This window comes from Pelobates fuscus, chromosome 5 (assembly GCF_036172605.1).
Source record: "Pelobates fuscus isolate aPelFus1 chromosome 5, aPelFus1.pri, whole genome shotgun sequence".
Lineage (NCBI taxonomy): Eukaryota > Metazoa > Chordata > Amphibia > Anura > Pelobatidae > Pelobates > Pelobates fuscus.
Genome location: NC_086321.1, coordinates 251886711 through 252030889, shown reverse-complemented (window position 1 = coordinate 252030889; position 144179 = coordinate 251886711). Strand labels below are relative to the sequence as shown.

The following is a 144179-nucleotide window of genomic DNA, read 5'->3' as shown; positions in this document are numbered from 1 at the left end:
CTGACGCGGGTGTGAAGGATGGGGGGGGCAGCATCGTATTGTCAACATAGCTTGCACACATTTTAGTACACACCATTCACCCTCCCCCCCACCTCACCTCCCCCTCCACCGCCCCTCAGGACCATAGACCACCAGACACCCCATAAGCTCCCACAGCAGTCCCCCCACCCTCCCCCCAGCGCCACGGCCTCGTAACGGTGTGCCGCCTGTAGCGTTACTCACCTTTTCCAGGGGCCGGCCGCGGTCCTCTCTTCAAGCCGCACACGGTCCTGCGGCTGCACGAGCCGCGCGCGGCTCATCCGACGCTTCAGGCAGGAAGGCGGGCAGTGACCGCGAGATGCGGTCACATGTCCCGCCTGAATCTAAGAGCGCGCCGCGAGTCTCGGGCACGCTCTTAAAGAGACAGTGGGAGCCTAAATTGCCAAAAGGCTCCCATTGGCCCCTGTCATCCCACACACCCCATACACTTACCTTTTGGGGGTGTGGAAGTGACAGGAGCCAATCACATTAGTTTTGAACCTATTTATACTTACCCTTTTCCCTTAGTTCCTTGCCCTATCGTGGTTTCTGCTACAGTTCCCTTTAGCGCATCTTGTGTTCAGTTGTGTTCAGTTGTGTTCCTCCGTACTTGATCTTGGCTTTGTATTCTGACTTCGTTTTCGCTTTATCCTTGTCTGTTCTGTTTGCCGGCTTGCTGTTTCCTGTGTACCAGACCCCGGCTTGTCCTCGTTTACGCTGTCTCTTTGTGCCCTTGACCCCGGATTGTTCCTGACTCTGTACTTCTCCTATATACATCGAGTCCGGCCATTCTAAGGTCCGGTAGACGTATCTCTCCTCTGTTCTGCCTTCTGTTTAGCTGGATCCTGCGTGTAGGGGTATATTCTCGTTACATTACGATAGGTCCATGGACCCCACAGATTTAGCTCAACAGATGGCGTCTCATGAGGCTAGATTTGTAGAGCAGGATCACCGAATGGATCAGATAGCCCAGGCTCTTCAGACGCTCTTAGCTAGAACCATTCCAGCAACCACACCTAACCCTCCTACACCCCTTCTTCCTGAAGTATCGACTGTGCCTAATGCTACGGCCCATTTAACACCTCCTCCTAGGTATGGAGGGGATTCTAAGACATGCAGAGGGTTCATTAACCAAATAGAGTTTCACTTTGAGATGTATCCACGTTCATTTCCCACAGAGAGGTCTAAGGTTGGGTTCTTTATGCACCAACTTACCGACAAAGCACTTGAATGGGCAAATCCTATTTGGGAAGCTAATGGACCTATGGTGTATGACTTTCTCAGTTTTCTTACAGCATTTCGCAGAACTTTTGACACTATGAAAAGGTCTAAAAATGCCGCAAGAGCATTAATGAGAGTTAAACAGGGTTCTAGGTCTGTGGCTGATTACGCTATACAGTTTCGTACTCTTGCCTCACAGGTAGATTGGACCAACAATGGGTTAACTACTGCCTTCATGGAAGGCTTATCAGACTATATTGGATGAGGTAGCAGCTAAGGAGCTTCCTGTTGCTTTAGAGGACCTTATTGACTACCTCATTGATATAGATAATAGGATTCGTGACAGGCTCTATACCAAGAACAGAAATAGACGTTTTGTAACACCTATTCACCCCAGAGTTAATACACCGGAGAGTGTTAAAGTATCCGAAGAGGAACCTATGCAATTAGGGGTTGCCAAACTCTCTGATAATGAAAAATTACATAGGAGAAGGGAGGGACTCTGCCTATATTGTGGTAGGAGAGACCATATGGTAAAGGAATGTCCTTTGCTCCCGGAAAACTCTCGCACCTAAGACCTTATAGGGGACTGGCCTTGGGTGTGATTTCTAAGTCTCCTACATTGCCTCCTAACCGACTGCTTCTCCCTGTTTCATTACATATGGGAGAGAGTTGTATAGTTGAAAATATATACGCCTTGGTTGACTCTGGGGCAGCCGAGAATTTTATAGACTCTGGTTTTGTAAAGAAAAACAACATTCCCATCAGGGAGAAGGAGATACCCTTGGCCGTTGAGGCCATAGATGGTAGACCATTGATATCTCCAGTCGTTACTCATGAGACTGCACCGTTACACATGTACACAGGGGTTTTACACTATGAAACCATTCGGTTCCAGGTCATCACCTCTCCCTCTTCACAGTTAGTGTTAGGGTATCCATGGTTACGTGCCCACAATCCCATTTTTGACTGGGAGACAGGGCAGATAAAATTATGGAGTGAGGCCTGCCATGAATCATGTACTATTGAAGTCACGCCTGTGAATTCTATTAATGTTCCTACCACTCCTCCTTTGTCTACGGCTATACCCTCTCAGTATTTATCTTTAAAGACTGTCTTTGATAAAAGAGAGGCTGACAAATTACCGCCTCACAGACCCTACAATTGTGCTATTGACTTGTTGCCTGGCACTATACCTCCAAAGGGCAGGGTGTACCCCTTATCGGTTCAAGAAAACCGTGTCATGGAGGAATATATTAAAGAATCATTAGATAAGGGATTTATTAGGAGATCCTCTTCTCCGGCTGGAGCGGGGTTCTTCTTTGTATCAAAGAAAGAAGGTGATTTAAGACCTTGCATTGATTATAAAGGTCTTAATAAAATCACCATCAAAAATGCTTACCCTATACCAGGGATAGGCAACCTTCGGCTCTGCAGATGTTTTGGACTACACCTCCCTTGATGCTTTGCCAGCATTATGTGTGTAAGAGCATTATGGGGGATGTAGTCCACAACATCTGTAGAGCCGAAGGTTGCCTATCCCTGCCCTATACCATTAATAACAGAATTGTTTGACAGGCTCAAACATGCTACGGTATTCACCAAATTAGATCTTAGAGGAGCATACAATTTGATACGTATAAAAAAGGACCACGAATGGAAGACAGCCTTTAACACTAGGTCAGGTCATTATGAGTATACCGTCATGCCATCTGGGCTTTGCAATGCCCCAGCAGTATTCCAAGAGTTTATTAATGATGTCTTGAGAGACTTTATTCACTCATTCGTTATTGTGTACTTAGACAACATTTTAATATATTCTACAGACTTACACACTCATCACAGACATGTTACGACCATTCTGAAGACCCTTCTTGCTAATGGTCTTTATTGTAAATTAGAAAAATGTCTATTCGACCAATCCGAAGTCCAGTTTTTGGGGTATTTGATTTCCGCTAAGGGTTTTCGTATGGATCCCCGGAAGCTCGCTGCTGTCATAGAATGGCCTCTGCCGCAAGGTCTAAAAGCCATCCAGCGTTTTCTGGGTTTCTCTAATTATTATAGACGTTTTATCAAAGGTTTTTCGTCTATTGTAGCACCTATTACTCGTATGACAAAAAAGGATGGCAATACTCGTGTCTGGTCTACCGAGGCACTTCAAGCTTTTGACTTCCTTAAGACTACGTTCGCCTCTGCACCTATTTTACAGCATCCTGTCCCCTCATTGCCCTATATACTTGAAGTTGATGCTTCAGATATCGGGGTAGGTGCTGTTTTATCTCAAAGAGAGTCTCCTGAAAAGCCATTGCATCCTTGTGGCTTCTTTTCTAAACAAATGTCCAAAGCAGAGAAGAATTATGATGTGGGTAATCGCGAACTCCTTGCTATCATTTTAGCACTCAAAGAATGGAGACATTTGTTAGAGGGCACTAAGGATCCCATTCTCATATTTACGGATCATAAGAACCTGTCCTACCTTAGCGAAGCTAAAAGATTGTCTTCCAGGCAGGCTAGGTGGTCACTGTTCTTGTCCCATTTCAATTATATAATCACCTATAGGCCAGGTGATCAGAACACTAAAGCGGACGCTCTGTCCAGACAGTTTGAAACTATTGACAAACAGGAGATTGATGTTACTCCTGTCATTCCCCCAGACAGGATAATAGCAACTACTGTATTATCTATTTCCTCGTCCCTATTGCAGGCCATACAAGCGAAACAAAGCATGGCACCTAGCGAGAGGCCTAATGATAAATTGTTCGTTGACGTTCCCGAGAGACGGGATATTCTGTCACTATATCACGATACTAAGACTGCTGGACATCCTGGTATTTCCAAAACAGTGTCAGCTGTTTCTCGGTATTTTTGGTGGGATTCCTTACGAAAGGATGTCACTGACTATATAAGTGCTTGTACTACTTGTGCCTGTATGAAATCCTCTCGTAGAGTTCCTTGTGGGCTTTTGCATCCGTTACCCGTTCCCGAGAGACCTTGGTCCAACCTAGCTATGGATTTTATTGTTGAATTACCCCCTTCAAATGGTAACACAGTCATCCTGATGATAGTTGACCGGTTTTCCAAAATGGCTCACTTTGTGTCTCTTCGCAAGTTGCCCACATCCAAGGAACTGGCCCTTATCTTCGCTAGAGAAGTATTTCGGTTACATGGCATTCCCTTATCTATTGTGTCCGATAGGGGTAGCCAATTTATTTCCAGGTTCTGGAAGGCCTTTTGTACAGAAATGGGTATTTCTCTCTCGTTTTCTTCCGCTTACCATCCCCAGTCTAATGGAGCTGCTGAACGTGCCAACCAGTCTCTGGAGCAGTACCTCCGTTGTTTTGTGTCTCACCATCAGGACAATTTGTCTGACCTGCTTCCTTGGGCTGAATTTGCTCGGAATAACGCCACTTATGATTCTTCCAGCAAAAAGCCATTTTTACGTCGTCTATGGCCAGCATCCCGTTGTTCTCCCGGCTGCATTCTCCTCACAGGGCATGCCCGTTCTGGATGAGCATTTGGCTGGTTTGCGTAATACTTGGGAGCAGGTTCAGCGTTCTTTGGTTGACTCTGCTGCTCGCCAGAAGGCTCAGGCTGACAAGCATCGCAGAGCGGCTCCTTCCTATGTTGTGGGGGACAGAGTTTTGCTTTCCACGCGGAATATTCGTCTCCGGGTGCCTTCTATGAAATTGGCTCCTCGCTTCATTGGTCCTTATCGTATTATACATAAGGTTAATCCCGTTTCTTATGCCTTGGGTCTGCCTAAGAATCTGCGCATACCTAATGTTTTTCACACCTCGTTGTTGAAGCCTTACGTGCGCAACCGCTATACCCGGCATGCTCCTCCTCCTCCTCCTGTCTCTGTGGAGGGTCATGAGGAATTCGAAGTGTCTGCTGTTCTTGACTCTCGTTTCCTTAGGGGTCGGCTTCAGTACTTGGTACATTGGAAGGGTTATGGGCCTGAGGAGCGCAGTTGGATTTCTGCTGATGCTGTGCATGCTCCCCGCCTTGTGCGTTCTTTCCATTCACGTTTTCCTGCCCGACCTAGTCCTGCCCGCCCGGAGGGCGTGTCCTCAGGGGGGGGTACTGTAGCGTTACTCACCTTTTACAGGGGCCGGCCGCGGTCCTCTCTTCAAGCCGCGCGCGGCTCATCCGACGCTTCAGGCAGGAAGGCGGGCAGTGACCGCGAGATGCGGTCACATGTCCCGCCTGAATCTAAGAGCGCTCCGCGAGTCTCGGGCACGCTCTTAAAGAGACAGTGGGAGCCTTAATTGCCAAAAGGCTCCCATTGGCCCCTGTCATCCCACACACCCCATACACTTACCTTTTGGGGGTGTGGAAGTGACAGGAGCCAATCACATTAGTTTTGAACCTATTTATACTTACCCTTTTCCCTTAGTTCCTTGCCCTATCGTGGTTTCTGCTACAGTTCCCTTTAGCGCTTCTTGTGTTCAGTTGTGTTCAGTTGTGTTCCTCCGTACTTGACCTTGGCTTTGTATTCTGACTTCGTTTTCGCTTTATCCTTGTCTGTTCTGTTTGCCGGCTTGCTGTTTCCTGTGTACCAGACCACGGCTTGTCCTCGTTTACGCTGTCTCTTTGTGCCCTTGACCCCGGATTGTTCCTGACTCTGTACTTCTCCTATATACGTCGAGTCCGGCCATTCTAAGGTCCGGTAGACGTATCTCTCCTCTGTTCTGCCTTCTGTTTAGCTGGATCCTGCGTGTAGGGGTATATTCTCGTTACACCGCCTTCGTGTCAGGCCACTATATCTCTCAACACTCCAGACCAGCCCATAAACCTACATAACACAATTAAACCATAGATGTGTGCGGATAGTCCCAGAGTACATTTGAGGAGTGTCCGGTTTCCCCTCCCGTCAGTCCCGCCCAAAAATGTGTACCATATCTGCCATGTGGGATCTCTCCTGCAGTACCCAATTTATTGGGCGTCTCCCTGGAACTTCAGCCCGGGTCGGGGATGTGATCTTTCTAGCAATAGTGGCGGTCCCAGTCCCCAAAAGTTCCCTGTAGTGTAGGTGCCGATAAGCCTTAGTAACCCTCCCGTTAGTGCTCTTCCCCCCAACAGTCCCCCCCTCCCAAAAGGGATCCATAGGGGACGTGGGATTGGAAGCCAAAGTCTGTGCCCCAGTCAAGTGACACACTAGTGCCAGGATGTGTAGACTATGTGTCAAGGTTAGTGTCTGAAAGTGTGTGCGGTCTCAAACTTATCTTGTCTGGCGTCATCGGGCAGGCGGAGGCCACTGGGTTCCTCTTGCGGGTTTCCCAAGGATCGGTGTACACAGGGTCAGGTCTTGCGGAGGACAGGAGGGGAGATGGTCCGGTCTGCCGTTTTCATTCCTCCGGGTCAGCGGGCGCCAGCTGCCTACGGGCAGCAGGGCGTTGCGGTGTGCCATCTCTGCGGCGTCGTTGGTGTCTCGGTGTCTGTGGGCCAGTTGTCTGCTCTGGTGGTCCAAGAATCCAATTGGTGATGTCTGTAGGTGGTAGCCCCAGTCGTTGCAGAAATCTGGGTGCTTCTTCCGGCCAGCGCAGGGGGACCCATTCATTTTGGTATCTGGCTAGGAGGGCAAAAGGATAGCCCCATTTATATGGGATTCCCCTCTCTTGGAGCTGTGATGTGATCGGCCGCAGCGCTCTGCGTGCTTCCAAGGTCAAGGGCTAGAGATCTTGGTAGAGGGCCACTTCTGCCTCTTGGTATCTCCACGTTGGTCTGGATCTCGCTTTGGCCATTATCTGTTCCTTTAATTTGTATTGATGCATGCAGCAAATTATATCACGAGGCGTTCCATCCGTAGTGTGCAACCTGTTGGCTCTATGCGCCCTGTCAAATTCAATTGTGGCCGGTGCCTCAGCTCCCAGGATTCCCCTGAAAAGTGTGCGCAGGGTAGCCTCCACATCTTCCTCACCGGCTGGCTTAGGTAGGCCGCGCACCCTGATATTGGACCTGCGGCCCCTGTTATCCAGGTCTTCTGCGTGGTGCCTCAGGGCTAGCAACATGTTCCCCTGTCTGGTTATGGCTAGGGTAGAGGCCTCAGCCTGAGTTGTGTGAGCCTGTGAGCTTACCTCCAGGCGCTGCAGCCTGCCGTCATGCGCCGCCATGTCTGTGCGCAGTGTGGTCACCTCTGTGCGGATCGCAGCATGGAGGGTGTCAGAAAGGCCGCGGAGATGATCCCTGGTGACCATGTTTGCGGCCAGTGCCCTGATGTCGGCACTGATGTCCGCCAGCGTGGGTTCGCCGCCGTCAGACCACACAGAGCGGGCGGGTGAGTCGGCCATGTGTGCGTCTGCGGCCACCTGGAGCGTGCTCGTCGCGGGTGTCAGAAACCCGTCTAAGGGTCTGGCTGGAGTGCCAGGTCGGGTGCCCCTCGGTGTCTGGGCGCTGTCAGGGCGTTTCGTGCGCCCCATCTTCGTGCCTTGCTACTGAAGGAGGCTTGCTGTGAGTGCTTGTTGGTCGGAGCTCCCCGACTAAGCTGCCATGTTCCTCTGCATTCCAATCTTTACCTTATTGGTATATGTGTCGAAGATTTGGGGTGATCTTCTACGTTGGTGTGCGGGGGAGTGTTCTCTAGGTCTGTATTGTTGTTTGTTATATGTAGGTACGTGGTTTGATTGGGGTTTGTGTCTAAAGGGATTACCTTTATAGGGTGAATGTGTAGATCTATATGTGTTTCGTTGGTAGTAATTTTTTGGGTATGTGTTGTTTTCATTGTTGGATCTTTTCCTTGTATTGTAAGTTCTTACTTGGATGTGTGTATAGTCGTATATGTCTCTGTTATATTTACTTATTTTAATTTTTTTTGTGTCATTCTCTGTTTTTTCAACATTTTTTTTATTTTTAGTGACGAATCATAGAATTCTTGTGTGTCGCTGAAGGGAGTGAGTTGTTCCTTTAGTGAATTTATTTTTTTATCTAAATTAGTGAGTTTCTCATTTTTAACCTGGATGAGGGATTTCATTAATCCAAAAGTGCATGTTTCTAAGTGTTTAAACCAATCTGCCAAAAATGATTTGTTTTCAGTGTCTGAGGTTGGCATTTTGAAAAGTCTCAGGCCTCTTGGGGTAATATTTTCTTGTATATATTTACTTAATGTGGCTACTTCCCATTTTAGTTTCATTTCTTTTATAAGGGAATTTTCTAGTTCTTTTAAAAGTTCTTCTATGTTGTCAAATTTGATAAGGGGTTCTTCTATGGTTTGTTCATGATTTATATTACAGTTATTGAATATATCATTAATATCTATGTTATAGTTCTCTCTATATTCAAAGAGAGACATGTTATGTACAGATGGAGCTACCTTATAAAGGAAACTTTAACACGAATAGATAAAAAATACAAAAATAAGTGCTCTCTATCTGTGAATAAGCTGCAGTTTACCAACAAGGTGTTCCCTCAACCTTGTGCAAAACAAGACGAATATATAGAAAAAGGTGAACAGCGCTAGCAGTATACAAAATATATATATTACATACGTAATTGGAGATACTTCTCGATGGTATAGCTTAAAAGAAAAAACAGAATACAATAATAGTGCAATATATTTTGATGATATAGTGGATGGTGGAGGAATATATAATTCTCACTCACACTTTGGAGAGCTTTATAAGCTCAATTTCAAGGGCCTGGACGGAATAATCCCTGTCTATGGATTTCTTGGTGTGCAGTCTTCTAGGTGAACTTAGAGATATGGATTTTCGTGGTATATAGAACGAAAAAATAAAGAGAAACCAATGGTATAGATAGTAGGTATATGTACAACGCAAATAGAAAAGATCCTACTTACATATACTAGAGCAATGGACCTGCTCTAGTTTAAACAGCTTCAGGTGGAACAATCCCCACCTAGGGATGTAATGGACCCAAATGTAGCAGCAGCAGGATGGAGTAGGAAGTAGGACTAAGATAGACTTGGATCCTAAGATAGACCTTCAGGATCCTCAGACTAAATAAGTTCACTCTCCCCTTCATTTTCGATTACAATAATAAAAATAAACATATTAAAAAAATTAAATCAATAAAAATTGGCATCTACTCAAAGAAGACCCAATTTTAAAAAAATCCCTACCAGAGAAACCCACCATAATATTCAGAGGTGCACCCAATTTAAAACTACAGCTTACAAAAAACTTTACAAAAAATCAAAACACATGTAATAATAATTTTCTAACTATCAACAAAGGTTTCTATAGGTTCAATACATGCATAGCCTGTAAAAAAAAACACAAAATGGACAAGCGCACTTTAAATTTTAAATCCAACAGAAATGGAAAAAGTTTTAATATAAATGAAATTATTACGTGCAATAGCAACAATGTGGTTTACCTACTAGAGTGCCCTTGTGGACTACAATGCATTGGTAGAACCATCCGTCCACTAAAGATACGTATCAGCGAACATTGCCGCAATATTGAAAAGGGCTATAAAAATCACTCAGTATCTGCACATTTTTTACAACATAATAAAGACCCCAGCCTTTTAAAATTTCTAGGGATTGCAAAATACAAGCCACAATGGAGAGTAGGCGATGTTATTAAAAATATTGGAAAACTAGAAATGGAATGGGTTTACCGTTTAGATACCCTCCATCCTAATGGGCTGAATATAGAATTCGATTTGATCCACTTTTTATAACTTATCAAGTATTTTAATGTTTTTATTTTTATATTTATGTATTTATATTGCACTCTTTCACATTATTATCCTCAAATATGTACTTAGTACGGATAATAATGATTACATTTGCATAACTGCGTCCTAATCTTCATAATTTTATCTAGATTACATGAACCAGTATAAAAAGACCAATGCTCAGACATTTACTTAATAGTAATCACCTGCATGTAATATTTTAAGGCACTTTATGTTTAAACACTTATGCTGACATAACATCCATAATTTTCTATGTGAAAATACTTATTTAACATATTACTTTCATTTGTATACTATTGTGCCGTCTTTTGGGCACTTACAGACTTTTTGCCCATATCCAAAATGGCGCCTGAAGGACTTCCGTCCGCGTCATCGCGACGAAACCGGAAGTGACACGCTATACACACCGGAATCCATTTCTACAATTACAGAAGATTTATAACCGAGAGGACATTCACTTTTGAAAAAGCCACGTCGAAACGCGTTAAGTGAGGAAGAACCACGGACTTTTTTTATTCTGACTGGTATTTTATATATTTGTTAATTCACTTTTAATATTTGTTACAATAAAGTATATACTTTTTTATATACCAAGTCTATCTTAGTCCTACTTCCTACTCCATCCTGCTGTTGCTACATTTGGGTCCATTACATCCCTAGGTGGGGATTGTTCCACCTGAAGCTGTTTAAACTAGAGCAGGTCCATTGCTCTAGTATATGTAAGTAGGATCTTTTCTATTTGCGTTGTACATATACCTACTATCTATACCATTGGTTTCTCTTTATTTTTTCGTTCTATATACCACGAAAATCCATATCTCTAAGTTCACCTAGAAGACTGCACACCAAGAAATCCATAGACGGGGATTATTCCGTCCAGGCCCTTGAAATTGAGCTTATAAAGCTCTCCAAAGTGTGAGTGAGAATTATATATTCCTCCACCATCCACTATATCATCAAAATATATTGCACTATTATTGTATTCTGTTTTTTCTTTTAAGTTATACCACCGAGAAGTATCTCCAATTACGTATGTAATATATATATTTTGTATACTGCTAGCGCTGTTCACCTTTTTCTATATATTCGTCCTGTTTTGCACAAGGTTGAGGGAACACCTTGTTGGTAAACTGCAGCTTATTCACAGATAGAGAGCACTTATTTTTGTATTTTTTATCTGATTTTTAGATATGTTGGTCCCCTGGACGAGGGCTATCTGGGGATACCGGACTTAAAGCTGTACCCCCGGTTTTTGGGGTACATCCAGAACTTGTTTAAATTACTGTACACGTTAATTATGTTAACTGTTTATCTGAGGGGAGGGGATGTGTACATGATTGGTGATTTAATACCTCCCCCTGGGTGTGTTCTTATTGTATGCAACTGGAATAAAAAGCAGGCTGGGTATTCCAGTCCTCAGTTCTTCTTGACCCTTCAAAACGTAGCCTCGTCTCGTTCTTGGAAGGGGATTATCGTGGATTATTACTCTGTTCTTTCTACAGCTGAACCTGACTCTCCCTCTGGATGGGATTATACCAGCTTCCCTTTACTTTTACACAGCAGCTTGCCAGGGCAAAGGACGTCACCAACGGCTGATACTCTCTCACTACCTGGGTAGCCGTTACACCCTCATATAGAAAAGCTGAAGGAGAATGACCTGTACTGGGTGTCCATGCTACTAGACCCCCGGTATAAGCAGAAAGTGCCTGAAATGTTACCAAATTACCGCAAGTCGGAAAGGATGCAGCAGTTCCAAAATAAATTAAAAAGTATGCTTTACACAGCGTATAAGGGTGATGTCACAGCACAACGGGAATCTAACAGGGGAAGAGGTGAAAGTAATCCTCCTCCTCCCACGAACATGCCGGCAAGGACAGGACGCTTTACAGACATGTTGATGGAAGACATGCAGAGCTTTTTAAATCCTACGCATCGCCACAGCCCTTCGGGGTCCACCCTCAGAGAACGACTCGACTGACAGGTAGCAGACTACCTCGCCTTAACTGCAGATATCGACACTCTGAGGAGCGATGAACCCCTTGACTACTGGGTGTGCAGGCTTGACCTGTGGCCTGAGCTATCCCAATTTGCGATAGAACTTCTGGCCTGCCACGCTTCAAGTGTCCTGTCAGAAAGGACCTTCAGTGCAGCAGGAGGTATTTTCACTGAGAAGAGAAGTCGCCTAGGTCAAAAAAGTCTAGATTACCTCACCTTTATTAAGATGAATGAGGGATGGATCCCGAAGGGACTGACAGTGGGCAATACATTCGACTAAAAAAGGCCTGATGAGGGGGACTACTTAACACACCACTCCTATCTGGTGGCACATTAGATTACACGCGCAGTGCCCCAAATTTGAAGTAGGAGGACCAACTGATAGGAATAGCACTACTTAACACACCTTATAATAACGCAGAGAGAGGCAATGCAGAGAGAGGAGTCTGAAGAAGAGGAGTCAGAGGAGGAAGGTGGCTTTGAGGAGGTGGAAGACCAAACACAGCAGGCGTCCCAAGAGGCTTGTTGTCACCTTTCGGGGACCCTTGGTGTTGTACGTGGCTGGGTGGAGGAAGAGACCTTCAATGACATCAGTGAGGACAAGGAACAGGACATGGCTAGCTTGGTATCCAACCTTGTGCAAATGGGGAGTTTGCGGTTGTGCAAATGGAGTGTTTGTGGTTGTTTGCGGTGCGTTAAATGGGGAGTTTGGTCTGTCACTGTGAAGCGGGCGTAACCCTTACACTACCTGATCGATACAACATCATGCCTGATATTTTAAAGCACGTTATTCCAAACAATTTAGGAATGTTAGGTGATTTATGCCCTTTATGGATTAAAACCAGACTCTGCATCAACTATGTAATTTTCCATGGGAGTTTTGCCATGGATCCCCCTCCGGCATGCCACAGTCCAGGTGTTAGTCCCCTTGAAACAACTTTTCCATCACTATTGTGGCCAGAAAGAGTCCCTGTGGGTTTTAAAATTCGCCTCCCTATTGAAGTCTATGGCGGTTCGCCCGGTTCGCCTGTTCGCGAACATCTGCGGAAATTTGCGTTCGCCGTTTGCGAACGGAAAATTTTATGTTCGCGACATCACTACCTGTTATACATACTCTGCTAATTGTCTGCTAATTACCGTGAGAGCAGCTATGAGTATATGGTATAGGAGGTATTTTTTGCAGTCCTTTTTTGTGGTAGCAGAAGCAATAACGTCTCAACGTTTGAGTGGGAGTTGTATTCCAGTGCATTGCTATGCCAAGTTTTCCATGTCTTGCCAGTAGGTCTTGAGTTTCGTGCATTGCCACCAGGTGTGTAGCATTGTGCCTTTGTTTGTGTGGCATCTCCAGCAGGCATCTGATATATTCGGATAACTTTGCTTGAGGCGTGTAGGGACTAGGTACCACTGGTACAGTATTTTGCGTGATAGTTCGATATGTGATGAGCAGAGAGTCATTTGTTTTTGAGCTTGGAGTATTTTCCTCCATTGGGAGTCGCTTAATTTGTAGGTAAGTTCCTTTTCCCATGCTTTCATGAATAGAAGAGATTCAATGTTTTGTGTGGTGTGTTTGGAGGTATAGATTATGGAGATGAGTTTGTTTGGTGGCTTGAGCCGTAGGCATATCTTCTCCACATCCGTTAGGGGTGTATTTAGTTTTAAATGGGTCGTCTCCCTGTTCGTCTGTGTGATCCAGGATTGGAGCTGGGTGTAGGAGAATTGAGCTATAGTAAAAAGGTTAAACTCTGTTTGGAGGTCTGGGAATGTTTTGAGGTCGGAGTCGTGTAGCAGCTGGGATAGGGAGTATGCTCCATGTCTGTTCCAGATTCTGTAGTTGAAGTCAGGGATTAGGATTGGCATAGCCGCTAGTGGTAAGGCTGGAGGGATATGGTGCATTAATCCTTGCTTAGTTCGATGTCTGTCCCATAGGGCCAGTGTGAGTTTCGTTGTGGGTTGCATGTTTCGGCATGCGGGTTGTCTATCCTTGGGCAGCCATGCTAGGTGTGTTCGAGCGAGCCCTTCGGCAAAACTTTTTTCAATCTACATCCATGTCAGCGGTTTCGCGTGTGAAATGCGGAGAGTAAAGGGACAATGTGGGCTGCCCTGTAGTATCCTGCCACGTCAGGCATTCCCATGCCGCCCTGGTGAAACACTTTGTACTTGGTGGTCTTGGTGGTCTGATGGGCCGCCATATGAAGGAGTTGAGGAATTGTTGTACGTCTTTGTGATATTGTGCTGTATTGGGAGTGTTCAGAAAATATATTGTATCTTCGGTAAGAGTATCATCTCGACTGTTGCTATCCTGCCAGTCCAGGAGATGTATTTCCCCCTCCATCCCTGGGTTATGGTTTCCAGTTCGTTCAGTAGTTTGGTGTTGTTAGCTTTGTGTAGTGCGGCTGTCGTAGTTGTTATGTTCACTCCTAAGAATTTGATCTGGTCTTTGCGCCAATCATATGCGTAGTTCTGGGTCAAGGTGGTTATGTCATGTTTTGGGATGTGCATGCCTATGGCTTGTGTTTTGGCCACGTTCAGTTTGTAGTAGGAGCATTGGCTGTATTGAGCAAGGAGTTTGTGGAAGTTGGGTAGGGTCATCTCGAATCATTTGTGATAGGGTTCCAGTGCTAGGATGTAGAGAAGAGGGGACAGTGGGCAGCCCTGACGTGATCCGTTGGAAATTTCAAATTGGTGGGAGGTGAAGCCACCATTGACTACTATAGCTGTTGGGGTGGGGTATAGTGCTGTGACCAGGGAGATGAGCTGAGGGGGGGGGGGGAACCGAATTTGGTTAGGATTGCATGAAGGAAGGGCCAGTGCAGTCTGTCGAAAGCTTTTTCGGCATCCAACGACAGCCAGACACTAGGTTTTCCCCTCCCCCGTGTTCCATGTAGTATGTCCAGTAGTTTTCTCATGCCATCTGCCCCCCTGGTCCTCACCTATGAGCGAAGGGATTATGCGTGCCATGCGGTTGGAGAATATTTTGGCCAATAACTTGACATCTGTATTTAACAGGTTCTGGCTTCTAGTTGGGGGTTTGCCCGGTTTTGGAAGAGTTGCCACGTGAGCCATTAGCATTTCTGGGGGCATTGTGCTTGTGTTTAGGATATGGTTGAAAGTGGATTCTAGGTGCGGTGCTAGGGATGTGGCGTATGTCTTGTAAAAGAGGTTTGACAGTCCGTCTGGGCCCGGGGATTTTCCAGGTGGGAGTGATTGAATGGTGTCTAGGATTTCTTGTGCAGTGATGGGGTGCTGTATCACTGTAGACTGTGTGGGTGTCAGGGTCTGTACCGTGGTGCGTTGTAGGAAGTCAGTGATGTCTTGTGTGGACGGTTGATGTAGGGTTTTGTCCTCCTTGAGGTTGTAGAGTTTATGATAATACGCTGCTATGTCGTCATTTATATGTGTAATTTGACTCCTGTGCTGGTGACAAGGTAGGGAATCCTGGCATTAGCCTGTTTTTGGCGGAGCATGTGAGCTAGGGTTTTCCCGGCTTTATTGCCTTGGGAGTATGTTTTCTGTTTTAGTTTTGTCAGTATGTGTGTGGTCTTGTCTAGGGACAGCGCATTAGTGCGGTCTGTCGTTTCAGCTATTACCGTAGCGTGTGCCTCTGAGGGATGTAAGAAGTGTGCATTAGTGGTATCTCTCAGTTTGCGTAATAGGGTGACATTTTGTAGCTGTGAGTTATTTGCTAGGTGTGCAGCTCTACTTATCAGTAGGCCCCGAACTACTGGCTTGTGGGCTTGCCATGTTGAGGTGGTACTGATATCTGGGGTGGTGTTGAGCACGAAGTATGTTTGTATGTTCTCTGTGAGCTGTTTGGTGAAGTGGGTGTCATGCAATAGTGTGTCGTTGAGGCGCCGGGGGGTTTGCCTCTATGTTAATAGTGGTCCTTCAATATCATGGTGGTCGGGGCGTGGTCCGACCAAGTTATGTTTCCAATGTCACAGTGTGAGATGTTGGGGAGAAGTGTTCCAGATGTGAGGATGATGTCAATTCTGGAATAGGTCTTGCGTACTGCCGAGTGGTATGAGTCAGATGGGTATAGTGTTCTCCAGGCATCGTACAGTCCGTATTCCATGAGTAGTCTTATGAGTGCCTTACTTTGTGCCGTGAGGGTCGTGTGCCTGTGTGAGTCGGGTGGTATTGTTCTGTCTATGCGGGAGTCTGAGGTGTGTTTAAGTCTCTGCAGATGATCAGGGGGATGCCAGCGGTTTGTGGTAGTTTTGTCAAGACTTTGTGCAGGAAGTTTCTTTGGTGGTCGTTGGGACTGTATATCCCTACAATGACATATTGGAGGGTGTTGATGACACAGTGGAGTATTAGATATCTTCCCTGGCCGTCTTTTTTGATGGTAAGGATTTCGACTGTCAGCGAGTTGTGGAAGAGGATGGAGACCCCTTTGGATTTGGAGGAATGGGTTGCATGGTATTGTGTTGGGTAATCCCTTAGCCCATACCTGGGTATTTTGGTTGTGACAAAGTGTGTCTCCTGGGCGCACACTATATGTGCTTTGTTGAGTTTGGCATCTTCTAGTAACATATGCCTTTTGTGCGGGGTATTGGGGCCCCTTGTATTTTGAGAGTATATCTTCATGGTCCGGTTTGTGTGGTTTGCGTGGTCTATTGCCTTGTGTTTTCAAGGGCTATTCTCTGCCAATTATGCGAGGGGGTAGGGTAAGTAGATAAGGATAGGTTAGGTGGGGGGCATAGTGGGGGGGGGGATTGGTTCGGAATTAGAGGTGGGGTTGACCTGTACAGTTGCCCAAGTGAAGGGTCGTACATGCCTAGGCAACCTCTGGTTGTCGGGGTGCAGGTAAGCACCACAGTGGGTTAGGAGTAGAAAACTTTCCTAATGGATGGCTTCTTGGGCACCTCTGGTTGTCGGGGTGCAGATAAGCACCAAGGGGGGTAAGGAGTAGAAAACTTTCCTAATGGATGGCTTTTTTTGGCTCCTATGCGGGTTATATATTGGAGCAGAAATCTCAGCTAACAAGGTTACATAACTGTTTTGTAACTTTTTTTTTTTTTTTTGCTGCAATCATTAGTGTTGCAATTTTTAGTCTGTATATTGCATTACTTTGCGAAGGGGGGGGCGGGTTAGAGTTGTTATTAGAGTTAGAGTTTGAGTCTGTATTTCCCTCTTGGGGGTGGAGTTATATCCCAGGTGTGCCAGGTTCCTCATGAGCCCCAGCGTGTGCACTGAGTGTAAAATCCACACAGAAACCACTGCCAATTATAACATGTTAAATAAAAGGCACTTTGGTTCATAGGTTCATATTTAGTGTTTTCTCACAGTGCAATACTGAAGAAGACAGGAGTGGACCGTTGCTTACAGCCAGGTCCCATGTCTGCTAAGTTGCCCTCTATGTGATGGTCAGTGTGTCTCTGTTAGATTACAGTTGCGCCAGCGTGCTGGCGGTCTCTCTGGTGATGTTCCCATGGTATCAGTTGCGTGGTTCAGTACTCTGGACTGGTGAGTGGGGTGGAGCTTGGTCGCCTGGCGACCCCCCTTGACCACAACTACTCCCGCCAGGCCAGATACCCGCGGAGGTGAGATCCAGGAGCGGCCGAGGGTGGAGCGGGAACAGAGGTGACGTGCCCCGGCTTGTGCCTGTCATGAGCTGGTATAGCTCACCCCTTAGTTTGTGGAGAGGTCTCTGCGAGTCAATACGTGAAAATTAGTTTTTGGGCCTACGTCAGTCCCCTCTGTCAACTACATAAAGCAGAGCTATAGCATATAAACGTGCATGCAAAGATAATTTAACATCGAACAATGTGCAACTCGTTAGCCGTAATATTGTTGTGAGAGGCTAACAACATATATTAGCAAGACAATATTTGCGGCTTAGGTGGGAGCCGCATTGCGGCGCAATCCCTGAGCCTGTGCTGTGCCAGGAGGAGTGGATTGTGCGGGATGGAGCAGCACTCGAAGGTCGCTTGGTCCTCAGGCCCCATTCGTAGAGCTGTCCCTTCTTCTGGGGTATGGACGGTGAAGGTCTCTCTGCCTTTGGTGATCAGCAGTTTCGTTGGGTACCCCCACCGGTGTTTGATGCCGAGGTTCTGTAGGTCTGTCATGACTGCTGCTGTCACTGCTGACAGGTTGGAAGTCACTTGGTAGAACAGATTCTGGGACCCCCCTGAGGCGTAAGTTGTTTCGTCGCGCCCTGTCTTCGGCATCAGCCATACAGGTTTCCATTACCTCTAGCCGGTGTTCTAGGGCCTGCAAGTGGTCGGCCATTTTTTTTGAGCTGTGGTAAGCACTTTACACTCCGCTTTCATGCGGTTCGTTCTGGTGGTGAGGTTTAAGACTTAATTTTTTAGTTGGTCTGCTGTGGTTTGCCACATAGTGATCAGTTTTGTGGACATTGTTCCAGTCGTAAAGAAAGCTTTTGTGAGGTTTTCCAAGTTCAGTGGTGTATTCAGCGCGGCCATGTAGTTGCTGTATTCATCTGTCACTGCTCCGTCTTGAAGGTCCGTCTTCTAGGGCTCAAGCATGGTGGTTGTTTTGTGGCCAAAAAAATTTTGTTTGTCACTTTTTGAGGAGGCTTTCTTATGCTTATGCTGAGACACGGTCTGATGGTGTTGGAGATTTCTGCTGGGTAATTTTCTGTCATTTAGGAGCCCATGTGCCGGAGCAGATTTTTATGCGGCCATCTTGCTCGGCGGTCAGCCATGCTGCCCTCGTCTCTACACTTTTTAATGCACCACAATAGTGATCCCACCGCCTTACAATTCTTCGGCATCCAGAATGTACAGAGAAACTGGAGGGGTGGCGATTTGGAGTCCATGTTGAGCAAATGCGAGATGAGGTGGATATTTGATTTAGACACCTTGTCTCCAAGTGGACTCATCGTGGATTTCAAAATGGCAATTTTAATTTAATTTCATCCTCTTATATGCACTCTATCTGTATGCTGGGTAGGAGCTTATATCTATTTTTATTAATTCCAAAACATATTATATATTTTTTTCTATATTTATATGGTTTTTATGGTATTTTGTTTATCCTACCTCTCCAAAACGTATATATATTTTTCTCTTTTTAAAAAAGCAGATACAAAAGCAGCAACGATCTCTAAGTAAGGGCACCATTGCATACAACAAGTATTGTGTCCCAAAAGAAAATGGTTGCCAATACTTCAGATCCCTTTAAGAACTCTATTGAACCCGGAAGTGACCCTCAACCGAAAGTGACCCAAAACCGGAAGTGACCCAAAACCGAAAGTGATCGAAAATGGCGCCAAAATTCAACACCCCCAGACTACTATTTAAACAAACATGGGGAATGAGGAACTATGCACCTGAGGAAGATATATGGTTGTGCTTTTACTTTGGACATTTTTAATTATATCCTGCTATATCCTGTTTTCTGCACCTTATTGAAGTAAATCCATTTGAGAAAAACCTTGGGGTTTCCTGAATATTTGGAAGTAACAGAATTCCAGGATTCATTACAGCAACTTTATCTGCTGATAAGCCATCACAGCCAGAACCATGCATTTTGATGAGTTTTTCATATTTTATCGCTGAGTCATGGTGCCACTTTGGGGACATTTTGTGGGTGTGTTTGTGGGAGTGTCCTGGGTGGGTTTGTTGGGACTCTGAAATGTATAAAAGCAAGCCATCTGGCCAGATTAAAGCATTCCAGTTTGTACTCCCAGAACTATGTGTTGTTTAATTACTGGGAGGGGAAAGGGCTAATCACTGTTCCAGCTTTTTCCAGCGTGGAGGATTCAGTGGGGAAAGTCCTTGTAAGGACTAGAGCTCCCAGGGCTGAGTGTCATCCAGTCCCTGGGAGTGGATAGGGTTTGTCCCCTATTTGGCTCCAGGACAGAGAGGTTCCAGGACCCCAGTAAAGCCAGTGCGACTGGGGGCAGAAGCTCTGCATTTTTTCCCCTTGTTCCAGCTAGGAAGCGGTCCTTAGCAGAGGTAGCCAGCCGGGGTACAAGAAGCATCCCTGGTGACAGAATATGCAAAATATCTGACTTCAACTCCATAAAGTGGTCTGGGTGCAGTGGTCCTGTTATTTTAACGCTGCAATGTAAAACATAGCAACTTTCTAGAAACTGAAATGTTTACAATGTAGAATTAAATACACCTCAGGTGGCTGTCTTCCTGATAGCAGCATATGATCAGAGGAGTTCAGCATTTGGACATAAACAATGATCTCTAGCTTACTATTTTTTTTAAAGCAAAGGGGGGAGAAGGAAACCTATAGTCCTGGAATAATAAATTGTATTAAAGCAACAGAAATTTTAATAGCTATATTAAAATAAACTGCTATTCTGTGTAATAATCAATTAACAAACCAAGCAATAGCTATCGTGACCATGGTGAAACATATTTTTTACATCTATTTACTAAAGGCTGAATATGCATGATGACACTGTTTACATAGTTCTGCCCATACTTTCAATATAAATAAGATAAGTATTCAAACATAGCACCATAGTTTAGTTTATTATACAGGCTACATTTCCATTATGTCCAAATTAGTCCTATAACAGATCTTATCCTGTAAAATGTTTACAAAGTTTTTATCAAATATCATTGCCATGGTATTGGAAAATTCTAAAGAGTCTGCAAAGGTCCAACCTCGATAACAGATATTTGAATAATTATGGAAAGAAGAAAATATCTTCAAAACGTGTTTTATTTCAGCTATATGTTTTTTTTCTGAGAAGAAAACATTTATTTCAAGGTATTCTCCGTAAAGTGCTAAGCTCCATCTTGACCTTAAGAAAAAATGTCCTAGGGTCCCTCACAAATCTGGACTTGTAAAAGTTCAAGGTTAAACTAACTTGACCAACTCAAGGACACTACTTGGTAATTTTCCTGAACAGGTTGAAAGTTTATGTTGCTTGGAGTGATCCTTTAATAACTACAGTAAGTTCCCAGGCAATAGGTCCTGAACTTGAGAATTTCAGTTATATGCAACAAATAGAGAATTCATAAAGTCTACCACGTCTCGTAGCCTGCAGGATTACCTACATTTCATTAGCAGCTTTGACTACACAACACAGACCAAGTGATAGTTAACACAAATTACTAGAATTGAAGGAACTATTTTTTTTTCCAATATATAATTTTTATTGGAGTTTTGTCATAAAAATACAAGGGAATACATATATCAACAGAATTGAGAAATAGTGCATGGCTTTTGTGTAGACATCAATGTGCGTACGTTGTACAATTGTTTCATACTGTAACGAGTCTTACCTGATGGGGAGTCCAGCTCGCAGAGTTATACGCTCACCCTTGCAAAGTAGACACAGACCAGGGTGACCAGGTAAGACGCCACCTGGCCTGTGAGTCTGTGCACGGGGGCTTTACTGGAAAAGTGCTCCAAGACGCTGTATAGTAGGGATTAGCAGAAGCGTAGTCAAGGGAAGCCAAAATCAGGGAAGCCAGAGATCAGAGTAGTCCAGGAGGAAAGCCAAGGTCAGAAGCCGGAATTAGACAGGAAACACTGGAACGCAGGTACGGAGAAACAGGAACCAAACAAGGGAACCAGAGTCAATGAACTGACACCCCTCCCAGGGTGTGACAGGCTTTTATATCCAGCCAATTAATATGGCATACAGGTGTGCTAGAGTAGCCACGGGTAAGTTCAGCTCCCAGTGCTGGAACAAGCCAGGGACACCTATTATGGCAATATCACAGTGGCAAAAGAGCAATATACACGAAGCCAAAGTCCAGGGTTCAAATCCCCTGCTGGGCACTCCTGGGGTGACCTCGTCTGGCAGACTGGATGTCGCGGCGAGAACCGTGACACATACATTATACAGTGTATTTCATGTGTACTGGTCGTAGCCTACAGGAGAGCAGGAACTTGCATCAATAGACATTTAGATATAAAATTTGGTTCGTACAGTAGAGAAAATTGTTTTGTTAAGCATGCTATCCTGCATCCACGGATGCGGTACCAAACATTCATGGTCTGCAAATGTATCCACGCTAGTTGCAACATTCGGCTTAGATTCGTCATGCTGAGAATTACAGCATACAGAAAACATATTTTGGGGAAACTAGGGTAATTAACGATGGAGAGAGATTGGGGAAAGAGGGTATTGACCTTGGCTATGTGGCCAAGATTTTATAGTTTGCTGCGGACGTGTGAGTGGACCTTTTGGGCCTCCCAACACCAAGATTTCTAGGATACAGTTTACGCTCATTGATCATCTTGCCTCAGTTTGCGGGGTATGGTGTGGTCTGGACAACCAGCTGGTCCAGTTTTTTTTTTTTAAACCCCAATGTTTGTTGTTTATTAAAGGTTATTCATGGATACCAGACATTTCATAGCGACACTACGTACATTGCGGATTACACCATTTAAACATCATGGGTGCCAGATTAACAGACGCTATGACATGTGATTGACAAGCAGCACACATTGACAGGTGGAGTGGTTATATGTTCAGTAGTTGATTACAATAGCAAGTACTCTAATCTATATGCGGCACGAGTTATACCAGTGTGAAGGGACAGTCCTTCCCTCCTTATGTTGTTGTCATCTGCTGTACCTTGCTCTTGTCTTGGCAGTAACCATAAACTTTAGATGCGGGGGGGTGGTAAGAGAATACCAACAAAATGAAAGGAAAGGTAGAAGGTATAGAAATGAGGGGGATATACACTAGGGGTTTCTCTAGGCATGCACCTCGGGGGGGGGGGGGGGGGAGAGGGGGAGGTGTCTATTAGTAGAGGTGGTCAGCATTCCCTGTGCGCAAGTCTCTTATTTAAAAAAAATAAAATTTGTTTTGCTACGGTCGCCTTCACCTTTGTTATCGTCTAAAATGCGTTTTCTTTCTACTATCCAGCTTCTAGTTTCTCGTGTGTACTTAGGTTGCCTTGTACCTTACTCATAGTATTTTTATACTGACATGTGAGTTCCAGTTTTTTCACAACTTCGTCCAGTGGAGGAGCCAGTGTGCTCTTCCAGTGAGGTGCTATCCCTGTTTTTGCTATAGTAAGAATGTTTTTTATGATACTCTTGTCTGGGTGGTTGTCCAGTTTAGGGGACATGTGCAAGAGATAGGTCTCTGGGTTCACGTCCAGTCGTGTGTTGCTTATTTCCCTGATAAGATTGCTAATCTGCCCCCAGAATTGCTGCAAAAGCTTGCAGTCCCAAAACTGCAAATGTGTTTTATCGTACCTGCCTCTACTCCGCATCTCCAGCACTTTGGGCTTACATTATCATAGATGCAAGAGAGTCGTTGGGGAACTAAGTACCACCTCATCAGAACCTCTGCGTAGGCCTCCCAATGCGCTAAACGTTTGGAAGCTTAGGTGGTAGGTAGGATAGCCCTTCGCCACTGCTCCAAAGAGAAGGCCCTGCCCAAATTCCCCTCCGAGAACAACATGTAGTTCAGTTTGTCCTCTACCCCCTGTTCCGCAATAGAGTTATAGCATAAAGATAGTGGTCGCACATGGCTCAAAGGTGTCAGGTAAAACATGGCCGCTGACGATAGCTCCACCATATCGACATGCTGTATGCGTTTGGATTGAATTATGTTTTTGATTCGTAAATAGGTAAATAGAGTCTAGCTTAAATTCAGTTGCTAATGTAGGAAATGGTTTGACGCCTTGGGCGTCGCACAAGTCATTTATCCTTCGAATGCCATTTTTGCCCCATGCAGTGACCGGGAGGTTTGGAGAGAGTTTCATCCATGTCTGGATTGTGGCTAGAGTGAGTAATGTTGTGGGGAGAATAAGTGGACCAATCCATCTCTTCCATGAGGTTAGCAAAAACTTGGTGGAGGGGAGGATCCTAGTGAAGATGTGGTTGCAGTTTCAGGTGTAGTGCAGGTGAGGTATGGACTGCCCCCCGTGCACACCTGCTCAAGTGGTAGCCACAATGGGTCTGACTTTGTATGTAACAAAAGCAGGCCCTGTGATAGTATGGTTGCTTTATAGTAGCTGCGCACATCTGGGATGCCGAGAGCACCTTTGAGCCTAGGAAGCTCAGAGGTAATAAACACTCAGGGAATTCCCGGACACACACAGCTGTTACACCAGTCACTAAATAATCAATATTATGCCCTTTGGCGAAACTATACAGTCACCCACGCTATAATTCTCTATATATGAATTACCCGTCTATAACACACCCCAGTAACATCGTCTTTTACAAATAGCGGTTACAGTACGGTTAGCATAAGTCAAAGCACAATTTAAGGTCACAATACAATTATTAGTGGTTATGGTGTTAAACATGCAATAGACGACATGTTTAACACCATAACCACTAATAATTGTATAGTATTCGTTGTCAACGACGTTCCATTGATAAGTATGGGCGCGTCGGAGTCAACGATTCCGGATCCCTTAGGTTGTATGGTAAAGAATTTTAAAAAGGGATTCAAAACATGTGATTTTGGGGTTAAAATGTCTCCTGTACGTTTGGTTACTTTGTGCACTAGGGAGTGGCCTACTTTGGTTGCGGCATGGCCGCCACGTGGTAGTTTGGATCCAACCCTGATACAGCGTGTACACGTGGCTGTGTCAGGTAAGTCTGAACTTTACGGACAGTTTCCATATATTGATTGTTGGAGACAGGCCGTAAACGACTCGCCAAAATGGATTCAGATATGCCACGAGGAGCAACGTCGCCTCATGGTGGCCAGGACTTGTTTGTCCACTAGGACTGTGGTTAGGCCCATTTTGGACACGCCCCCTGAGTCCGAGATCCCTTTGCCGCCCCCTTACTTCCCTTTAAGAGGAAATGACGCGAATGCAGGAAGTTCTATACCCCTCCCCTCATTGCCCTCATCCACTTCCGCTTCCTCCTCTAGTACAGAATCCACCCCCCCTCGTATTAAACCTCCCCTTCCAGAACCAGAACCAACCCCCGTTAGATCTAAATATCCTGATTTGGCGCCAGTTCAAACTTCCGGTCAAGCTTCTTCTAGCTCGGCTGGGAGTATTCTATTTACCAACTTTTCCCAAAATCAAGCTCCCACATCCTCATGCCCTATTTCCCCCTGACTGGAACCCATAACTGACGCCCCTCCACGTAGCCCTATACTAACCCGACAACTGACCGGTACCCAACAACTTAGACATTATCAGATGCCTCTTCGTCTGAATCCCGGGTCAGCCTATATCGATGCCGCAGGTCAAATGGCACATGCTGACCCAGTCTTCGTATATGTCCCGTTCACGACTACCGATCTCTTGAATTGGAAGACCCACAATTCCTCGTACAGCATGGGCCGCAACACATTATCCTAACACCGATCCCGATTGGAATGTTAATGGCGCAGATATGGTTCAACTCAAAGCCTATAGAGACGCTATAATTGCTGGCATGAAAGCCGGAGGGAAGAAAGCCATTAATATGTCGAAGACAGTTGAGGTGATTCAGAAAAGTGATGAAGCGCCCAGTGTCTTTTATGACCGATTATTGGAGGCATACCGCTTGTATACCCCCTTTAATCCGGAAGACGCAGATAATTCCCGAATGGTGAACTCCGCCTTTGTCAGCCAAGCTTACGGAGATATTAAGAGCAAGCTACAGAAGTTAGAATGGTTTGCAGGTATGTCTATCACCCAACTAAGGGAGGTAGCGAATAAAGTATATATGAACAGGGAAACAGAAAGTAAGAAAGAGGAAGAGCGCAAGATGCGTAGGAAGGCAGATATGCTAGCGGTAGCGATCGCAGGCGTAGATAGACGGGGCCCAGATAGAGGCGATAGTAAGTGGAATGAGGAACCTCTGAGTAGAAATCAGTGCGCATACTGTAGGGAAGAAGGGCATTGGAGGAGTGAGTGTCCACGAAGAGAACAGTATGAGAGAGACAGACCCAGGGCAGGTTACGGAAACTTTAGAGGCAGAGCGAGAGGTAGAGGAGGCCCCGGAGGGAGCAATGGTAATAGAGGGAGTAATGGGAACAGAGGAAGTGTAAGGGAAGATAGGTACTATCCAGCAGCGCAAAGGTCCCGCGATAGAGAAGGTAGGGACTTTGTAGGATTGGCTGACACGGTCATGGAGGACTATTGATACCGACCGGGCTCCATCCCCCTTGGTCGAGCGGAGCCTATGGTCGATGTATCAATAGGGGGAAAAAGGAGTGCGTTCATGATCGACACTGGTGCTGAACATTCGGTGGTGACTGATCTAGTTGCTCCTCCATCTGGAAGAACTATTACTGTAATAGGAGCAACTGGAAGAAGTGCTGCAAAACCGGTTCTTAAAAGTCGACTCTGTACATTGGGAGGCCACGTAGTAAAACATCAATTCCTTTATATGCGTGAATGTCCAGTCCAATTGCTGGGACGTGATATGCTATCTAAGTTACAAGCGCAGATTACGTTCCTATCAAATGGAACAACATCCTTAAAGTTTAATGGACCTTCAGGTATTATGACATTATCCGTACCAAAGGAAGAAGAGTGGCGACTTTATACAGCATTGACTAGCCAAAACCCTAGGAGTGATGAATCCTTATTCAACATACCAGGAGTTTGGGCAGAGAACAACCCACCAGGACTGGCCCGCAATATTCCACCTATTAAAATCGAACTAAAACTTGGGGTTTATCCAGTGAGCCTAAGACAATATCACATCCCGCAGAAGGCTAAGAAGAACATCCAATCTTATCTGGATAAGTTCATACGGTATGGTATCCTAAAATTCTGTAATTCCCCCTGGAACACCCCATTGCTGCCTGTTCAAAAGCCCGGTACAGATGAGTATCGACCTGTGCAGGACTTGAGAGCAGTCAATGATGCGGTTGTTAGTATACATCCAGTTGTGCCCAATCCATATAACCTGCTTGCTTTAATTCCGGGCGGGGCTACTTATTTTACAGTCTTAGACCTCAAAGATGCCTTCTTTTGCCTCCGAATTGCCGCAGAAAGTCAATCTATCTTCGCTTTCCAATGGGAAAACGCTGTAACGGGCTCGAAACGCCAAATGACCTGGACAAGACTGCCCCAAGGGTTTAAAAATTCACCTACCCTATTTGGTTCAGCTCTAAGTCAAGATTTATTGGATTTCGAGTCCATCCCAGGAGAGTGTGTATTGTTACAATATGTAGATGACTTGTTGATAGCAGCAGTTACAAAGGAAATATGTCAGCAAGCAACGCACGATCTACTACACATTCTCTGGAAGGCAGGATACAAGGTGTCTAGAAAGAAGGCTCAGTTGTGTTTGCCAACTGTCAAATATCTGGGATGCCATATCTCTGAAGGTCAAAGAATTATGGGGCCAGAGAGAAAATAAGCTGTGTGCCAAATACCGATACCCAGGAATAGAAGACAAGTGCGAGAATTCTTGGGGGCAGCAGGCTTCTGTAGGATATGGATTCCCAGCTACGCGATACTGGCAAAACCTCTGTATGCAGCTATCAAAGGTACAGAGCACGACCCCTTCTTATGGACTCAAGAACAGCAAACGGCATTTGAAGATGTGAAGAAGGCTTTGATGAGTGCCCCAGCATTAGGTCTACCTGATCACACACGACCATTCTACCTGTATGTACATGAGCAAAGAAGAATGGCTGTGGGAGTATTGACACAGTACTTGGGATCATGGCAAAGACCTGTTGCCTACATGTCTAAGCAATTGGATGCAGTGGCCAGCGGACTTCCACCTTGTCTAAGAGCCGTAGCTGCAGCCGCCCTGCTAGTAGCTGAAGCCGATAAACTCACTCTGGGTCAAGAACTTTATGTACGAGTCCCACATGCAGTACAGACGTTGTTGGATTACAAAGGAAATCATTGGTTTAGTAACAGCCGTATGACCAAGTATCAAGCAATGTTGTGTGAAAACCCAAGAGTGCATTTAGAGACTGTAAACACCTTAAATCCAGCTACCCTTTTGCCACAACCTACTGAAAGTCAACATGATTGTTTGGAAGTAATGGATGAAGTATTTTCAAGTAGACCAGATCTTCGTGATTTTCCCATCCAGAACCCCGATGTTCAATATTACACCGACGGCAGTAGTTATGTGAAAGAAGGGATCCGCTATGCGGGATATGCAGTAACAACGATAGACAAGGTGATAGAAGCTCGGCCACTGGCAAAAGGAACATCAGCACAAAAGGCAGAATTGATAGCACTGACACGAGCGTTACAATTGGCTGAAGGTTTAAGAGTGAACATCTACACGGACTCCAAGTATGCGTTTTTAACCACTCATGCCCACGGAGCTTTGTATAAAGAAAGAGGACTATTGAATTCAGAAGGCAAAGAAATCAAGTACGCAGCTGAAATCCTACAACTATTGGAAGCAGTGTGGGAGCCGAAAGAAGTCGGTATTATACATTGTCGAGCGCATCTGAGAGGAGATGGTGATGTAACCAAAGGAAATCGGATGGCAGACAGTACAGCTAAGCGTGCCGCTGAATCGGGAAGACAGGAGTATGTGGGGCATATAGCTGCTCTTATACCAACTCCACTGTCTCAATGGACTCCAGTTTATATAGCTCAAGAAGAGGAGTGGTTAAAGACTGAACCTGGAAAGTATTTGGAGAACAAATGGTATCAGTTAGAAGATGGAAGAATAGTCATTCCAGCATCACTAGCGGTAGAAATTGTCCAAAACTATCACAACGGGACACATTCTGGGAGAGACAGCACAGAAGAATCTCTCAGAAAACATTTCTACATACCAAGATTGTCCAACTTGACTCAGGCCATTGTACGAAGATGTGTAACGTGTGCTAAAAATAATGCAAGGCAAGGACCAGTAAAGCCACCAGGAGTCCAGTTTATGGGGGGACTCCCCATGTCCGATTTACAAATTGACTATACAGTGATGCCTAAATCGGGTGGCCATCGTTACCTGCTGGTAATTGTGTGCACCTATTCAGGCTGGGTAGAAGCATGTCCTACTCGTACGGAGAAAGCAGGAGAAGTTGTGAGATTCCTGCTACGAGAAATAATACCCCGATATGGACTACCCTGCTCTATAGGATCGGACAATGGTCCAGCTTTTGTTCATCAGTGCCTACAACAACTGACTCATATGCTTGGTATAAAGTGGAGGCTTCATACGGCATATAGACCCCAGAGTTCTGGTAAGGTAGAGAGAATGAATAGAACTATTAAGAATCAGTTGGCTAAAATGTGTCAGGAAACCCAACTTAAGTGGAACGTTCTCTTGCCCATAGCTCTATTGCGAATCCGCAGTACACCTACCAGAAGGATGGGCCTCTCTCCTTTTGAAATCATGTATGGGCGACCACCTCCCGTACTTGGTAACTTAAGTGGGGATTCGAGTCAGTTGGGAGAAGGAATTACCCGGCAGCAGGTTGTAGAGTTGGGTAAGACTATGGAGGAGGTACAGAAATGGGTACAAGATAGATTACCTGTGAATATTTATCCCCCAGTTCATAGTTACCACCCAGGAGACCAAGTGTGGATTAAAGAGTGGAATAATGTACCGTTAGGGCCCAAGTGGAGAGGTCCTTATGTTGTTCTTTTGTCTACCCCTACAGCGATAAAAGTAGCCAAAGTGACTCCGTGGATACATCACTCCAGGGTTAAACCAGCAGCAGTCGATTCTTGGCAAGTTACAGCAGATCCAGAGAATCCCTGCAAGATCCGGTTAAAGCGCACGACTCAGTCGGAGTGACGAGGAACTTTGTGGATTACAAATTTTATTGTTTCAGAGATTTGGTAAGTGAGTGAGAAGGCCATAATAAAGCCTGTCCGCTCACCGACGTATAGTGTATAAGCCAGGAAAAGTCCCGAAGGGACCCCTGTGAAGACGAGCAGAACTCCATTCCCTGCAGCCCTTACATCCTGGAAGCTGAGGTGCCTACGCACGGACGAAGACTGAGGATGACGACGAAAGATGTGTTTTTAATAATGTTTTTATATGTGTATTTTTATATTCAGGAAGGTAGAGGTACCGACACTCCTAGCTGTGAGGTATGCATTAAGACTACAAGAACAGGTAACCATATTTCCCAAACCCTAATTTGGCATTCACAATACGAGTGTAAAGGAGATGTATCAAGATGTAGATACCTAAATATAGAATATAGTGTGTGCCATTTAGGAGTAGGAGAACCTAAGTGCTTCAGTCCAGAGTATCAACCTCGTACAATTTGGTTGACTCTCAGGAATGGAGATCCTCAGGGGACCCTAATTAATAAGACGGTATTAGAATCCGTACATTCTTCGGGTGTTCTGCTATTTGATGCGTGTAAGGCGATATCAAGTGGTAGAAAGCCGTGGAATGTATGTGGGGATCTTAGATGGGAGAGGACGTATGGGTCTAACGATAAATATGAAGAAGTAGGAGTGTACTGGCGCTATTTTAGGAAGGGTGGATAATTGTTGTATAACACCGCAAAATATAGCTGCTATAACACCAAAAACTTATCTTAAGGCAAAGTATAAAAGGGTGACGGTGAAGCGCTAATATATACAGTTTGTGATGTACAGTGCGGAATATATAGCAATACCTCTACCTTGGAATATTTTATACAGGTGTCCTAATTGAGGTATGCTGTACCTTAAAAACAAAAGGCAAAATAACCACACATAGTGTATACCATAAATATAAGTACGTGGTGTATAAAAGAAGGGGAAATATGCCCACTCACTTTCAGGAGCTAACGATTATAGCTCACTGTGATCGCCTGTAGGGTCTGTAAAGGCGACCCTATCCCTTCTTGGCAGTCGTTCCTTTGTTGCTGGTTTCTCTAAATTAAAACACAGACATCTATGGTGCAGTATTGTAGGTTCCAGTGGTGATGTAAAACAAATAAAATTTGTACTTACAAACCCAGAGCCTTCCACATCGGCTCTGGTCTTAGGGCGTATGTAGTTAAGGACTACAAACCTTCTTTGTAAAAATAGCAGGAGATGCCACAAGTGGTATGAAAAATATTAAGAAATTTATTGTATCACATGAATAAAAAAGAATAATAATATAAAATATATCTATACATAAAATACCACTCGTGGGTTAAAAAGTCCAATGTATGAGTCTCTTTTCTCACAAGGTCCCCAGGACGCGTTTCGCCGATCTGGCTTCTTCAACTGGTGTTTTGGAGAAAGAAAATCTTTGTTCCTTCCTTGGACCGGCTCCTGCTATAAATACCTCTTCTTGAGTGCTGTAATTGATTTCCGGCTTGTTGACTCGCGGGCGTTCACCATGGAAACGGTGACGCCCTGCGTTCCAAGCCTCCCTTTCAGTTCGTTTCCTAAACCACTTGTTACTTCCGGTTTCCGTCTGCGTGCCGATACGTCATCATTCTGCGCTCGGCACTCGCGGTCTCTGTGTGTATCGGTTGGCATAGCAACGGGAAAATGGGTACACATAATAATATATGATTACTTCCTCGTATTTAAACTACTTTTTAGAAGAGAAACTCCTTTGTATACAAGGTCGATCTTTCTCTTCTAACTCACATATATTCACTTAAACTTTTATGTTATTTTTATATATTGCACATTCGTGTTGGGAAGGGATTAAAGTTTCTTATAGAGGGTGAGATCTATTACAACATTTTTATGTATAGTTAAAACGTGTATTACGACCCTTACTTCAATTATATTGCAACATTACTATGGGCAATAAATAATAAAAAAAAAAAAAAAAAAAAAAATTATATATGTATTACAGGTCCTACTTCAAATCGACCAAACAATAATAAAACCATCTTCTACACATTTCGTGGTATTGGTATATTATGTTAAAAGAAGGCGTGAAGTGATTGGTATATTATGTTAAAAAAAGGCGGGAGGTGATTAAACAAATTTTCCATAAAGGCTATAAGTATAATAACATTATCCATTAAAACTTATCATTCTAAAATCTTTATTTTAAAAAATGACACATTTCAAAGTCTGCGTTAAGACCATAGGGGATTAAGGTGTTTAGTTTAAAAATCCATTCCATTTCATTTTGGCTCATCTTTGTATTAAAATCCCCTCCTCTCCAATCCCTTTCTAGTTTTTTTATACCTAAAAACTTGGAGTTCTTTGTTTCACAATTATGATATCTTTTGTAATGAGCGGACACACTGTGGTTCTCAAAACCCTTCGTAATGTTTCTGCCATGCTCTTCTATACGGATATGTAATGCCCTTGTGGTTTTGCCAATATAGTATAATCCACAAGGGCATATCATTAAATAAATTAAATTATTGGAATAGCAGGTTAAAAGATCTTTTATTTGGTATTCTGTTCCGTCTTTGTTATTAAAACTTTTTATGTGTCTTTTTTTATTTGTAGTCCTCCTGCATGCTAAACAGCTCCCACACCCATAAAACCCTTTTTCTGTGTTTAGGAATGTTCTATTGATCTTTTTTTCTTTTATAAAACTGGATGTCAAGGTGCTACGGAGATTGTTAACTCCTCTGTGGATAAAATGAGGTTTTTCTGGGAGGAATTCTTTTACTGTAGGATCTTGCAGAAGGATGGGCCAGAACTTCGATACTATCTTCCTAACCTTATAATTATCTGTGCTATAATTGCATATAAAGGGTATTTCTTTTAACTCATTCTCTTTTTTCTCTTTATATTTCAAAAGGCCTTCTCTTTCTATTTTCTCCACTTCTTTTCTAGTGGTTTCTAGTTTGGGTTCCTCGTAACCCTTCTCCACAAAATCCTGTTTGATTCTATCGGATTGCTCTTCAAAGGTTGAGAGGTCAGTACAATTTCGACGTATACGGAGGAATTGGCCTCTAGGGGCATTCTCCAGCCACGGGGAGAAATGGCAGCTTTCCCTCCCTATGTAACTGTTGGCTTCTACTACTTTAAAGTAGTTTTTGGTTTTGATCTCATTTTCTTCTATGTATATTTCCAGATCCAAAAAGATTACTTGGGACTTGCTCCAATCACTTGTGAGCTTTATCCCCCATGTATTGTTGTTGAGATGTTCCAGAAATTGGATCAGATCCTTCTCCTCTCCTTCCCAGATGAAAAAAATATCGTCGATGTAACGGCCATAGGTGACCAAGTTCTGCCTCCAGCTATGCGGGCCATATACAAAAACATTTTCCCAATGGGCCATAAATAGATTCGCATAGCTGGGGGCGAACTTGGTCCCCATGGCCGTCCCATTCACCTGCAGAAAAAATTCCTCCCCATACCAAAAGAAGTTATTCTTGAGGATAATTTCTATACCCTCCATGATGAAATCTATTTTAGCTTCTGTCATAGCTGAAAAGTTGTTGAGGAAATATTTCACTGCGTTGCATCCATACTCGTGTGGGATATTGCTATAGAGCGCAGAAACATCGCTTGTAACTAAAAAACACTTAGAATTCCAATTGCAATTTTTTAAAAAGTTTAAAACCGCTATAGTGTCCTTTATGTGTGAGGTAGTTTTTTTCACTAGGGGTTGTAAATGTATGTCCACATAATGGGATAATCTGCTAGAAATTGAGTCTATCCCTGCCACTATCGGTCTCCCTGGGGGGTTGAGGGTATCCTTGTGGACTTTAGGGAGGAAATAAAATACAGGTATTTTGGGGTATTTAATATTCAGATAATTGTACTCTTTTTCATTCAGTATATTTTGTTCTAGACCTTTATTTAAAAAATTTAAAAAGACCTGATTCATATCATTACTGGGATTCGAATTCAATTTCTTATATGTATGCTCATCTCCTAAAATCCTCTCTGCTTCTTTGTGGTAAAAATCTTTAGACATTAAAACTATCCCCCCCCCTTTGTCGGCTGGTTTAATGACAAGATTGGTATCCATTTTTAGATCTTTCAGGGCTTTTTTCTCTTGAAGTGTTAAGTTGTGGTTAAAATTATTCCCCTTTTCTAATTTCCTTATTTCCGTCATCACCATGGTCTCAAAGGTAGTCATTTTATCAGAGACCATGTGTTTTGGAAAGAACAAGGATTTATCTTTTAGTTTAGTATACCTTGCTTCTTCCTCTAGATTATACTGTGATTCTATAGGGTTTTTTATAAAATATTTTTTTAGACATATATTTCTCTTAAATTTATTCAGGTCTACATAGAAGTCAAACTGGTTAAGCGGTTTATTAGGGGCAAATTTTAGTCCCTTCATTAAAACTTTTTTGTGAGATTCTGTAAGTGTCTTTTGACTTAAATTAAAAATGCCTTTAAGGAGAGTTAGATCCTCTGTATCCTCTCTCGTCTTTCTTTCTTTGGCGTGTTTTCTTCCTCTTGTACCTCTAGGCTTGAATTCCTTCTCCTTTTGTAAGGTGTTGTATTTTCTTGTATTTCTTCTCTCTTGTACCTTCCCTTTCCTTTGTTCCTCCAAAAATCCTGTTCTTCAAGGTCTTCCAAAACTTGGAATCTATTGCTGGTTTGTATTGATTCTTCTTTCTTTTGTTGGTGGGTAGTATGCCTCTGATTCGGAATCTCCCTCATTTCTCCTCTGGTTCTTGTCCCTTCTTTTGGTCTTGCTCCTTCATGTCTATATCTTTTCCTATACTCTTCTTGTTGTGTTTCTTCATATGTAGGTCTTCTCCTCTCTCTAGGGGCTTCTTCATGTACTCGCTTCCTATCATTGTATTCTTGTGCGTGGTATTTCATGTTATACCCATATCTATCTCTATTGTATGCATGTTGTGTTCTTGGTCTGGTATTAACCCATTTATTCCAGGGCTGTTGGTCCTGGTCGTTTCTATATCTAAGGGGTCTATATTCTCTATATTTTGGATAGATTTTATTCTGTGTGTCCTCTCTGTACTGAGGTTTTTGATATTTTGGTTGATTTTCCCGGGCTTCTTTATTTGCTACTTCTTTATTTTTTAAGTTGTATTTAGAGAATGTTCTAACCTGTTTGGTTTTATAATCATTAATATCCCTAAGGTATTTGCTCTTCTTTACCTCTATTACCTCTTTCTCTAGTTTATCCAGATTTCCTTTTATGTCTTGTGTCATTTGGTCAAATTGTTCTTGATTTAATGTGTTCAAAATGGCGTTTTGGTTTTTGCTAATTTCTAAGTCTAGTTCTTTTAGATATTCCTTTCTTCTTTTTACTATCAAGTTCATGGAGGTTATAGAAAAATTCTCTAACATAGAATTCCATTCCTCCATGAAGCTCATGACATCTTTGTCAAATGTAGGGGTTTTGAAATATCTTAGGCCTCTGGGAGTGATGCCTTCTTTTAGATATTTTTCTAATGTGGCTATTTCCCATTTTATTTTTAGCTCTTTTTGTAGTAGTTTTTCCAAATGCTCCCCATCGTTATTATATTCTATTTTATGTCTTGCTACTTGGGGTTCTGTCCAATTCGCTATCTCTGTTTCCATATCCATATAACTTTTGTTTCTTCTATCAAATAAAGACATTTTATTTCCTAAGCTGCCAAGTACGACTGGTATATAAGATAAGCAAAAATACCAAAAATAGAAATATGAAGAAGTTTGACTTCTATGTAGACCTGAATAAATTTAAGAGAAATATATGTCTAAAAAAATATTTTATAAAAAACCCTATAGAATCACAGTATAATCTAGAGGAAGAAGCAAGGTATACTAAACTAAAAGATAAATCCTTGTTCTTTCCAAAACACATGGTCTCTGATAAAATGACTACCTTTGAGACCATGGTGATGACGGAAATAAGGAAATTAGAAAAGGGGAATAATTTTAACCACAACTTAACACTTCAAGAGAAAAAAGCCCTGAAAGATCTAAAAATGGATACCAATCTTGTCATTAAACCAGCCGACAAAGGGGGGGGGATAGTTTTAATGTCTAAAGATTTTTACCACAAAGAAGCAGAGAGGATTTTAGGAGATGAGCATACATATAAGAAATTGAATTCGAATCCCAGTAAAGATATGAATCAGGTCTTTTTAAATTTTTTAAATAAAGGTCTAGAACAAAATATACTGAATGAAAAAGAGTACAATTATCTGAATATTAAATACCCCAAAATACCTGTATTTTATTTCCTCCCTAAAGTCCACAAGGATACCCTCAACCCCCCAGGGAGACCGATAGTGGCAGGGATAGACTCAATTTCTAGCAGATTATCCCATTATGTGGACATACATTTACAACCCCTAGTGAAAAAAACTACCTCACACATAAAGGACACTATAGCGGTTTTAAACTTTTTAAAAAATTGCAATTGGAATTCTAAGTGTTTTTTAGTTACAAGCGATGTTTCTGCGCTCTATAGCAATATCCCACACGAGTATGGATGCAACGCAGTGAAATATTTCCTCAACAACTTTTCAGCTATGACAGAAGCTAAAATAGATTTCATCATGGAGGGTATAGAAATTATCCTCAAGAATAACTTCTTTTGGTATGGGGAGGAATTTTTTCTGCAGGTGAATGGGACGGCCATGGGGACCAAGTTCGCCCCCAGCTATGCGAATCTATTTATGGCCCATTGGGAAAATGTTTTTGTATATGGCCCGCATAGCTGGAGGCAGAACTTGGTCACCTATGGCCGTTACATCGACGATATTTTTTTCATCTGGGAAGGAGAGGAGAAGGATCTGATCCAATTTCTGGAACATCTCAACAACAATACATGGGGGATAAAGCTCACAAGTGATTGGAGCAAGTCCCAAGTAATCTTTTTGGATCTGGAAATATACATAGAAGAAAATGAGATCAAAACCAAAAACTACTTTAAAGTAGTAGAAGCCAACAGTTACATAGGGAGGGAAAGCTGCCATTTCTCCCCGTGGCTGGAGAATGCCCCTAGAGGCCAATTCCTCCGTATACGTCGAAATTGTACTGACCTCTCAACCTTTGAAGAGCAATCCGATAGAATCAAACAGGATTTTGTGGAGAAGGGTTACGAGGAACCCAAACTAGAAACCACTAGAAAAGAAGTGGAGAAAATAGAAAGAGAAGGCCTTTTGAAATATAAAGAGAAAAAAGAGAATGAGTTAAAAGAAATACCCTTTATATGCAATTATAGCACAGATAATTATAAGGTTAGGAAGATAGTATCGAAGTTCTGGCCCATCCTTCTGCAAGATCCTACAGTAAAAGAATTCCTCCCAGAAAAACCTCATTTTATCCACAGAGGAGTTAACAATCTCCGTAGCACCTTGACATCCAGTTTTATAAAAGAAAAAAAGATCAATAGAACATTCCTAAACACAGAAAAAGGGTTTTATGGGTGTGGGAGCTGTTTAGCATGCAGGAGGACTACAAATAAAAAAAGACACATAAAAAGTTTTAATAACAAAGACGGAACAGAATACCAAATAAAAGATCTTTTAACCTGCTATTCCAATAATTTAATTTATTTAATGATATGCCCTTGTGGATTATACTATATTGGCAAAACCACAAGGGCATTACATATCCGTATAGAAGAGCATGGCAGAAACATTACGAAGGGTTTTGAGAACCACAGTGTGTCCGCTCATTACAAAAGATATCATAATTGTGAAACAAAGAACTCCAAGTTTTTAGGTATAAAAAAACTAGAAAGGGATTGGAGAGGAGGGGATTTTAATACAAAGATGAGCCAAAATGAAATGGAATGGATTTTTAAACTAAACACCTTAATCCCCTATGGTCTTAACGCAGACTTTGAAATGTGTCATTTTTTAAAATAAAGATTTTAGAATGATAAGTTTTAATGGATAATGTTATTATACTTATAGCCTTTATGGAAAATTTGTTTAATCACCTCCCGCCTTTTTTTAACATAATATACCAATACCACGAAATGTGTAGAAGATGGTTTTATTATTGTTTGGTCGATTTGAAGTAGGACCTGTAATACATATATAATTTTTTTTTTTTTTTTTTTATTTTTTTTTATTATTTATTGCCCATAGTAATGTTGCAATATAATTGAAGTAAGGGTCGTAATACACGTTTTAACTATACATAAAAATGTTGTAATAGATCTCACCCTCTATAAGAAACTTTAATCCCTTCCCAACACGAATGTGCAATATATAAAAATAACATAAAAGTTTAAGTGAATATATGTGAGTTGGAAGAGAAAGATCGACCTTGTATACAAAGGAGTTTCTCTTCTAAAAAGTAGTTTAAATACGAGGAAGTAATCATATATTATTATGTGTACCCATTTTCCCGTTGCTATGCCAACCGATATACACAGAGACCGCGAGTGCCGAGCGCAGAATGATGACGTATCGGCACGCAGACGGAAACCGGAAGTAACAAGTGGTTTAGGAAACGAACTGAAAGGGAGGCTTGGAACGCAGGGCGTCACCGTTTCCATGGTGAACGCCCGCGAGTCAACAAGCCGGAAATCAATTACAGCACTCAAGAAGAGGTATTTATAGCAGGAGCCGGTCCAAGGAAGGAACAAAGATTTTCTTTCTCCAAAACACCAGTTGAAGAAGCCAGATCGGCGAAACGCGTCCTGGGGACCTTGTGAGAAAAGAGACTCATACATTGGACTTTTTAACCCACGAGTGGTATTTTATGTATAGATATATTTTATATTATTATTCTTTTTTATTCATGTGATACAATAAATTTCTTAATATTTTTCATACCACTTGTGGCATCTCCTGCTATTTTTACAAAGAAGGTTTGTAGTCCTTAACTACATACGCCCTAAGACCAGAGCCGATGTGGAAGGCTCTGGGTTTGTAAGTACAAATTTTATTTGTTTTACATCACCACTGGAACCTACAATACTGCACCATAGATGTCTGTGTTTTAATTTAGAGAAACCAGCAACAAAGGAACGACTGCCAAGAAGGGATAGGGTCGCCTTTACAGACCCTACAGGCGATCACAGTGAGCTATAATCGTTAGCTCCTGAAAGTGTGAGTGGGCATATTTCCCCTTCTTTTATACACCACGTACTTATATTTATGGTATACACTATGTGTGGTTATTTTGCCTTTTGTTTTTAAGGTACAGCATACCTCAATTAGGACACCTGTATAAAATATTCCAAGGTAGAGGTATTGCTATATATTCCGCACTGTACATCACAAACTGTATATATTAGCGCTTCACCGTAACCCTTTTATACTCTAACGATAAATATATTTGTCCCAGTAGTAAAAATAAGTATGTGAGTCCTAGATGCCCAAATAGAGATTATAACTTTTGCCCATATTGGTCTTGTGTGGGGTGGGCAACTTGGGGACAGACAGTAGACAAGGACATGATTGTGACTAAGTTGCCTACCAGCCCATATTGTAAGTCTATGGAATGCAATCCAGTCCATATACTTATAAATAACCCCGACAAGTTCTTAGATAAATATGGTAATTTATTTGGGTTTCAAATATATGGGACGGGTTTAGATCCTGGGACAGTATTGTTTATAGGGATAGAGACTGATACGGTATCCTCCCAGACTCATCAAGTATACCATTCCTTTTATGAAGAGATGAGCATAGATAATAAGATCCCCCATAATGCTAAAAACCTGTTTATTGATTTAGCCGAAAGTATTGCCGGTAGTCTTAATGTTACCAACTGCTATGTGTGTGGAGGTACTAACATGGGAGACCAATGGCCTTGGGAAGCAAAGGAGGTAATGTCCGGTTCTGAGGCAGTTGACCAATTAATATCTACACAAGCCGATTATCATATGAGTGTTAGAGGTAAATCTGAGTGGAGATTAAAGACCTCCATCATAGGTTATGTTTGCATAGCAAGGAAAGGAATGATGTATAATACTTCTGTAGGAGAATTAACTTGTCTAGGGCAAAAAGCTTATGATGATGATACAAAGAATACAACTTGGTGGTCTGCTTCAAATGTCTCAGAACCATCTAACCCGTTTGCAAGATACGCCAATTTAAAGGATGTGTGGTTTGACCTATCCATCACATCTACCTGGAGAGCCCCAGCAAATTTGTACTGGATCTGTGGTAAGAAAGCCTATTCGGAGTTGCCACAGGACTGGGAAGGGGCATGTGTGTTGGGTATGCTCAAACCATCCTTCTTCTTGTTACCTATTGAAACAGGTGAGACTTTAGGTGTTAAAGTGTATGATGTGAATCATAGGAAGAAAAGGGGGCCCATAGAGATAGGCACCTGGGAAGATCATGAATGGCCTCCCCAGCGTATTATAGATTACTATGGGCCAGCCACGTGGGCAGAGGACGGTACCTTTGGTTATAGAACCCCAATTTATATGCTCAACCGTATTATAAGATTACAGGCAGTGGTTGAGATAATTACTAATGAGACCTCACAAGCGCTCAATCTTCTAGCGAAGCATAATACCAGGATGAGGACAGCAGTATACCAAAATAGATTAGCCTTGGATTACCTTTTGGCAGTAGAGGGAGGTGTATGTGGGAAGTTTAACCTGAGCAATTGCTGTCTTCAAATAGATGTCGAAGGGCAAGCAATAGCTGAGCTTACTAGCCATATGGTTAAACTAGCGCATGTGCCTACTCAGGTATGGAAAGGGTATAATCCAAGTAGTTGGTTTGGTAGCTGGTATGAGTGGTTTGGAGGGCTTAAGGCAGTGGTAGGTGGAGTCCTACTGATTTTAATGTTGTGTCTACTCCTGCCGTGTCTTATACCCTTAGTAGTTAGGTCTGTGCAAAGCCTGATAGAAAATATAGCAGAGAGGAAGGCTGCTGCACAGATAATGGCAATTTATAAATATAAGGCTCTAGATCAGGGAGAACCAATGCAGGAAGATGAGTGTTGAAGATTCACATCATAAGATAAGTCTGGTCTGGTTCAAGGTAACTTGCGGTGTATGCAAACCAAGGTTAAGTGATGCCTCAAGTAATTGTGAAATATCAAGAGGCATCAAAGGGTGGAATGTGGTGGAATCTCGGTAAAAATAAATTTAGTAGGCCGAGATTACCACGTGGCATGTGTACGTGCATATGCTGACGTATCGATCAGTTGGTTGCACGAGGCAAGATACGATCAGTAGTGTACGGAGCATGTGCAAGAATACAGGATGTAGTATTCCCCTCCTCCATTGTGCTGGACAGGCCATGCGGTCAAGCAGGAAGTTAATTCTTATTTGTATTGATTGGTCAAGAGAATGTGCGGGTGGAGCTTAATATGGGAGGAGTTATGTGCCTATATAAGGAGCCTGCACTATTGTCCGGGGCTCAGAACTTGCTGTATTTTGGTGACATTAGTCCCTCTGAGTCCCGATCGGTGATCCAATAAAGAATCTCTTCCTTCCTGAAGAAACCTGTGTCCATCTCTCTGTGCTTGGCTTCCGTCAGTTTCTCCGGTATCACATCCACTACACACAGTCAGACAATGCATACACAAACACAGACACTGTATTCACTATGCAATCTGCATAACAGATGTTGGCATGTTTTGGTGGTTGTTGCTTTGGTTTGGGGGGACAGCATTTCATTCTTGGACCCAGGCAGCACAATGTCTTGGGCTGGCCCTGTATGTATGTATGTATATATTTATGTGCATACAGATAGTATATATACATGTATTATAAATAAATGTGTATTATATTAAACTGTGTATTCCATTCCATCTGTACATTGTGCTAGCAGAAATGTTAGCAAATGTATACATTTTAATTAAAATCTCTTTAAAAACATGGCCCCACTACTACTAAATGAAATCCTCAGCTTTAGGCAAGTGTACCAGGGCACACAGGGTTTAAAGCCATAGATTGAGTAATAGGCAGTCCTCTTGCACCATGTCACTGTGTTTCTTCCCCAGCGGGCGCTTTTTGGGGGAGTATGGAATGCACAAACGCCAGAATGCTGACAGCGAAGTCCGCATGTTTGCATCTGCAGGGCCAATCACCCCACACTCACATGCAGCCAAACCCCATATACAATCACCCTCAGACAGCCACACACATTCACACTTCACCAACTCCACAGAGAATCACACTCAGTCAACTGCCACACAATCACACTCACCACCACACGCATCCCACTAAGGATTATTTCTCAGGGGGAGACAATAAGGGGGGGCACTTCTTTGATTCTTGCACTGGGGCCCTGTGATTCCTAGTTTTGCCCTGATCACTGCAATTCATTGTTTAGTAAATAAACCACCCAGGGTCCCAGGTGCTCCAGTGGACTGGGAGCAGGATCCCTAGTGATCCAGTGTTGGTTGAAACTGGTGGTCTAGTGGTGGAGCTCCATTGTCTGTATCAATATCAGGTACTTTAAGAGTGCCCTAGTGGTTATGGTGCTCTGTCAATGACTCAGAGCTTGATGCTGTGAGAAGGCAAAGTGCCATGCAGGAAGATCGTAAGAGCTCGCCTGGCCCCTGTCTGAGCCCTGACCCTACGCTTAGATAAAACTGGACCCAGGTTACCTGTTAGGCAACCAACTAGGCTTAGATTGTTGCTTAACAGGTAGCCTGGCTCAGCCTGGGTCCTGTCTTATCTTAAATGAACACCCCGGGCACCAAAACCACTATAGACCGTTGTAGTTAACTTATTATGGTGCCAGAAGTGCTAAGGTGTGAAACCACTTGGTAACAGTAACAATCTATCTTGGGTTCACTTGGCACAGGCCACCTCCTCTATGAGAGCATGAAACTCTCTGCATTGAACTAAGCCTGGTGGGTGGAAGCCTTGCAGTGAAATTCCTGTAACTTATGTAAGTTTCTAAACCATTTTTCTCAATGGGAAGTCACGGATAAGCTGAGTGCATCATCTGACTTACTGAAAGGTGATGCTATTGTAGAGGAGGGGTCAGGAGGATGTGCGTCATTTCTAGCACTTTGGGGGTTACATAAATTTAGGCAGAACTTATGCGAATATCCCCTCTAGTGCAGTGCTGCTTGCAGATATCTCCCTTCTCAGTTGTGCCACCACTCGCTACATTTTGCTGCTCATTTAAAGGACAACTAACGTCACCCAGACCACTTAATCTCATTTAAAGTGGTCTGGGTGCAGTGCCTGCAATTTAAAACGTTGACTTTTTGTAGGGAAAGGCAATATTTTCATTGAAGGGTTCAACACAAAACTAGTAGCTGTCTTTATGACAACCATATGAACCGCTTTCCTTGGGAGAACCGAGTCAGACTGTTATCAATTAAATGCCGCTCAGAGCAGTCGATTGGAGCAGTGCGTCGATTCGCTGCTTATGCGCAGTAGATTGCCAAAGCTAACCTATGGAGAAGCCTTAGATTGGCTAAGATCATCAATTTTGATGATTTCAGGCAGAGAGGCGGTGCGGCAGCCCCGAGACTGGTGTGGGGAGGTCTGAAATATAACTAAATCTGATTTTTAATAGTTAGTAGGGCACAATAGCGTTAGAAATAGATATTTGTATTCCTAATGCTACTGAGTTCCTTTAAGACAAAGTCTCCTTTAAGTCATATCATTGGGAACATGTCTCTAGGTCAGCCATATTCCAAAGCACATTTGCTGTCATTATCCACTATAAGTAAATTGGAATTTATGAGCACTCTACATCTGCCCTTCCTCATAATGGCATACAGGGCATCGCTAGACGTGCCAGCTCTATGGTGCCATCACGCGCCGCTCTAGCCCGCCCTCTTCATCTCGGTGGTTTGGCCGCTTTCTCTCTGGTCCTGCATTCTGGGGCAGGGACCTGCAGCTAAGGCGTAGGGGGCGTGGTCTGGCCGGGTTGGGCGGGGCCGTGCGCTGCTCACTCATCCACACTCAAGTCATTTCTTGTGTATCCACTTCCACGCATCCTCTGCCACATAAAGCCTTGCAGGAGCCCAGAGGCCCGGCCATGGACACACAGAAAGTAAGCCATTCACTGTCTGCCTGTACTCTGTCACTAGCTCTCACATGGCTCCTTGCTGCAGCCGGTGTAACTGAGTGCTTATAAATAGCAGCAGCCTTCCCATTCACTGACTGCTGGCATCCCCAGCATACCTCTAACACAGGGAGATGGGGGCCTACATAATAACAGTGTGGGGATTAAGCAGGGAAAATCAGTCATGGCTAAATAGCCCAGCTTGGGTTAACCCACTAAGTGGAGGAGGCATGGGGTTATTTAAAGGATAATTAGAAGCTGGAGGGCGAATAAAGGGTTAATGGCATTGGGAGGGGATGGATGAGGCCCCCCTACAGCCCTGGGTCATGTATTTCTTATAAATTTAGTGTGGTGCAAAGTGCTAAATGGTGAGCAGTCTCCATGGAAACCGATGGAATGCACCCATTGACTGTTCCACTTTTTAGAACTTTGCCCCAGAGTGTCTGTGTACCAGTGTTGCCTGGGGATGGTTGTGCTGCTGCTGTTGTTGGATCACCATGGGTGTGGATGGGATGTGCTTTTTTTTTTTTTTTTTCCTAACAGATTTTCTCAGTGTCCTGTCTGTCTGTGTGATTGCTTCCTCTCTCTTTTATAGTGTATTTTTCTCTTTGTCCCCTGCTCCACACCCTTTACTTGCACTTGCCTCGTTGCACTAATTGTTTCGTGGCTAGATGACATCCCACAGAGCTGAGGCAGGTGTTTTTTTTTGTTTGAAAAATGCTAAATTATCATGATGCATTGGGTGTGCAAAAGAATCTTGGGAGCACAAATCTGCATTCTGAGCCGTAAGGATGGTTAGAGAAAGTGTGCTCCTTTCTAAAGCTTTCTAGGCTACATAGTTTCTGATTTGTTACTTAAATTATCAATTTAAAATCTATGCAACTGAAAAACTCAGCTGTGTTAATGCTCACAAGTCGGCATCCCCTCCTCCCTCTTTTCTTGTCCTGATGGGATTGCACACTGTGTAGCAGGTGGAGATGTGTAAACCAGCTCAATAATTTAAAAGAGGAAGCAGAATATTTGTGCGAAACACAGTTGATTGCACAATGACAGGCAATCCATAGTCAGCTTAATTCTGAAGTAACATTTGGCAAAGTCAGAATGCCATTATCAGACAGAATCACATTCTGATCTTGCTTTCGTAGAAGCCTCAATCTCACTGTAATACAAAAAAAGTATTTATTATAGCTTTCGTCTTGCTATGGAATAAAAGAATGTATGTTTTGGATAAATAGCTAGATTTAAATAACTTGTGTCCTTCTGTTAAATAAGACATTGCAAGGACAAAAATGCTGCATAGCAAGGGACATCATATGACATGCCCCTGGGATGGAAATGAAGGCCACATAAGTATTTAGTCCATGCATCTCTTGTGCTACTTATAAATAGTTATTCCGATCGTTTTTGTTACCATTTACGCCGGCCTGTATAGCAGAAGTCCTTTTTATTTACAGAACCATGGCATTTTTGTAACTTTTATACCATTGGAATACAAAATGTATTGTACAAAATGTTTTTAACAATGTGTCAGTCACACAGAAAATATGTCATGCACAGAGAGAGATGTATAAAAGTGTTGCATATGCACAATAACCATAGAAACCATTTGGATTAGGAGAAACATTCCAAAATCAAATCTCTATTAGAACATTGCTGAACTATTTTCCTATTGCTTATGTAGGTGTATGTGCACGTGTGTATGTATATGTACGTGTATGTATGTATATGTGTGTGTGTGTGTATATATACACACACACACACCCCTATAGTCACCTGAACAACTACAGCTTAAAGGAATTCTAATGTAAACACTGTATTTTAAGAGAAAATACAGTGTTTACATTGATAGGAATACCTCCAGTGGCCGTCACTCAGACGGCCACCAGAGGGACTTCCTATCACGTAGGGCCATAAAAAGGCCTTGTACACGTCAGACATACTAAAATACGTCTGACGTGTGCAGGAGAGAGAAGGCACTGTGTGCGCGCCTTCTCTCTCCAGCCTCTCAGCAGAGGAGAGGGGGCGGGCAAAGACCGCGAGCTGAGCTGTACTACGCCATTGAATTTGCTGGGGCTATATAAATAATAAAATAATAATAATTGGACAAAATGACAGCTGTGCTCTGCCTTTAGTCCATCTAAGGCTTTACCTTAAAACAAAGTGGTCCCTACTTTGTCTTATGGTTTCTTTGGATTGTGTTAAAATTCCAACCCAGACTTAATCAGTATTTCAGAAATCTTTATGAAATACTAAAATGTGACAGATCCGCTTTAAGGAGGGAAGAGCGGTGCTAAGGTAGTGCAGAATGTTGTAGTAGTTATGGTGCTTGAAGTGTTGCAGCTGTTATTTAGCAGCCCTGTTTATTTGTAATTTTTTGCAATTTTAAATCGATACTATAGTGCCAGGAATGCAAAGCTGCATTTGTGGCACTATTGCTCCCCATGCCTACACCCTCCCTGATAGACAGCCACTGAGCGCAAACTTAGAGGTGCAATGTAAACTGCACTGTTGAACATTGCAGCACTAGGTGCAAAAGGGTCACAGCACCCAGACCACATCAATGAGCTGAAGTGATCTGGGTGCCTACAGTGTCCCTTTAATATATATGTAATTGCCAGGGGTGCCTGTAATTAAACACATGCAGAGCAGTAATCTACAGAAACCCCAGATGGAGTAGATCTTTGAGAGGAATATCTTCATTGTATAATTATTTACAAACTTTATTTTGTTTACAAATGCATTAAAAACAAGCATAATGTCAAAAAAAAAAAAGTGCTTGAACAGTACAAAGAAATTCCAATAAATGGGAGCTGTTAATGTGATATAAGTTTAAACACAGAAAGTTACTACGTTGTAACCAATTTCTAATGGCTGCAAGCCTATGTATGACAATATTTTTGTCATGCGTGGAAAAATAGAAAGTAGTCATTATTTAATCTTATGGTTCAACACACTCTTTATGAGCATTTTATTGTTTCATTTTAGTCAAGAGAGGGCTATTTCCCTCGTTGAAGAATGTGACACACCATTTTAGGGAGTGTGATTCTTGTTTTACTGTTTTGTACGTTTTGAAAACACCTTGTCTTGAATACTTGTAAGAGGTTATTCTGTTTCATGCTGGCAAATCCTTCATTTTAACGGTCACCGCCTCAAATGACAGTTCTTTTACTAGGTCAAGGGTTCAGATGTAACCACCAGCAAATCCAGTTTACACAAATATATCCCAGTTAAATGTAGTAATGAAGCCAAAATAATTTATTTTGAAGGCACAATGGTTTTTTCAGAAATACAGTTTAATCAAAATAATGCTGCATGTATGTTTCAAAGTTGAACCCCTGCCTAACACAATTTCTAACGCTAGCAACAGGGCCGGACTGGGGATACAAAGCAGCCCTGGAAAAAAACAATATATGCCAGCCCCATAAGTCATTGCGCCATTTACTGTCACATGTAATTTGTAAGGTTATGTCTTGCCACCCTAGATGATTGATATATATATATACAATAAACAATACACCCCCCATGTTTCCTATATATATATATATATATATATATATATATATATATATATACACACACACACACATGAGAACGGACAAAAGAGTAAACTCAATAGCTTGCCCTTCGGTACATCCCGACTCAGGTCTCAAAATATTTTTTTTTTTTTCCTCTCACTTGTCCCATTACAGAGAGAACATATCAGACTGGTCCCATCCGTATGGGCAGTCCAGATCCAAAATGCCAGTAAATTCCCTCTGCACGAGACATACAGCAACCTTAGAGGATTGTTTCGGCCTTCTTTTGGGCGTAGCTGATATCCCTCTAGGCACAGTGAGCACGGGGTCCACGTCTGGATTACCATTTTAACTTGGGGTGACCCATATACAACAGCTTTGAAACACAACTTAGGGAAAGATGCAAAGCCAGTAACCAACCTCATGCTTATGATTTGCATTAACAATGAAACGGCTGTCCATGAGTGGTTAACTGGCTTTGCATCTTTTCCTAAGTTGTTTCAAAGCTGTTGTATACAGCAAACACAGGCTCAAAGGAATCCATGTTTAAAATGGAATGAGGCAAAAATGTGATTCTTTGTTGAACTAATTTGCATATGCCCACCCAGAATCCTTTGTGGCAGTAACATCACTGCAAATTTGGGATTTCTCTGTGGGAAAAGCAAGTCTTATGGCTTTACTGGTGTGCAGATTTTTGTTAACATTGTATTAACTATCCACATACTTCAGGTGGATGGGGGTTTTTCAATCTTTCAATCCCCACCATAACCTTTTTGGTATATAAAAAAAAAATATATATATATATATATATATTTTTTTTTATTTTTTTATTTTTTTTCTAATATAAAATATTGGTTCTTTTAGAGGAAAACATTTTAATTATACAGTAAGCATGATCACTGACACACACATGCTCCCTACAGAAAAGCTCACGGACACACACACACACACAAATGCTTCCACGAGACAAGCTCACTGACACATGCTAACTGACACACACACTCACTAACAGGGGCACACACACAATCACTGTCATGGCTGAAGCTTACCAGGCACTGGTAGGTGGAGTTGCCATTTTGTGGCCTCTTCCTTCCGAGGTCAGCAACGTGCCGGGGGGCGGAGCTTGCATGTGGCGGGGCATGCAGCCGCAATTGATGTACATTGTGAAGGGAGACTGACAGATCTCAGTATGGCCGCCAGCAGCCTAATTGCGGCCGCACCAGCAACCAGCTCCTCCCCCTTTAATCCCTTCAGACTGACACAGGCTGGCACTGTCTGAGGGGAAAATACTTAAATAGCATTATCCTGATGAGCAGAACTGTCTGATCAGCCCCAGGTGCCGCGACCCACTGGGAAATTTCCCGGTATCCCGGTGGGTCAGTCCGGCTTTGGCTAGCAACAAACTTTTTGTTTTTTTGCATGATCACATGTATGTCCTTGAATATGTTTTGATAGAAGTGATATTCTATAAATAAATACTGTGCCACAAAATCATAGTAAGTCATGTAAGACAGTGTTTCTTCAACTTTTACTAAGAAATACGCCTGCAAGTAATATCTAGTGATTTAAATTCCAAATGAAATGTGTAGACACTGATATTTAAATTAATCCCATTTTGAAGGACAAGCCTGAATAAATGTAGGAACAAATATTTTTTTTTTTTAATAAATATGACATAATGTGAATATTATGTATACAAGCTGAAGTATATGAACTATTAATCTGAACTATGAAAGTCACAAAGTGAAAATATTATACACACGTTATCGTTACACACAGAGAACACTGACACACAAACTTATAGCTTTGGGGCAATTATATAAGACCAAATCAGAAAACAGAACCTTATTTTTTATGTATGTAAAAATAAAACAAATCCTCAATTTGTTTGATACTTGGCATTCCTGCCCAGTTAATGGATTCCTTGAACTTGCATCACCACTGCTCAAGCAGCACCATTATCCCTCAATTAGGGTCACAATTCAACAACAAAATATGTTTGTTGCAAAACAAAAGTACTTCAAGTGGAGTTGGGTTTTTTGTTGTTGGGTTTTTTTTTTTTGGGGGGGGGGGAATCAACAGTAAAAAAAGATGAGGCTGAACTTGATGCATACTTGTCTCTTTTTTCAGCATTGTAACTATAAAACGGTCACCAAGCACCAGTCTGGTGACGTGGATACCATCTGCAGTAAATCCTCCTTCTTCTGTTACAATTTGACATTTTTGAGGGACTTCAGTATAAGCTACTGCTATTTTTTTTTAATTGACTCAATTTTCTATAGATTTTACCAATGCTTGCCTACATTTTTGTTTACTTACTGTATTTCCGACATCCTGAGCTCAATGTTTGCCTTTTATATGTAAATATTGGCTGACAGGCAGAAAGCTGACAACTTAAAGGGACATTCCAGGCACCCAGACCACTTCTGCCCATTGAAGTGGTCTGGGTGCCAACTCCCACTAACCTTAACCCTGCAAGTGTAATTATTGCAGTTTTCATAAACTGCAATATTTACCATACAGGGTTAACTCCTCCTCTACATGGGACTTCCGTGTTTATAGCACACGAAAAGTGTGCTATAGCGTCGCTGGATGTCCTCACGCTGTGTGAGGACCTCCAGCGTCGCTGAAATCCCCATAGGAAAGCATTTTTCAATGCTTTCCTATTAGGAGGTCTAATGCGAGTGTGCGGCATTGCTGCGCATGTGCATTAGGTCTCCCCCGCCGGCAGCCGTGCATGCTCAATAGGTCTCCCCCGCCGGATGACGTTGGCGGGGGAAGAGCGTGGGTGGACCCTGAACCAGCGCCGAGGGACATAGGCGCTGGATACAGGTAAGTCACTGAAGGGGCTTTAACCCCTTCAGCAACATGGGATGGGGGGTGGGAGGGAGAGAGGACCTGCAGTGCCAGGAAAACGGTTTGTCACATAAAAAACAGCCAAGGTCAATGGGAGGCTGGCTTCACCCTCAAACTCGTCCTACCCAACCTCTCAGGATCTAATGTGTGGGCAGCCTCAGAAAATGACATCATTGCGCCAGAGTCCACCAGGTAGCGCTTCGAATGGGACAATGCACGCATCTGTTACTCCAGACGTGAGGAGGCTGTCCAATTTGGCAGGTTCGGCAGTAATTAGTGACATTGTATAAGTCGTTCTGCCTGTTTGTGCTACGATGTAATTACGTGACCCACCATTGTGACATGTTAAAAGAACTAAACTGGCTGTCGCTGGAATCCAGACGCACCCTTTATCTTTCCAGCCTTGTGTTTAAGAGCTTTCTGGAAAGCTCCCGCCCTACCTGAGCAGAATGCTCTCATCGGCTGTTCCCACCTCCTATAACTTCCGATCCAGTACCAGCACTTGATTTAGTCTGCTTCAATACAAAAAGAAAGCAGCATTTTCATTTTCTTACAGAGCACCTGAATTATGGAATGACCTCCCTCACACTTTCAAATATTCCCCAGGCATAAAGTCATTTAAGAGATCCCTCTCTACATACCTCAAAACACAATGCACCTGTCACGGTTGATTATATATTTCCTACCTGTCCTATGTTAGATTTTGTATATATTGTGTATTAATATTGTTTTTGTATTTTATTGTACACTATTGTATCAATACAATGTTTTGTGGGCCCATGACATACTTGAAAACAAGAGAAATCTCAATGTAACCTTCCTGGTAAAATATTTTATAAATAAATAATGCATAAGTACTATATATATATATATATATATATATATATATATATCTATCTCAAAACAGGACAGCACTCTCTGGACTTTTCAAAATTTAAAATATAACATTTTATTGTCATTATCTAATTAACGTTTCAGCTTGATCACCTCAAGCTTTTCTGATGAAAACTTGAGGGGATCGAGCTGAAAAATTGAATTTTTATTTTTTTGGTTAATGACAATAAATGTTATGTTTTACATTTTGAAAAGTCCCGAGAGTGCTATCCTGTTTTGGCTTTTGTATTTCTGCCAGACAAGCACCAGGCAAGGAATTTCAATCTATGGAGTGCAATTTTATTTATATATATATATATTCCCCTTACGTACAGACAGCTGATATAAGCTGTTACTGCATATTGGCGATCTCACCTTTTTATATTAAAATGTTGAGATGCCATAGTCTGAAATAATAAAATTGCTTCACTAACGAATTAAACGAACTCTGCAAACAGAGTGTTACCTTTTTGTTTTCTTATAAAAATGCTGATTTCAAGAGTGATCACCACTTAAACAATGCTCCAAAATTGAATTCTCTGCAATGTCATAATTCACTTGAATTGTACCCCAGCACAGAACGGATGTGAGGCTTCTCATAGAATAGCATTAGTTTCTGTACTTATTTATGAGAAGCACTCCAGGTGTTGCTATGCATGCTTCCTGCCTTCCACAGCTTCTGTATGAGAAGCGCTGGATTGGTTGGGAGAATATTACTAGTGATGATATTCTGCGGGCAGAGCAGAGCTGTGGTGAAGAGGCCCTGTCAATCCACTGTTCTATGCAAAAAATCAACCAGTGAAAGTGAAGTGTGCACTCCTCGTATATAACGTTTTAAAGGAAGGGATAACATTGACTTTTAATTGCTATTTTTTTTTTTTTTTTTATCGCTGCTCTTATTTGTTCTTAACTCTTGTCCGTTTCATAATCTGCACTGTAGCTGAATGCAGAGGAAATAGAAATGGATCCTCACTCCCCTACCCTCTTTAATGTTTAAATGCCACCACCACTTCACAGCAGCTGTCCTGTGGAATAGTATTGCCTGTTTAATTATATACAGTAGGAAGTCCTTGAGTACTGAACACTGCCTCTTTGGGGATTATGGTTTTAAGTCGTACAGTGAAGCACATTCTCCAAACTAGAGCACTCTCTGACGCTGTGGAAACTTATATATGCATAGACAGGTCTTTTTTACTTTACGTGAACAAAGTTACAGGATGTGGGTTTTTGATTGTCTGAGATAACTGAAAAGTCTATATTATTAAATTAAAATTGACTCAAAGAGAAAGGTAATAATGTAGTTTTTTTCTTACTTTTATTTTGTTTAAATTGTTTCAGTTTAGAAACATAGAATGTAATGGCAGAGAAGAACCGTTTGGCCCATCTAGTCTTCCCAATTTTATAAATACTTTCATTAGTCCTTTGCCTTGTCTTAAGTCTGATATCCTTATGCCTATTCCATGCGTGCTTAAACTCCCTCACTGTGTTAACCTCTACCATTTCAGCTGGAAGGCTATTCCATGGTTCCACTACCCTCTCTGTAAAGTAATACTTCCTGAGATTATTTTTAGACCTTTGCCCCTCTAATTTTGAGATTATGCCCTCTTGTTGTGGTAGTTTTTCTTCTTTTAAATATAGAAGAAAAACTACCACAACATGCTTACATGGCATTTTTTTTATTGATATGCAAGCACTGTTAGAGTACAATGCCTACCAGAAAATGCTTCTGTGTCAGTATGAAGTATTTATGTAGTTGTAACAAACAAAACCTCTATAATAATGTTTACGTTGAAAGAATCAAACGAAATTGAACCACTCCCAAAGCCTCAGTCCTCCAGAATGCAGAGCCTCCCATTGCAATTGGCGAGCAAGAATTTTACGCTTTGCAAATTAGAAGCGTTATAGTTAGGCAGTTGTCTTGCAACTACAATTGAAGACTCCAACTGGAAAATTGAAAAGTTTTCTGGATTTGTTTCTTTATGGTCAATTCAAGTGATTCTACATATAGAGGACAAATGTGAAAGAAATGTATGTTTGTTTTCGATTTATTTTTTCATAGCAGACTAAAACCACTCCATCTGATGCATGTAATACAGTTTGGACTAAAGAATAGGGGGATATTGATTCTCTGTGTTAATCCATTGCTATAGAATAGGCTACCTGGCTAAAAAAATAATAATTCCATTTCTGTTTAAGAAATTTGTGAACTCATTCTTTTAGAATCTGTTGAGTTTTTCCTGTGGCCATAAGCAGTGGTGTAGATCTGCTCTTGAGTCCCCACGCTTGGGACCTTGAATCACGGAGTTCCAGTTTGAATTGCTTGTCTGATGGTCAATTTTTGTATGCATTTTTTAGTATGTTGCCACCGGAAAAAAATAGTGTAAATCAAGGGTAACGGTCTCTGGTTGTGTGTAAGGATTAGAAGTGTCTGTAATTTGCCTCAAGGGGGTGGGTTAAGGGTGATCAGAATGTTTGTGCTGGAAGTCATATAATCAGATATTGAAGTAATTAATTAGGGATTTTCTTTATTTATTTTTTTAACAAAGCGGTCAAGCTGGCAGGATCTTTCCTCTTCCCTCGAATGATGTCAGATCCTGTTTGACATTTATACAATAAAGTGGTTATAGTTAACTAAGGCAATTTTCTTTGAGAGGTTAACCTTTGTGTGTGGTTTACCTCTCCTTGTTAAATTTCTTATTTAACTTACCGGCCATCAACTTAACACCATTTAAGTGTTAACATTTTATTCTGTTAAATAATGGCACCATTGCTAATGCATATGATCAATTTGATCATATGTTTTTCTTAATGTATTCAGGGTGAGTGTAAAAAAAAAAAAAAAAAAAAAAAAATGTGTGTGTGTATGTGTATATATATATATATATATATATATATATATATATTACATTTTTATTTATTTTTTTATTTTTTTATAGAAAGTTGAGCATCACCTGCATATCTCAAGTTGGACTTTGGAAAGTCTTCCTTGGACTTGGGCACAGAAACTTGAGAAATCATGTTTTCACAATTATCCCAAAATTCCCAGCTTGACATGCAAATGAGCATTACATTGTGTTTCATGCTTCATACTGCATTTCTGCAGATAACCTTGGCATTGGACACTGTTTTAAACACAGTTTGTTTGTTTTGTTTTTTTAAATGAACGCACAGGTTCCAAAAGGGTCAGTGACCAGAAACCAGCAATGGGGCTGGCCCCAAACCTTCCGAAACCCAAAAGCCCAGCACCTGCTGTGGTTATTACTGGGAGAAGCAAACAACCTTATACTTATATACTGGAGAAAAACCGAGACACCCACCGTGACACAATGGATAGACAGGGTAGAAGTAATGAGAGAAATGGAGAACCTACATTGGTCTACACTAGGCCGTCATGACAAATATACAAACACATGGGAACCCTGGCTAAAGTACTGGGCACAGAAAGGCAATAAGCGTGACCAATAACAAATGAACCTATACAGTACCTAATGGAACCCTTACCCCCCCCCCCCATGGGGAATCCAAGGAACCCTGACCCCATCCCATCACCTGTACCAATACCTAGTTATTACCCCCGGCCCTGATGTCTCATTGTCGAAAGGGGGAGACTACAATACAGATCAATAAGCCCTCCAGAAACTCCTCAAAACCCAGAGGGAGACCCAAGGAGATAACAACAACACTGTTTACATCAGATACCTAGAACCCAAAGGAGCGTGACCCCTAGAGCAGTGTTTCCCAACCCAGTCCTCAAGGCACACCTACCAGTCCAGGATTTAAGGATTACACAGTTTTGTCTAAGGTGTTTTTAGAAAAAAAAGAAAAAACACCTTAGACAAAACTGTGTAATCCTTAAATCCTGGACTGGTAGGTGTGCCTTGAGGACTGGGTTGGGAAACACTGCCCTAGAGGGATTCAGAGAGGTTAGAAGAAGGTAGCTCCTCCACAGGAGTTCAATGAGGAACCAAAAAAGTATTGTAACATACAATGTAACTAACCATGTGTTAATTATGCAATGTAACAATCCTACGTAAACCTATTACAATATGCCTGTTGTGAAACCTCCCATCTCGAAGATCTCCCTTTTTTTTCTGTACCCCACTCCCTTTGATATAACCCAATAAAATTGGAATTAAACACAGAAACCAGCAATGGACTGCAGTTTCAACATTGTGGATCTCATCAGCATGGTGCTGGTTCTGGTCTGGAAGTTGAATCACTGTTCCTTTAAAAAAAAAAAAAAGTGGGGAGTGTTTACTGTGTTCGGTGTCACCACAATCCTTTTTTTTTTTTTTTTTGTATCTAGCTATAAGTATATAGGGTATGTATAAATATGTCTCTAGTCACTAGTAACCCAAAAGCACTTGCATACATAGTTGCTATAGACAGCAGCTTAGTTAGCATCACAATTGAAGATTATGCTAGCGCTAGTGTACTTATAATCTTAATTTTAATAATGACAGGAGGCGAGTATTTTGCATTACTCTCTTTACTAAACTCCACAGCAGTAAAGAAAGTGAAAACATTTAAACCAATCAAAATGCAAACAGGGAGTATATTGTCCCAGTGAACAGGCTCCTCCCCCTCTTTCAGACGCGACATCGGAACAGGGAAGAAGGTTGGCGATAAAGTCTGTAACGAACATCAGTAGTGGTATCTAACGGGAATGATGAACTTCTTGGCTTGAGTAGAAACAGGCGCCAACAGGTCAACGTCCGATAGGGGTCTTTGGTCTTTATATGATGAACCGTAATCCTATGGTTATGCCGTAGATGTTCCAAATTTTTACGAAATTAAACTGAAAAGAGAATATGAGAAGGTTAGGCACCGGTCTTGAAACTGTTTGTAGTCATGACAGTGATCCATCGGCCAACATTGCACTAGTATAATTTGCGTATTCAGTGTATAATCTACTAGTAGTTAAATAGGCTGATGATAACAGAGGATACATTATGCCTAACATATTAGTTCAAGGAGACTGGAGAAAAAACAGGAAATGGAAAGATGTAGACAACATATGAATAGAGTAGTTCCCCTCCTCTCCGGGTGGGAAAATACTCGCCTCCTGTCATTATTAAAATTAAGATTATAAGTACACTAGCGCTAGCATAATCTTCAATTTTATCACATGACAGGAGGCTTCCTATTTTGCATTTTTAACGCTGTAGGATAAGAAACATAGCTGCATCGGAGTTAGGTCGGAAATAGAAGGTGCGAAATGTAGATTCTCTAGACCAATCTGCGGAGCATAGGATATCCGTTAGGGAGGCACACGCCATGAAGGCTGAGGATGCTGCTGCTCCGCGTACAGAGTGGGCTCCGAACGTAGTGTCAATGCCGGCTAGCGATAGTAGCCAGCGAACCCATCTCGCTAGGGTTTTGGTAGTGATGGGGACATGTGGTCTAACATATGATACTAGGAGTTGACCTGATGGTGTAGACCGGAGTGGTAGGGTAGTTTCCACGTATTGTTGTAGAGTGGAGACGACGCAGAGTTGTGGATCTGTGGGGAAGAAAGGATAAAACACAGATGTGGAGTCCGTCTTAGTGCGACGAGATATCCGGAATGTAACTCCTTCTGGGGAGATTGAGAAAGTGTCTATGTCCAGTGCTCGAATGTCTGACACCCTACGGAAGGAGACCAGGCAAAGCAAGACTGTGAGTTTTGCTGATAGTTGACGGAGGGAGAGTCTGTCATTAGTTGGCCAGTCTCTCAGGAATCGGAGGATTACGTCGACGTCCCAGAATTGAGAATATTTCGGCCCTGGGGGGCGTTGTAATCGAATGCCTCTCAGGAGTCGACATACGAGTGGGTCCTTACCAACCGGGATCCCTTGTATGGGGACATGGGCCGCTGAAATAGCTGAACGAATTACGTTAAGTGATCTGTAAGACCGGCCTAATGAGAATAGGTGGGATAGGAAGTTCAAGATGGTTGAAATAGGGGCCGTAAATGGATTGAAGTTCCGTTCCAAACACCAAGTGGACCAGGAATTCCAAGCGGATAGGTATCATCTTCTGGTTCCGGGGGCCCATGAGTCCCATAGTAGTTCCTTAGCAGTCTGCGATAGTTCACCGACTTGCCAGGAGCCCCTGATAGTGTCCAAGCCACCAGATGGAGGCGATTGTCTAGGATGAGTGGATGAGGGTTGCCTTTTGGATCTGTGAGAATGTACTGATGATGAGGTAGTAGGAGAGGATCGTTGCATGATAGAGCTAGGAGATCTGGGAACCATGGTTGTCCCCTCCATAGTGGAGTGATGAGTACTAGCGAGGTTTGCTGGTTCTTCAGGTAGTGTATGGTCCTCGCTATCATGGCGAAAGGAGGGAAGGCGTAGGCTCCCGTGATCGGCCATGGTTGTAGGAATGCGTCTACTGCTGCGCTCTCCGGATCCGGGAGCCAGCTGAAGTATAATTTTGTTTGTCTGTTGTTGCGGGACGCAAATAGGTCCAGGTGGAGTGGTCCTAGGCATTCCGCAATGTGGTTGAAGATTTGTGGATCCAGTTTCCAGTCGCTGGTGTCCCGCCAGTGGCATGAGAACCAATCCGCTGTGAGGTTTGTCTCTCCTGGGAGGTATTCCGCTGTGAGGGAGATGTTGTGGGGTAGGCAGAAGTCGAAGATTTGTTTAGTTATTTCCGACAGGAGACGGGAGCGTGCTCCGCCTAGGCGGTTGATGTAGCGTACTGCAGAGATGTTGTCCATCCGGAGGAGGATGCAGCAATCCGACTTGTCCTTCGCTAGGCTTCGGATAGCGAAAGACCCGGCTAGGAGTTCTAGGCAGTTTATATGTAAGTTGAGGTCTTGGGATGTCCAGGCGCCTCCTGTCTATATATTTTCGCTCGTCGCGCCCCATCCCCAGAGACTGGCGTCTGATTCTAATATCATGTCGGGAGCCTTTCTGAAGATGGCTCGGCCGTTCCATGCCTCCATGCTGTCCAGCCACCATCTGAGTTTGTCTCTGACTTCCTCTGTCATCGGGACCGGCTGATCGTTTGAGGGGTTTTCCCTGAGGAAGGAAGCTTTGAGACGTTGCATCGCCCTGTAGTGAAGTGGACCGGGGAATATAGCTTGAATGGAAGCAGAGAGAAGTCCAACAATGCTTGCGAGGGTGTGGAGTGGAATGGTGTGGCAGCGGATGGCCCTGCGTAATTCCTTTTTTTTTTTTTTTTTTTTTTTTTTTTGCTGTCGGTAGCCGTAGAGTGCTGGAGGTGGAATCTATCTCGAATCCCAGAAATTGGACTGTTTGTGATGGGGAGATAGCCGATTTTTGAAAGTTCACTGTGAAGCCCAGGGATGACAGGAGATCCGTGGTGTAGCGTGTGTGCCGTATCAGTCTGAGTCTGTCTGAGCAGAACAGTAGGAGGTCGTCCAGGTATATAAGGCAGCGAATGCCTTGAGCTCGAAGATGTGCGACCACGGGTTTCAACAGTTTGGTGAAGCACCATGGGGCCGAACTGAGGCCGAAGGGGAGGCACGTGAATTGCCAAGGACGGCCTTGCCAGTGGAAACAAAGGTATTGTCTGCAAGATTGGTGGACAGGTACAGAGAGATATGCGTCCTTGAGGTCGAGTCTCGTGAACCAATCCTTGTCTTGTAAGAGGTCTCTTAGAAGATGTATGCCTTCCATCTTGAAGTGGTTGTAAGCGACGTATTGGTTGAGTTGTCGTAGGTTTATGACTGGTCGTAGATCGCCCGTTTTCTTCTTTACTAAGAAGATGTTGCTGAAGAAACCTCGAGGGTCGGAGGCGGGTTCGATCGCGCCTTTCAAGTATAGGGTTTGTAGTTCGTCGTTGATGGGATGTGGTAGTTCCGTCTGTCGAGGTTGGTCTACGAACTCTATGACGTAGCCTTGTACTGTCTGTAGGATCCATGCGTCCGTGGAGATGGAGGTCCATTCCTGGAAGAAAAGAGATATGCGACCTGCTGTATGCATTGGAAGGGAAACATGGGTGAAATGGTTGCTTACCTGAGGAGAAACGTGCTCTGCCTCGAGTGCGTGGTCCGCGACCTCTGTCTGCGCCTCAAGTGTAGGAAGATGGGCGGTATCCCATCTCTGGGTAAAAGGGTTGGGGTCTCGTAGATCGGGGGCCTGAGGGCCAGAAACGGCTGGCAGCACGGCCCCTTTGGCGGCCAGCCCGTCCAAAAACACCCCTGGAGGGGTTTTGTCTAAAGACTCTTCGCATTGATGTCTGAGCCTTGTTCAATGATGTGTAGACGTTAACATGTCTGCTCAATTCTTTAAGGAAAGGTTCTCCAAAGAGCTTGCCCTATGCCATAGGACCTAGTTCTTTGGTGCCCAACTCCACCAACTGCCCGTCAATGCGGAGAAGTGCTGCTTTGCGTCGCTCGGATGATAAGGCGATATTGGCATTACCCACAAAACAGAAGTACCTTTGTGCCCATTCCCGCACATCATGTGCCCATTCGCGCACCATAGTAGCGTCTAATTGATCGGCTTTGGCTAGGGCATCGTCGGCCAAATACATAATTCTGGATAGTGGTCCCACTGAATCCAGAAGTTTATCCTGTACCCCTCTAAACCCTTTCTCCACTCCTTTGTGTGGGTCACGGCCACCTCGTGACATAAAGGTACTCATCACCTGATCGAATTCTGGAGTGTCCGCAACGTGGTCAGGTAGAATAGGTCGTGGGCATTCCGACCTCAAGCGGTTGCGGACTGTCTTGTCCATGGACTTTCGTAACCAGAGGTGCATGAACCTCGCTAAGTGGTCGGGTGGTGTTTAGTCGCTTGAGCGTGGGTGTCTTATTTTTCGTGGGTCAAAAAGTTTTTGTCCCAGCGGGTCGAATATGGTGTCTTCGTCTTCCTGCGGGGTTTCCGCGTTGTCTGGTTCTTGGGGTTCTCCCATGAATGTGTGTTGTGGAAAGAAGGATTGTGATCCTGAGTCTGAGCCCCAAGCATCCTCGTTGGAATCTGACTCGTCCGCTTGCCATTTATCTAGGATGGCCATGGATTTAGCGTGAGATTCTTCTTCCGAAGAGTACTCGTGTTGCGGGTTCAGGGTGGTGGCTTAGCGGTTTTAGTGCGTTTAGCTGGGTTTTTGCCTTTGTTAGGGTTTTGGTGACCCTTTTCGCCTTTCCAATGGCGTTTGCCCGTGAGGGTTTCTGGGCTCTTGCGTGATTCTGGTTCATCAGAATCTGAGTCATGGCGGGATGGGTGGGTTTTTGATGGTTTCCTCTTGTCAGGACCAGAGGCCATCATTTTGGAGAGAACTTTCTCCTTGGAGGCGGATACGGCCTCGTTTACCATGTTTTGGAGCTCTGTTGTCTGAGAGGTCTCCATAATGCATGAATATGTGTTTGGCACAGGGCGTATGATAGAGGTCAGTATGCTGTATTAGACAGTAATAAGCTGTTTTAGTATCGTTATGCGGACCCCAGCAGGGTGCAATAACGTGTTTTTGTTGTACAGAGTACAAATTACCCCAGCAGGGTTTATAAAAGGTATGATAATGGTTTGAGGAGAAAACCAAATAACCCCAGCAGGGTTGTAAATATATTATACCCCAGCAGGGTATGTAGTGGTATGTATGAGAAGGTTATACCTTCAGCAGGGTCTGTGACCAAGGAGAACTGTGGCAAAATCACCCCAGCAGGGTATATAGAGCCAATGGTAATAATAATAAATAGCCCCAGCAGGGCAGGATACAAAACCACTAGTTGGGATTTTTGTTCTGGGCCTCACCCAGGGTTGTAGAGGTGGCCACAAAGCGACCTCTTTAGCAGCACAGTTTAAGGGCAGCACCCCAAGCAGGCACCTTATGTGCCTTTAACAGCTTTTAAGCTTTTATAACTGCCTCTGTGGAGTATTGCGGTAGAATTCCGTCCAGTGTGTGTCCCTCACGGCACTGGCGGCACTGGCGGCACTTTCAAGATGGCGTCCGTAATCTCACGAGATTTTGCGGGATTAAAGATGGCCGCCGCTGGTGCCGAGCCGCGGCAAAATGAGTGAGAGGGAGCCGGCAGGGGCGGCAAAGCAGGGGGCAAAGTCTGAGGGACCTGCCAAAACTCGGGGACCGCCCGAGGGCGGAAAAAACGAGCGGGAAAACGGAGCAAGGCCGTTGGGACTAGGGAGACAGTCAAAACAGTCCCAGTAAAGGAGGGAAAGGAAGTTAAAGTAAAAATACAGGGAACACAAGTAGAGAAAGTAATAGGAAATGAAGAAATAAAGTAAATAAGCAAATGTATGAGCAATTATAAATGACAAAACTTATATATTATGAAGTAATAAGGGAAGAGCCAAAAACTCTGACCTGTCTGCGATGGAGCAGTAAAGAAAGAGGGGGATGAGCCTGTTCACTGGGACAATATACTCCCTGTTTGCATTTTGATTGGTTTAAATGTTTTCACTTTCTTTACTGCTGTGGAGTTTAGTAAAGAGAGTAATGCAAAATAGGAAGCCTCCTGTCATGTGATAAAATTGGGCACATGCATGGTTGAACACTTGCACACAAAGACATTAAAACTAGTGTCTTAAAATGTTGAAGGAATCTGTGAGCATTCAGAAGCATAAATACATAAACTTACATAGGTTAACATTTATCAGAGAGAGGACTGTGATGTTCCACGTATCTCTTTTTGTAGGTGCAAGAAGCTGTGATCTAAGCAGCACAACTTTCTATCCTACATCCTTTCGCTCTCTGTATCAGTTGGGGTGGGCCTTATGCCTTAAAGTGCTTGATGTGAAAACTATGATTGACTTCCTTTCCACTCTGTGACTCCTCATACCTCTCTATTATTTCCCCCCTCTTTAATATATTCCATTAAAAGAACAATGAATAGTATGGCAGCATCTATGACATGGCAAAGAACCACAGAGAAGTCAGAAATCGGTGAATTCCACTTAAGGAAATATTCATATACATAAAGCGTTTTTGATGTCTTACTATATTTCCTTTTTGGATTATCCATTTAACAGGAGTTATGAAAAAATGACTAGAGGATTGCAAATTGTAGTTTAAAATAGCTGAGGAATAGAATGTTTCCAATTCAACAATTTGTGAACTAAAATTTTCCAAATTGCTAAAATTAATGGTTTTAACTTAACCCAGTAATGTTTGGCACCAGATAAACTAGTAGCTGAGTAATACAGAAACCTATTAGGATTCTGTATTATCTTTATGTAGATTTGGTAATAGCACCCTTGGTATTGTGCACATTTCCATGTATCTGTATAGCAACAAGTCTGCCAAATTACTTTTAAGTACGATATTCAATTTGCCAGCTAGACGTCATTTAGTTATTGCCAGTAGAGAGAGAATAAAAGCCATGCATAATTCAATTAACATGCTCGTCAGCCTTAAATCCTAAATCCTTCTTAACATCACCTTTATTAGTTCAGGGACTTTGTAGCTGCATTTTTAACTTCTGCAATGCCAGTGTCCTGGCATTACTCCTAATCTCATCGACTAGTAGACAAGGCATGCCTACCAGTAATTTCTTAAATGAGATTAGACTGATCTCTGGAAAAAGCTTTCTTTCATAGTTTAAAAGCAAAGCTGCCTCATCCTTCCCAATGTAATTTGTTCCTTGTTGCCGTTGAGTGACTTCATATAATTTGTTGTATTAAATTGGGATTCCGATATCCCTTCTGGCCTTGTGTGCTTGTTCCCCTTCCCTTGTGAAATGGACACACATGCACTCAAAACATCATTATGAAGCATCATTGTGCCTTGATTTTTCTACAGTACACATATTCCAACTGTTTTGGCACATAAAATACATGACTAGTCAATCTTTATAAAACGCTACATACCCAAATATATTCACTACAAATAATGAGTGCACAATCAACTAAGCACTTATTTTGTTTCTGCATGTGGGTGGCTTGTCCTGCTGAGAGATGGCACTTGAACAACATGCTGTAAGCTGGGTATCTGTTTATATGTAGAGGTTTTGTGTATCACGTTACTTACTGTGGATTACATTTCTGCACTAGGGAAAGTTAGTGCGATGAAACTACTGAAACATTAGTATGTGGTTTCACTTGGTTAGTAATTCTCTTAGTGTATATGTTAAATAGACATGGTCAGAATTATCCAGGTAATTAAGTGTTTGCTGAATAATGTCCTTAAAGGGACACTATAGTCACCAAAAGAACTTTAGCTTAACAAAGCAGTTTTTGTGTATAGATTATGCCCATGCAGTCTCACTGCTCAATTCTTTGCCATCTAAGTTAACTAACTTTGTGCATATAGCCTTGTAAAAGCTCCCTGCATGTGACTTGCACAGCCTTTCTAAACAATACCTGTAAAGAGTTCTCTGTTTACACTTCATTTGTTACACAGTCTGTTTAATTTAGAATTTCTCATCTTCTGGTCTATTAAAGGACCACTATAGTGCCAGGAAAACATACTCGTTTTCCTGGCACTATAGTGCCCTGAGGGTGCCCACGCCCTCAGGGTCCCACTCCCGCTGGGCTCTGGGTAGGAGGAAGGGGATAAACTTACCTCTTTCTCCAGCGCCGGGCAGGGAGCTCTCCTCTCCTCCCTCTTCTTCAGTCACCGGCTGAATGCGCATGCGCAGCAAGAGCCGCGCGCGCATTCCGCCAGTCTATAGGAAAGCATTCACAATGCTTTCCAATGGACGCTGGCGTCTTCTCACTGTGAAAATCACAGTGAGAAGCGCGGAAGCGCCTCTAGCGGCTGTCAATGAGACAGCCACTAGAGGCTGGATTAACCCTATTATAAACCGCAGCTATGTTTATAAAAAAAAAAAGGGGTTAAACCTAGCTGGACCTGGCACCCAGACCACTTCATTAAGCTGAAGTGGTCTGGGTGCCTATAGTGGTCCTTTAATCACATGCTATACCCTGCAGGTGCCTCCTATGCATGTGACCACAGTTCAATTTGCAGAGCAGGAGATAAAACCTTATATTGCAAGTTACGTTTTAACGTCTGACAAATGAATGAATAGATAAAATTCCCGATCGCATGCCCACCTGTTTAACTGAGCATGTGCGGGAATCTCACAGTCTATCTAGTGTGGGCAGATGACGTGTCCCACAGGGACTTCCTCTACCCACACAAAGATGGTGGCGCCCTGAATATAGATCTTGGCAGAAAATAAAGTAAAAAAATAGGTAATATGGGTGGTTTAGGGGTGACTAAGGGGTCCGTTAGATGTAGTGGAGTCGGGAGGGGGGGTTAAAAAAAAAAAAAAAAAAACCTGGATTCGGCCATGACAGTGCCGCTTTAAGTGAGGGGACAGTGCCAAGCCAGTAAACTGTTGCTCCGGGATAACAAAAATAGCAGCTTTATTTGTCCTGGAGTGCTTGAACCATTATTTATTCCGCATATCTTGGAAGGGAGGCCTGGCCAGCCTTGGCTTTAGAGCACCTGGGTTATTTGATTGCGGTATCCAGTACATCTCTACTATTAAAGGGACACTATAGTCACCTGAACAACTACAGCTTAATGTAGTTGTTCGGGTGAGATCTATAGCTCCCTGCAGGCAATCTAATGTAAACACTGTATTTTTTAGAGAAAATACAGTGTTTACATTGATTGATAGGAATGCCTCCAGTGGCCGTCACTCAGACGGCCACCAGAGAGGGACTTCCTATCATGTATGGCCCTAAAAAGGCCATGTACATGTCAGACGTATTAAAATACGTCTGACGTGTGCAGGAGAGAGAAGGCACTGTGTGCGCGCCTTCTCTCTCCTGCCTGTCAGCAGAGGAGAGGGGGCGGGCAAAGACCACGAGCTGAGATGTCAGTCAGCTCTGCTCGCGGCCGCGCACACTGCGCGCATGCGCGGTACTGCGCTCAGGACTTCATAGGGCGGCATGAATGCCGCCCTATGAAGTATGTGCGGCAAAGCCGCGCATGGGCATAAGGGAGCAATGACGCTTCCGAATGGAAGCGTCTGAATGCTCCCTGCTTGCGCCCGCCTATTTCGGCATTTTGACGAAATAGGGGGCGCGGCTTCACGAGGCTCCCGGCGCTGGAACGAGGTGAGTAAAAAGGGCTGCCTGGAGTGTCCCTTTAAACTGTTGCTAGCAAGCACAGCGATTTACTAAACAGTTCATGGAATAGTACGATTTCCATATGGAGGCCTGTCTTTTACTCTATAACTATTGGATAATTGAAGGCATGAAAGCACTCCCTAAAACTGAATGTACTACTGACAGAAAAGCTTATGTTCCCTTTTCTTTCCACTCATGTGCTGTACTATTTATAACTGTGCACCCAGGCATACACTAAGTCTGACACTTTATTCCTGATGAAAGGAAATCAGAAACTGGCTGGCACGGTTTCTTTGAATTTACTTATCCTAGAGAGCATGTCAGTGTGGGGAATAAGTGTTGTATTTGCATACTTTTTAACCCTTTCTAACATGCTGCTAATAGACAGGGGGGCAGATATGTAAAGTTTGTGCAATCTGCACAAGCATGATTTCTTGCATTTTAGTACTAACACCACTTTTATAACCCCCCAAACCCCTTGTCACATAATTACTCTTTGTGCATGATATCCAATATGTCTTATAGAATATAACCTTTCAATTTGAAAAACAAAATGCCAAAGGGTGAGTCTGCAGCCTCCCTAGTTTGGTGTTTGAGGTTTAAGTTACTACAACCAGTAATGTTTTAATAAAGGATATTTTTTGTTGGAGCAACCATTGCGGGCATTCCTCCCTAAGCCCCCACCCCATTAAAATACAGTAAATAAAATATTAATATATAAATAAAAATGCAGATGGACTGGAGGTGGGTGTTGCAAAAGTCGGCCAACCAAAAAGGTGAGGACTAGAGTGGCGTTGAGTTTATATCTCACAATTTTACACTGAAAATGTCTTGAATCTCTGTGATATATGATATAATCAAAGTATAAGAGAGTGATTGATTTTAAAGACAGGTATATGGGAGACCATTGAAATGAACCCATATGTGCATGTGCAGTGTTATTAGATAACCAAGGATACTTAAAACTGTGGTGGAATCTCGGTAAAAATAAATTTAGTAGGCCGAGATTACCACGTGGCATGTGTACGTGCATATGCTGACGTATCGGTCGGTTGGTTGCACGTGGCAAGATACGATCAGTAGTGTACGGAGCATGTGCGAGAATACAGGATGTAGTATTCCCCTCCTCCATTGTGCTGGACAAGCCATGCGGTCAAGCAGGAAGTTAATTCTTATTTGTTTTGATTGGTTAAGAGAATGTGCGGGTGGAGCTTAATATGGGAGGAGTTATATGCCTATATAAGGAGCCTGCACTATTGTCCGGGGCTCAGAACCTGTTGTATTTTGGTGACATTAGTCCCTCTGAGTCCCGATCGGTGAACCGAATAAAGAATCTCTTCCTTCCTGAAGAAACCTGTGTCCATCTCTCTGTGCTTGGCTTCCGTCAGTTTCTCCGGTATCAAAACCTTTACATTTCAAGACCTATAGACTTGCCAATTTTGTCAGGTCTGATATCAGTTGACTTTGTGGGCACAGTGGAACCGACATGTGGGCGTGTCCATCATTCAGCATTAGAGACCATGTACCCACTCAAAGGGGGCCCGCCATTCCTTAATGCATGCACATCAAGCGCTACTTGACTACTCATACAAGTGCAGCATGTATACCTTTAAACATGCAGTCGTGCTGCTATTTCCCACAGTCATCCTGTCGCCGCATTAGAGAGCCGATCCTTTACTGATCAGGTGGACTGAGGGTAAATTGGGTATTACAATGTGACTATGGAGGTTTTTAGAAGCCCTCAATTAATCTTTGTAGGTACTCGATGTGCTCAGAACCCTGCCTACTCTACCTGTAAATATCAAATACAAAAAATAGAGATTGCATATGGATTACATTTCATTTACAGGGAAATGTTTGACAAGGTTACCTGTTTTGACGTAGGAACCTTTCAAATAACATTCAATTAGAGCTTGCTTGCTAGTTAATCCTGAGCTGAGTTTAAGGATTTTACACACAGATGGACTCCTCCCAGCACACACTCTTTTGGGCTTAAATTCCCTTCTTGAAAAGGATTATTGCATTAGAATAAGATCTCTTCCACAATCTGCAACTTTACTTTATCCTGAAAATTGCTGTGTGCTCTGGATATGTACTGTTTGGGAATGATTCCAAATATTGACCAGCCAGCATGCAGAGTTTGTATAACAAATGACATACACTGGAGAAGACCGCTGTGTACCACAGAAAGTTAAACCAGGGTTTAGGATGGCCTCTTTTGTATGTCTTTTTTTTTTGTTTTTTTTTGTTTCTTTCTCTGTCAGTTTTCAAAATGAGAAATATATTTTAATTTGCAAAATAAGTAGATAGTAATATTGTTACAAACAACACGTCCGTAGTTGTAGTTAATGCGATAGAAAATTTAGCTAAATCAGAAAGCTATCCAGTTAGAGGAGAGAAGAAAGGCATCAATGACACGTTCCAGGAGGTTTAAAGGGACACTATATAGTCATCCAGACCACTTCAGCTCAATGAAGCGGTCTGAGTGCCAGGTCCCCCAGGTTTTAACCCTTCAGATGTAAGCATAGCAGTTTCAGAGAAACTGCTAAGTTTACACTGCAGGGTTAATCCAGCTTGCAGAATGTCCATAGGAAAGCATTGATAAATGCTTTCCTATGGACTGTTTGAATGCACTTGGGAGCTGACGTCGGCGGGGGAGGAGAGGTCACCAGCGCCGAGGGAGCCTGGCACTGGATTAAGGTAAGTTTTAACCCCTTCAGTCCAGCAGAAGTGGGACCCTGAGGGTGGGGGACCTAAGGGTTATATAGTGGTTCCTAACCTCTAGGTTGAGACGCAAAACTGTGGCATGTCAAAAATAGGCTTTACAGGATCACTATAGTGTAAGGAAAACAAACTAGTTTTCCTGACACTATAGTGATCCTGTAAAGCCTATTTTTGACATGCCACAGTTTTGCGTCTCAACCTAGAGGTTAGGAACCGCGTGTACTGGCCTCAGTGATAAAAATTTGAAATACTTGGAGATTTGCAACCACTGCAGGTAGTGGCTGACAGCCACTGTGGTCATCCCCAAACAGGGTAGCCCATGTGCAGAGCTCTTCTGAGGCACTTTGCCATGGATTCAGTGCCCTGAGGTTATTTTATGCAGCCTGGATAGTGGGACAGAGCTTTGTATTCTGTCTGATGCCTTAGGGCTGTAGGGAGGTGTTCAACCATGTTCTGATTGCTAACATTTTGTAAACTGTTAATGTTTTCTGGTACCTTGCACATATAGCTGTTTCTTGATCAAAATGTTTGCTTAAAGTGATGAATGAATGTAATTGTTATAAAGAGTATTTCAATATCCACTGTATAAATGTTTTGTTAATTCTATATAATTCATGAACTTTGCATGAATCTTTGTTCTCTGTTTAGGAAGCCTTGCAGAGGATCATTGCGACACTTGCGAACAAAAATGATGAAATTCAGAATTTTATCGACACACTAAACCACAGACTTAAAGGTGTTCAGGTATGCATGATTGTGTCTCATCAATAGTGTGTTTAATACTCTGGATTTATTCAAATCCTAATATTTATTTTTGCTTACTGTCAAGTGTACCTGAGTTTTTTTTGAGTAGCCATAATAGTTCATGAAAGTAAATGTAAAATAATGTAGACTTCATTGGATGCATTATGTTTTTAAAGCATTTCTTCAATACTTGTTGTTCCAAAATGCTGTATATTCAGTCAAAGAGATTGCAGCCCCCAGTAAAGACACTATTGGATTTCTAATGGGTTCAACTTTTTTTTTGTTTGTTTTAACACACTAAGTGAGTTTGCACTTTGTAGGAGAATGCTTATATTATTAAAATGAGTTAACTTCACATGAAATCAGAATTTGGTGTAGTTAAAAATGTCATGATATTTTATTCATTATTGTTTTCTGCTTGGATTACAAGGTAGTACAAAATAATACATTTTACATTAAAATTTTGAGTTGCTATTTAAAAAAAAAAAAAAAAATTGTTATTGAAATAAATATAGAACTGATGGTAAATGTAAAAACATTATGTGGTCTAATTACTAATGTCCGAATGGCCACGTATCAAATGGAACAAAACTATTCAATGCAATTTGGCCCAGATTTTAGTCAGACTGAAAGCTGTTGGATGGCTGAAATTTGAATGCCTGAATCAGGGCCCGGATTTTACAAATCCAAACTATTTACCTAGTGGCAGCATTAGTTATGGGCCTTTGATTGTACTTTCCATGATTGGGTCCAGCAGTCTGTGTATTGAAATTTACAGCAAACCTCCTAAACACATTCTAGCCCAAAGCAACTAATACCCATGACTGCTGCAGTTTGGGTACAGCTACTTAAACAAATGAGCCCATAAGAGTCAAAATGCACAATGTGAGATACACCAGAATGTTCACTTTTGCAAATAGTATGCCTGTAATGATATGATGTAAATAAAGTACTGAGATGCTCCATAATGCATCATAAGCCCTGCATAATTATACTCCAGGTATTTTTATCCATACTCCAGTGTTACTCCAGGAGATGGAACTGAGCTCGTATGGTTGTAGGATGTGGCTTGAGTAATTGCTAGCAAGGTATATGACATGGAAGTTTAGTGTAACTTTTAAACATACATGTAGGCTTTTGTTGGCTGATCTTTTGCAGACAAACTCTGCCAAAGTGCTTTCAGAACTGGATGAAGAATTTGATAGCCTGTATTCTTTGTTGGACGAAATGAAAGAAAGCATGACTAACAGTATAAAGCAAGAACAAGCTCATAAAACGCAAGCGTTGCAGGTAAGAAACAAGTCTGCATGCACATTATGAAGTCCAGCGGGCTCCTCACTACAGGAGCACTAATTCAAATATATACTATAATGTCAAAAACATTTAATGTAGTTTGTGTGCCAAAAATTTTGTTCAATTTTCTTGCTTGATCATATAATGGTGATTAATGCTAGAGTTGATTACAAATTGTTCCACATTTATTGATATGTCCTGATATGGTATTGTATAGTCTGTGATGGTAAAATGTCTCTTCCTTTTTAGAATTTTTTGCAATAAATTGTCAGTCTGAGACTCTGATTTGTGCCAAGGGATTTGGTGCTTTTATTGAATATATGTATGTATGTAATATATCTTCAGTGCGTTGATGGAAGCTCACAGATGCAATCCATTGTAAAAAGGTCTGTTTTTTCTTTTTTCTTTGTGTTGTAGAATCAGCTTACCCAGTGTACAAATGCCTTGGAGAGCTCTGAAGAATTATTAGAATTTGCTTCACGGACCATGGATATAAAGGAGCCCGAGGAGTTTACTAAGGTACAAAAAAGGGACTTTGAAAAGAGGATTGAGTGACATTGCTTCTACTAACTTGCTTTAAATGCAGCCAGTGTCTGATGCACCAAGCAGTTTGACAGAGGGAGAAAACATTCTTGCATTTCTAGTATTTGTAAAGTGACTTCTTACTTACTTAATTTTGTTTGCCATTCTTCCTGGGTAGCCTGATTTCTTCTATTTGAAAGCACCCTCATGTATATATGTTATGTTTTGAGTAACGAGTTGTGGATTATGCTTCATATATGGTTTTGAATGATTTTGCAAATAAGCAGATAAAAAGGTAATAGGAAAAAATCGTGCACAACGGGACACTGGGAAATTTCCTTGTGGACCGCTCTCGTCCTGGGCTTTTGCTGTTCTACTGCTCTATGTGGGTGGCTTTTTTGTCTCACCCTAGTGCAGCACGGTGTTGCTATCCCTTTGCACTGACCAGCCACTCAAAATATGCGTACTGGCGCCCACTGTCTGCTCCCTGCTGATATGCATAATTTGGGGGATACTGCAGACAAGGGAGCTCCGATCCAACTAAGCATCTCTTGCTCGTGTTTGTGCCCCACAATAATGACCCTGTCACATCACACTAATACCCCACCATGCTGCCACTATCCCCCACAATACTGCTCCTATACCCCCAGAAATGCACCTAAATGCACAGTACTGCCCCTATACCCCAAACTTTTTTTTGTATTCTTTATTTTTGTTGCGCATAGTGTAAACAGGTTAAGCTTGTATCGCCACAACAGCGAGGCAGACAATGCAGTTTCATACATGAGGTAACCGTGAAATGGCTGTGAAGGTACATGCACAAATTTTGTATTTTACGTGTACTTCAAGTTATACAGTGAAGTCTAGACTAGACAACAAGTTGCGTGAAATAATAGTAGATCAGCATACGTTTAAAAGTAGACAGTTGTTATAGAGTTGGTTACGCTAGTTGTTAGATGCAAGATATAATGAGAGTTACGGTCAGGCTATATATTTTAGCGTTAAAGTTAGTCATGTCGGCAGGTTCGTCACATGATAAGCCTAAGAGTATTGACCCCTTCTGATCCCCATTGTGTGGGTGCATGTGCATTTGTGTTGCGGTCAGGCGTGTGTACGTGGAGTGTGCCCATGGACAGTGTTAGGTCTACGGTGTTTGGTAGTGAGTCTTTAGAGTTGTGTGTGTGCTGCTCTGTATGAGGCTACGGTCCTGGCTTCCATGCGGCTGTCCCATTAATGAGTCTCTCATCCCACACCCTGTGGGCTCACGTTTGTCTCCCAGTGCATCGGGTTGTGCTTCATCCTCTGTGGGCCGGTGGTGCTGGGGTGAACAGTTCCATGGAGGGAAATCGTTCCGGTCAGTGGGCAATGCTCAGACCCCAGTGGGTATGTCTGTGGGTGATGCGTTCGCGGGTCGTTGCATTGCCGGTGTGGGTGGGCAGCCCCTACTGCCAGTTTAGATCCCTTGGTGCGCTGCTTTCGTAGTCTGGTTCTGTGGGTTACGCCGGTCCAGGGTCCTTGCTGGTTCCATGCCGTTGGAGTGGGCCGTCCTGTGTGCCTTCTCGGCTTGGGGATGGAGTGCCGTAGGGTTTGTACCTTCCGCTCTGGGTAATTCAGAGGCAGGCACCGTGGTGCATTTCCCGGCGGTGGCTCCTGCTCCTAGCTTCTCCCAGAAAGAGTTGAATATGCTGTTTAGTTACATTTCTGTTGTCCTCCAGGCTGTGCTTAGGGCTGCATAGTGGGAGCCATCCGCCATTTTGGGGGTTGCATGTTTGCTCTCCAGACAAGGTGAGCGTGTTGCTTGGGTATCGCTTGGTGTGGGCATCGTGCAGGGGTGGCACGGGATGACCCCCGCCGGTCCAGAGGGGGGGGAATGTGGGCTCTGAGGCGAGTTGTCTGTGCCCGGCGGCGGGAGAACGGCCGTTTCTCCCGTGCCCGCCATGCTGGTAGTCCCCTCCAGGGTGATCGGTTCATACCGGAGCTGGTATTGATTAGCGGGTATCATATTGTGCGCCCCGGTGTCCCCTTTCGCCAGGAGGCCTTTTCTCTTGAATTTGACGCCTCACTGGTGATTTTTCCTTCGTTTTTCTCGCCTCAGAGTGCAGGAGCCGCCGAGGGGAGCGTCCTCTCGGCTCAGCGGTTAGGCCACGCCCCTCCTATACCCCAAATTTAAGCACTTTTTAACATGCCCTAAATTACAGCCCCTCTCACCTTTACAACACGGACCATATACTTTTCCCCCATACATTTGTCCTTTTTGGAGAAACTTCCCCAAGCACGACAAGCCAACACACTGGCTTCATTGTCAGTATGCGGGCGCCTGAACCTATACTTCCTAAGCAGTGCTAGCAGCAATGAGTAGGAAGGATCCATAGTGACCAAAGCTCATGTGCTCGGTTTGCAATGCTTCTTCCCCAACCTATACATTTTACCAGCAATCCACAGTGTGCAGATAGAAGTTGGGATTTCTGAGAGTATCATTTGTGTGTTTGTGTATTATGTATATTAATACGTGCGTATTATTAATGTATGTGTATTATTAATGTATGCCTATATATAAAATACACTCACCGACAGAGGCTACCTGCTTTCTTGCTGTGGGCTCTCTTGGGCCGTTGAGGAGATCAAAGATCTCCCTCACCGGCCAAAAGGCCCTTCGTTAGTGACAGGGAGGGCTGGAGACCTGGGAGGCAGGGCGCTCCTCCCGCGAGCATGCTGTGCAGAACGTTGCGGCATGTTACCATGGCAATGCTCCAACACAGCATTCTGCACAAGGGAGGAGTGAAGACAGCCTGCAGCCAGAGGAGCTGCAGGCTATAGATAACTCACCACCACTGGACCACCAGGGCACAGCACCCTTCTCACATGCACCCCTGACACACTCACACACTGCACCCCTCACACACTGCACCCCTCACACACATCGCACCCGTAACACCACTCCTGACACAAAGCACCTCTCACACACAGAGCACCTCTGAGATGCATACAGAGCACACCTCACACACACACATCACCCGTCACACACTGCACCCCTCACACATGCACACGCACACCCAGCACTCCTGACACACAGCATCCATCACACACAGCACATCCCACACACACTCAAGGCACCCCCCCCCCACACACACACTCAAGGCACCCCCCCCACACACACACACTCAAGGCACCCCCCCCACACACACACACACACACTCAAGGCACCCCCCCACACACACACACACACACACTCAAGGCACCCCCCCACACACACACACACTCAAGGCACCCCCCCACACACACACACACTCAAGGCACCCCAACACCCCCACACACTCAAGGCACCCCCCCCACACACACACTCAAGGCACCCCCCCCCCCACACACACACTCAAGGCACCCCACACACACTCAAGGCACCCCACACACACTCAAGGCACCCCACACACACTCAAGGCACCCCACACACACTCAAGGCACCCCACACACACTCAAGGCACCCCACACACACTCAAGGCGCCCCACACACACTCAAGGCGCCCCACACACACACTCACACACACACACTCAAGGCGCCCCACCCACACACACACACACTCAAGGCACCCCCCCACACACACACACTCAAGGCACCCCCCCCACACACACACACTCAAGGCACCCCCCCCCCCCCACACACACACACACTCTCGGCACCCCCCCCCCACACACACACTCTCAAGGCACCCCCCCACACACACACGTTCAAGGCACCCCCCCACACACACACGTTCAAGGCACCCCCCACACACACACACGTTCAAGGCACCCCCCACACACACACACGTTCAAGGCACCCCCCCACACACACACACGTTCAAGGCACCCCCCACACACACACACGTTCAAGGCACCCCCCACACACACACACGTTCAAGGCACCCCCCACACACACACACGTTCAAGGCACCCCCCACACACACACACGTTCAAGGCACCCCCCACACACACACACGTTCAAGGCACCCCCCACACACACACACGTTCAAGGCACCCCCCACACACACACACGTTCAAGGCACCCCCCACACACACACACGTTCAAGGCACCCCCCCACACACACACGTTCAAGGCACCCCCCCACACACACACGTTCAAGCCACCCCCCCCACACACACACGTTCAAGCCACCCCCCACACACACACACGTTCAAGCCACCCCCCACACACACACACGTTCAAGCCACCCCCCACACACACACACGTTCAAGCCACCCCCCACACACACACACGTTCAAGCCACCCCCCACACATACACGTTCAAAGCACCCCCCCACACACGTTCAAAGCACCCCCCCACACACACGTTCAAAGCACCCCCCACACACACGTTCAAAGCACCCCCCACACACACACGTTCAAAGCACCCCCCACACACACGTTCAAAGCACCCCCCACACACACGTTCAAAGCACCCCCCACACACACGTTCAAAGCACCCCCCACACACACGTTCAAAGCACCCCCCACACACACGTTCAAAGCACCCCCCACACACACGTTCAAAGCACCCCCCACACACACGTTCAAAGCACCCCCCACACACACGTTCAAAGCACCCCCCACACACACGTTCAAAGCACCCCCCACACACACGTTCAAAGCACCCCCCACACACACGTTCAAAGCACCCCCCACACACACGTTCAAAGCACCCCCCACACACACGTTCAAAGCACCCCCCACACACACGTTCAAAGCACCCCCCACACACACGTTCAAAGCACCCCAACACACACACTCTCTCTCTCACACACACTCTCTCTCTCACACACACTTTCTCTCTCACACACACTTTCTCTCTCACACACACTTTCTCTCTCACACACACTTTCTCTCTCACACACACACACTCTCTCTCACAAGGCCCTTCACACACACACACAGCACCCATCACACACACACAGCACCCATCACACACACACAGCACGCTACACACACACACAGCACCCTACACACACAGCACCCTACACACACAGCACCATCCACACACAGCACCCATCACACACACAGCACCCATCACACACACAGCACCCATCACACACACACACCATCCATCACACACACACACAGCACCCATCACACACACACACAGCACCCATCACACACACAGCACCCATCACACACACACAGCACCCACACACACACAGCACCCATCACACACACACACAGCACCCATCACACACACACACAGCACCCATCACACACACACACACAGCACCCATCACACACACACACAGCACCCATCACACACACACACAGCACCCATCACACACACACACAGCACCCATCACACACACACACAGCACCCATCACACACACACACAGCACCCATCACACGCTCACACACAGCACCCATCACACGCTCACACACGCACCCATCACACACGCACCCATCACACACACACACAGCACCCATCAAACACACACACACAGCACCCATCACACACACACACACAGCACCCATCACACACACACAGCACCCGTTACACACACACACAGCACCCATCACACACACACAGATCACACACACGACACAGATCACACACACGACACAGATCACACACACACACAGATCACACACACAGCACCCATCACACACACACACAGCACCCATCACACACACACACAGCACCCATCACACACACACACACACACACACACTCAGCACCCATCACACACACACACACTCAGCACCCATCACACACTCAGCACCCATCACACACTCAGCACCCATCACACACACACACACTCAGCACCCATCACACACACACACAGCACCCATCACACACACACACAGCACCCATCACACACACACAGCACCCATCACACACACACAGCACCCATCACACACACACAGCACCCTTCACACACACAGCACCCTTCACACACACAGCACCCTTCACACACACAGCACCCTTCACACACACAGCACCCTTCACACACACAGCACCCTTCACACACACAGCACCCTTCACACACACAGCACCCATCACACACACACAGCACCCATCACACACACACACAGCACCCATCACACGCTCACACACGCACCCATCACACACGCACCCATCACACACACACACAGCACCCATCAAACACACACAGCACCCATCAAACACACACAGCACCCATCACACACACACAGCACCCATCACACACACACACACAGCACCCATCACACACACACACAGCACCCATCACACACAGCACCCATCACACACAGCACCCATCACACACACACAGATCACACACACGACACAGATCACACACACGACACAGATCACACACACACACAGATCACACACACGACACAGATCACACACACACACAGATCACACACAGCACCCATCACACACACACACAGCACCCATCACACACACACACACACAGCACCCATCACACACACACACACTCAGCACCCATCACACACACACACACTCAGCACCCATCACACACACACTCAGCACCCATCAAACACACACACACTCAGCACCCATCACACACACACACAGCACCCATCACACACACACACACACAGCACCCATCACACACACACACAGCACCCATCACACACACACAGCACCCATCACACACACACAGCACCCATCACACACACACAGCACCCATCACACACACACAGCACCCTTCACACACACACAGCACCCTTCACACACACAGCACCCTACACACACACAGCACCCTACACACACACAGCACCCTACACACACACACACAGCACCCTACACACACACACAGCACCCTACACACACACAGCACCCTACACACACACAGCACCCTACACACACACACACACACACACACACAGCACCCTACACACACACAAACACACACAGCACCCTACACACACACAAACACACACAGCACCCATCACACACACAGCACCCATCACACACACAGCACCCATCACACACACACAGCACCCATCACACACACACAGCACCCATCACACACACACACACACACTCAGCACCCATCACACACACACACACACAGCACCCATCACACACACACACACACACACACACAGCACCCTACACACACACAGCACCCTACACACACACACAGCACCCTACACACACACAAACACACACAGCACCCTACACACACACACACAAACACACACAGCACCCTACACACACACACACACACACACACACACAGCACCCTACACACACACACACAGCACCCATCACACACACATCACACACACACAGCACCCATCACACACACACACAGCACCCATCACACACACACACAGCACCCATCACACACACACACAGCACCCATCACACACACACACAGCACCCATCACACACACACACAGCACCCATCACACACACACACAGCACCCATCACACACACACACAGCACCCATCACACACACACACAGCACCCATCACACACACACACAGCACCCATCACACACACACACAGCACCCATCACACACACACACACACACAGCACCCATCACACACACACACAGCACCCATCACACACACACACAGCACCCATCACACACACACACACACTCAGCACCCATCACACACACACACACACTCAGCACCCATCACACACACACACACTCAGCACCCATCACACACACACACTCAGCACCCATCACACACACACACACTCAGCACCCATCACACACACACACACTCAGCACCCATCACACACACACACACAGCACCCATCACACACACACACACTCAGCACCCATCACACACACACACTCAGCACCCATCACACACACACACACTCAGCACCCATCACACACACACACACTCAGCACCCATCACACACACACACACTCAGCACCCATCACACACACTCAGCACCCATCACACACACACAGCACCCATCACACACACTCAGCACCCATCACACACACACAGCACCCATCACACACACACAGCACCCATCACACACACACAGCACCCATCACACACACACAGCACCCATCACACACACACAGCACCCATCACACACACACAGCACCCATCACACACACACAGCACCCATCACACACACACAGCACCCATCACACACACACAGCACCCATCACACACACACAGCACCCATCACACACACACAGCACCCATCACACACACACAGCACCCTTTACACACACAGCACCCTTCACACACACAGCACCCTTCACACACACAGCACCCTTCACACACACACACAGCACCCTACACACACACACAGCACCCTACACACACACACACAGCACCCTACACACACACACACAGCACCCTACACACACACACAGCACCCTACACACACACAGCACCCTACACACACACACAGCACCCTACACACACACACAGCACCCTACACACACAGCACCCTACACACACACACACAAACACACACAGCACCCCACACACACACACACACACACACACAGCACCCTACACACACACACACAGCACCCTACACACACACACACACACACAGCACCCTACACACACACACACACAGCACCCTACACACACACACACACACACACACAGCACCCTACACACACACACAGCACCCTACACACACACACAGCACCCTACACACACACACAGCACCCTACACACACACACAGCACCCTACACACACACAGCACCCTACACACACACAAACACACACAGCACCCTACACACACACACACAAACACACACAGCACCCTACACACACACACACACACAGCACCCATCACACACACAGCACCCATCACACACACACATCACACATCACACACACAGCACCCATCACACACACACAGCACCCATCACACACACACACAGCACCCATCACACACACACACAGCACCCATCACACACACACACACACAGCACCCATCACACACACACACAGCACCCATCACACACACACACAGCACCCATCACACACACACACACACAGCACCCATCACACACACACACACACAGCACCCATCACACACACACACACAGCACCCATCACACGCTCACACACGCACCCATCACACACGCACCCATCACACACACACACACAGCACCCATCACACACACACACACAGCACCCATCACACACACACACAGCACCCATCACACACACACACAGCACCCATCACACACACACAGCACCCGTTACACACACACACACACAGCACCCATCACACACGACACAGATCACACACACACGACACAGATCACACACACGACACAGATCACACACACGACACAGATCACACACACACACAGATCACACACACACAGCACCCATCACACACACACACACAGCACCCATCACACACACACAGCACCCATCACACACACACACACTCAGCACCCATCACACACACACACACACTCAGCACCCATCACACACACACACACACTCAGCACCCATCACACACACACACAGCACCCATCACACACACACAGCACCCATCACACACACACAGCACCCATCACACACACACAGCACCCATCACACACACACACACAGCACCCATCACACACAGCACCCATCACACACACACACACAGCACCCATCACACACACAGCACCCATCACACACACACAGCACCCATCACACACACAGCACCCATCACACACACACAGCACCCATCACACACACACAGCACCCTACACACACACACACACACACAGCACCCTACACACACACACACACACACACAGCACCCTACACACACAGCACCCTACACACACACACACAGCACCCTACACACACAGCACCCTACACACACAGCACCCTACACACACAGCACCCTACACACACAGCACCCTACACACACACACACACACACACAGCACCCTACACACACAGCACCCTACACACACACACACACACACACAGCACCCTACACACACACACACACAGCACCCTACACACACACACACACACAGCACCCTACACACACACACACACAGCACCCTACACACACACACACACACAGCACCCTACACACACACACACAGCACCCTACACACACACACAGCACCCTACACACACACACAGCACCCTACACACACACACAGCACCCTACACACACACACACACACACACACACAGCACCCTACACACACACACACACACAGCACCCTACACACACACACACAGCACCCTACACACACACACACACAGCACCCTACACACACACACAGCACCCTACACACACACACACAGCACCCTACACACACACACACACACAGCACCCTACACACACACACACACAGCACCCTACACACACACACAGCACCCTACACACACACACAGCACCCTACACACACACACACACAGCACCCTACACACACACAGCACCCTACACACACACACACACAGCACCCTACACACACACACACACAGCACCCTACACACACACACACAGCACCCTACACACACACACACAGCACCCTACACACACACACACAGCACCCTACACACACACACACACACAGCACCCTACACACACACACAGCACCCTACACACACACACAGCACCCTACACACACACACAGCACCCTACACACACACACACAGAGCACCCTACACACACACACACACACAGCACCCTACACACACACACACACACAGCACCCTACACACACACACACACACAGCACCCTTTACACATAGAGCACCCTTATACACACACAGCACGTGTGTATTCAGTAGTCTGGGAGTATTCAACAGCCTCTGTGTGTGTATTCAACAGTCTGTATTTATTCAGCAGTATGTGTATGTGTGTGTGTGTGTTTAGCAATCTGTCTGTGTAATTACCAGTCTCTCTGTATATTCAGCAGGCTGTGTGTGTGTGTACTCGGCAGGCTGTGTGTATGTACTGTATGTATATATTGCATTTGTTGGAGGTACCAATAAATATAAGCTTAATTTTATCGATAATTTAATTTTTATTCCTGTGAGTTGTTGTGTAGGAAGATTGTGCACTGCTTTGCCTGGAGGCCCATAACGCTGTTGAGATGGCACTGCTTGTTTGTGTCAGTAAGCTTGTATTTAGTGAGCTTGTGTATCGGTAAGCTTCTATTTAGTCAGCTTGTGTGTAGTAAGCTTGTGTGTGTCTATACAAATGAGTTTGTTTGTAGTAAGCTTGTGTGTGAGATTTTTGTCTGTCAGTGAGCCTATTTGTGTGTATCAGTGAGTTTGTGATTTGTGTCAGTGAACGTGTCTGTCTTTGAGCCTGTGTATCAGTGAGCTTGTGTGCTGTATACCTAATCACACAACAATAAATTCAGCGCAGAAGCAAAATGATAATAGTCCAAAAGTAGCTTGAACACCAATACGGAGTCTCTCTTTTCCTATCAGAAAACTGGATAAAAACAGGGGGTAGGTGCAGCACTTCAGTAATTCTTGACAAGGTATATGTGGAGAGAACCAAAGAAGAAATAATAGTGTAGTTTTTAAAACTGTAGTGGTGATAAGCAAGATAAAAGATATGCACTCACACTTTCCTGGAGCTTCAATACAGCTCCAGTGTATGCGCCTGGGCGGAATAATCCCCACCTATGTATCAAGTGCAGAGGTAATTCTTCGAATTATGGGTGTGGTAGGTGGTATCCTCATAAAAAATAAACAAATAAAAATCGTATATGGTGAAGTATGTAGAGCTATGAAGCAAGGGTAGGTAAAAACTATAAAATGTACACTCCTGTGAAATGGAGGTGTAACACCTGGCTCCTCTGATAGCGCTTGAAGTGGTATGATCCCCACTCAAGGATACAGGTGTAAATATATATTCTTCCGTCCGTGTATATGTCGAGATACACAAACAGAACCACAATAGTGTACACCGTCAACAGGAGTGTAAGCAGAAATAAATAAGTTAAACCTACTCACATGCTAAAGCGCAAGTTCTGGTTTGCTCAATCCAAAGTGCCTGGGTGGTATGATCCCCACCAGCTCCAAACAATCAAACAGCAGCAGTTAGGTCCAATTAAAGTACTTTAATATTAAAAATAATAATAAAAGTAATACAATATATAATAAAATAGTGATAAAAAAGTTATAAACAATACACTTAACGCATTTCTCCTTGGATAGGCTTTATCAAAAGTAAAACACTTTATTGGTAAAGCCTATCCAAAGAGAAACGCGTTAAGTTCTCATTGCTGCAGAGGTTGAAGGGGTGCCTGCCAGTGCTCAGACCATACGCCCCAGAATGTATCGAATTGGTCTGCATGGCTGTTGTCCCAGAAGGAAGCCTCTTCTAAAGATGATGCACAAGAAAGCCCGCAAACGGTTTGCTGAAGACAAGCAGACGAAGGACCTGGATTACTGGAACCATGTCCTGTGGTCCGATGAGACCAAGATAAACTTATTTGGTTCAGAAGGTGTCAAGCATGTGTGGCGGCAACAAGGTAAGGAGTACAAAGACAAGCTGAAGTTAAATTTGATGGACTGGCCAAGCATGTCTCCAGACCTAAACCCTATTGAGCATCTGTGGGGCATCCTCAAACGGAGAGTGGGGGAGCACAAGGTCTCTAACATCCACCAGCTCCGTGATGTCGTCCTGGAGGAGTGGAAGAGGACTCCAGTGGCAACCTGTGAAGCTCTGGTGAACTCCGTGCCCATGAGGGTTAAGGCAGTGCTGGAAAATAATGGTGGGCACACAAAATATTGACACTTTAGCCCCAATTTGAAAATTTCCACATTTTCCAGTGGTGTACTTTCTTTTGTTTAGACCTTAAAGTGACACCATAGTCACCAAAACTGTTAGTTTAATGAAGCAGGTTTGGTGTATAGGGCATGCCCCTGCAGTCTCACTGCTCCATTCTGTTATTTAGGGGGTAAATCAATTTGTTTATGCAGACCTAGTCACACCTCCCTGCATGTGACTTGCATAGTCTTTCCAAACACTTCCTGTGCAGCGAGATCTAATGTTATAAACTTCCTTTATTGCACAGTCTGCTTAATTTAAATAATATCAAGAAGTATTACTTTACTGAGAGGGTAGTGGATGCATGGAATATCCTTCCAGCTGAAGTGGTAGAGGTTAACACAGTGAAGGAGTTTAACCCCTTAAGGACCAAACTTCTGGAATAAAAGGGAATCATGACATGTCACACATGTCATGTGTCCTTAAGGGGTTAAGCATGCGTGGGATAGGCATAAGGCCATTGACTAATGAAAGTATTTAGAAAATTGGGCAGACTATAGGTGGGCCGAATGGTTCTCATCTGCCATCACGTTCTATGTTTCTAAAACTGCTTCATTAAACTAAAGTTGTTTTAGTGATTATAGTGTCCCTTTAATGGCTGTGTGTGGAGTTATTTTGAGGGGACAGTACATTCACACTGTTATACAGGCTGTACACTTACTTTACATTGTAGAAGAGTGTAATTTCTTCAGTGTTGTCACATGAAATTATATAATAAAATATTTACAAAAATGTGAGGGGTTTACTCACCTTTGTGAGATACTGTATATATTTTGTCTCTGGTGCATTTTGGGGTATTTTAGTAGCTCACACATTCAAATCACTATGTAAATGCATACTGTTTGCATATGTGGACAACACGGGGACTCTTGCTTGATATATTTTGAGCTAAATTGAGGTACACATTTTTTCACAATTCTTTCACCATTATTTTTTCGAATTTTGTGGTATTCATTTTTAACTAGCATTGTTTAAATACAAAGTGTATTTTTGCTGCTTTTTAAAATTTCTTTCAATCTCAATACATTTCCCTCACAAAATCTCCTGAGTAAAACATTATTCTTTTATGCATTTGCTAAGTATCAATCCTAATGCTAACCATAGGATTCCCTCTGCTTAAGTCAGAAGAGGAATTTTATTGCTGATGTTTCAAGCAAACACAGACTCTGTGTCCATCACCTGTTGGCTGGTTTTAGCATAACAGGGAGATGTCCCTGTAATACGGAAGCTCCAGTATGCTGGCTCTGAAGATCACACTGTGATTAGTGCTGGGCAGCTGACAAAGCCTAGAACCAATCACAATCAGCAGAGGAACATGCAAGTAGACCATGTCAGTGTCTTTTTAGACCCTGGGTGTCTCTTTGAGACTGTTTGCAGCCAAGAATCACCGCTGCTGAGCATGATCATGTTTAGCATGGGAATTTAAAGGGATACTAGTAACCAGAACCATAGCTTAATGTAATGATTCTAGTGTCTATAGCCAGGCTCTGCAGTGTTTTTTTTCATTCCTTTTCAGAAGCCAACTAATATCGGGCCACTAGAGGTGCTTCCTAGTCCAGTGCTGCACAGTGTGCAGCACTAGAGTTCAGTGTCTCAATGCAGAGCGTGGAGATCCTGGACATTCCAAAATAGAGATGCAATGATTCAAAGTAGTCCTGAAGAAGAGCTGCCCCTGCTGGGTTATTATAACTATGGTCAGCAGCTAGTACAGTTAACAGAAAGTAGAGCAAGTAACAAATAAGATCTGAAAGCCGTGTCACTTTGAAGGCTGGCCTTCAGAGACCGTTTGCTGCAAGTGTGTGATTTAGGAGATTTAAGAAAATATTTCTACAGTGGGTGAGGAGGGAATATACCAAACCATATCAGTCTGTGCTAGGGTATATATTTCAATTTCAAGGAACCCAATAAGGGAATAGGAGTAGTTTCCTGTGACAAAGGTGATTTAAAACCAAAAGATTATAAAACCCCAAGGACATCAAAGGGAAGCGACGATCACCGACAAGACTCCAGGATAATCACACATACAGGACGAAACTACCCCAACCTCAAAACGCACCTACTTCCTGACAACTGCCCCCCGCCCAACGGACCTCGAACAGACCTACCTAATAGAGAACCCAAGACTGTATCTCCCTGCTGTCCACAAACCCCCCTCCACCCGCCTCCGAACGCAGTGTTCGGCTTGCCAAGACATAACTTGACCAACACACCGTCAACAACACAGAAGCCGCTGAAACCACAACAAGTGGCTGCCTCCTAACATATACCCCACCCAGCAGGCTACCTGCACTAAGGAAATGCACCACATAGCTGAAAATGCCTACTGTAAAACCTACAATGCATACAGTGTACGTCCGTAGTTTACAACAAAACTGTATACTTTATTGACCTGTCCAATGATGCTATGTGACCTGCTATGTATACCATTATACCGATGTTCAATGCATATTATATGATAACAATAAAAACCTTGAATAATAAAACCAAAACATTAAGACAACCTCATTGTCTTAGGCTGGCCTTCAGAGACCGTTTGCGGCTATTTTTCTTTGCCAAGGCAACAATCCCTTATTATAATTTTTCCATTTTTTCACAGGCTAAGTTAATAAAATGCTCAATTGCACCGTTTGTACGTAATAATTCCACAGAGTTTAAGTAATCGCATGGGCAGTAGTGGATCGTTTGCTCTGACTTGAGTGGATTCAGGATCAGGATTAGGTTAGAGGATATGTCTGTTTTTATATGGAACTGTGGTGTAGGAGTGTATCTTTCAGTGTGAAGAAGTATAAGCACGGATCATTAAGTATGTATTGCCTTCTAGTTGGGCACAATCATGCAACTAGTCTGCCAGATACAAAGACAAGTGCCCCTGCAATGGTGCTATCTCCAGCATGTCCCATTGTGATCTGGATAAATGTGTTTGAGCATCAATGTTATTTGACACCAGCCTGATTGTAGTTTGAATGACATTTCATATAGTCTAGTTCATGTATAGGCAACATTCTGCACTCCAGATGTTGTGGACTACATCTCTCATAAAGCCCTTACAGCCATAGTCCATTCCATTTGGTCATATGAAGTAGGGATCGACCGATATTGATTTTTTTTAGAGCTGATACCGATACCGATATTCTGTGAACTTTCAGGCCGATAGCCAATATAATTTGCCAATATTCTGTACATTTACCATTTTGGAAAATAAAAACTATTTCTAAAGGTAAATGCACAAAATATACATGCCACATGTAGTGGATGCAGTGTGTGTTTGTGTAGTGTGTGTGTAGTGGATGCAGTGTGTGTGTGTGTAGTGGATGCAGTGTGTGTGTGTAGTGGATGCAGTGTGTTTGTGTAGTGTGTGTGTAGTGGATGCAGTGTGTTTGTGTAGTGTGTGTGTGTGTAGTGGATGCAGTGTGTGTGTAGTGGATGCAGTGTGTGTGTAGTGGATGCAGTGTGTGTGTGTAGTGGATGCAGTGTGTGTTGTGGATGGAGTGTGTGGAGTGTGTGTGGAGTGGATGCAGTGTGTGGAGTGTGTGTGTGTGGAGTGTGTGTGTGTGTGTGTAGTGGATGCAGTGTGTAGTGGATGCAGTGTGTTGTGGATGCAGTGTGTAGTCCTCCAGCTCCCCAGTGTACGTCTTGCGGCCAGCGTGCCGCGTGAAACGTTGCCATGGTAATGGGGAGCTGGAGGAGCTGCTGGGAGGTCCTAGGAGGTATAATCGTCAATATCGGTATCTCTATTGGCCGATACCGATATTGCAGAAAATACCGAAATATCGGCTGAATATATCGGTAAAACCGATATTCGGTCGATCCCTACTATGAAGGAGTGAGTTTGTATTGGTGGGAAATGAGAGCAAATTTCTGAATCTAATCCTTGAGCTTAATCAAGGTTGTGTGCCTCAACCGTGGCCATCTAGTTGCCATGTGTTGCGGCCCCGGCCTGTGCTGTAAATCCGCCGGGGCCGCACGTGAAGTGGCCCATGCTGTTAGGGGCTTTAACCGCAGGACGGGACCCCCTGAAATTACATCAGAGGCTGGGAGGAAGTGACTGCCCCGGTCACTCCTCCCAGCTATCAGACAGCCGCACGGGAGGAAGAGATGAGGAAGTCAGAGTAGGAACTCTGACTCCCATCAGGCTGAGCCACCACTGGACCCCCGGGAAGTCACCCTCCTGCATCTAAAAGGTAGGAAACAGGAGGGTGACTAAAATATATTGTATATGTGTGAATGTTTGTCTGTGTGTGTCTGTATATATGTGTGTTTGTATGTGTGTGTATATATGTCTCTGTGTGTGTGTGTGTGTGTACAGTGACGTACATACAGTGGCGTACATACGTGTTGTGGCCCAGCCCGTTTGGTGTAACCACCGGGGGGACCCACGAATCAGTCTTCGCACCGGGGCCCCATGGATCGTGTGTACGCCACTGCCAGGGGTTGTGTCATTTGATGCCCAAATTATGTGGATGAATTGTACCTGTGGCCCAATACATTAGTAGGAATTCGGGTACTCTTGTACCTACTTACCCTCCTATGCATCTTGCTTTACTCTCCATTACATGACTGGTTGAAAGTAATTTTCTTGATTAGAAGAGAGTGGAGACTATCCTGCATTTTCCAAGTCAACTTTCAATGGGACCTCTGGTCACTATTAATGGGGTGCATGTGTGTGGGGAGTAAGTTTTTAACTGAGAAATCTGGTCCGACCTAACAACACGCATACGTACATTTCTTTAAAAAGCACATAATTGAAAAGCAGTGTATGTTTATTTTTCCTTTTCTTGTAATGCTTGCGAATGACCTGCAATTCTAACCGCTCTATTAACCCCTGCACATTTTACACCTCATGAACTGGGTTACTCTTTATGATCATGCATGAATGCCTTGTGGAAAGTGACATGTGTCACGTTAATGTCTTGCATGGAGTTTACTGTCCTTCGGACTTGCATGGAGACACTAACTCTGCTTTCTTTCTTCCTCCTGACTTGCACCAAGGCTGCCAGACAGATCAAGGATAGGTACAGTACCAAAATCCTCTTTTTACTATTTTTGGGGGTGTTCTTGTTTTTTTGTTAATATTTGGGTTTCTGTTTGTTTACCTTACTGCATTGTGCGTTATATAGACATGATATGGTATACTGATTTCTCTGTGTGTTGAATTCACATGCTCAGGGCACACTTGAAAGACGAGAGAAATCTTAATGTAATGTACTTTTTCTTTATAAATACAAAATGTGGAATGTATCCGCAATGTATAATTCACTGCAAAAGTAACTCCAGTATATATTTAGTTATAGTTTGTTAAGCTGCACAGTGAGTGTAGAAATGGTGTTCTCAGAAATCATGTTGAGAATTTGGTACTTCTACCCTTGGATGAGCCACAGAAACAAGTCTATTCATTTCAACTAATGTAATTTGTGGAGTATCACACAAATGGAAACATTTTAATGGATTTACTAGCCAGCAGAACATTCAGTGAGTGACCTATGATTTGTTATTCTAGTGTACCTGCATGATACATACCTTCCAGCATTTAAAATCGACAAAGTGGGCACATTAACGTTAGGTGTGTGTGGGTGTTCCCAGGGGTGTACTGTTCTGAGAAAGTTTAGTTGACTTACAGTATTAATTGCTCTGATTTAAATTGAGACCCAAAGAATACGGAGTTCCTTCAAAAAAGAGATTTGGGTAAAAAAGAGGTACAGCGGAATTTGGACCCAATATAGGGACTGTTTCTCCTAAATGGACCCTGAATATACAAGCCGTATTGTGTAACCATTTTATTCTCGTTTTGATATATAAAAGTAATTTAATTTCATGTTCACTGAAAATATATTACGATCCATGTGTGTTTTACCCACTTGACTGTTGATTTTTACTGCAGGGTAACAATGGCTGCCGCCTTTCGCCTTTCACTTAAACCGAAGATCAGTGACAACATGACACACTTAATGGTGGACTTCTCCCAGGAGAGGCAGATGATCCAAACTTTAAAGTTTTTACCAGGTAAAGTGTTTTCAGGAAAATTATTGTGCAAATTAGTATGCTTTATAATGGTCATCTGGTTTATTAACATTTTAGCTTTGAGTCATTTTTATTACATTTTCTGTTTGTTTGTTTTTTGTCAGTTGAAGATCTACCTGATGTACAAACTAGTTCCAAATGCATTATCCCTTATGTGAAAAAGCAAATTATATATGAAAAAAATATATGTATATGGTTGCAATCAGCAGTCAGGCCTGGATTTACTTGTCCGGTGCCTATAGGCACAGAATTCTAATGCACCCTTCTGGAAGTGGATAAGTATGAGCATAGATATAGCATATGAGAAAATAATGCAGATAGAAAGATGGATATAGCAACAATATTTTTTCTATAAACTTATTCAACTCACTCAATATAGGTTATGCAATCCAATATGGCTGCCAAGTTGCATATGGCAGAGCACAATTTAGAAATTTGGGACTAATCATAAAGAGAGTTTTTGGGGGTTTTTTGACACAAGGAATTGAGATTATTACAAAATGTTGGAATGCATTTAAAAAAAAAAATGTTGAATATCCACAAAATCAAATTGTCTGTCAAACTATGACAGACTGACCAGAAGAGGTGACCACACAAAAGAATATGGATAAAGTGCATGTGTAGCTATTGTAAAGAAGTGCTTACTTATCTTCGTGAACTTTGATCCCCTTGTTACCTGTAGCACTTTTGGTTTATATTTAAATGGAAAACTCCAAGCGCCATAGCCACTACAGCATGCTGATGTGTTTTTGGTGTCAGTAGTGCCTGACATTGTAAACAGAAAGCTCTCTGTCTGAGCCTGGTCTGATGGTATGATAGTGAAGATGCTTTAACAAGCTGTAATACAGTAAATAGTCAAAAGCAAAACAAAAGCAAATTTATACAATTCTAGCACACTAGGTAATTGGCGCATGGAAGCCATATTGATATTGAAATTGACTTGCTGTAAAAAAACTGTTATAGAGGACCTAGATGTGGACATGTTTGCCAAATTTTATATCACACGTGCAGATATCGTATTTATAATAAATTGCCACATAGTGCAGTAGTGAAGTAAATGCAGATTTTCTGCAGTTATTGAACAGTTTGGCGGTACCTAAGGTAACTAATCTGTGGTCATCTTTTGATAGCAATATGACTCGATATATGCCAGATTTTGTTCTGATAAAATCTGTTTAGTTTTTGGAATATTTTGTAAAATTCGTCACAGTAAACAACGTGGCTGTTAAGACCATGTGACCAAGGTGGCGGAGAACAAAAATATGGATAAAGTAAATGCACCAATATTAAGGAAAATTGTTTCATACTTACCGTAATTTTCTTTTCCTGATCATTATTCATGGCAGCATTACGTGGGTTAGCTCCTCCCCTCACAGCAGAAAGGACAGGAAACAGAACTCTGAAACTGGTATAAATAGATCCTCCCCCTTCCCATCAGGCAGTGTTTGTAACTAGCTTCACAACTCTTATAGTATATGGGGGGGAACGTAATGCTGCCATGAATAATGATCAGGAAAAGAAAATTACGGTAAGTATGAAACAATTTTCCTTATTCCTGATCAATCATGGCAGCATTTACTCATGGGGATTACCCAAGCAGTATACATATCGAGGGAGGGACAGAGTTCAAAACAGCTAATAGCTATAAAAAACATTATTGAGCTGCATAAACCTTAGAAGACTTTTAAAAAAAGCCAAACAAGCAATCAATAGGATATTGCCAAAAAATCTGCTCAGAAAAGTCAATTTACCCTAGAGGCTGCAAGGTCAGCAACCTCCTGGCATTCAAATGTCTGAAATATCCTGAATAAACATAGAGCCAAATAGGTTTTAAGGCCATGATAGCCTAGTCTAGAGAACCTCCATGAAACCCAGACACGGTCTAGAAATTATAGATCTATTATGTCAACAAGAAAGGATAATGTCCTTCTCTGATATAAATTTAAAACCAAATGGATGGCATCATCAAATCAGAACCTTGACAAACCGTTAACTTCCAGAAATCATACTGGAACAATCAGACACTGTTGGATGAGAACAGTCACACCATGATATTTAACGTGGGAGAATTACACTACTTTCTGGATGTTTTTATCAAAGGCAATTCACATTGCGTCCTCTTGCCTAGTGAACTACTTACCTGTAGATACAGGAAACAAATCAATATCTGCCTGTCAGAAAGAGGCAGAGCCTAGTAGAGAAATAAGAGCCGGTTATGAAAAACACTGCAACAATGAATATAAATTGCAAAATCAGACTCACAACAATACTACACACCGTGGATGAATTGATACAGTAATGATCAGTTACAGGAGAGGTATAAACCAATAACATTACTAGGCAAAGGCAAAAAGAATCATATACAGATTAGTTGAGGAAAAAAGGAATATCGGTATGAACCGTAGAATTTGTGGTAACTACTAAATTATAAGTAGGCAATGTAGGCCAACCACATCAGTACCTACATTCAAAGATAAACATATTGTTGTAAATAGTAGAGATTATGCCAAAGAGCATAATCAAATTTATTAGAGACTGTTGTGCAACCTGAGTAGGAGATATGCAATAGGCACATGATACATTGTGGCAACAGACATAATAAGCAGGATAGTAGAAGATATTCAGTTATCCTTATGAGAACCAACAATCGCACACTTACTCTTACCTTATCTTCAGATAGTGATGAAGTACTTATGGCAGAGCCTATGGTGATAATAAGCAGTTGGTTTTATCTGCAAGATATCAACACCAAACCAAGCATATAATCCACAAGTATTAAATCAATGCAATGTTAGAAGTGACCATAACTTATACCGATCTAGGTACAGAGACCATGTAAAAATCAGTCAAATGTTTGTCATCAGCAAGCTGCATTACCTTATAATATGCAGGATGAATCAACCACTTAAAGTCACACATTGGTTGCAAATTCCAGATATAAAGGACACCTAGAAGAATCCCCATGGATATCAGAAGAGAGGTCCATAATGGAACTACGTGTTCAGGGATTTCCTCTATTGTTCTGGTAGCAGGTGAATTTAATCTGAAATAGTGAGCCTGGTAGAATGGTCTAGGAACTGGAAAGACCTTCCAATGTCAATTAAAATACTTGCAATACTCAGTATCAAAGTCCCCTGGAGCATATGAGCCTAAAAGAATACCTTTTATTGCAGAAAGGAAATTATAATGTTCCCCTTCACAACAGGGGAATCTGTGAGAAAATTCTGAACATTAACTCCTTAAGAATCAAAAGCATGCCACCCCTGACATATACCGTATTTTTCGCTCCATAAGACGCACCTCACCATAAGACGCACCTAGTTTTTAGAGGAAGAAACCCAGAAAAAAAATATTCTGAACAAACTGTCCCATAGTGTTTCTTACTATGGGACAGTTTGTACAGAATATTTTTTTTCTCCCCTGTCCCATAGTGTCCCCCCCTCCCATAGTCTTCTCCTCTCTCCCATAGTCTTCACTCACCCCCTCCCCATAGACTTCATCCACCCCCTCCCCTTAGACTTCATCTCCCCCTCCCCTTAGACTTCATCTCCCCCTCCCCATAGTCTTCATCCACCCCCTCCCCATAGACTTCATCCACCCCCTCCCCATAGACAGCATCCACCCCCTCCCCATAGTCTGCATCCACCCCCTCCCCATAGACTTCATCTCCCCCCTCCCCATAGACTTCATCTCCCCTCCCTCCCCATATACTTCATCTCCCCCCTCCCCATAGACTTCATCCCCCCCTCCCCATAGACTTCATCCCCCCCTCCCCATAGACTTCATCTCCCCCCCTCCCCATAGACTTCATCTCCCCCCCTCCCCATAGACTTCATCTCCCCCCCTCCCCATAGACTTCATCTCCCCCCCTCCCCATAGACTTCATCTCCCCCCTCCCCATAGACTTCATCTCCCCCCTCCCCATAGACTTCATCTCCCCCCTCCCCATAGACTTCATCTCCCCCCTCCCCATAGACTTCATCTCCCCCCTCCCCATAGACTTCATCTCCCCCCCTCCCCATAGACTTCATCTCCCCCCCTCCCCATAGACTTCATCTCCCCCCCTCCCCATAGACTTCATCTCCCCCTCCCCATAGACTTCATCCCCCCCTCCCCTCCCCATAGACTTCATCCCCCTCCCCTCCCCATAGACTTCATCCCCCTCCCCTCCCCATAGACTTCATCCCCCTCCCCTCCCCATAGACTTCATCCCCCTCCCCTCCCCATAGACTTCATCCCCCTCCCCTCCCCATAGACTTCATCCCCCTCCCCTCCCCATAGACTTCATCCCCCTGCCCATATTCTTCTATTCTATCCCATATTCTCCTCTCCCATACTGTCCCCCTCCCCTTGTCCCATAATTACTTACCTGTCTTGTAGCGTTGGCCGGCAGCACAGGGCGCCCCGCGGTACTGGAACTTGAATTTCATGTTCCGGTTTCCGGCGGGACTGAAAGGAAGTGCGCACTCAGCTTGTGCACACTTCCTTTCAGTCCCGCCGGAAACCGGAACATGAAATTCAAGTTCCAGTACTGCGGGGCGCCCTGTGCTGCCGGCCAACGCTGCAAGACAGGTAAGTAAAGCTTCATATTCGCTCCATAAGACGCACAGACATTTCCCCTCACTTTTGAGGGGAAAAAAAGTGCGTCTTATGGAGCGAAAAATACGGTACTTAAGGGATTGCCAAACATTCAGGTCCCCAAGTAATAAAGGAGAATACTGAATAAAATGTATAAACCAGACCAGGAGAATTTTTCAGAGTAGGTGAAAGAAAAGGCCAATATTAACAGCTTTTAAATTAGATTTAAGAAAGAAAAGAAATATACCAGAGAAAACAGTCAGGTAATTGTTTCAGAGTTACCTACTTATGAGATCAATTAATAGCCCAATTTGTGCTCCTGCAACCAGCATGATCTACTAAGCTGTGCAACAGTAATCAGCATATATCTAAAGGTTAACCCTGCCACCAAACTTAACAAAAAAAAAATCCTATCTTGATCAGAGAGGAGATGATACCTGGCAATAGAAACACTTTTGTAGAATGGTCTCATGTATACATAGGTGTGTACACAAAAAAAAAAAAAAAAAAACCAAACCACATCAATAATGTTAAACATTACCATGCTCCATTTTGGAAATCAGATCTCCTTCTCTCCTGGAAGAGGCAATCAGACAGGTTCAGAAACACCTGCAATCTATCTGAAGTGGTAAACTGTGTTAATTGCATATCCTGAAACACCTGTGGGAGAGGGAATCTAATACAAAACCAAAAGCAGTATGTTCCCTTATTTACTTCATTTAAAAACTGAAATGGAAAATCCACAGTAGGCAATAGTTACTTACCCAGTACAATTGTTTTTGCTAGAATTGGGCTGTATTATATCTCTGCTCAAAACAGACCTTAGATCATTTGTATTGTTAGATCTACCAAGGCTGTGTATAAATTGGTTATATATTAATACCAACCTGCATACAGAATATAGGAATCACATACATTGTGGATGTTTCTAACAGCACCTTATGCACAGAGATTTCGTCACATATACTGAGTCTGAATAAACAGTAATCATACATAGCGTACCTCTGCTATATACAGTGACACTATGCCTGCACACATAGTAGGATTATATGAGTGAGCTAAATTGCGGCTGTGTTTTAACAGAGCTTCATGCACATATTATTCCTCACACATATACGGAGGTTGTGATTGTGACTAACAACCACACATAGAACTTGTATTAGATTGGATTCATATAGAGGATGTGTCTCATTCACCTATATTGTGTTTCCACTAATACATCAAGCATATAGTGAACAGATACACGAAGCAATGTCTCTAACTTACACATAAAGCATGTAGAGTACATATACTGAGGCTGTGTATTCACAGCAACACAGAGCATATAGAGAACACAAACTGAGGCAGAGTCTTCAGATCAACTCATACATACACAACATAGTGGATACATATACTGAGGCTGTGTCCTCATAGAATTCATACATAAAGCATGTATTGCATACATATACTGAGGTAGCGACCTCATTGCAACTCATACATAGAGCCTATAGTGGATACCTATACTGAGGTGATGTCCTCTTAACTCATACATACAGCATATAGTGGATACTTATACTGAGGCAGTGTTCACACAGTAACTCTTACATAGAGCATATAGCGGACACATATACTGAGGCCGTGTCCTCATAGTAACTCATACATAGAGCATATACTGGACACACACTGCGGCAGAGTCTTCAGACCAATTCATACATAAAGCATATATTGGAAACATAATGATGCTGTAACAGAAACCAGTTCGTGTACAGATACTGAGACCCAGTGGTCTCCTGTGCAGTATATTCTTCCACTGTCTGCAAAAGCCTGCTTATTTGCAATAATGCACAGATAACAGCAATCAATGCCACATGCCTTGATAGAAACAAGTGTGTGTATGGACTTAGATTTTTAAAACCGGTCATATATATGTGTGTACTTCAATCAGTTATCCAGGAAAGTTCTTACCTTGGATATTTCTCTGTCTTCAGGACTGTGGAATTCCAGCAGACTTTATACAGCCAGGATATCCATTATCAGCACTCTTTTTTCACAATGCCTCATTGCATTATCAGCACTCTTTTTTCACAATGCCTCATTGCATTATCAGCACTCTTTTGCACAATGCCTCCTTGCATTATCAGCACTCTTTTGCACCAAGCATTCTTTCATGTATAAACTTACCTAAATGCTCACCACACAAACCTCCTAAATGTGACCTATTTGTTAGAAGGAAGCCTAATGTAAGCAGCTGGGAGGGACTGAAAGAACAGAGACCCAGGTGCCTATACTAGTTTTAATCTAAATTGCTAATGCACTTACCTGAACAGTTGCAGGCCTGTGTTTCAGTGGCAAAATGGGGATTTGAACAACTGACAGCCTAAACTGTTTAAACTATAGGCTTCCATCTGTACCCCATAAGCCTTTCATCATCACCAGTGGAAGAAGGTTTAACCAAACCCCAGACAAGGTGGAATACATAGAATATGTATACCCAGGTAGTCACCTTATGGAAGTGCTGTATATTGGGTCTTCAGGGATAAAGGCTTAGACTCGGCTGGCCTTATGTATGCAGTGGACCGCTGTCATCCCCTCAGGGAGAGAGATAGGTTAGACTCCTGATACTCAAGGAGGTACCCAGGCTGGCAACTCTTACCGATGTGCTGTTTGCTGGGTCTTCAGGGATAAAGGCTTAGACTCGGCTGGGCCTCATGTATGCAGTGGACTACTGTCATCACTTCAGAGAGAGATAGGACAGACCCCTGGTTGCTGAAGTAGGAACCCAGGCTGGCAACCTTTACAGATGTGCTGTTTGCTGGGTCCTCAGGGATAAGAGGCTGAACCCTGGCCTGGCTTCATGTAGGCAGTATATCACATTCATCCCCTGAGGGGGTACCCAAGCTGGCCTGTTGCTGGGTCTTCAGGGATAAGAGGCTGAACCCTGGCATGCAGTGGACCATTTTCATCCCCTGAGGGAGAGGTTGGGTCCGACCCCCGGTCACTAAAGGGGGTACCCAGTCTAGCCACTTTTACAATAGTGCGTTGCTGGGTCTTCAGGGCTTAGAGGCTGAACCCCGGCAGGGCTTCAAAAATATTGCCTGGTGAGCATAAAAGAAAAAATCTAGGCTTGCATAAGCAGACTCCTTCCAAACTGCTGTGAAGGACAGGAAAAAAGACTGCCTGATGGGAAGGGGGAGGATCTATTTATACCAGTTTCAGAGTTCTGTTTCCTGTCCTTTCTGCTGTGAGGGGAGGAGCTAACCCATGAGTAAATGCTGCCATGATTGATCAGGAAAATATATTATCATATCGTTAACATTTTGCAGCATAGTGAAATAGTAAAAATAAATGAGAATGTATGCAATTTTAGTATACTGTAGTAGATATGGGGAAAGGGGTGCCTTGGCGTCTCCCCATTGTAACTAGTTAAACCCTACAGTGAACTGTAGTAGTTATGGTGCTTGGAGTGCTCCCTTAAAGTGGCAATCTAAGCGCCAGTACAATGTTAATGCATTCATATGTTCTATTTTTTACATGGTCAAATCTTTAAACATTTTGCACAAAAAAAAATGTATGTTTTGCAAAATGCTCCACTGTTGGCTTGCTTCTTTACCACCTCTCCTGACTCCTTTTCAAATGTATGTAAACAGCTTAATTGCTAACAGTCAGTGGCGTACTAAGGGAGGGGCGGGGGGGCGGTCCGCCCCGGGTGCCATCCAGTAGGGGGGTGCAACACTCTGTCCCTCCTGCTGGTCCTCTCCCTCGCGGCTCCGGCGCTCAGTGAGTGAGTCAGAGCACAGGGAGGGGATTCCCAGCCTGTGTTCTGAGTCATCACTGAGCACCAGGGATGCTGTTATGGAGTGTGCCAGCAGGGGGCGCAGAGCGTGTATTCTGCCAGGTTTCTCCCCTGCGGCCACTCTGCCTGCACCTGCTGCACTGCCTGGGCTGGGATGGAGAGAGACAGCCCCTGAATCATGGTAAGACAATATTATTGTAAATTCACTCTCACCCCCTCCCTCAGTCACCCTGTCACCCCCCACTCAGTCACCCTGTCACCCCCCCTCACCCTCTCACCCTGTCACCCCCTCCCTCAGTCACCCTGTCACCCCCTCCCTCAGTCACCCTGTCACCCCCCTCAGTCACTCTGTCACCAGTCACCCTGTCACCCCCCCTCAGTCACCCTCTCACCCCCTCCCTCAGTCACCCTCTCACCCCCTCCCTCAGTCACTCTCTCACCCCCTTCCCTCAGTCACCCTGTCACCCCCCTCAGTCACCCTGTCACCAGTCTCCCCCCTCAGTCACCCTGTCACACCCCCTTACCCTGTCACACCCCTCAGTCACCCTGTCACCAGTCACCCCCCCAGTCACCCAGTCACCCCCCCTCAGTCACCCTGTCACCCCCCTCACCCTGTCAACCCCCCTCAATCACCCTCTCACCCCCCCCCTCAGTCACCCTGTCACCAGTCACCCCCCTCAGTCACTCTGTCAGTCACCCAGTCACCCCCCCTCACCCTGTCACCCCCTCAGTCACCCTGTCACCAGTCACCCCCCAGTCACCCTGTCACCCCCCCAGTCACCCTCCCTCAGTCACCCTGTCACCCCCCCTCAGTCACCCTGTCACCCCCCTGAGTCACCCTGTCACCCCCCCTCAGTCACTCAGTCACTCAGTCACCCTGTCACCCCCCTCACCCTGTCAACCCCCCTCAATCACCCTCTCACCCCCCCTCAGTCACCCTGTCACCAGTCACCCCCCTCAGTCACTCTGTCAGTCACCCAGTCACCCCCCCCTCACCCTGTCACCCTCTCAGTCACCCTGTCACCAGTCACCCCCCAGTCACCCTGTCACCCCCCCAGTCACCCTCCCTCAGTCACCCTGTCACCCCCCCTCAGTCACCCTGTCACCCCCCTGAGTCACCCTGTCATCCCCCCTCAGCCACTCTGTCACCAGTCACCCCCTCCCCAGTCACCCTGTCACCAGTCACCCCCTCCCTCAGTCACCCTGTCACCCCGTCACTCTGTCACCAGTCACCCCCCCAGTCACCCCCGTCACCAGTCAGCCCCTCCCTCAGTCACCCTGTCACCCCCCCTCAGTCACCCTGTCACCCCCCCTCACCCTGTCACACCCCTCAGTCACCCTGTCACCAGTCACCCCCCCAGTCACCCAGTCACCCCCCCAGTCACCAGTCACCCTGTCACCCCCCCTCAGTCACCCTGTCACCCCCCCTCAGTCACCCTGACAACCCCCTCCCTCAGTCACCAGTCAACCCCTCCCTCAGTCACCCTGTCACCCCCCCCTCAGTCACCCTGTCACCCCCCCTCACCCTGTCACCCCCTCAATCACCCTGTCACCCCCTCCCTCAGTCACCCTCTCACCCCCCCCCCCAGTCACCAGTCACCCCCCTCAGTCACCCTGTCACCCCCTCCCTCAGTCACTCTGTCTCCCCCCTCAGTCACCCTGTCACCCCCCTTAGTCACCCAGTCACCAGTCACCCCCCCTCAGTCACCCTGTCACCCCCCCCCAGTCACCAGCCACCCCCCTCAGTCACCCTGTCACCCCCTCCCTCAGTCACTCTGTCACCAGTCACCCCCTCCCCAGTCACCCTGTCACCAGTCACCCCCTCCCTCAGTCACCCCGTCACTCTGTCACCAGTCACCCCCCCAGTCGCCCCCCTGTCACCAGTCACCCCCTCCCTCAGTCACCCTGTCACTCCCTCCCTCAGTCACCAGTCAACCCCTCTTTCCCTCACTCTGCTACCTGTCACTCCCTCCCACGCTCTGTCAGCCCCTCCCTCCTACGCTCTGCCACCTGTCCCCTCCTCACTCTGCCAACCCTATCCCACAGCACACTATGTGCCTTACAATGCCCTACACACACTACATCCCACCCCCACACTATGTGTCTTACCCATACTACATCCCTATCACCCCTACACCAGGTCTGTCTCCTAAATTACTATCAATAAAGATTTGTATCAGGACAAGTAGGTTGTCACGGCAGACAAGTAGATTGGGCAAACACTTTAGTCCCTGGACAAGTATTTTTTTTTATTTTTTATTTCAACACCTCTGCCCTCTCTGCCATATACACCCCCGCCATATACACCCCTGCCTCGTCATGATACCGGAGAAACTGACGGAAGCGAAGCACAGAGAGATGGACACAGGTTTCTTCAGGAAGGAAGAGATTCTTTATTGGATCACCGATCGGGACTCAGAGGGACTAACGTCACCAAAATACAGCAAGTTCTGAGCCCCGGACAATAGTGCAGGCTCCTTATATAGGCACATAACTCCTCCCATATTAAGCTCCACCCGCACATTCTCTTAACCAATCAACACAAATAAGAATTAACTTCCTGTTTGACCGCATGGCTTGTCCAGCACAATGGAGGAGGGGGAATACTACATCCTGTATTCTTGCACATGCTCCGTACACTACTGATCGTATCTTGCCTCGTGCAACCAACTGATCGATACGTCAGCATATGCACGTACACATGCCACGTGGTAATCTCGGCCTACTAAATTTATTTTTACCGAGATTCCACCACATTCCCCCCTTTGATGCCTCTTGATATTTCACAATTACTTGAGGCATCACTTAACCTTGGTTTGCATACACCGCAAGTTACCTTGAACCAGACCAGACTTATCTTATGATGTGAATCTTCAACACTCATCTTCTTGCATTGGTTCTCCCTGATTTAGAGCCTTATACTTATAAATCGCCATTATCTGTGCAGCAGCCTTCCTCTCTGCTATATTTTCTATCAGGCTTTGCACAGACCTAACTACTAAGGGTATAAGACACGGCAGGAGTAGACACAACATTAAAATCAGTAGGACTCCACCTACCACTGCCTTAAGCCCTCCAAACCACTCATACCAGCTACCAAACCAACTACTTGGATTATACCCTTTCCATACCTGAGTAGGCACATGCGCTAGTTTAACCATATGGCTAGTAAGCTCAGCTATTGCTTGCCCTTCGTCATCTATTTGAAGACAGCAATTGCTCAGGTTAAACTTCCCACATACACCTCCCTCTACTGCCAAAAGGTAATCCAAGGCTAATCTATTTTGGTAGACTGCTGTCCTCATCCTGGTGTTATGCTTTGCTAGAAGATTGAGCGCTTGTGATGTCTCGTTAGTAATAATCTCAACCACCGCCTGTAATCTTATAATACGGTTGAGCATATAAATAGGGGTTCTGTAACCAAAGGTACCATCCTCAGCCCACGTGGCTGGCCCATAATAATCTATGATACGCTGGGGAGGCCATTCATTATCTTCCCAGGCGCCTATCTCTATGGGTCCCCTTTTCTTCCTATGATTCACATCATACACTTTAACACCTAAAGTCTCACCTGTTTCAATCGGTAACAAGAAGAAGGATGGTTTGAGCATACCCAACACACATGCCCCTTCCCAGTCCTGTGGCAACTCCGAATAGGCTTTCTTACCACAGATCCAGTACAAATTTGCTGGGGCTCTCCAGGTAGATGTGATGGATAAATCAAACCACACATCCTTTAAATTGGCGTATCTAGCAAACGGGTTAGATGGTTCCGAGACATTTGAAGCCGACCACCAAGTTGTATTCTTTGTATCATCATCATAAGCTTTTTGCCCTAGACAAGTTAATTCTCCTACAGAAGTATTATACATTATTCCTTTCCTTGCTATGCAAACATAACCTATGATGGAGGTCTTTAATCTCCACTCAGATTTACTTCTAACACTCATATGATAATCGGCTTGTGTAGATATCAGTTGGTCAACTGCCTCAGAACCGGACATTACCTCCTTTGCTTCCCAAGGCCATTGGTCTCCCATGTTAGTACCTCCACACACATAGCAGTTGGTAACATTAAGACTACCGGCAATACTTTCGGCTAAATCGATGAACAGGTTTTTAGCATTATGGGGGATCTTATTATCTATACTCATCTCTTCATAAAAGGAATGGTATACTTGATGAGTTTGGGAGGATACCGTATCAGTCTCTATCCCTATAAACAATAATGTCCCAGGATCTAAACCCGTCCCGTATATCTGAAACCCAAATAAATTGCCATATTTGTCTAAGAACTTATCGGGGTTATTTATAAGTATATGGATGGGATTACATTCCATAGACTTACAATATGGGCTAGTCGGCAACTTAGTCACTATCATGTCTTTGTCTACTGTCTGTCCCCAAGTCGCCCACCCCACACAAGACCAATATGGGCAAAAGTTATAATCTTTATTTGGGCATCTAGGACTCACATATTTATTTTTACTACTGGGACAAATATATTTATCATTAGACCCATACGTCCTCTCCCATCTAAGATCCCCACATACATTCCACGGCTTTCTACCACTCGATATCGCTTTACACGCATCAAATAGCAGAACACCCGAAGAATGTACGGATTCTAACACCGTCTTGTTAATTAGGGTCCCCTGAGGATCTCCATTCCTGAGAGTCAACCAAATTGTACGAGGTTGATACTCTGGACTGAAGCACTTAGGTTCTCCTACTCCTAAATGGCACACACTATAGTCTATATTTAAGTATCTACATCTCGATACATCTCCTTTACACTCGTATTGTGAATGCCAAATTAGGGTTTGGGAAATATGGTTACCTGTTCTCGTAGTCTTAATGCATACCTCACAGCTAGGAGTGTCGGTACCTCTACCTTCCTGAATATAAAAACACATATAAATAAACACTATCAAAAGCACATCTTTCGCCGTCATCCTCAGTCTTCGTCCGTGCGAAGGCGCCTCAGCTTCCAGGATGTGAGGGCTGCAGGGAATGGAGTCCTGCTCGTCTTCACAGGTGTCCCTTCGAGACTTTCCTGGCTTATATACTATGTGTTGGTAAGCGGACAGGCTTTATTATGGCCTTCTCACTCACGCACCAAATCCCTGTAACAATAAAATTTGTAATCCACACGATTCCTCGTTACTCCGACTGAGTAGTGCGTTTTAACCGGATCTTGCAGGGATTCTCTGGATCTGCTGTAACTTGCCAAGAATCGACTGCTGCTGGTTTAACCCTGGAGTGATGTATCCACGGAGTCACTTCGGCTACTTTTATCGCTGTAGGGGTAGACAAAAGAACAACATAAGGACCTCTCCACTTGGGCCCTAACGGTACATTATTCCACTCTTTAATCCACACTTGATCTCCTGGATGATAACTATGAACAGGGGGATAAATATTCACAGGTAATCTATCTTGTACCCATTTCTGTACCTCCTCCATAGTCTTACCCAACTCTACAACCTGCTGCCGGGTAATTCCTTCTCCCAACTGACTCAAGTCCCCCCTTAAGTTACCAAGTACGGGAGGTGGTCGTCCATACATGATTTCAAAAGGAGAGAGGCCCATCCTTCTGGTAGGGGTACTGCGGATTCGCAATAGAGCTATGGGTAAGAGAACGTTCCACTTAAGTTGGGTTTCCTGACACATTTTAGCCAACTGATTCTTAATAGTTCTATTCATTCTCTCTACCTTACCAGAACTCTGGGGTCTATATGCAGTATGAAGCCTCCACTTTATACCAAGCATATGAGTCAGTTGTTGTAGGCACTGATGAACAAAAGCTGGACCATTGTCCGATCCTATAGAACAGGGTAGTCCATATCGGGGTATTATTTCTCGTAGCAGGAATCTTACAACTTCTCCTGCTTTCTCTGTACGAGTAGGACATGCTTCTACCCAGCCTGAATAGGTGCACACAATTACCAACAGGTAACGATGTCCACCCGATTTAGGCATCACTGTAAAGTCTATTTGTAGATCGGACATGGGGAGTCCCCCCATAAACTGGACTCCTGGTGGCTTTACTGGTCCTTGTCTTGCATTATTTTTAGCACACGTTACACATCTTCGTACAATGGCCTGAGTCAAGTTGGACAATCTTGGTATGTAGAAATGTTTTCTAAGAGATTCTTCAGTGCTGTCTCTCCCAGAATGTGTCCCGTTATGATAATTTTGGACAATTTCTACCGCTAGTGATGCTGGTATGACTATTCTTCCATCTTCTAGCTGATACCACTTGTTCTCCAAATACTTTCCTGGTTCAGTCTTTAACCACTCCTCTTCTTGAGCTGTATAAACTGGAGTCCATTGGGACAGTGGAGTTGGTATAAGAGCAGCTATATGCCCCACATACTCCTGTCTTCCTGATTCAGCAGCACGCTTAGCTGCACTATCTGCCATCCGATTTCCCTTGGTTACATCACCATCTCCTCTCAGATGCGCTCGACAATGTATGATACCGACTTCTTTCGGCTCCCACACTGCTTCCAATAGTTGTAGGATTTCAGCTGCGTATTTGATTTCTTTGCCTTCTGAATTCAGTAGTCCTCTTTCTTTATACAAAGCTCCGTGGGCATGAGTGGTTAAAAACGCATACTTATAGTCCGTATAGATATTCACTCTTAAACCTTCAGCCAATTGTAACGCTCGTGTTAGTGCTATTAATTCTGCCTTTTGTGCTGATGTTCCTTTCGCCAGTGGCCGAGCTTCTATCACCTTGTCTATTGTTGTCACTGCATATCCTGCATAGCGGATCCCTTCTTTCACATAACTACTGCCGTCGGTGTAATATTGAACATCGGGGTTCTGGATGGGAAAATCACGAAGATCTGGTCTACTTGAGAATACTTCATCCATTACTTCCAAACAATCATGTTGACTTTCAGTAGGTTGTGGCAAAAGGGTAGCTGGATTTAAGGTGTTTACAGTCTCTAAATGCACTCTTGGGTTTTCACACAACATTGCTTGATACTTGGTCATACGGCTGTTACTAAACCAATGATTTCCTTTGTAATCCAACAACGTCTGTACTGCATGTGGGACTCGTACATAAAGTTCTTGACCCAGAGTGAGTTTATCGGCTTCAGCTACTAGCAGGGCGGCTGCAGCTACGGCTCTTAGACAAGGTGGAAGTCCGCTGGCCACTGCATCCAATTGCTTAGACATATAGGCAACAGGTCTTTGCCATGATCCCAAGTACTGTGTCAATACTCCCACAGCCATTCTTCTTTGCTCATGTACATATAAGTAGAATGGTCGTGTGTGATCAGGTAGACCTAATGCTGGGGCACTCATCAAAGCCTTCTTCACATCTTCAAATGCCGTTTGCTGTTCTTGGGTCCATAAGAAGGGGTCGTGCTCTGTACCTTTGATAGCTGCGTACAGAGGTTTTGCCAGTATCGCATAGCTGGGAATCCATATCCTACAGAAGCCTGCTGCCCCCAAGAATTCTCGCACTTGTCTTCTATTCTTGGGTATTGGTATTTGGCAGACAGCTTCTTTTCTCTCTGGCCCCATAATTCTTTGACCTTCAGAGATATGGAATCCCAGATATTTGACAGTTGGCAAACACAACTGAGCCTTCTTTCTAGACACCTTGTATCCTGCCTTCCAGAGAATGTGTAGTAGATCGTGCGTTGCTTGCTGACAGATCTCTTTTGTAACTGCTGCTATCAACAAGTCATCTACATATTGTAACAATACACACTCTCCTGGGATGGACTCGAAATCCAGTAGATCTTGACTTAGGGCTAAACCAAATAGGGTAGGTGAATTTTTAAACCCTTGGGGCAGTCTTGTCCAAGTCATCTGGCGTTTTGAGCCCGTTACAGCGTTCTCCCATTGGAAAGCGAAAATACATTGACTTTCTGCGGCAATTCGGAGGCAAAAGAAGGCATCTTTGAGATCTAAGACTGTGAAGTAAGTAGCCCCGCCCGGAATTAAAGCAAGCAGGTTATATGGATTGGGTACAACTGGATGTATACTAACAACCGCATCATTGACTGCTCTCAAGTCCTGCACAGGTCGATACTCATCTGTACCGGGCTTTTGAACAGGCAGCAATGGGGTGTTCCAGGGGGAAGTACAGAATTTTAGGATACCATACCGTATGAACTTATCCAGATAGGATTGGATGTTCTTCTTAGCCTTCTGCGGGATGTGGTATTGTCTTAGGCTCACTGGATAAACCCCAAGTTTTAGTTCAATTTTTATAGGTGGAATATTGCGGGCCAGTCCTGGTGGGTTGTTCTCTGCCCAAACTCCTGGTATGTTAAATAATGTCTCATCACTCCTAGGGTTTTGGCTAGTCAACACTGTATAAAGTCGCCACTCTTCTTCCTTTGGTACGGATAATGTCATGATACCTGAAGGTCCATTAAACTTTAAAGATGTTGTTCCATTTGGTAGGAACGTAATCTGCGCTTGTAATTTTGATAGCATATCACGTCCCAGCAATTGGACTGGACATTCAGGCATATAGAGGAATTGATGTTTTACTACGTGGCCTCCCAATGTACAGAGTCGACTTTTAAGAACCGGTTTTTCAGCACTTCTTCCAGTTGCTCCTATCACAGTAATAGTCCTTCCAGATGGAGGAGCAACTAGATTAGTCACCACTGAATGTTCAGCACCAGTGTCGATCATGAACGCACTCCTTTTTCCCCCTATTGATACATCGACCATAGGCTCCGCTCGACCAAGGGGGATGGAGCCCGGTCGGTATCAATAGTCCTCCATGACCGTGTCAGCCAATCCTACGAAGTCCCTACCTTCTCTATCGCGGGACCTTTGCGCTGCTGGAATATACCTGTCTTCCCTAACACTTCCTCTGTTCCCATTACTCCCTCTATTACCATTACTCCCTCCGGGGCCTCCTCTACCTCTCGCTCTGCCTCTAAAGTTTCCGTAGCCTGCCCTGGGTAGGTCTCTCTGGTACTGCTCTCTTTGCGGACATTCGTTCCTCCAATGCCCTTCTTCCTTGCAATACGCGCACTGATTCCTACTCAAAGGCTCCCTACTCCATCTACTATCGCCTCTATCTGGGCCCCGTCTATCTACGCCTGCGATCGCTACCGCTAGCATATCAGCCTTTTTACGCATCTTGCGCTCTTCCTCTTTCTTACTTTCTGTTTCCCTATTCATATAAACTTTATTCGCTACCTCCATTAGTTGGGTGATTGACATACCTGCAAACCCTTCTAACTTTTGTAGCTTGCGCTTAATATCTCCGTAAGCTTGGCTGACAAAGGCGGAGTTCACCATTCGGGAATTATCTGCGTCTTCCGGATTAAAGGGGGTATACAAGCGGTATGCCTCCAATAATCGGTCATAAAAGACACTGGGCGCTTCATCGCTTTTCTGAATCACCTCAACTGTCTTCGACATGTTAATAGCTTTCTTTCCTCCGGCTTTCATGCCAGCAATTATAGCGTCTCTATAGGCTCTGAGTTGGACCATATCAGCACCATTTACGTTCCAATCGGGATCGGTGTTGGGATAATGTGTTGCGGCCCATGCTGCTGGATTAGCTTGGTTCAAAGCACGGGCTCTATCCTCTAGTGCTTTAATGGCTGCTTGGTTAATTCTTGTCCTTTCCTCATTGTTAAACAAAGTCATTAATAACTGCTGGCAATCAGCCCATGTCGGGTTATGTGTCTGTACTATTGAGGTGAACAGATCAGTCATAGCTTGTGGTTTCTCAGTATACGAGGAATTGTGGGTCTTCCAATTTAAAAGATCGGTTGTCGTGAATGGGACATATACAAAGACTGGGTCAGCATGTGCCATTTGGCCTGCGGCATCGATATAGGCTGACCCAGGATTCAGACGAAGAGGCATCTGATAGTGTCTTAATTGTTGGGCACCGGTCAACTGTCGGGTCTGTATGGGGCTACGTGGAGGGGCGTCAGTCATAGGTTCCAGTCGGGGAGAAATAGGGTATGGGGATATGGGAGCTTGGTTTTGGGAAAAGGTTGTAAATAAAACACTTCGAGCCGAGCTAGATGAAGCTTGACCGGAAGTCTGAAGTGGCGCCAAATCAGGATATTCGTTTTTAATGGGGGTTGGTTCTGATTCCGGAAGGGGAGATTTAGTACGAGGGGGGGTGGATCCTGTACTGGAGGAGGAAGCGGAAGTGGATGAGGGTAATGAGGGGAGGGTTGCAGGACTTCCTGCGTTTGCGTCACTTCCTCTTAACGGAAAGTAAGGGGGCGGCAAAGGGATCTCGGACTCAGGGGGCGTGTCCAAAATGGGCCTAACACCAGTCCTAGTGGACGAACAAGTCCTAGCTACCATGAGGCGACACTGCTCCTCGTGGCATGTCCGGAGCCATTTTGGCGAGTCATTTACGGCCTGTCTCCAACAATCAATATAAGGAAACTGGCCGTAAAGTTCAGGCCTACCCGATACAGCCACGTGTAAGCGCTGTACCAGAGTTGGATCCAAACTGCCACGTGGCGGCCATGCCGCAACCAAAGTAGGCCACTCCCTAGTACACAAAGTGACCAAACGTACAGGAGACATTTTAACCCCAAAATCACAAGTTTTGAATCCCTTTTTAAAATTCTTCACCATACAACCTAAGGGATCCGGAATCGTTGACTGCGACGCACCCATACTTAACAATGGAACGTCGTCGACAACGAATACTATGCACGCGTACTATTCAACAGTCACACCCGTTTCCTCTGGCAACAGCACCACGTGGTACGGTTACCAAGTGAAACGTACACAATAACAATAAACACTCAGGGAATTCCCGTACACACACAGCTGCTACACCAGTCACTATATAATCAATATTATGCCCTTTGGCGTAACTATACAGTCACCCACGCTATAATTCTCTATATACGAATTACCCGTCTATAACACACCCCAGTAACATCGTCTTTTACAAATAGCGGTTACAGTACGGTTAGCATAGGTCAAAGCACAAGTTAAGGTCACAATACAATTATTAGTGGTTATGGTGTTAAACATGCAATGGACGACAATGATTAGTACTTATATACAGTGTCAGTAAATATACAGGGTTATGGTACCGTGCACTATAATACAGCAACACACTATTAACACTCTCGCTAGACGGCTGAGCTCGCGCTATCTAACAAGATATACACTTTACTAAACAATCGTTAACACATTTACAATTCCCAACTAAACTATTGGCCAGTACCTTGAATGGACTACCTAAAACTATATACACCCGTTTTGGTTAGCCACACTGCCCAATCACCACATATAGCGAGCTAGAGAACCGAATTTACACAGGCGCCTCTTAGTCGCACTATCAAAAGTCTAGTGGGTTCCAAATTTACACGCCTTCCCACTTAGCCCAGATAGGTTGAGAGCTAGCGAACCGAATTTACACAGGCGCCGCTTAGTCTCCCGGTCCCTCCGACCTAGCGAACGTAATATACACCCTAGAACGCTAGTCTAGACAAGACACCGGTGTCCGGCTAGGGCTATTTACACCAGGACCCCGCCTGACTAACAAAATCAAACGGTCTGACTAAAGAGCGTTCGATCGAGCGGTGCGCCTTCGCTCCTTCCCTCCGACAGAGGGGGCAGATACACAGATTCAAACCCCTTTGGGCCTACCGCACAATCGGTATACCCCTAGTGGGTCCTGCCGTCTAAAACAGCAGTTGTCTTACCTCCTCGTTCCTGAACCTGAGTTCACACTCATCGACGGGGACACCCCAGCACTTCTTACGTAGAGGCCGATGATCTCCTGGACAACAGACCAGTGGCGCCGAGACGAAGGGAGGTCCACGCAGAAGTTCAGGGGTGCAGCCGTAGAGAACGTGGGCAAAGATAGACCGTCTCACGCCTCTGCCTCTCAGCTACCGTTGAACGATGAGCTTCCCGGCCAATGCACCAAATGATACCGGAGAAACTGACGGAAGCGAAGCACAGAGAGATGGACACAGGTTTCTTCAGGAAGGAAGAGATTCTTTATTGGATCACCGATCGGGACTCAGAGGGACTAACGTCACCAAAATACAGCAAGTTCTGAGCCCCGGACAATAGTGCAGGCTCCTTATATAGGCACATAACTCCTCCCATATTAAGCTCCACCCGACATTCTCTTAACCAATCAACACAAATAAGAATTAACTTCCTGTTTGACCGCATGGCTTGTCCAGCACAATGGAGGAGGGGGAATACTACATCCTGTATTCTTGCACATGCTCTGTACACTACTGATCGTATCTTGCCTCGTGCAACCAACTGATCGATACGTCAGCATATGCACGTACACATGCCACGTGGTAATCTCGGCCTACTAAATTTATTTTTACCGAGATTCCACCACAGTCATAATATCCTCCCTGCTATAAACCCACTACCTGGTCATAATTCCCACCCTGGCATATACCCCTTTAACATGTCATATAATACCCACACTGCCATAATCCCCTCCCTGCTATATACCTCCACCGTATCATAATACACGCCCTGCCATACACCCTGGCCCTGCCTTGACATAATATCCTCTCTTCCATATAACACCCAATCCCATTGTTCCCACCCGTGACATAAAACACCATATACTCACCACCTCACCTGCAGTCACCTCCTTCAATCCACTGTGTGCAATGGCACACACTGTCATAGTATCCACCACACTGTCCCACCCTGCCATATACCTTTCTCCTGATAGTAATACTCACCCACTTACATATACATCCACGTTGTCACATTCCCCCAGACAGATAGGACAGATATATACTGGAAGGCAGTGAGATGAAACATTTTATGGACCATATAGGAGTTTGTGTACGCCCTGCAGTAAGCCGGCAGCCGGGGTATGACGTCATCCTGGCATCGGCATCACTACTGGTCGTGCAAGTGAGCTGTGAAGGAAGAGCACAGAGATCCCAGCCCAGCAGCAACCGCTTGTCACTCCCAGAGTAAGGTAGGGAGGTTGGTTGGACCTCTTAATAACTAAATGCGTGTGTATATCTGTGGTTGTGTATATGTTTAGTAGATAGCTCCCTAATTTGGTGTCCTTAAATATGTCAATCCCACATAAGGATAACAAATAAGTGAGTTATTTACTAAACAACCTAAAGATTAAAATTAAGAAAAAGGCTTTTTAAATTTTGATCTTTTAGCTATTTAGTAGAGAATTCCCTAAATTGGTGCCCTTATGTGAGATTCCATATGTAAAGATACCAAATTAGGGTGCTGTTTAGCAGATAGCTCCCTTATTTGGTGTCCTTAAATATGGCAATCCCACATCTCAGCATCTTGCCAACACTACACACAAACACATCCCTGCATTCCAGTGCAAACACTACATACAAACACACCTCTGTATTAAAACATCACCATTATATATAACCACACCACTGCATCTCGCCAACACTCACACTTACTCCATACAAAAGCATGCTTACATTGAAACATGCAAGCACTGCTCAATGCTACATACATTAAAAAAATGTGGGTGTTTTGTACATTTTAAAGTGCGGGGGGGGGGGGGGGGGGTGTGCCAAAACTAGGACCCGCCCCGGGTGCCATATGCTCTAGGTACGCCCCTGCTAACAGTATTGGGTGATCTGAACTACAAAATAACCAGCTGTAGAATGAGAGGACAGCCAGGGTGACAAATACTAAGGATATCACTAACTGTTTATAGTTTTTCTGAGAGTCTGCAGCCAGACTGTGAATTATAAGCAGCTCACTCGGTGCTCTCAGGAACTCAGTGCATACATTTGATAATAAAGTATTTCTGGCACGAGGTGCATGGCTAAGGAAGCAGACTTATTGTGCAGCATTCTGCAAAACATTAATGTTTTCTGCAAAGGACTACAAGAAGCACTGCATATTTAGGTCAAAATCTATTAAAGTTGTATTGGTGCCCAAAGTATCCCTTTAAATCTAAATTTAATATAAAACAGAGTACCTTATGAAAAAAGGTTAACAATGTATTTAATTGATTCAAAGGTGTAAATTTCAGAGAAGTGACAGTCAATATAAGTATTTCATAAAGATTTTACCCATTTTGCAGGAGGGGTGACAGTGCCATTTTAATGAACATTTATTTTAAATTTTTTCCTTTGGTTTTATAACGTAATAGTTTTAACCCAAACAAAGTTTCCATTTTTGTAATTTATTTTTTCATTTAGTTTTACTCAAATGCCTCTTAAATGCTATAATTTCATAGTATTCCAACCTGGACTGCAAGACTTCTAGATTAGTCCCTATTTTAACTCCTAAAATAATTGCAATCAATGCAGTTTTGTACTTGTTTTTCCTCTCTACCCCAGTACAATGGATTTAAAATGAATAAGTCACTTAAGAGGATAAAGTAACCATTTAAAGAGGAATGACATAACCACCCTCCCCTCCCCCATTCCATTATGGAATTCTTAGATTATTTAACATCAGCATCTCTATATAGACCTGCTGTCACTAAATCCATGGGATTTTCTGTTCTGTTTTGGAATAAGATATTGCAAAGATCTGATTATCATGGCAATGTTATTATTAAAGGACCAATATAGGCACCCAGACCACTTCAGCTTAATGAAGTGGTCTGGGTGCCTGGTCCAGCTAGGGTTAACCCTTATACTGCGGGTTAATCCAGCCTCCAGAGCCTCTAGTGGCTGTCTCATTGACAGCCGCTAGAGGCGCTTGCATGCTTCTCACTGTGAAAACCACAGTGAGAAGACGCCAGCGTCCATAGGAAAGCATTGTAAATGCTTTCCTATGAGACCGGCTGAACGCGCGCGCGGCTCCTGATGCGCATTCAGCCGATGACGTCGCGAGGAAGGAGGAGAGGAGGAAGAAAGCTCCCCACCCGGCGCTGGAGAAAGGTAAGATTTAACCCCTTCCTCTCTCCAGAGCCCGGCAGGAGGGGGTCCCTGAGGGTGGGGGCACCCTCACGAGTATGTTTTCCTGGCACTATACTGGTCCTTTAAATATTTGAATATAAATAATCTTAATCATGTAGAAATCACAACTATTTTTAAATATTATGTGACAGTGTTGGCTCCAGCTTGCATGCAACTTTGTGCCGATTTAAAGCGGCACTGTCATGCCGAACTTACCTTTCCTCAATCTCTTCCTCTCCTCCCCCTCTCTCGGGATCTGTTATTCTTTTCTTCCTGTCTTCTTTAGTTTTCTTTAAAATCATAAGACAAAGTAGGGACTCTGTCTTATGGAGGATTCCTCCGCTTGACCAGCTCTGACCAGCGGAGGAGCAAAGTGTGCTTCATTTCCGCTGGTCAGAGCAATTTTCCCATGATCCCTAGCTTTCCTCCCTGTTCCCACAATGCTTCCTGTCAGTATTGCCGAACGTCCTGTCACTTAGACAGAACGCCGGCAAAACTGCCGAATTGCATCCTAACAGAATGAGCACTGTTTCTCCATTGGTGTTAGGTGCAATTCGGTACTTTGTTCGGATCGGAATTTCATTCTAATGAATGAAACTCCGATCCTATTCATTGCTGTGGCTGCATCTTGCAGCCGCTTAGTAGATAACTCCCTAATTCCCACGGTATCAGGGAGCTATCTACTAAAAGGCTGAAAGACCAATTCAGGTCTTTCAGCCAAATTTACTAACACTAAGTAAAAATGACTTGGTATTAGTAAATAATATGCCCCTACTCGCTATACCGCGAGTAGGGGCATGTCTAGTAAGCAGTGAGCAGCCTGTGGCCTGTGTAATTTTACAAGCGTGGGAAAATTCCAAAGAACTTTCCCACGCTTGTAAAATGACAAAGAGCACTCTGATTGGCTTAAACCCACCAATCAGAGTGTTCTTAGGCTAATTGCAGGGCGGGGCAAGGCTTTATAAGCCTTGCCCCGCCCTGCAGAGCTCAGTCTGCGCGGAGCCCTCCATGGGTGAAGATGGATTATTTTTTTGTGCGCTCGGGTTTTTTCTTTTTCGTCAGGTTTTATTTTTTGCGCTCGGGTTTTTTATTTTATTTTTAGTTCAGCGGCTATCATGGTTTTTTATTTGCCCTTTTTTGGGGCTGAAAAATGAAGATTTTAGAAAAAAGAAGACGTCGAATGGTAAGTTTAATTTTACTTTACAGGTTAGCAATTTTATTCCCCCCCTCACTATTTTTTAGGGTGAGGGGGGTAGGTAGGGGCATTTTTTATTTGGGTGGGGGGTGGGTGACTAGGGGCTTGGGGACCCCTAGTCACCTTGATGGGGGGGGGGGGAATTTACTTAGTGCCCCCCACCCGCCGCCCAGGGGTGGGGGCCGGGGGAGGGGAGGACAGTAGGTCCCCCCCCTTATTACTATTATGGCCCCCACCCGCCGCCCAGGGGTGGGGGCCGGGGGGGGCAGTAGGTCCCCCCCTCCCCTTATTACTTTGATGGCCCCCACCCGCCGCCCAGGGGTGGGGGCCGGGGGGAGGACAGTAGGTCCCCCCCCCCCCTTATTACTATTATGGCCCCCACCCGCCGCCCAGGGGTGGGGGCCGGGGGGGAGGACAGTAGGTCCCCCCCCCCTTATTACTATGATGGCCCCCACCCGCCGCCCAGGGGTGGGGGCCGGGGGGGAGGACAGTAGGTCCCCCCCTCCCTTTATTACCATTATGGCCCCCACCCGCCGCCAGGGGTGGGGGCCGGGGGGGAGGGCAGTAGGTCCCCCCCCCCCTTTATTACCATTATGGCCGCCGCCCAGGGGTGGGGGCTGGGGGGGGGGAGGACAGTAGGTCCCCCCCCCTTCTTATTACCCTTATGGCCCCCACCCGCCGGCCAGGGGTGGGGGCCGGGGGGGAGGACAGTAGGTCCCCCCTCATTCCCATTATGGCCGCCGCCCAGGGGTGGGGGCCGGCGGGGGAGGACAGTAGGTCCCCCGTCCCCCCACCCCCCTTATTACCCTGTTTGTTTGTTTTTACAGTGAGCAGCCACAGGCTGCTCACTGTTTAGTGGACATGCCCCTACTCGCGATATAGCGAGTAGGGGCATTGGGGAGATTTTAATATTGACCCCCATAGAGTGAGGAGGGGACCTGGGGGGCTTATGAAGTGGTGGGGAGCTCTGCTCCCTGCCGCTTCTATAGTTACATATTACAAGGAGGGAGCTGCACGCCGGTAGCTCCCTCCTTGTAATAAACCGAACAAACAAACAAACACTGATACACAGTGTTAGTTTGTTCATCTGATTTTTTCTATTCATCCATTCGTCTGTCTGATGAATGAATGAATGAATAGGTGAAATTCCCGTTCGCATGTCCAGGTGTTTCACTGGGCATGTGCGGGAATCTCACAGTCTGTGTAGTGTGGGTAGATGACGTGTCCCACAGGGACTTCACCTACCCACACAAAGATGGCGGCGCCCTGAATATAGATCGGGGCAGAAAATAAAGAATAAAAAATAGGTAATGTGGGGGGCTTAGGGGCATTTGGGGGTAACTAGGGGGTCGATTGGATGTAGTTGAGGCGGGAGGGGGGTTAAAAAAAAAAACGGAATTCGGCATGACAGTGCCGCTTTAATTACACATGTAGGCCTTTTTTTTTTATCATGCTTTGTTTTGCAACAAAGACTATGACAACTCTGAGAACAGACAAAAGCTTAGAGAAAATCACCGCTCAAGTCTCAAAATAATTATTGCTCACTTGTGCCATTACAGAGAGAACCGGTTTTGTCATACTATTGTTTTCTCATGGACCTTAAATCTTAAATAGATGAAATCTAAAAGGCCAGAATACAAAAAAGGATCAGTAAAGTTGAAATACTATTAGAGAGATTGAGTACTTTAAAAGTAACTTGTATCTTATTCAAACATCCTTGATGTAACAGATTCTTCATCATGGAAATAGATCAGTTTAGCCATAAAATGTGCTTTATAGGAAGACTATAGCGTTAGGAATACAAATGTGTATTTCTAACACTATAGTGCCCTGGTAGTCATTTAGGTCCCCAGCCCCCACTTGTAGGGCGTAAAAAGGGTCTTTTACTTACATTTTCCCCTTGCAGTACTGATCTCTCCTCTGCAGTCCCTCCTCCCTTTTCTGAGATCCTTGAGATCGATGATCTCAGCCAATCAATGCTTTCTCACAGGAAAGCAATGTTAGGCTAGTACATGTGCATGGCAAACCGCCACACTGAGTAAATCAGATTGTAATTACTGTAATTATCTATGACTATTGTACATGGCAGCATTTGGTTTACCACTCTTTATTAAGGTTGTATTTATTTTGTGAGCATTGGACAAGAGACTATAGGTCACATAGCAAGAAGACATTTTTCTATGGCTTTCTTTTTTCCTGTCCTATGTGCTGTGAGGGGACAGAGCTAACCTAATTGCATATATAACTATGGATAATATCCAGGAAAAAAAAATGACCGTAAGTATGTATACATTTTACTTGGTAAATAAGCAGTTTATGTTCATGAAGTTCTAACCATTAATTTCTTTATGTATGAAGTAAACCTCATTGCTGGACTCATACTTTATCATGCATACTGCTTTGTGTTTTGATGAAGTTGGACAAGTAATGGATCGCTTTAGTCAGTGTAAATTATATATGTACATTTTGAAAGCTGTAGAAAATTTCTTAATGTCATTATTATTATTATTATTATTAAATGGTAACAATGACTTACATTTCTTTCCCTTTCTGTCTAGTCCCCAAAGCCCCAGAGATTGATCTAACAGACTGCATTGTGGCTGATAATTGTGTGTCAGTTGCGTGGCGGATGCCTGACGAGGATAACAAGATTGATCACTATGTGATGGAATACAGGAAAACACACTACGATGGCCTTCCTAGAGTTAAAGACGAGAGGTGCTGGGAACAGATCGATCATATAAAAGGCACTGAGTACACTCTATCTGGTAAGTGTTCTAGAACTGTTGCATCTAGCATAGAATCTTTAAAAAATAAAATAAAAAAATAATAATAATAATTTTATCCCAATATGAAAATGTGAGATTCAAAGGAACACTCCAAGCGCCATATCAGATCACGCTAATGTGCCAGAGGTGCACTGGTGCCCCCTGTTTTAGAACAGCAGGAATTTGTTACCTCTCCTAGGGTACGCCCTGCAGTAAAGTGCTTAGCTCATTGGGTAAGAGATATCGGCCTTTAACTCCTTAAGGACACACAACATGTGTGACATGTCATGATTCCCTTTTATTCCAGAAGTTTGGTCCTTAAGGGGTTAAACCCCTCAAGGGAAGACGCGCCCAGACACTCCTGCAAAGTAATGTCCTTTCTACTAGCGTTCATCAGAATATGACTCCTTAGTGAGTGCACTACATGGCAGCAGATACCCTTTTCTCCCTTTTCTCCCCTTTCTTTTTTTTTTTTTCTGGAGCCATTTGTTCTATGGTGAAAGTAAAATAGTAGAAATCACTGTAAACACAGTGGTGAGTAAAATTGTGGTAATTGTTTTGTCCTATTTGGCTTCATTTAATTCAATTCTATTTTTTGCGTCTTTCACATTTTATATATATATTTCAGTTTTTTTTTATATTTATGTGTAGGTTTAAAGTTTGATTCCAAGTACATGAACTTCAGAGTAAGAGCCTGCAACAAAGCTGTAGCTGGGGAATATTCAGACCCCGTTACGTTGGAGACCAAAGGTATTGTGAAATCCAGAACAAATTTACATATGCTCCAGTGATATTTCACATCTGGAAAGTACATTTTTTGACACTTCACTTCACAACAAATTCCAAAATTGTTCCCATTACATAGTAACATATAGCTACATAGTTCAGTTTAAATTCATATTAGAAACATTATTTAGAAACTAATCGTATATCTTTCCTAACTACTCCAGTGGGGTAGTGAATTGACCTGTGCAGCGGCATTACCTGTATAACATTGAAAATTTGTGTCCCCTCAACATAACTCAACACACAGCCATTAATGTCTAAACTGTTGGCATCAAAAGTGAGTACACCCCTTGGTGGAAATGTCCAAATTGGGCCCAAAGTGTCAATATTTTGTGTGGCCACCATTATTTTCCAGCACTGCCTTAACCCTCATGGGAATGGAGTTCACCAGAGCTTCACAGGTTGCCACTGGAGTCCTCTTCCACTCCTCCATAATGACATCACAGAGCTGGTGGATGTTAGAGACCTTGTGCTCCCCCACAGATGCTTAATAGGGTTTAGGTCTGGAGACATGCTTGGCCAGTACATCACCTTTACATTCAGCTTCTTTAGCAAGGCAGTGGTCGTCTTGGAGGTGTGTTTGGGGTCGTTATCATGTTGGAATACTGCCCTGTGGCCCATGCTCATGCTCTGCTTCAGTGTGTCACAGTACATGTTGGCATTCATGGTCCCCTCAATGAACTGTAGCTCCCCAGTGCCGGCAGCACTCATGCAGGCCCAGGCCATGACACACTCATCATCGTTAGAGGCTTCCTTCTGGGCTGACAGCCATGCAGACCAATTTGATGCATTGTGCAGCATATGGTCTGGGCACTGACCATCTGACCTCCCACCCCTTCAACTTCTGCAGCAATGCTGGCAGCACTCATACGTCTATTTCCCAAAGACAACCTCTGGATATGTTACTGAGCACGTGCACTCAACTTCTTTGGTCGACCATGGTGAGGCCTGTTCGGAGTGAAACCTGTACTGTGAAACCGCTGTATGATTTTGCCCACCGTGCTGCAGCTCAGTTTCAGGGTCTTGGCAATCTTCCTATAGCCTAGGCCATTTTTATGTAAAGCAACAATTTTGTTCTCTCAGATCCTCAGAGAGTTCTTTGCCATGAGGTGCCATGTTGAACTTCCAGTGACCAGTGTGAGAGTGATAACACCAAATTTAACACACCTGCTCCCCATTCACGCCTGAGACCTTGTAACACTGAGTCACATGACACTGGGGAGGGAAAATGGCCAATTGTGTCCAGTTTGGACATTTTCACTTAGGGGTGTAATCACTTTTGATGCCAACAGTTAAGACATTAATGGCTGTGTGTTTAGTTATTTTGAGGGGACAGCAAATTTACACTGTTATACAGGCTGTACACGTACTACTTTACATTGTAGCAGAGTGTCATTTCTTCAGTGTTGTCACATGAAAAGATATAATATTTACAAAAGTGTGAGGGGTGTACTCACTTTTGTGAGATACTGTATGTGCATACATCCCAGCATTTAATTGGCAACACTATGTACAAATACACCGCTGCACTGAAATACCAACACTACATACAAGCACACCCCTGCAAATAAATGCCAGCAGCACAAACAAACAAACCCCAGTGTCAAATGATAATGTTAAATACAAATCCACCCCTACTTTCACACACACATGACATAGAAAACCATGCCTAAATTCAAACATTGCCCACAAATACAACCCTGCAAGGATGAACAAATGGTAGATACCCTCCTTAGAAAGCATCAAGGGAGTTGTATGACAAATGGGTTTCTACATCCTGGCCACTCTTGCTATAGTGGGAGAGGGGGATGTAAAATAAAATTCTTAAATCCGGGTCCACTCTACATACCTTCTGCCTCTGGATCTGTGATTAAGAGGGGATAGACCGTTAGGCTACTTTGTGGTTTTAATAGTTTTCAGTAGGATAGAGGTTTTTCCCAAACCTTTTGCCACAAAAGTCACAAGTGATGTTAAATATCCTTGCAAAGCCACATACCATAATTATAATGGGTTGTCTTAATCGAATGTATGCTATTTTGTATCTCTGGTTTCCTAAAAGAAGTATCACAATGTGTTGCCCTCTCTGAGTCTGATCATGGCACGTGTAAGCAGTTTTATTCCAGAACGTTCATAATTCTGCTCGACAATTGTGCTATATTTTAAAATGTGACAAAATCACGGACTGCTCCATTATCTCTATGGTTATGAGAAATGTATCTAGTTTAGAAAATTATTCATTGGTAGGTAAAAGTCATTAATTTGCTACCTATTAGTCTGCATGCAAAAGTTAAATAATATTGCAGATCATATTAATCAACAAATAAACCAGGGGTGCGTAAATGGTTCTTTGGCTTGTAGTTTAGATTTTCCTCAATAAAATTCTAGGCATTCCCATCTAGTTGCAGCTCAAAGTTTCACTCCCCTTAATCTAGACTTGTTTGTGCACACTGCAAAGTTATTAGTGAAGCTAAAATTTACAGGAAATCTAAGAGTATGGACAACACATTCAGGCATTTATATTGTATGAAATGTGCAAAAGTGCCATCCTAATTTTTAGAGAATCAGAATGTGACTTGGTATTGCTTCAAACCAGTTCATCTGTAGTGGAAGCCAATTTACCCTGAGGAACTGTAGTTAGGATGTGATCCAGAGTGAAGTGCAATGGTGAGGAAATGTCAAACTGTTCCCAAGTATCCATGCCGCCATGTCACTTTGTTTCAGTGAAATCAAGGCTGACGCAGATTTATTTTTTAAAAAGTACAGTTTAACAGAACTGTTGTCCTTGTCTGCACACTGAAGTGTTTTTAAATGTTTTTTTTTGTTTTACATGGGCGTTGGCTATTGACTTCATGGTAGTGTAATGTATGTAGCTTGTTTTAGGGTCATTCATTCTTTCCTTTTTAAAACATTTTTTTTTTTCCTTTTCAGCTTTGACATTTGCCTTTGACAGCATGTCATCACATCTAAACTTGAAAGTAGAAGATTCCTATATAGAGTGGGACCCAACAGGAGGAAAAAGCCAAGAGAATAAAGTTAAAGGGAAAGAGAACAAAGGCAGGTAAGAGCCATTAGATTCATTTAGATTAACTTAGAAAAACAAGATTTTTAAATGAAACTCTCTTACCATTTATATAGCACAGTATTAACACAGTCTGTGCCTTTTGGTTGCTATACTACGTCAGAAAAACCACAACTGAATAGCCACCAGGCACTCTTAACATGCTTTATGTGTAATTTGACATGCAGCAAGAACATGTTCTGCTTAATTACACACAGGAGTGCCTTTTTAACAAATCTTAAAATGTTGTCATAATCAAGTGTATATAGTTTTCAGTTTGATTTTTGTTTTCATTTTTCCATATATGCATAATAATAGTCACCACTGACTGGAATTTATAGAAATTACATTAAAAAGGCCTAAATAAAAACAGAAATCATATAATCACCATCTGTTGTCCCTGCTCAGACAAGCTGCAACAGCAGACAATTCCTCCCAAACTAGAGAGAGGCTCCACCACTCATTGTATTCTCTGTCGGCTGATCTTATCCCATAAAGCCACGTCAAGCAGTAGATTACGATTTATGTTGTTCAGCCCCGGCTGTAATCCATTCATGAAATTGGCTGCATAAACAGCCAATAAGCTTAAAAGGGCATTCATACTGCAGTTGCTGTATTTTTATTTATCCAGCCCTCTTGTTGTGAATGGAGTTGTGTGTAGTGTTCTTCCAAGCCAGTTAACATGTGTACATGTAATTGTAGCGCCAGGTCTCTGAGAGCTGGAGAGAGGAGGTAGCACATACATTGAACATTCAGTTAATACTTTGTGCTCAACAGAGCTCAGTACACTTGAGTTCCCTCCCCAAACCTGTAACTAAAATGGTGTTCTTCTTCGTTACTATCACATTTTACAGGTATATTTGGAATTGTGCTTGGAGTTGAACCTTGTGGCCACATAAAATCTCATAGAAATACTGGGTGCAGGTTTTTCACATGGGAACAATGTCTCTCTATGGGGTATTTATTTATGAACTTTGCACATCTGAGTTAATCAGACTGGGATCTAAAATAGTATCCTGGTGCTACCTGCATTTTGATTTTCAGATGCACTTATTAAGGTACTCAAAGTTTCAAGACCCCCCTATGAGGATGCTGGACCCCCATATATTGCCCCTGTATCACTTCAGAACTGTACGTATAAGCGCAAGGCTAATTGCATACTTTAGGAGTGGAATTTACATTTTCATAGCAGCAATAGTATCCCTTAATCAGGGTTAACCATGGGTTCAAAAGTCCTACTCTACTAGACAGGCCTTAAAGTGACCAGGGCTGAATTTTCACTTGCTACTGACTAGTAGGTGAGTGGAAATTTTACAAAGGATTTAACTGTTGCAGTGCTGTACACATGGCACGTTGGATGTATGCTGGACTAACTGTTGAGCATGCATGCACACTTACCACATTTCTCCATTGGCTACAAGAGGGCACATTTGCATGCCTGAGACATAATGGAATTTTACAATTGCTGCCAGATGGATAATCAGTGGACATTAGGTTTTTTGTATTTTTTTGTATTTTGTTCTAGCTTATTACCCTGGTAAATGCTGTAATAACATTTACTGGGTATAAAAGAGAAAATAATTGTCACTTCTTGGGAAATCACAGTTCCTCTTTAAGGATCCTATTACAGTTTGCAATGTCCTATTCTTTTATTTAACAGCAGGGATTATAAAGCTACTGACCCTAAGCAGAGAATTCAATGCTGGCACATGACATTTAGGGGCAAAAAGCATTGATATTGACAAAAGCAGCTAATGGTCCTTACATTTATTAACTAATGGCTGTCAATAGAAACTGGCATGCCATCCAAAGTATACTCGATGTACAACTGATTTCTCATTGACTGCATTAAAAACCACTTATCACTTTGCTTATTTTTGTTGTCTGACAGTGGCCATGTTACGTTACTGAGGAACAATATCAGGTGAAATGACGTAGCTTGATCTAGAATTAGGACTTCTCTTCTGGCTTGCCTGGAAACATTAGCATACACCTATCCTTAACACTAGTCTAACCTATGTATGTACATATACTACAAGCCTGTGTTTAGATCCCAGAAAGCATCTGTCTGGTTTTTAACATTGATCTGCACAACCTTAGTCTGAGCAGTGTTTTGACCAGGAGTTCTATTGCTCTTACTATGGACAAATTGTATTATATAAATTATTGCATTGGCTATAACCTTACAATAGGACTGTGGCTTACTGACTAAAATGAAAAGGCATGGTAGTTCACCTTTCTTCCACAAGTTTGTAAAAGATCACAAAAGGATTTGTGAACTGCATCTGCCCCCTAAAAATTGGTAAAATAAAATGTGCGTATGAAAAGCTATTCCAAGTTTTAAACTACAATGTTTATTAAGTTGCACTTAGTACACGTTACCCAGTTTCAAAGATTTAACACTCCGTCTCATTGTGACAGTATTTAGAACTTCAGGACCCTTTATTAAGCAGAGGCACTGCTAACATTATCCTAGATTCCTAGCCCGTTCGTTGTTTGAGAACTTAAATTAATTAAAGTAACCTTTTTATGTAGGTGATGATGAGTGCGTCATGCTGTTAATGGGTTTTAAGTCTGGACACAGAGTTCAGAATTTTTAAACCTGCACAGAGCTTAGTTGTAGCTTCTCTATAAGCTTATAAGCCGTAGAAATTTCATGCGCTTTAATTTGCTACTTAGATTAAAAAAAACAAAAAAAAAAACCTCAGACGCTTTTTGCTATCTGCTACAGGCTGCTAATGATTTTTGTATGCAAGTATTGGAATGAACTGGTTTTCATGTTTGTACTGCTCATTTATGGAATAACATGTTGTAATCCATTATTATTAGCATTGCTATTTTATTTTAATCTAAATATGAAAACTTGGGTGAAAATTGCTCTAATGCGCTTCATAAATAACAAATATAAATGGATAGAAGAAAGGATTTAAAGTTTATCGTTTCTATTCTTACACAATGCAATGCTGTTTCCATAAATGAACATGAATAAACAGGTCAGTAAAGGATCGGCAATGAAGATGTCTCCTTCTCTCTGGTTCAAAGTGAAGCTGTCACTCACTGAGTGTGCGGGAAGATGCAATAGAGCATAAAATGTATGAATTTAGCAAAGTTCCTTTTCATAACATGCTTCCAATTCATCTGATGTAAATAGCTGATTCATGTTCTACTTGCTTTTGCCCAAACATGATTTGAGTGTCAGATAGACCTGCATTGAAAATAACTTATTTATTTATTTATTTATTTTAAAGAATTCCTCCAGCATTTATTTTTTTCCCCTAAAAGCTTTCTTTCTTAGCTTGGCTTGTATCTTCTTTTTCCATGCTTTCATATGCAACCCTTTTTGTTGGTAAGTAAGATCTGCCTTTACTTTATTTCAGTGCTGTTTCCAAGCACGCAACTTTGAATGTACTTGCTATATATATATATATATATATATATATTTGTTTTTTTGCTTGTTGCTGCTCCCTGTGTGCTGTTTTGAAATCTGTCTGTGTGATCTTTTTCAGTGGTGTAACAACCTATTTACTTTAAAAACAGAATGGAAGGCACTGAACAGCTTTTATTTCAGATTTGTTTTAATATGTAATGGTATTCTGCAAGGAATCCAAGGCCACAAATTACATTACCATCAGAATCATCAAATAGAACCTTGTAGTAGGTGGTAAAATCACACCTTTAGAGTTATTTGTTGGTCACCATCAAAAGAATCAAATATAAGGTAGCCATTTTTAATTTTTTAAGTGAGTAGAAGGAATCGCTTATCAGGGCAGCAATAAGGTAGAAAGACCAGGTAAAACATGAGGCAGTTTACTCCAAAATGTAGCTTTGATTAGCAGGAATAAATGCTTCTTAATGAAGGGGTGCTATATGTTTAACCGCTTAATTACAAGCCTGGAATGGATGTTACATTTCATGTGCTCATACTGTAATACATCTCTGCCAGAAATAGTTATTTGGGAGGAGACCATTTGTTTAGGTAATGTTGTTTATTTGTTTCTGGTTTACAAGCGGGAAGGGAACACCCAACTTGACACACACCCAACTTTAAAGTTTAAAAAACACCCTCAAATGTTTTTCATGTATTTGGCACTGAGCAGTGTTTGCGTGTTTGAATGTAAGCATCTTTTTGTATGAAGTGTGTGTTTGTTTGTAGTGTTGGCATTTGAATGCAGGCGTGCATTTGTGTGTAATGTGGGCAAAGTGCTGAGATGTATGCACATATACACACAGTGATACACATGCAGATACACTGACAAACATACAGATAGACAGACACTGACACACATGCAGCTACACAGATACACACACTGACACAGATACACACATACAGATACAAACACTGACAAACCTACAAATACACAGATACAGACACACACATACAGATACACCGACATACACATACAGATTAACCTATACAGACATACACATATACAGACACACACACATACAGATCACAGACACAGATACACACATACAGACACACAGGTATAAGTGTGTGTTTGTATTGTATGTAATGTGTGTGTTTTTTCTGTAGTGTTTGTAGTGTTTGATAAGTACTAAGGGGGGTGAGGATGAGCAGTTTGGGTTTATTCCCCCCTCACGGCCTCTTACCTGTGGCCAAGAAGGGGGACACACTAGATTCCCTAGTACTAGTATTGAACGGACCACCACAATTAGTTATTTAAATGTATCCCTACGAACTATCAAAATAACTCCATCTTGATCAATTCATTGAGATTTATTTTTAATCTTTATTAAATACAAAAATACAGGCATTTAAGGTACAAATCACAGTTCAATTAGATACGCATATACAAAAGTTAAAGCTGTTTTACAGTGACCAAAACATTTTTAAAGCTCGCCAGCAAACAAAAGCTTTACTTTAAAACTTACTTTATATATAGCTTAATCATATCTCCAATGTACATCGTCCACAATTGCCCTAAAAAAAACCTTGACAATGCGTTTTCACTTTAAGCATTGTATAATGCATTTATTCCTACTAATTACTGTTTTTTTTAATTGGAGCAATTTACAGATAGTAACTAAACGGAGACTATTTCACCTAAGTAAATTATATAGTGGTATGACCTGTGGAGCAATTCCTCCCTGCTAATACATTCCTACCGCTCACACTTTTCCCATAAACTATTCGGTTCCTATGGATGCCTTAGCTTTCTCTTAAGGGAAGGTTTAATTTATTAATGAGAACAAACGTGTAAACCTTTTCCAAGCATTTTATCTGGCTGTCTCATTGGCAGACACAAATGTGAATTCACAATATATTTACATCATTATTATAATCTATATATTCCTTTTAAATAGGGTTCTTAGATATGTTACAAAATGTTGGATTTGGTAAACCTTCAAGGCCACTTTATACATTCTTAAGATGCACTTAGATTTAATATTTATTATTTCATTGGGAATGGTTATGGTTTATTTTAGATACTTTCCAGATGCTTGGTAAAATAAGATGAGACCATGTTAAACGAAAAATGTTGCTCTGCTTCCATTTTCTTTGTAAATAATTTCCAAATGGTTATTTTCCAAGTTGGCATATATGTAAAACTAGGCAATTCTTTAAAGGGATACTCTAATCAAAATAATATGATAGGCTCACCTCCAGTGGCAGTGGAGTGCTTGGCTGTAGGTGCTTGGATGTGTTTTGTCATACTGATTGAAAACATTCTAACACTAACCATGAGACTCCACCCACAGACCTTTTGCAGTATAACCATACAATGCGTTGTGATTAAAGTGCCCCTGTAGAAAGTAATAAAAAAATGCAGAAATAATACTTTGAGATGTTCAAACTCACCTTTACTGATAATATATTCACGTATAGTAATCCATTGTAGAGATCAACAATATAAATAGGTTGTTACTGTTAAGATAACCATTCTAGAGATCTGTTGTGTCTCTTTAAATCAAATATTCAACATAACAGAGAAGTGTGTCCTCATTAAATGCTTCTTGGACAGAATACGTTGTGGATATGTATTACTATTGAACCTATGTGTTTCCAAGACGGATTATGTGTTGTCCTATTATATAAGCCCCATCTGGCCTTTGTCCTTCCCTATGTGAGCAGTCTTGCTTAAATATTAACGAATAATAAACTCCTGTAAATTGTCTTCAGCTGAATGAATACACATTCCATAAGTATGTATCATTGGAATTTCAATTAGCACATTGCTTACATTTTCTCTCTGCCTTGCAGAAGTGGTACCCCATCCCCAAAAAGAACATCTGTTACGGCTAGACCTGCTATGATGAGAGGAAGTAGAGATCGATTCACTGGAGAGTCTTACACAGTGTTGGGTAAGGTTCTATTTGGAAGTTCATGCAGCTCTGTAATGTCACCACCAGTTTTGGTTGTTTAATATATTCTTAAGGGAACACTATAGGCATCATAACAACTTTTGACTTAATTAAGCAGTTTGGGTGTATAGATCATGCCTCTGCATTCTCACTGCTCAATTCTCTGCCGTTTAGGAGTTAAATAACTTTTGTTTCAGTTTATGCAGTCCTCACGCAGCCTGCACGAAAAAAAAAAATCAGTCATAACTTGATTTAGAAGATTTGATCTATCGCTCTATAACTTGAACTTTAATCACTAACAGTAGACTCGTGCTAAGAGGCTATTAACAGAGCAGCAGTTAAGAAATTAAACATAATGTGCAATAAAAGGAAGTTTAAATATTAGATCTCTCTTTATAGGGGGAGTGTTTAGGAAGGCTGTGTAAGTCACATGCAGGAAGGTGTGACTGTCATTCATTGACTGAGAGCACCCATCTTACACTCTCAATCAAGGAATGATATGAATATAGCTTTCTGCAGAAAGGAGGAGACCAGGAGCCTGGTGGGGACCCATATTAGAGGGCAAGTTGTTGCAAAGTGGTTTGCCCTGCTAGCCATAATGCTGACAAAGCATCAGGGGAGATGTAGTTCATAACATCTGGAGTGCTGAAGGTTGCCTACCCTTGGCCTATAGTGACACTCCAGACTTCTATAGCATTACAGCTTACTGTAGTTATTTTTGTGTGCGTGTGTCCTTTTTTTCATTTTACAACAAGCGCAGATTTCAATAGAAATTCGCACTTTTAGAAATGAACCTTGTTACACTGGACAACCAGTCCTGCTACTTCCTGGTTGTTTAGCTCAATGATGTTAAACACATTCGGCAAGTAATTGCCCAGACCACTTGTTTTGCAAAGACTTCTTATTCAGCTGCTTTGGGGAGTCTGGAATTTTATGGCAAGACAGGAGGCATATTTGCTAAGGGTGGACCCCTTTTTGCCTCTATACAGGGTAACCCCCTGTATAATTACACAGGTACATACCTGTTATTGATTTTGGACATTATATTGTCCTTTTCTCTCTGGGTGAACCCCACTTTTTTACAGGATAATTGTTTCCTGCATTTTACATACTGTCTAAGTCCACCGCCTCATTGTAAATTGTTTGTCTGCATATAACAAAAAAACCCAAAACAAAATATTATAAATAAAAATATAAATAAATTTAAATACTATAGTGGTGACCCCACTGTTACTGACATTATGTCGGATTTGCCAGAACCAGCAGTCTCTGCTGAACTTAAGGCTTGGCTATTCAATGCCATTACCGAATCCATACCCAAAGCTCTAACGGCTTTCCGCGAGCAGCCAGTCCCAGCCCCTACGGCGACCATTACCCAGCTGTCAGACTCCGAGGATTCTCACTGTTCAGAAGGTGACGAAGCTCCTCGCAAACGCCCTTGGAAGGGCGATAGCGCTACCGCCGGTAAAGGCAAAGCGCCTGCCAAAAACCCTAGAGTTTCCTATTCTAAACCCAGGGAGGTTGTCTCCCAACATGATTTTTACCCAATTGAGGGTTAAACTTCTAATTATAATCTTCAGGTGGTAGATGAATACTACGCAGAACATTCGGATAATGATGCTCCACCTCCCGAGACCTTTACCCTTCTGATTTAGCAAATAATGAGTCCTCCCTCATACCTCAAGAGGAATTCCATGGGGGGCGGGGCCGGGCCGCCGAGCTGAGCGGTCGCAGGACAGCTCAGCTCCTGCAAACAGGGCCACAAATAGCCTAAAAATCGCACTTTTGGTGAGAAATTCCGGCAATCCCCTGCGACCCTCGATGTACCCGGGCTGCCCGAGCCGAGGAGAGGCTTGCTCTCGCAGTTTTAGTCCCTCGGAGGATGGGGCCCGCTGCACCAGGCGGGACCTATACTGGCGGTGAGTGAAGCGGACGGCCGCCGCAACGCTATCCCGCCCGACGGAGCCCGACACGCATGAAGAACCTACGGACCCGGTCCCTGCTCCCCCCGAAAGTAACCCATGAGAGGGTTAATATAAAGAAACCTGCTACCACTTATGTCTCCCTACTTAATGCATGGTATATGGGTGTCTATGTTAAAGAGTTGCTGTCACTAGCTAGCCTAACGTGATCTTACATATTAGCATGTCTTTAATTTGATGCATAGATTATACATCTCACCTTATCATTTGTTATGCATTTACATCTCATAACTCTCGTGACATGTTAAAAAAAGATTAAGCCTATTTATAATGTGCAAACTAATCACACATATCCAACTTGAACGTATGCATGTCCTATTCAGCTTGTCTGGCAACTTGTAACTATTATAACGTGTGAGAAGCCTCAACAGGTCTATAACCTACGCAAACCCGCACGCACACTTGTCCCCCTCATCTTACCACCCTATTCTTTAAATCTGTGACATGTGAGGGAATATAAGCCTGTTTATAATATGTTTTCCTTGAACAACCTAAAAAAATAAAAAATGAGGCACTAATATATCGGAAATGTCAATCACTTTTAACGCTGTAATAACCCTATATTGTTTACCACCCGTACATTTCCCGTTCTTTATTCTGTACCCATCTCGCATGCCTTAATAAAAGAAAGATTTACAAAAAAAAAAAAAAAAAGAGGAATTCCATTTGGAATCTGACCTAACATCTGAAAACCCTAACTTAAAAGATGATACCTTACTTGACACCTCTGGCCGCCCTTTATTTGACCCCAGATGCATCAGGCACCCTAGATCTGCCGAATGGACACCCCCAGACCACATTGCCAAATACTGTAGAATACGACTCCGTCGGCCCTTGGAAAAAGAGGTGAGAGCCAAATTGAGGGCAGAATGCCCACGTCCCATTATCCCGGACAAGGTGGCCAGTACACCTGAATTCGACCCCTTCCTTGTTACCTTTCTGGCCATGTCAGGGAAAGACCCCCATAAGGGTCTAGAACAGGGTCTGAAAGCCACTCAAGATAAGTTGTGTAATTATATAGGGGGTTACCCTGTATAGAGGCAAAAAGGGGTTCACCCTAAGACAAATTAGATTATTCGGTCACTAAAAGTTAGAATAATCCCGAATTGGACAGCCAGAGCAAGTATGGGCGGGGATAGAAGGGGTGGACTTTCAAAGGAGAGACCTGCGACTTTTGCATGCTTTTTTATGTATAACGCTAATGAAAGAAAAATGCATAATTAAATACATGCATTCTTTTGTTGGGGGTATATCTACTAAATAGTAGTTTTTAACTTTTTTGTATTTGGGCAGTGGAATGCCCCTTTAATGATATGCACTATACCTGCTTATTGCTATTGCCATTTGGAATGGTGTCATTTTTTTAATTATATTTATTAATTCGTTAATTTTAAAATGCAAAAAAGTGTGTGGCTGATGTTTTAACTAGTGTGTGTCTTTATATATGTAATTATGTAATGTAATTCTTCATTTTAATTTACTATGTATTTAAGATCCCATTTGTCCATTGTCAAAAGTACTACAGATGCATTTGTAACGTGAAAAAAATTGCTACATGCATGTTATGTACAATTTTTACCTTTGTAACTAGAATTTGTGTTTTGTTTCAACAGGGGACACAACAGTTGAAAGTGGGCAACATTACTGGGAAGTAAAAGCTCAAAAAGACTGCAAATCCTACAGTGTAGGCATCTCGTACAAATCCATTGGCAAGTTTGACCAACTAGGAAAAACGAACACCAGTTGGTGCTTACATGTCAACAATTGGTTACAGGCAGCATTTGCTGCAAAACACAATAACAAGGCCAAAGCTTTGGAGATGCCTGTTCCTGACAGGATAGGTATATACTGCGATTTCGATGGAGGTAAGGATTGATTTATTGTCCGGTGACTCATAATTTTGTGTGTGTGTGTAAAAGAGAGACTGGGTTATTAAGCATATTTGGTGATTTTATACATATAATATTCTTGCCGAATCATGAATGGCCAATGTGTGTGTTATAGAGACAAATGACTGGCTATTTTGTGTGCTAGTTTGAGGTGTATGGTGTTAGTTGTGTGTAAGTGTGTTTGAGGCAAATGGCAGCATTATTAAGCAATACTTTAAAAACATAATTTGAAAAATAGTAGTTTGCATTATGTTGGTATGTCTTGGCGTGAGACCTTTTTCAGACCTGGCTGGTAGCTTACAACCTGAAATGTTGAGCCCTGCTGTATATGATGTTGGTATATTTTCATGGTCACAGATTTTAAAGTTGTTTAAATAAATCGCTATTAACCTTTTTACACACCTCCCTTATCTATTATTTTCTTAATTATTTTTTTCATCATAACAATTTGATAACATAACTGTTTTTGTTTTCTTTTGCAGGTCAACTGTCATTTTATAATGCAAATACAAAACAGTTACTGTACAGCTTTAAATCAAAGTTCACACAGCCAATTGTCCCAGGATTTATGGTTAGTATAAAATGTATTTTTTTTTTTATTTATTTTTTTTTCTAAATTGCAATCTGGCTTCTAAAGGCTTTATGTCAGCCATTGTCATTGTCAGCTCTATCTTCAGTGCTGGTAAATGAATAATGCATTCAGTTTTGGTGTAGGACCCTTAATAAACATATTGCTATTGTGGCCCTGACCAACTTTACTTCAAGAATTTCCTCGGGGGGAAAAGAAAATTGGTTGCAGATTAAAGTCTGCAAAATAAAAAAATACCTTATAGTAGAAAGATATAAAGGAATTTTGAAATCTGTACATATAACACATACAGTGAGACCTCGGTTTACAAATTTAATGCGTTCTCCGGGACGTTTCTTATTGTGAAAAATTTGTAAACGGAAACGCGGTTTCCCATGGGAATGCATTGAAAACCAATTAATCCGTTCTGTAGATCAGGAACAAAAGTCAAAATGAACTGGCATGGGGGGGCGGAGCTAGCAGCGCAACGAAGAAGCCGCCATTTCGGTCAGCTCCGGGCATACAGGGCCTTTCAGAGCGGCCCACGCACAACCGATGGCCCATCAGCTGAAAAGACCGACCGGTACTTACCCCCGACACCCGACGGAACCGGCAGATGCCTTTCGTACAAAAATCGGGCACAAAACGCCGCGTCAAGGGCCCTGGGGCCTACCGCACACGCGACCTGACTCTCCCAAGGGACATAACATCGTGGCTCGGGACGGACCCCTGCTACATAGAAGAGGACTTCTACACCCCAGAAGAAATGGGACGGAGATCCCTCAAACAAGCCTCGGGCACCTCCATACCGCACAAAGACATTGGCAGCATGCCACAGTCCCCTCCACCGCCGCGGACCCGCAACACAAAGCCAGCCTCACCCGGGCGGTCGGAAGATGGCGACTCCATGCATAACGGAGCCACAGCAGACACCGACAGCTCGCACACACAGACTGCCGAGGACTCAAACCCAGCCTCCAAGAAGGACATCCAGCTAATGCTGATCAGCCTGCAAACCAACTTACAATCCATGTGGCAAGCGGATTTGAAAGGGCTAGCAGCGGAGGTACAGGCACTATCAGCTCGCACACAGACGGCGGAACAAGAGGTGAGAGACCTACGCCATGATCTCACCGCCCTTAAAGATACAGTCGCCCAAATCCAAACAGCACAAGCCAACGTTAACCGACAAATCAATGTCCTAGACGACAGAGGCAGGAGGAAAAATATAAAAATCCGGGGAGTGTCTGAAGCGGTACCTTTGGAGGAATTACCTCATTTTGTAAGGCGACTGGTGGCTTCTCTTCTTCACACTAAGCAGGCGAAACAGTTTACCTTCGACGGCGTATACCGCATCGCCAAACCTCGACAAGCACCACAGACAGCCCCACGCGACATTATACTGAGATGTCAGTCGCTAACAGACAAAATAGCCCTAATGGCAGCTATTAAGGGGAAACCATCATACGCCTTTGAAACACACCAAATCAACTTTTTCTAAGACCTGAGCAGGGACACTCTACTATGGCGCAAGAGCATGCAAACAATTACGTCCGCACTGCAAACAGCAGGCCTCCCGTATAGATGGGCGACCCCCAGAGCGCTATGGGTGACTAAGGGCGAAGACCACTTCAAACTCACTAATCCAGGAGAAGGCCCTGCTCTGATGACAACACTGGGACTGGCATCATCATCGTCCAAAGACCAACCTGGACCTATAACTTAAATCTAATGTGACTATATGCTGCAAACTATACTAACATTTAATTCATATTATGTTTATCGTTTTACTGTTTTACTATGTTATCCTTAAACCTCCCGACTCACACACAATCATATCGCCTAGACACGGCTAGAAGAGACACACGATAGAGTTACAAAGGAGGCCCCGCACCCGAAAGGCGAACACCCTCCCCCCCCCCCTTAATGCCCAGGGGCTAGAGGGCATAATACAAGCACGGAACACCCACTCAAACTGACAACTCACTCAAGGGGCACTACACTGCCCACGTATGCACCTAATCTAGGCTCCAAGAGACGGGCTCCGCACCTACAATAGCCTAACATAGACCACTAATAAGACCCCACTACCCACACCATCGCTGCGCCAAACTTCATTCATATCAAGCAAGGGTTGGGGATATAGCAAGCCAAACCCCATGCCTATGCCGACTCAAATCTAAACACCCCAAGGGGTGGACAAAACCCTGCAACCACCCTCACCGTAGACATGATAACACCACCGTTATGACCACTAACCCTCTATAACAAAATGTGCAAACTATGCTTTAGCCTAACCTAAGAATTTACAATACTTAAGAGAATATCATTCATGTTGTTGTGGCTCTTATATGACTGCTTGTATCTATTTCAATGCACCAAAAATAAAGAATTTAAAAAAAAAAAAAAAAAAAAAAAAATTAACTGGCATGGAAACCAACCCACAATGTAGAACACACAATAAAAGGCATGCAAAGACGGAGCTCAGCTCCCTACCGTTCCACAGCTTGAGAAATGCACCAAAAAGTCCCAAGAACTGCAAACAATTTTCAGAATGGCTCCAAAACTCGATGCAAAAGCCGCTCCAACACCTCCACACTCGACACCACATGCTACCCACAGGCTTCAGCATGCAGGGGGCGGTGCTATAAACCTCCCAGGTGCAATGCATCCTGGGGAAACTTGCTTTGTATTGCATACATTTTTTGTAAACCGAGGCATTATTTTCAATGGATTTTCATTTGTAAACCGAAAATTATGTTAACCGAGGCATTTGTAAACCGAGGTCCCACTGTATTGTAATCAAGGAGAAAGATGAGAGGCTACCATGAGGCCTACAGCAATACTGAAGTGGAACTGTAGACACTCACAGGTTAGGTGCACTGTGTAGGGAAGGGATTATGTTTATGCTATGTGTTCAACTTTTATGCCTCGTATTTTTTGTGGAGTTTCATAATGCACTGTAGAGCAAAACACGCCAGCACTGAGATGTCAACTGTTGTCTGATACATTTCCAACAAGTGACGGGTGTAGGCTGGACATCCCGGTCAGTAAAAACAGGGCAGTGGAAATTCCAATTAGTTCTAAAATTGCATACCATAAATGCAATCATCTTGATTTTTTGCATTTTTAGGATTTATAAAATAATTTTAGGCCATAGTAATCAAACTTCTTTTCAAACAAAGTAATTTTTCATTAGCATAGCAGTGTGCTTGGTATACCTCCTTACTTGCATGTGACGCTCTAAATAGGTGGGCAAAATGTTTTGCCAAGTTAAAAAGACGGTCATGAAATAGTGAGAAGTGAGACACACCCTCTCAATTGAAATGGCCCATGTTTTCAGGATATGAAACTGGTCAAGGCTGTCTCATTTTGCTATCATTTCCATTACTCGAAATAGTCCTACTCTGTCCATAATGGACACAATTCAAATTCAATATTTCACCAATAGACATTCGGTAATTTTCTTTTGACAATTGGAATCCATATTGGTTAACATGGAATTGGTTAGGGGTTCTGATGAAAGTTGCCACAGATGCACAGGGCTGTTTAATTGAGGGTCATGTATGATTTTGTGCAACACTGCTTTTTATCAGTAAGCTGGGTTATGGTTGTAACGGATCGCCTGGCACCCCGACTGAGTACCTCCGTTAATGGATGCTCCTAGTGCTTCCTGAGGACTCCAAGCACTCTGGCAGACACCACAATCACCGAATCCGAGAAACCTTTTAAATTCTCCCAAGCATATGAATGCTGTAGACCATTGAATAGGAACCATACGAATAGGCTTGTACTCCTAGCAGTCAACTGGAACAGCATGCAATAAATCCTTCCCCCCAATAATGAGACAACACATCACTTTGAGGGTAAAACAGGAACTCTGGACTGGCTCATCCAGCCTGGCTTTTATTTCCAACTCACACATACAGGCCACACCCAGGGGGAGGCATAAAAGAACCAATGACATAGATGTTACCTCCCACACATCCCCTCCCCTTAGTGTGACACATAATCCCATTATGCATACAGTGTAAAATATACTTTTACACAACTTTCATAACTTTAAAACCATACATCACATTCACATAAAAATACATATCCACAATCAATCCATTCAGGGGAACAACATATTAAAAAATGGCATGAATCCGACCAGGGGTTCAAAAGTTACTAAAAGTATCTTTTGTTCCTTTCTGGCTGGCAGAAAAACATCCCCACAATGCACCCTGGTTTCCTCCCTTCTGCCCTGGAGTTAATTGGAGAAGTAATCCAATTACCCAGGACTAAAGGCAGACTCCATTAACCACATGGTTGCAAAACAACATAAAACACTTTAAAATACATAAAGTCACATTTACACATAACACACAGACATTTCACCTATCCCCAGATAGCTGGGATCTGCACGCACCAAACTACCGAATAGCGCGCAGATCCTACTCACACAGTACAATTGCCATGGAGCTAAAGTCTTTCCCATAGTCTTTCATTATATGAATAGGCTCCATGGTATGGCTATCTGGGGTATCACATTCCCATAAAGTCTGGTCCATAGTCCAAAGGCAAGAGGCGGGCAATCAGCCCCCTCCAAGGACACGTGGCGAGGTCGGTTTCGCCACACTTCTCCCCTTTACCCCCCAGACTAACAGGGTACTTGACCTCCTGCCGGTCAGTGCCCTTGTTAGTCCAGCAGCCCACCCACAAGACAGAAACAGCAGAGCAGCCCACCCACAATAAACAGTTACTACACCTGGGTGAGGGAAAATCTTGTCCAGGTTCAGGTGCCTCACCACGGCTGTGTGGGGGACTGGTAGGCTGCCCTGGTAGGTTGCTGAGGGGGCAGAGACCAGCGGTACTCTGTCCTGTTGCCAGCACTACCACGGGAGTAGTCTGGTTGGAGCCTGGTTGCTGGAGACCGACTGTCTCCCCTTTAAATACACCGCTCTGCTGCTGGAGACCGACTGTCTCCCCTTGAGTTACACCGCTCTGCTGCTGGAGACCGACTGTCTCCCCTTGAGTTACACAGCTCTGCTGCTGGAGACCGACTGTCTCCCCTTTAGTTACACAGCTCTGCTGCTGGAGACAGACTGTCTCCCCTTTAAATACACCGCTCTGCTGCTGGAGACCGACTGTCTCCCCTTGAGTTACACCGCTCTGCTGCTGGAGACCGACTGTCTCCCCTTGAGTTACACAACTCTGCTGCTGGAGACCGACTGTCTCCCCTTTAGTTACACAGCTCTGCTGCTGGAGACAGACTGTCTCCCCTTTGGCTAAACAGCCCTGTTGTGGGGGGGCAGGACCGACCGTCCCTACCCCCTGTGCTGGAAGTGCAGAGACCACGGTCCCATCTGCACAGGTGTGGGGCTTACAGTCTCCCCCTGGTACATTAAGCTGCCGCTGGGGAGAGGTGGTAACCAGCTCCTCTCCCATTAGAACACTCTGCCGCTGGGGAATGGAGACTGGGCTCTCTATTCCCTGTACATTAATGATCCGCCGCTGGGGAGAGGTGGTAACAATCTCCTCTCCCATGCATACTTCCCGTCTCTGCGGAGGGAGACCGACTGTCTCTCCTCCCAGCACAGAGTCCTGCTGTGGGGGAAAGGGGGATGGGCTCTCTATTCCCTGCTGGATACTCTGCCGCTGGGGAATGGAGACCGGGCTCCCAATTCCCAACAAATCACACTGCCGCTGGGGAGGGAGGACGGCTCCTTCAGCTCCCTGTAACTTGGGCGCAGAGACCACGGTCCCATCTGCGCTGGTGTGGGGCTTACGGTCTCCCCTTGGTGGGTTAGGCTGCCACTGGAGAGAGGGTGTAACAAGCTCCTCTCTCTGAACTGTAACCTGCCGCTGGGGATCTGGGCCGACTGCCCAGCATCCCTGTAGGGCCAGTAGAGAGACCTCGATCCCATCTCCACCTGCCATCTGTGGGTCTCTCCAGGACCAGTCTATGAGGTCTGGTTCTGCTTGTCGGGTAGGTTGGAGCTGCACGAAGCTGAGCAGGTGTTGGTAGTCCTGCTCCAGCTCCCACTCCCTTGTTACCAGGTGGGTCATGTCTTTGCTCACCTCGCATTCGTCAGCCCAGACATACATGCCCATCCGGTAGTCGTAGATGTCCCAAAACCTAGACCCCTCCGTGCTTCCAAGATCAATGTCGTCCTCCAAGGCATCCCATAATAAACCCGGGCCATCATAATCATCCCCCTCCGGTAAGTCGTGCTCGGCCGTCCAGGGGGTAAGTCGAATGGTATGCCACCAGAGGGCCTGGTATGCGTTGTCTAGCCAGATCTCTCGCCATACCAGGGTCTCTAGTCTTGTCACCCACTCATCCAGGGGCTGCTCTCCCAATAGATACATGCGCATCGCCACACGCTTCTGTAGCCGCTGCTCATCACTGGGGAGACTCTCACCTCGCCGCCACTGGGCGTCTTCCAGGGCATCATACCAGACTTCCTTTCTGTCTGCATCCCTGTAGTCCGCGGCCGCCTCCTCCTCCTCATCATGGAACGCTGTCCAAAAACTAGCTGATTCCATCCTGCTGTAGCCAGGGGCGCTGTACGGATACTAGCGTTGCCCTCAATTTGTAATTCCAAACGTTACCAGTGTCTCTGAGCTGCTTCTCCTCGCACTAGGACGCCATCCCACCGCTTGCCACCAATGTAACGGATCGCCTGGCACCCCGACTGAGTACCTCCGTTAATGGATGCTCCTAGTGCTTCCTGAGGACTCCAAGCACTCTGGCAGACACCACAATCACCGAATCCGAGAAACCTTTTAAATTCTCCCAAGCATATGAATGCTGTAGACCATTGAATAGGAACCATACGAATAGGCTTGTACTCCTAGCAGTCAACTGGAACAGCATGCAATAAATCCTTCCCCCCAATAATGAGACAACACATCACTTTGAGGGTAAAACAGGAACTCTGGACTGGCTCATCCAGCCTGGCTTTTATTTCCAACTCACACATACAGGCCACACCCAGGGGGAGGCATAAAAGAACCAATGACATAGATGTTACCTCCCACACATCCCCTCCCCTTAGTGTGACACATAATCCCATTATGCATACAGTGTAAAATATACTTTTACACAACTTTCATAACTTTAAAACCATACATCACATTCACATAAAAATACATATCCACAATCAATCCATTCAGGGGAACAACATATTAAAAAATGGCATGAATCCGACCAGGGGTTCAAAAGTTACTAAAAGTATCTTTTGTTCCTTTCTGGCTGGCAGAAAAACATCCCCACAATGCACCCTGGTTTCCTCCCTTCTGCCCTGGAGTTAATTGGAGAAGTAATCCAATTACCCAGGACTAAAGGCAGACTCCATTAACCACATGGTTGCAAAACAACATAAAACACTTTAAAATACATAAAGTCACATTTACACATAACACACAGACATTTCACCTATCCCCAGATAGCTGGGATCTGCACGCACCAAACTACCGAATAGCGCGCAGATCCTACTCACACAGTACAATTGCCATGGAGCTAAAGTCTTTCCCATAGTCTTTCATTATATGAATAGGCTCCATGGTATGGCTATCTGGGGTATCACATTCCCATAAAGTCTGGTCCATAGTCCAAAGGCAAGAGGCGGGCAATCAGCCCCCTCCAAGGACACGTGGCGAGGTCGGTTTCGCCACAATGGTCTTATTAAATGTGGACTATCGTATTTTAATCTTTACCTCTACGGATCAATTTTCATGAGAGCTCTGTTGATAGTGTAGACATTTTTATTTACGTTATGCAAGTCAGTTTATGTAGATTTTTTGGTAGTGGTATATGTAGGTTCTTTAAGAACTGTGGTATCCATTTCTTGTTGGGTCTCCATAACCATCTATTTAGAGACCATGCCGGTCTAATTTAACCAAACTGTAAAATTGTACACTCTATGAGAGCTGAGGTATTCACTTCATTCCTTGCTTATGTGGTAATGTAGGCTAACTATAGCCCAAGGTAATACATCTCATTTAATGGTGTATTGGACTCCCTGCAAGTTGAGATGTTCATGGATATGGGTGTCTGCATTTATCCTTTAGAAGAGACTGCAAAGATTAAACACATAGTAGCTTGTTGCTTCGTCATTCAGTAATCTGAGAGTGGGCAGTTGGTTTTTAGTAGGACACCTAGGGATTTGATATGGTGTCTAATTTAACAATTGTTTCTTACAGTCAGACTCTGGTACCCTCTAATGTTACAATTTCCTGTATGAGAAAGTAAGCAAGCTTGCTTTAACTAGGTCTTGCTAGTCATTCTAATGTCGTTATTACTATTATATTTATATAGCGCCAAAAAATTCTGTAGCACTTTACAATGGGTGGACTAACAAACCTGTAATTGTAACCAGACAAGTTTGATGCACAGAAACAGAGAGGTTGAGGGCCCTGCTCAATGAACTTACATGCTAGAGGGAGTGAGGTTAAGTGACACAAAAGGTAAGGGAAGTATTAGGGAAGTAGATTGGTAGAATAGTACTCAATTAAGACTTAGTGTGTTTTTTTTTTGAGCCATTAACAGTTTAATTGATACACTTTTGTGAAAAAGTGAGTTTTTAATTATGTTTTTGAATGAGTGGAGACTGGGTGAGCGTCTAACGGAGAAGGGAAGGGAGTACCACAGGAACGGTGCAGCCCTAGAGAAATTTTAAATGCGAGCATCAGAGGATAGACGCAGGTCTTCCGTAGCGCATAGGGGCCTAGATGGGACATACTTGTGTATTAGGGAGGATAGATAGGTAGGAGTAGCATTATGTAGAGATTTGAAAGAAATAACCAGAATTTTATATTGAGCCCTATATCTTACGGGAAGCCAATGCAGGGACTTGACAGAGGGGTAAGGCATGGGAGGTGCGGGCGGACAGGAAGATGAGCCTCGCCACCGCATTCATTATAGACTGCAATGGGGCAAGTTGGGAGCACGTAAGACCACAGAGAAGCGGATTGCAGTAGTCAAAGCAAGAGACGACAGTGGCATGGACCAGCACCTTAGCCGCATCAGGCTGAAGAAGAGTGTGTGAGAGAAGGGTGTGAATCCTAGGATATGTAGAGACACTTCTACATTACAATGTCTACCTTTTAATAGTAGGTGCACTCTAATAATTGGATAAACAAGTGAATTGCTTTTTACATACCATGCATGTTTTTTCTACAGGTGTTTACTTTCTTGGATTTTGTCACTGTGGTGTAGAATGGTCATTAGAAGTTGGTGGCAGATATGATTCTGTGTTTTATGTTTTGACATGTTTAGACAGTGATGCAAAATTAGACAGTTATACCAGTAACAGTAGCAGCATAATGAAACAATATCCTAGGAAGAATAAACAGTTGTACAATTCAGAAGAGGCACATTGTAAAGATATTTAAAACTTAAAAAAAAGCTGCAAGCAGTAATGGAAGTGATCATGTTTCAGAGCATGGATACAGCACATGTACAATTGTTGCAGACAGAAAAGTAAATATATACAAAGACATAATGTAGAAAAATATTAGAATTTTCTTAAAATTGATCACTTGGGACAATATGCCCACATGACATATGGTTTTCATATTGGAGATGACTTGACACACAATTGATATTCAACACAATTTTATATCTGAACTCTTGACTGTAAAAAATATGGAGAGAGACATTTTATCTTTTAAGACGGTTTGACTGCTTTGCAATCAAAACTACATATACATGATGCAATATTGTGTCTTAAACATAGTAAAGTTAATTACCAATTGGTACAATATCATTTTTGGATGTCCCTTGTTACCAGATTGTATAAAACTGAGCTATTCATTTTCTTTCTTTTTAGGTTTGGTGTGGCGGGATCACATTGTACACAGGGCTGCAGGTTCCGAGTGCTGTGAAAACACTTCAGAAATCCGAAAATGGAATGGGTGGCTCATCTAACAGTCTAACTAGTGTTGCTCAATAACCTCACTCAGTAATCACCTGATAGGATTAATGGATCGTTTGCTCTGACTTGAGTGGATTTTTAGTGAATTTCATTTTATTTAGTAACGTGGTGGTTGCTGTTCACCAAAACTGTGAGCAAACAGATCGTTTGGGTGATTGGCCCGTTGCTGCTCCGGGACTTGCGTTGCTCTTGGTGCTCTGCTTCTATGCTGATAAGGTCAGCTCTAAGCAAGTCAGCAGGCATATACTGCACAGGATGGAGGACCTATGGACAAGGCACGGAAAAGAAGTACATGTGAAACTTTTAGGTTGCTTTTTGTGGTTTTGGATACAGCCTTGTAGCCTGTGTAACTTACATTAAGCGTAATATATGACTGGATTTTCAAATGTGACCATTCAAACACCTTTATAGAGGGCTTTCTGGCTCTCTGTATTTTGAGAGAGAGCATGCAAACTAGGCAGGCTTTTAACATAACATCCTCCTAATTATATATTTAGTGGTGCAACCAATGCAAAACGAAATGTCTCCTACCATCTTTTAATTGTCTAGGAGTGAGACTTGCCAACTAATTTACTTTCAAAATCAAAGGGTTTTGTGTATAAATGCCGATTCTGGAGCAAAAGTTATATAAGTGGAACAATTAGCAGGGAAATGTTCCTGCTTTTTGTCCCACTTTTATAAACTAAAAAAAATTATAATTTTGTCTTACAAGACTCTTCGGGGATATAAAAATTAAAATAGGCAAGCAGTGTTTTCCAAGGAACAGAAAAAAAAATCAATTTTCCTTTAAAACCATACAGACAATTCTTTAGAGCATTTACAGAGGCAACAATGTTTTTTTCTTTTAACAACCAAAGATGTGGTCGAACTGTTGCCTGTGTAGCTGTAGAGATTGTCTGTGGTTTTGAACGAGTGCTGGACCATTTTGATCATCACTAAATATTTATTTTCTACACTTTCCATCAATCAAGCTGTTGAATATATGCCAATACTGCATATCATGGCTGTCTTATATGTGCAAAGCATTTCGATATTAGTATATACCTAAATGATTTGCACATATAAGGAATCCTACCCATCTAATGATTTTTTTTGTTTCTTACCATACAGTGTAGCTTTCACTGAAGAAAAAACCAAACATGGCAGAGTTCCATTATGTAAGCCTAAACATAACGTTTATATATTCATGACCACAGAAAAAGTGCATTAAAATGGTTTAAATACTAATAATTTGGATGTTCACATTACATTCTTAGCTCTTTTAAGACATATTAGATTTTGTTCAACTCTGGTGGGTTGCACCTTTTAAAATGATGTCCTTTTTAAAGCAAAAAAATAAAAATTTAGATATATTCAGTATTGCCTCTGTATTCATTAATGAGTCATATGCATTAACCAAGTCATTATTGTCACTTGCTCCACTATCACAATAGGAGCAGTAGCTGCATTAAAGTTTATTTTACTTTAATATGTTGTCTTCAATTTTCTGATTTAAAAACACAAATGAGTATCAATCTATATTTCCATTTTTAAAACTTTTTTTTAAACTATTTAAATGAAATTAAAAAATCATTTTCTCCTACCCACTCATGCATTGTTTGTTTATACTGAAAGGATGAATGTGAACGTGTATTTTTTGGTGACAAGTAAAAATGTTCCAATCCTGTGAGTCTATCAAATCAATATAGATATTTCACTTCCATACAAAAATATCTGCATGTTTGCCATGCATACCCTGAAATTTTTTTATTTATTTAAAAGGGGGGGTCCCTTAAATCTAACTAGGGACTCGAACACCATAGCGTTAGAGGGGTACATGTTTGTATGTCTAACACTATAGTGTTCCTTTAAGACTGGAATTACACAATACATTTCACAAGTATCTGCATGATATTGTTTAAATAGGTTTGAAAAAAGCTGGTTGCCTAGGCGTGAGACTTGCCAACTAATTCCAAGTGAGAGGTTAAATCATTTTTTTTTTACTTTCAAACTCAAATGGTTTTGTGTATAAATACCGATTCTGGAGCAAAAGTTCTAGAAGTGGAGGAACAGTAATTTCCCAGGCCTTTTCATATTAAGTTTAGTTATCCAATCTGTTTAACATGTGTATTTGTGAGACAAACATTTAAATGAAGTGTGGACGTCAACATTTCTTTGTTCTCTGACTGGTTGTCTCTGTCTTTGCGCTCTGAGACTGTCATTGTGATAAGATCTGTTCTTTGTGCCTGGTGGCCCTCATGGAGGAAAAGGGTCATTATGGGATCTGGCTGTGTCTGCAGTGGGTGGATTCTGGTGTAATTTGCTAAATCTCTGAAGGGGACCGGTCACCTCCCTGAAAATTACACCATTGAGTAAAAATCACTTATAACATGGGTTAAGCTTTTTTCATGTGAAGCTCCAGTTTATAATAAAGGTTCAGGGGGTGACATCACGCTTTAATTGTGTCTGTGTATGGCCTGAGTACATTTGTACATGTAATTGTCTTTTTAAATAAATGAAACTTAAGGGATATTAAGCTCCAGTCGAAATATAATACAATGTAAAAAACTATTGCTGGCAACCACAAAATATACACCTGCTGGCTCATAAGCTTTGATTTCTTGTTTTTTGGCTTCAAACACAGGATGCTATGGTGCTTTAGCAGGCATTTAAAGGGACACTCCAGGCACCAAAACAACTTAATCTAAATTACTATGCCCGGAGGCCCTCTTACCTCAAGGGGTCCAGGCTTCCCCAAACTCAGGCCCTCCAGATGTTGCTGAACTACAGCTCCCATGATTCTCAGCCGATTTCATTCATAGAATCATGGGAGTTGTAGTTCAGCAACATCTGGAGGGACGGAGTTTGGGGAAGCCTGGGTTAGACCATTCGAGAACTCCCCCGAGACAGCATCTGGCTTCTGAATTTTAAGAGCTCTCAGCTGCTGCTCTTGGTCAATCATTCACCCCCAATTCACCAAACTGGTTTTGGGACAGTAGAGTTAACACAATCTGCTATATTAAGTTAATAATGAAGAACACATAACTGCACTTTTTAGAAAATAAGAGATGTAACTAAAAGAACATGCATCAGCACATATACACATTCCTCTTCCGAATAAACTTTTAAAGCAACGTAGTCCGTAGTCGATAAGCTAGTAGCAGGTTATACCTGGCATAAATAATAAATTTCCTTTAACTGTGCTGCTTGTGTAAACTATAATATAAACCCCCAGGCAAGCACTCAAATACACGATGACAAGTCTAGGAGGAGAAATGTGCAGCCCCAAGTCACAGTTTAATCAGCCAATGCCAAACTTGGGGAAACAGACGTCTGGAGGGTACAGCTAAAAATCATGGCTACACACCCACTCTTCCTTGAATAGATTGGTCAACTGTGACCATGATAGAAATAGCGCACAACTTCTGCCTTCCAAGCCCATAAAAGGGGGATGTAAGACACTAAAGGGGTAATAAATTAAAATGAGGAAGCTGAATATACAGAGTGATCTTCGGTCAGATAATAGCTGTTTCCAACCTAGTATTACTCAATGTCTGAGCAGGCAGGGGACAAGGTGACAGATGGAATTGTATAAATTGTATCCATATGGATGATTAAATAAATGTCTTTAATAGTAAGGTTCTAAACTGTAAAAAAAAAAAAGCAGAGTTTTCTTTACTATACATAAACATAAAAATAGAGCATCACCTTAAAAGATTGACACAAATCATAGGGGGTGTTTCAATGTTTTACAGGCATACCCCGCTTTACA

The 144179-nt window shown here is 43.6% G+C and overlaps 1 protein-coding gene across 4 annotated transcripts; it reads left to right on the top strand.

Moving 5' to 3' along the window:
* The first annotated feature begins 43326 nt into the window (after positions 1-43326).
* FSD1L (fibronectin type III and SPRY domain containing 1 like) lies at positions 43327-141550 on the top strand. Of its 4 annotated transcripts, none has more exons than XM_063455209.1 (14): positions 43327-43450; positions 68064-68159; positions 69318-69449; positions 69870-69971; positions 87684-87706; positions 88573-88694; positions 115689-115898; positions 116550-116648; positions 119613-119742; positions 121634-121666; positions 125969-126066; positions 129662-129913; positions 130420-130508; positions 140324-141550. In XM_063455209.1, the coding sequence occupies exons 1-14, from the start codon at positions 43436-43438 to the stop codon at positions 140444-140446; spliced, it is 1524 nt and encodes a 507-aa protein (XP_063311279.1). In that variant the 5' UTR covers positions 43327-43435; the 3' UTR covers positions 140447-141550. The 4 variants fall into 4 exon arrangements, with proteins under 4 accessions (XP_063311279.1, XP_063311278.1, XP_063311281.1 ...); XM_063455208.1 differs by having other exon boundaries at positions 125966-126066; XM_063455211.1 differs by lacking the exon at positions 121634-121666.
* The last annotated feature ends 2629 nt before the right edge of the window (positions 141551-144179 follow it).

Bases quoted from the DNA above. Each gene is read 5' to 3' on its own strand.
- FSD1L (XM_063455208.1), top strand. The intron at 68,160-69,317 runs GTATGCATGATT...GATCTTTTGCAG, and splicing joins ACAGACTTAAAGGTGTTCAG to ACAAACTCTGCCAAAGTGCT. The intron at 126,067-129,661 runs GTAAGGTTCTAT...TTGTTTCAACAG, and splicing joins AGAGTCTTACACAGTGTTGG to GGGACACAACAGTTGAAAGT.